This window comes from Brugia malayi (assembly GCF_000002995.4).
Source record: "Brugia malayi strain FR3 genome assembly, contig: Bm_v4_Chr4_scaffold_001, whole genome shotgun sequence".
Taxonomy (NCBI): Eukaryota; Metazoa; Nematoda; class Chromadorea; order Rhabditida; family Onchocercidae; genus Brugia; species Brugia malayi.
The window spans coordinates 5,399,350-5,507,698 of NW_025062478.1; the positions used below are offsets into that span (position 1 = coordinate 5,399,350).

General features: G+C 31.9%; 17 protein-coding genes and 1 pseudogene across 30 annotated transcripts; 7 read left to right on the forward strand and 11 right to left on the reverse strand.

Annotated features, from left to right (window-relative positions):
* Window positions 1-3,508: 3,508 nt before the first annotated feature.
* Window positions 3,509-22,775, reverse strand: Bma-sos-1 (Uncharacterized protein; the record flags this gene model as incomplete). The annotated part of the gene is made up of 33 exons (XM_043081725.1): window positions 3,509-3,638; window positions 3,747-3,896; window positions 4,003-4,180; window positions 4,437-4,751; window positions 4,919-4,989; window positions 5,818-5,993; window positions 6,842-6,961; window positions 15,266-15,418; window positions 15,919-15,998; window positions 16,255-16,372; window positions 16,506-16,688; window positions 16,867-17,076; window positions 17,300-17,395; window positions 17,612-17,765; window positions 17,955-18,089; window positions 18,216-18,374; window positions 18,527-18,646; window positions 18,756-18,839; window positions 18,920-19,058; window positions 19,192-19,362; window positions 19,545-19,589; window positions 19,802-19,932; window positions 20,018-20,145; window positions 20,358-20,483; window positions 20,633-20,707; window positions 20,814-20,981; window positions 21,131-21,235; window positions 21,406-21,513; window positions 21,695-21,781; window positions 21,875-21,958; window positions 22,037-22,153; window positions 22,247-22,423; window positions 22,674-22,775. The coding sequence occupies 33 exons, from the start codon at window positions 22,773-22,775 to the stop codon at window positions 3,509-3,511; spliced, it is 4,395 nt and encodes a 1,464-aa protein (XP_042937659.1).
* Window positions 22,776-24,579: 1,804 nt separating this feature from the next.
* Bm2867 (Uncharacterized protein) lies at window positions 24,580-32,532 on the reverse strand (the record flags this gene model as incomplete). The annotated part of the gene is made up of 8 exons (XM_043081726.1): window positions 24,580-24,784; window positions 25,001-25,176; window positions 25,367-25,562; window positions 26,180-26,363; window positions 27,277-27,472; window positions 31,231-31,403; window positions 31,787-32,018; window positions 32,380-32,532. The coding sequence occupies 8 exons, from the start codon at window positions 32,530-32,532 to the stop codon at window positions 24,580-24,582; spliced, it is 1,515 nt and encodes a 504-aa protein (XP_042937660.1).
* A 2,008-nt stretch (window positions 32,533-34,540) lies between these two features.
* Bma-grl-4 (Uncharacterized protein) lies at window positions 34,541-36,187 on the forward strand (the record flags this gene model as incomplete). Its single annotated transcript, XM_001901952.2, has 3 exons — window positions 34,541-34,984; window positions 35,123-35,308; window positions 35,999-36,187. 3 exons carry the CDS (start codon window positions 34,541-34,543, stop codon window positions 36,185-36,187), a joined length of 819 nt encoding a protein of 272 aa, XP_001901987.2.
* A 1,213-nt stretch (window positions 36,188-37,400) lies between these two features.
* Bm10000 (Uncharacterized protein) lies at window positions 37,401-38,162 on the reverse strand (the record flags this gene model as incomplete). The annotated part of the gene is made up of 2 exons (XM_043081727.1): window positions 37,401-37,486; window positions 37,934-38,162. Coding segments are annotated over 2 exons (315 nt in total), but the record flags the coding sequence as incomplete, so codon positions are not given.
* A 1,602-nt stretch (window positions 38,163-39,764) lies between these two features.
* Window positions 39,765-43,609, forward strand: Bm3822 (Uncharacterized protein; the record flags this gene model as incomplete). The annotated part of the gene is made up of 5 exons (XM_001901951.2): window positions 39,765-39,943; window positions 42,488-42,660; window positions 42,780-42,928; window positions 43,162-43,296; window positions 43,487-43,609. 5 exons carry the CDS (start codon window positions 39,765-39,767, stop codon window positions 43,607-43,609), a joined length of 759 nt encoding a protein of 252 aa, XP_001901986.2.
* A 3,663-nt stretch (window positions 43,610-47,272) lies between these two features.
* Bm6573 (Uncharacterized protein) lies at window positions 47,273-51,266 on the reverse strand (the record flags this gene model as incomplete). 2 transcript variants are annotated; one of them, XM_001901950.2, is made up of 11 exons in its annotated part: window positions 47,273-47,429; window positions 47,693-47,772; window positions 48,061-48,173; window positions 48,468-48,583; window positions 48,947-48,997; window positions 49,093-49,214; window positions 49,407-49,530; window positions 49,782-49,936; window positions 50,301-50,429; window positions 50,539-50,748; window positions 50,832-51,266. In XM_001901950.2, the coding sequence occupies 11 exons, from the start codon at window positions 51,264-51,266 to the stop codon at window positions 47,273-47,275; spliced, it is 1,692 nt and encodes a 563-aa protein (XP_001901985.1). The 2 variants fall into 2 exon arrangements, with proteins under 2 accessions (XP_001901985.1, XP_042937662.1); XM_043081728.1 differs by having other exon boundaries at window positions 48,468-48,610.
* A 2,128-nt stretch (window positions 51,267-53,394) lies between these two features.
* Window positions 53,395-55,955, forward strand: Bm4558 (Uncharacterized protein; the record flags this gene model as incomplete). Of its 3 annotated transcripts, none has more annotated exons than XM_001901949.2 (9): window positions 53,395-53,466; window positions 53,737-53,880; window positions 54,122-54,345; window positions 54,440-54,593; window positions 54,679-54,837; window positions 54,916-55,038; window positions 55,248-55,373; window positions 55,433-55,618; window positions 55,950-55,955. In XM_001901949.2, 9 exons carry the CDS (start codon window positions 53,395-53,397, stop codon window positions 55,953-55,955), a joined length of 1,194 nt encoding a protein of 397 aa, XP_001901984.1. The 3 variants fall into 3 exon arrangements, with proteins under 3 accessions (XP_001901984.1, XP_042937663.1, XP_042937664.1); XM_043081729.1 differs by having other exon boundaries at window positions 55,248-55,355; XM_043081730.1 differs by lacking the exon at window positions 55,248-55,373.
* A 777-nt stretch (window positions 55,956-56,732) lies between these two features.
* Bm17069 (Uncharacterized protein) lies at window positions 56,733-59,494 on the forward strand (the record flags this gene model as incomplete). 2 transcript variants are annotated; one of them, XM_043081731.1, is made up of 11 exons in its annotated part: window positions 56,733-56,789; window positions 56,917-57,046; window positions 57,371-57,480; window positions 57,605-57,739; window positions 57,814-57,906; window positions 57,992-58,091; window positions 58,309-58,394; window positions 58,457-58,552; window positions 58,864-58,899; window positions 59,013-59,183; window positions 59,423-59,494. In XM_043081731.1, 11 exons carry the CDS (start codon window positions 56,733-56,735, stop codon window positions 59,492-59,494), a joined length of 1,086 nt encoding a protein of 361 aa, XP_042937665.1. The 2 variants fall into 2 exon arrangements, with proteins under 2 accessions (XP_042937665.1, XP_042937666.1); XM_043081732.1 differs by lacking the exon at window positions 58,864-58,899.
* On the reverse strand, window positions 59,127-59,513 carry Bm13110 (Uncharacterized protein; the record flags this gene model as incomplete). Its single annotated transcript, XM_043081733.1, has 2 exons — window positions 59,127-59,175; window positions 59,410-59,513. 2 exons carry the CDS (start codon window positions 59,511-59,513, stop codon window positions 59,127-59,129), a joined length of 153 nt encoding a protein of 50 aa, XP_042937667.1.
* Window positions 59,514-60,271: 758 nt separating this feature from the next.
* On the reverse strand, window positions 60,272-61,355 carry Bm17758 (Uncharacterized protein; the record flags this gene model as incomplete). The annotated part of the gene is made up of 3 exons (XM_043081734.1): window positions 60,272-60,485; window positions 60,706-60,883; window positions 61,154-61,355. The coding sequence occupies 3 exons, from the start codon at window positions 61,353-61,355 to the stop codon at window positions 60,272-60,274; spliced, it is 594 nt and encodes a 197-aa protein (XP_042937668.1).
* Window positions 61,356-61,837: 482 nt separating this feature from the next.
* On the reverse strand, window positions 61,838-62,829 carry Bm9999 (Uncharacterized protein; the record flags this gene model as incomplete). Its single annotated transcript, XM_043081735.1, has 3 exons — window positions 61,838-62,021; window positions 62,270-62,444; window positions 62,742-62,829. 3 exons carry the CDS (start codon window positions 62,827-62,829, stop codon window positions 61,838-61,840), a joined length of 447 nt encoding a protein of 148 aa, XP_042937669.1.
* A 3,501-nt stretch (window positions 62,830-66,330) lies between these two features.
* On the forward strand, window positions 66,331-68,613 carry Bm5717 (Uncharacterized protein; the record flags this gene model as incomplete). Its single annotated transcript, XM_001901945.2, has 4 exons — window positions 66,331-66,490; window positions 66,793-67,151; window positions 67,884-68,068; window positions 68,448-68,613. The coding sequence occupies 4 exons, from the start codon at window positions 66,331-66,333 to the stop codon at window positions 68,611-68,613; spliced, it is 870 nt and encodes a 289-aa protein (XP_001901980.2).
* A 2,700-nt stretch (window positions 68,614-71,313) lies between these two features.
* Bma-nid-1 (Uncharacterized protein) lies at window positions 71,314-86,134 on the reverse strand (the record flags this gene model as incomplete). 6 transcript variants are annotated; one of them, XM_043081739.1, is made up of 36 exons in its annotated part: window positions 71,314-71,417; window positions 71,607-71,722; window positions 71,876-72,050; window positions 72,181-72,290; window positions 72,368-72,599; window positions 72,824-72,905; window positions 72,985-73,076; window positions 73,314-73,433; window positions 73,883-74,008; window positions 74,456-74,629; window positions 74,723-74,818; window positions 75,205-75,348; window positions 75,743-75,910; window positions 76,259-76,441; window positions 76,719-76,859; window positions 77,075-77,192; window positions 78,424-78,536; window positions 78,651-78,830; window positions 79,421-79,543; window positions 79,707-79,848; window positions 79,934-80,209; window positions 80,648-80,763; window positions 80,867-80,957; window positions 81,069-81,175; window positions 81,339-81,378; window positions 81,788-81,984; window positions 82,188-82,293; window positions 82,539-82,633; window positions 82,759-82,827; window positions 82,963-83,067; window positions 83,870-83,974; window positions 84,299-84,450; window positions 84,724-84,890; window positions 85,129-85,291; window positions 85,492-85,706; window positions 86,039-86,134. In XM_043081739.1, 36 exons carry the CDS (start codon window positions 86,132-86,134, stop codon window positions 71,314-71,316), a joined length of 4,839 nt encoding a protein of 1,612 aa, XP_042937673.1. The 6 variants fall into 6 exon arrangements, with proteins under 6 accessions (XP_042937673.1, XP_042937674.1, XP_042937670.1 ...); XM_043081740.1 differs by lacking the exon at window positions 83,870-83,974; XM_043081736.1 differs by lacking the exon at window positions 73,883-74,008.
* On the forward strand, window positions 76,610-77,532 carry Bm491 (annotated as a pseudogene). The gene is made up of 2 exons: window positions 76,610-76,647; window positions 77,343-77,532. Coding segments are annotated over exons 1-2 (228 nt in total).
* A 5,343-nt stretch (window positions 86,135-91,477) lies between the features above and the next one.
* Bm6670 (Uncharacterized protein) lies at window positions 91,478-93,262 on the reverse strand (the record flags this gene model as incomplete). The annotated part of the gene is made up of 5 exons (XM_001901943.2): window positions 91,478-91,616; window positions 92,061-92,161; window positions 92,307-92,388; window positions 92,764-92,929; window positions 93,109-93,262. The coding sequence occupies 5 exons, from the start codon at window positions 93,260-93,262 to the stop codon at window positions 91,478-91,480; spliced, it is 642 nt and encodes a 213-aa protein (XP_001901978.1).
* A 639-nt stretch (window positions 93,263-93,901) lies between these two features.
* Bm9998 (Uncharacterized protein) lies at window positions 93,902-96,165 on the reverse strand (the record flags this gene model as incomplete). Of its 2 annotated transcripts, XM_043081742.1 has the most annotated exons (8): window positions 93,902-93,928; window positions 94,160-94,354; window positions 94,512-94,582; window positions 94,919-95,030; window positions 95,166-95,255; window positions 95,405-95,499; window positions 95,600-95,659; window positions 96,129-96,165. In XM_043081742.1, 8 exons carry the CDS (start codon window positions 96,163-96,165, stop codon window positions 93,902-93,904), a joined length of 687 nt encoding a protein of 228 aa, XP_042937676.1. The 2 variants fall into 2 exon arrangements, with proteins under 2 accessions (XP_042937676.1, XP_042937677.1); XM_043081743.1 differs by lacking the exon at window positions 96,129-96,165 and having other exon boundaries at window positions 95,600-95,648.
* Window positions 96,166-97,113: 948 nt separating this feature from the next.
* Window positions 97,114-101,789, reverse strand: Bm9997 (Uncharacterized protein; the record flags this gene model as incomplete). Of its 3 annotated transcripts, XM_043081744.1 has the most annotated exons (11): window positions 97,114-97,295; window positions 97,457-97,526; window positions 97,626-97,796; window positions 98,040-98,245; window positions 98,312-98,466; window positions 98,587-98,744; window positions 98,900-99,061; window positions 99,177-99,280; window positions 99,512-99,757; window positions 100,006-100,120; window positions 101,730-101,789. In XM_043081744.1, 11 exons carry the CDS (start codon window positions 101,787-101,789, stop codon window positions 97,114-97,116), a joined length of 1,629 nt encoding a protein of 542 aa, XP_042937678.1. The 3 variants fall into 3 exon arrangements, with proteins under 3 accessions (XP_042937678.1, XP_001901976.2, XP_042937679.1); XM_001901941.2 differs by lacking the exon at window positions 101,730-101,789; XM_043081745.1 differs by lacking the exons at window positions 100,006-100,120; window positions 101,730-101,789 and having other exon boundaries at window positions 99,512-99,707.
* Window positions 101,790-102,232: 443 nt separating this feature from the next.
* On the forward strand, window positions 102,233-102,963 carry Bm9996 (Uncharacterized protein; the record flags this gene model as incomplete). The annotated part of the gene is made up of 2 exons (XM_001901940.2): window positions 102,233-102,306; window positions 102,732-102,963. The coding sequence occupies 2 exons, from the start codon at window positions 102,233-102,235 to the stop codon at window positions 102,961-102,963; spliced, it is 306 nt and encodes a 101-aa protein (XP_001901975.1).
* Between the last annotated feature and the right edge of the window lie 5,386 nt (window positions 102,964-108,349).

Here is a 108,349-nt window from a genome sequence, read left to right on the forward strand (position 1 = left end):
GATATTATATATAAGTCAGTTTTTTTTAACCAAATCTTCTTTATATGTACAGAGGGATACGATATTATAGCAGTAAAATCAGCTCTGTTATCTTAAAACTTCACTGTTTTACACAGAAATTCATTTTGAACTCAGAATTGATAATCGAATATGAATTAAAGCTATGAATCAAATCAGATATACTTCAGTGTTCCAATTAATTATCTTTTTTTTTTAAATTTATAATTCTTGTAATCTCATTGGAAATCTTGCCATCTCTAGTTAATTAGGCCTAATTTTGTTTACAGTTTGACGCCATTTGCAAATGCGCACTCTCCTGTTATTATTATTAATATTATGAATATAATCATCAGCACAGTTACCGCACACGTGAATACGGCGTGCGATACACAGAACGTTGGTGCACTGGTTTAAGACACAAAATCTCCGTCCATTACTGTTCTCTCTTACTTTCCCACATCTTCTGTTTTTCTTTCAGGAAAATGACTCAACAAACTTTTAAAAAAACTTTTGATTTATTCTTCTGCTTGACGACATGAAAATTTGATAAAGGAATTTGAACTGCTTTTATCCATATCCAAATTATACGACACATTAAATGCACAAACAGATTGCGCAAGTTATAAGTGTGACAGCGTAGCCTTTGACGGTATTCTGTTATTGTTGAGGAATACATGGAGCTACAAAGTATATGGGACCTTCTCTTACATTACAAGTAATAACAATATACTTCGAACATTGCTTCCTTATAAATGCTGTCATTTCAATTTATTATTTACTATCTTTCCCATTTTCATTCTTTCAAAGCTAATTATTCCTAAAAAAAATATGAGAGTAATGTGAGTTCATTCTCTTTTCAGTTAACGATGTTTGAGATTCCATATCTGAAATGCTTATCACAATGGTTGATATATCACAATAAAAAGATTAACCTTATAAAGCTTAGTGAACTTGAATTGCTGGAAAAAGTTTAAAGCAATTTGTTGACAGAGTTAAAGATTAAATAATACATACTACTACACTCTCTTTTCCTCTCTCTCTCTCTCCCTTTTTAAGAAAAGAAAAGAAACGACAACATCGCAGGTTGATTGTACAACAACAGATAAATGGTGGCACTTTTCTTCACGACGGAGGAACTATGCATTGATCATCGACCCGAGCAATATAATGCAATACCCGTACAGTTCATACGTATATCAATGTTGTCGATGAGAAGTTAACTCTAGTAAAATGATAATAATTTCACTTTAAGTTAACACTTTAACTTTAAGTTAGAATGCATACTAATTTGATGAATTCGAATTCATAGCAAATCTTGCTGAATAATTTATTGAAATTCAAGAAAATAGCATAAAAAAAACTTCATTGAAATTGTTATTCCACACCTGCATCAGTTGAACATGTGTAATAAAATGAGGTTAAGAAAAGAAAAACGAAATTAGTTAAATTTGTCTCGTAAAGAAATGAGCCAATAAAATTGTTCATTAAAAACAGTGATCCATGAATCATTCCCAATTTTCCTTCCATTAGCAATTTATATCATTCTTCTATCCAAGATAAAAGACATCTAAAACATTTGTAATCATCATCTGCCTCATTTCTAATCCAGTTAGCTTAAATTCTACATGGATTTGTTTCCATTTAGAAAATTTTTGATAAATTTCGAAACAAATAGTGACTTCCGCGCTGTATCATTACAGGGAAGATTAATAGTCAAAATCTGGTTTGTTAGGTTTCCTCAAATTCAAGGAGTTATTGATGATGCAGTGAATGTCATGCAATTTTCACGTGAAAGACGTACAATTAACCAATCATTACCTTACTGACAATTTGGTTTTTCATTCTTCACTAAAACACAACTGGTCTGTCCTTATGCTTAACAAAAACAGTATTACCATGATGACGACATCCACAACATTTGCTTGAAATAGACAGTGACTTCCACGTTCATATGAATCAGTGATGAGAGCAGAAAACAGATCTTAATACCGACACCAGTAATTCAATAACCATCACAATCCAATCCAAGCAACAAAGTATTTTGAAAACATAGCAGTCTGTTTGATTGTCAACTCGAAATCGGCGACCAAAACTTCATGCTTTATCAACGAAATTTTATAAACAGCCCTTACCTTATCACTTGATCTTTATAGAGCTATCCATGAGGCAAAACTTGCAGCAAATCAGCAAAACCCACAAGCAGTACCTTTCACTGTTTGCTACAAAAGTGATTATTTCAAAAAAAAAAAAAAAAAAAAAATGAATACTCTTCAAAAAATGTAAACTCTTAAAAAGTTTCCACAAGTCTTAATTGTAAAATACAAATCTGATTAAACTGGATTTGAGATTCATATTTATTTGCTAATTCTGTAGACAATGAACTTTACAGACAGTGAACTTTACAACATCAAATCAAATGATTTTAAAAAAGTAGAGAAACACATGAAAAAGTATGAGTGAGGACGAATCGTCATTTTCTGGACAATAACGAACTGAGCGAAATTTTGAAAAAATTTAAACATAGGCAAACAGTGCTATGAGATTCGGCATAACACATGTACAAAACAAAGTGGAGAATTTCAGAAAGTATCACAGTTTCAATTTAAGACGCAAAAAACAACAACCACTATAGTAATATGGCACAATCGGCTGAAATTCGAAGTAAATTAAACACTATATTTAAAACAATTTCAGAATCTTAGTTTTAGGAAAAATTTTGACCTTGAACTTTCACTTCTTAAAAGTTGAAAAAAACTTCCAATAATCGAAAAATAATCACTAATAGTTACCAGATAATTTCATGGAACCATATTAATAAAATATAAATAAATTAAGTTTAACAACAGAAATAAAGGAAAAGTATGGCAAAGCGAAGTGGATGCTCAGATTATATTCTGAGTACACAAGGCTGTAGAAGTTTAGGCACTTGATTAATCGAATTATTGATTAACAAAAAGGACCCGTTATGAACTAAAGAAATAACAGCAGTGAAGGTACTACTTTGCACAGCTGAATAGTACAGCTAGCAGAACAGTAAGAACAGTACAATTTCTGCAACAAAAGTCCAGAATAAGACGAAAATCAGTTTTGAAATAAATTCCATTCAAAGCAGTTAAATTTTTTTGTGTGTTAATGCAAACCAATCTCAGAACAAATGTTCCGCTTTCTTTTTAACTGGAAAAAAAATAAAGACGTTCTTTAAAATGTCATTACTAAATCATTATTTTAACCATTACTGAACACATTATTGCCATGGGATTATCTTAGGAAAAGGCAAAGATACCGCAGGCTAATTATGTAAATAAAAGAAAGTCAGTACAATTATTTATAAATGGTGTAAAATATTGTCGTCAGTAAGCAACAAACACATAAATTTGCTGTATAGATTCGGATCAGAACGGCGACAATATTATTCAAAACTACTTCAAAACTAACTGCTTTAGAATGGGATCTTTAAACGCAATAATTCAATAAATATTCTACACGAAAATTCTAAGCCTGCCTTAAACTACTGTAAGCGATTATGTTGTTGCCTTCGTTTGTAAGTTTTTGGTGGTAATGGAGGAGGTGAATCGAAATCATTTGTTTCTTTAAGCACTTTTTCACCACACAATTCTTGCGGCTTCTTGTTGTAAAATCTGAAATACACTAGTTATATGTTACTGGTCTCAAACATGCAAATACCTACATTTAAAGAATGATCATTATAGTACTATCATTTATTAAGATACGTAAAAACAATTCACAATTTTGGTGGCCTTGGAGGCGGTTCTGCTGGACAAGCTCCTCGTGGATACAGCTTCGGTGCTGTAGCAGCACTATTTTGAATTGAATTTTGCGATGATGAAGGTGGTGATATGGTATCATCTGCATCGCACACTGCTGATTTCGCTTCCCTAAAAACCGTCAATCAGTTAATATGATCACAGCAGCAGAGATATACACTTTCATTTTCACAAATTTGTGATCTGATTTACAAAGATTTGAGAAATTAACTCTAACTTGTTCCAGACGACGTGCACAGCATCACCAAACAATGGGGATGGCAGCTGTTCAACTTTTTTCCTCGGTGGTACTGTTGGAATTATGCCTGTTGTTTGTGCTACAGGAGAGATGCTTTCCAAAGGTGCTATTGTTCGGGATACTGCATTCCCTCCATACGGAGGAAAAACGAATGAATCTGAAAGTTCCTGAATATCACAACTAACTACAGTAAGTGAATATGAGGAAATTTTTAAGCAATGCAAAGGGTGCGATATCAATTTATTATATCATAAATTCCGATATATTATCCTTCAAGTCATTCATGTCCAGGTATCAAAATATGTTTGAAGCTTTCTGAAATCAAGACAGCTCTGTTTCATAATATACTGTGGTATTTGATAAAGTGTTCAAAAGTAAAGGATAATTAAATACATTCATTGAAATGATCGAACCTGGAGTAGCGCAAAAAGGAGCAGAATGAGGAGGAACAGGACCATTCAAATCTGGAACTCCATGAGTCAAAACTTTTAGAGGTGGTGGTGGGGCCAGCTGTTCCTGGGTTGACAACTTTCGTGGATAGAGAGGAGGTGGTGACGGAGTAGTAAAATGTCCATTCTGTGATGAACGAGGACTTGGTGGTGTCGACGATGCTTTATCGTTTCGTTGTTTAGCCCTTGGCATTATTGGCGGAATCCGCGGTTCAGTTGGTGAAGCAACTGTTGATTGTGTACCACGTTTTGCGTCACCAAGATATCGCGGTTGCTGGCCTAGAGATACAAATATTTCAATATATGAAGCTGGAAATTTCAGCTTCAGTATCAGCAATTTTAGAAATTCATTCAAAAAGCAGTGACCACTTCATTTTTAGGAGAGAGCAAAGTCATTTTATTCTGTTACATAGTGAGCAGACAGTAAACATAAGAATCAGATTAACCTGGAGTGATTTCAACCATTCCAAGGTAAGAATTTCGGTCCTCGAAATTTGATAACAAATTGGGACGTGACCTGAAGAAGCATATACGTAAAAAGACTGATCTGCAACAATTTCAAAAAGATGTAGTTCAAATGATATGAGTTCAGTTTCCGCAGATCAATACCAAAACAGCACGAGGAAAAATTCCAATCCAAATAATTGCTTTTCTTCAGCACTGCAGCAACAATTTCATTTTTAAAATAAGTAATTGAAGGCATTCATTTTGAAGAAAAATAGGAAGCATATAATGTTAAACCAGTATCTGATCAGAAAGAATCTAAAGTGCTAGCTAGCATCAAATGTCCAAAAAAATTACAACAATCTAATATTCCTATTTGAAAAGTTACTGTCACAATTTTTGAAATAAATACAGAAACCAATTTACAAATTTTCCTCAGATAACGTGGATGACATGACCCTAGTGGTTTCAAATACAACTTCATCTTTATTGTAGTTTCTAGCTAAGCAGTGAAGCGGAACACTTCTATTTTTTTTTTTTGCTCTCTTCAAAAAAGACATCAAAATAATCCAATTTTAAGATCGCGTTTGCAAATACAAGGTAGTATATTGTACGTTCGTACAGAACAGAGCACCTAAAGTCTCAATTAGTAACGACCACTAACTAGAACCTAATCTAAAACAAGACGAGGTAAAAATTAAGCAGTGAAACCAGATTGTGATCAATCTTTTCAACAAAACCAATCAATGTTATTTCCAAACAACTAATGAATTCTATATGATACTTTACGAACACATGTTCATCAGACGATTTATATTTGATCAGTTGATACTGTACGACTTATTATCGAAGTCATTCTAATAAAATGATGTATCAAAAAGCTGCGATATTAAAAACTCACACATCCGATGAGTGAGATATGTTCGGACTGTAATTGTTAAGTGCCGAGAAACCTCGTCCACTAGCACGATGTCCTGAGTAATGGTTCGACGGACCACTAGTTGATGGTGCTAATGAGATTGATTTGGGTGGCTTGATGCCTGGTGATTTCAGCACATAAGCTGGTCTGGATGGTTTCTGTAAACGATAGCTGTTACAATAAACAATAACGAAAAATGTTTAAGATGGAACTGAAGATAACCAACGAAATGTACAATAGTTGGCAGAAGAATTAAATTATGCCAACTAATCAGAAGAATAACATTCACTACAACTACCTGAACATTGCTACATGTAATCCTCCTTTCTATAGATCCATTTTAGATCCTTTCAACATGTGTTCACTTCAGAAGAGAATAACTGCTTCAGATTTATCAAAAATAACTCTCAAAAAGTTAATAGTCAACATTACAAGGGTGAATTCGACAATTTTTGTAGAAGAAACCAGCTTTACAAGTTGTTCACAACTTGTCAAACAGCATAAATGAGATTTGCTCAATTTAATTCCACTAGTTTCCGGAGAAGTTTAACAAATAAAACGTTTTTCTAAGCCTTTATATGAATCCTTAATTTCTCTTTTCAATTGGCAACTGCTTACTAACATTTTTAGGGTCTAAATAAGATATGCAAAAAGATAAACAACTAGAATAGAATGCAAATTTTTCGAAATTAACAAACTTTCTGTTGAAATGGTTTTGAAAACACATTCGTGGGAAGGAATGAAGAGGGAATGGTTAAAAACTGGAGAATATTTAGGTTTGGCTTTGTACCTTTTCTGCATTTGATCACCTTTCATCAACTGACACAAATACATATTACACATAAATAAAGCGAAAGGAATACAAAAGGAAAGCATAATAGAAATGATTCCCCAAAACCCAAAAAGTTATTTCTGTACACAATATGTATCTTCAACATTACGTTCTAAATTTAAAAACACAAAATTACGCTTTAGAAGCCACATTAAATAACAAAAGGAAACGTACGACAAATTCCATTTTATCGGGGTCCTTTGGTTCCACTTTCAGTGACTGTTCCCACATATATGTCTCCAAGGATTCCTTCCCATCAAAACCGTTCAGCGGATTGATGGTCTCAAAAAAATGCTGAAATTTCAAAATAAACAACTGTAACTGAAAATGTAGAAAAACCCTATCTTACAGGACATAATAGTATATAAGATAAACAGTACATAGTTAAATCAAACTTACCACTTCAAAGGATAGAAATAATTCTAGCTACTTCAAAATCACATCCAAAAAACAAGTGTTAAATCCAGTCAGTATTTTCTAGATATTTTTCTGGACTTCCAAGTGAAATAAGACGTACAATCATCACATATAGTCTGAGATCATACGAAAACAATAAGAAGGATGATGGGAAAAGAAGTATTTTTACTGATGTAACGCATACAGATAAAAAGAGGTAGAGTAATCAAATTGCTGAAGACAACATGCGGAAAAGTTGCATATAAAATATAGTAACAAATTTCTTCTGGAAGTAAGGTGCATTAAAGAATTAAAATAATTAGATAAAGAGCAAGAAACAAATTAGTTAAATGAAAATGACTGCGGATAAGACATTTACCAGATCATAAGACGGAGAAACAGATGATGTTGCAGAAAATGATCTAGAGCAGCAGGAGCATAAAGTATATGAAAGCATGCTGCAAACAATGCTGTTTGTCAGTCAGTATATCAGAAATATGATAATGTGGTATGCACTAAATACTAGTAATTAAAGAATTACTTATGGGTAAATACGTTCGCGAATATGTGACGGATGGATGACGCCACTTATGAATCAACTAAGAATTTATTAAGTGGTTTTTAATTAAAGGACTCCAAACTACTAACTAAGTGTAACTCGTGTATCCTTAAACAATAACAAGGGCTAGGATGCAAATTTAATTTTTAATTCAGGCCAAATCGCAAGAGAGGTTAAACATTTCATCATAATAGGTAATTCCAAAATTTCATATTCATAGAAATCTAGATAAGTCTTCAAATTCTGAATTAATGAAATTCTTGGCAACTGTTTTAAATTCATTATCTACTGATCAAAATTATCTTTTCAAAAATGGTAGAATAAACTTCAGAAGAATCCAAAACTATAACAAATGTTCACGAATCAGATAGGTTAATAACAGAAAAATCGGGTAAAAAAATATAAGTGCTACCTACTACTACATCATACACATAGCTACAGAGGGTTATGTGGAAATGAAACAAAAGATTAGGTATCGTTGTGAAAGAAGGGAATAGTTTAGAAAATGCATTAGAGACTTGTAAAAGTCTGCATAAGAGTAAGAGCAGGAGCAGGACTATAATCATTGATATCTGTTTGTTTAACCGGAAGTCGTTCATTGAAATCAACACCAATGGAGGCATATCACTGTAAAATGGATGAAAACTTTAAGGTCGAGTGAGCAAGGAGAGAAAAGGGAGAAGTGAATCGCCGCTCTGATAATGTGAATCTGCAGATAAGAGAGTAACAGCTAGGTAGCGATTCTAGAAGATTTTCAAAAGTGAGACAACACAACAAAAATCGTTGGCTGGCATTTTTACGAAGGAAACTGAGCTAATGAAACGGAAGGGAAATAATGCGGTTCCGCTCCAGATGCTGCTACGGTAATGATGTTCGATTTCGGCCGCAGATCACTTCAAGCGATGACTTCCGCAATTAACTACTTATCATCCAACTAATTGTGTGAATATAGACAAAACATCACCATATTGCACAACAATATTAATGTTACAGGACTGGAGATAAGTGTGCGATATATATTACAGGAAAGCAGGAAATAATCTTTCAAAAAGGACAAAAAAAGTACTCACAATTCAAAAAGGACAAAAAAAAAAAAGTAAAGTGATGCAACACGAAGTGGTTAGAGGGGATAATATATGTATATATATATATTTTATGGTGAGAGTGCTACTCATATATCCCGAACTGGAATTTTAGCATGGGAAAATGAGCACATACTATCTTCAAAAATTAAAAAACCTCTGGAATTTTAAAACGCTTGGGTAGTAAAGAGCATGAGGGAATAGAACTAGAAGTGGAATGAAGTCCAAAAGGCAACTGTTTTTGTATATAAATAAAATCAGCTAATGATTCAAGCAATCAAAAATTACTAAGCTAGCGCATAATAATGAGTATTTCTGACAAAGTGAAGCAACACGAAATGATTATATATCCCAAGTTAGAGGTATTCTTTGACTGCTTGAATCATTGGTTGTTATAATAACGATTAAATGAAACAACAGAAAAAAAAAAGCACTAGAAATGATTTACGAGGCAAAAGAAAGAATATAATTTCTGTACTTGCAATTTTCCTACCGGGAATATGGAATGTACAGTGTCCTTTTAACCGCTTAATGTTCTCATAAATCGTTAGTATCAATTTATTCTTCACTAATAATTCAGTTCCAGATTAGCATATTCCATAGGCAAAAACAAAACGAAACTCGAAAAAGATTGGAAAAGGAAATTCCGGTATCGAATGACTCAGAATGAATTTTTTGAAATCGACAAAGAGAAATGAATGATCGAAAGCTCAATCAATAAAATCATTGATTCCTTGATTGCTAACTTTGAAAATGCTTTCAAGATATCTTTTCTGCACCATCAAACCATCTCATCATTATCTTATTTTTCTCTATATAAATATAAATTTTTGATGCTTAGTCCTAATATTTTTATGCAATATATTGTTGACAAGTATATTCTTTGCAGATTTTTATATTTTCTATAATATCTTCACAACTGCAATATGTACTAGCATCGAAGAACAATAGAGTGAAAATAAAAAACAGCTTTTCATTATTTCATCTACTTATTATAGTATGCCAGTCAAGACTATGTTAGCTCTTATTGTTTCTATCATATAACCATTTAAATCTGATTCATAGTTGCAGCATCAATATTTCTCTTATTCAAAATAAGAGATTTGTTCATAACACAACCAGGCAGTCTTGGAACGGATTGTAAAAATAAAAAAAAAATGTGCTTATCACTAATTGAACTCAAATTTAGGTAAAGATTCATAGAGGGTAAACATTAAATACGATTCATAGAATTCATAGAACTCTTTTACTTCATATTTGCTCGACTAATTAAAGCACCCATATTATGAAAGAAATTTTATTAAGAAATATTCTCCCGTTATTATACATTGTATATCACAAGTCTCTTCTCTTCATTCTATCTCATCCACCGATGATGACTTTAACTTCCAGCTCTAGTGAAGCAAACTGACAGCTCTACGAAGCAATCAGCAATAGGATGCAGTGAGAAGATTCATACTGAATATCTAAATCTCTCTTTCTGCTCCTTCTCAATAGAAATAGGATCCATCAAAACAAGACTTAAGAGATGCTTAAAACAATTAAAATCACATAAACGTATCATAAATATGAAACAGTCGGTTGTTACTCCACAGATGAAAGTAACTTTCCGTAGGAATTATTTTAAGGAAAGAAGAAAATATGTTGAAAGCATTACTTTCTCCTCACGCAACGAAAACAATTTAACTATAAACTTTCCCAGATCCTACCAAAACGATAATGTAACTACACTTTGGGAACGACCTTCAGAAGGATGATAAGGTCATCCGTTGAAGCAAGCATTCAGGTTCATCTACTTACTCCTTCAATTGTCATCAACAGTTGAGAGGAAAATAGTATGATTTAGAATAGTGCTCATCACTGTTTAGTTACAATGTTCCATTACACTCAAAAATTTTCTTATTTACAAGAATGGAGAGACCACAGACCGACCAATATTTCTTGCCGGAAATCATAGACGTACAAATTAATTAAGGTAATTAATCTATCAATGGAACATCATAAACTGTTTCGAAAATTAAAAACTTTCAAGATCTACAAAAGGAAATCACCATATCATTTTCTTCTCAATCAGAATAAAACGATTCGCGTCAGAATGGATAACTTATTCTCAATCTATTTACAACTATTCAAGGGAACTTACGTGGTGATGTTAATGTGTTAATATTAAATAGAAAACAGCATTGGAAAATTGTGAACAAAAAATTTAGTGATATTTCAGGATTATACATATGAAGTTCAAGTAATTCAGTCATCAGACCAGATAAACATTCAATAGAACTAAACGACCTAAATATCATAGACAAGACAACAACACAGAGGGAATGGAAAACATATATAGACTAAACCGTAATTATTGCTGTCAGAACCTCTTGTTACTATTTTTTTCTGACAACATGAAAATTAAGACTCAACAGTCCTTCTTTATAATGATAAAAAAAAAAAAAACTGAGTGCTAAGGTCTATTTAGAAAAAACAGAAAAGAAAAAAATTGTTTTCAAGCAGGTGCAGTTCTTTATGAAGTAAGAAAAAGGATTCAATATTCAGACAAACCAATTAGATCAAAAATTTCAGAAATTTAGTAATGTTATTTGTGTCACTGCTTACTAGACCCAACTCAAAAAATGACTGTCAATCGTTTAATTTTATAGACATATAAGCACTACATAACTGAACAAAGACATTAGGATGAACCATGTCAAGGAAAGCTGAATTATCGTGTCATAAAAATAATTTAAAGAAACAGAAAAAACTTCCGATGTGAATAAGAAGTGATAAATTAACATGTCTTGTTTCAACAGCAATAACAAACCAAATAGCAATATCTCCCTTTTCCTTTGCTATTTTTTTTTTTTTTTTTTCAAAAAAATCACTTTTATCCTTGATTTTAATAAATCACAACAGGACAACAATTTGAACTGTTATATTTAGCCTCAAAAAGGAGAAAACAGTGAAGTCATATGAGAACGCAAAAAGTCCTTTCTATTTGAAGCTTACTAAAAACCAAGAACTTTGGTAAATCAACAAGTTATTTTTATGCTCACCCTACCACTCATCACCAGAAAAAAAGTTGAATACTGCTCACCTTAGTTTGACAAAACCATCGCTTGCGTCTGCTCATCAAACATTTATCAGCAATAAGCGGTGTTGTTTCGCAATAATCAGTTAGTACCATCTCTTCACAATACAATAACATTAACATTCTGTTATTTCATTCATAACAATGAAAAAAAAAAAAAAAAAAACGCTAGAACGCGAATGAACATGAATAAACACTTCACATCAAAATCCTATATCCAAAAACTTTGAGGCGGAGATATACCGAATCTTTTCAGTGGGAAACACTGGAACAGAAGTTTTCAAGGGAGAATGAATGCAGCAGTCTGTTAAAAGTTTTTTGGAAAATTGTAATACAGGCTGGTCGACCATAAATACAAAACATTAAAAGGAAAGAAAGAAGTCAAAATGAGAAATTATCGTTATTCAACTTGAATTGTCATCAGCACAAGAATAGAAACTGGATTATATAGAAATTGAGAAATTTGCTTATCGCTAAAATCAAAACTATCCATCATTTTTCTAGCTGAAGGCAGTGACGTGAAAGAATAGAGCTATCGTTCAGTACAAACCCTTCAAATTAGTTCCAAAAATTCTGATATAAGAAACTTCTGAACAAAAAGGCAAAACGCACATGAAGTTTATATTATTAAATGGGAAAACAGATGGAAAGAGCACAATACTGAAATTCCTAGGTTCCGGTCGAAACATTAAAAGAAAAACTCGAACGGGGAAAAAAGAGTTCTGGTCCTTTTATAGCATTCAAAAGAATGAGGGATGAGGATGGTGAAAGTAGAAAATAATGGGAGGATCAGAGGAATGGACAACAGTGGGTCGTCATATAAACGGAGTGTCCAAATCAATCACAACCATGCATAACTGACACTAATACAAATACATACATATACTAACGCTAACACACATACACATTTTGTGATAAGAGTTGAAAGGTGACAGGACCCTTCGACACTGAAAACAATACCATCATTACGTCTCACAACAGGATATCTACGTCATGCCACGAAACCACCAGATCCCATAGATAAGAACAGTCTAAATCTGATTGACTTCGACATCATAGTAAAAGATCTAACAAATTCCTCACAATAAAACGATTTGTTTACTGGTGGCACGTTTTACAAAATAATTCGTAAGATTGTTTATCTAAAATGCTACATCTAAAATGAAAAGGGAAAACCAAAAAATACAAAATAAGTTAAATCTCAGGTAGCTGAGATTAAATAAAAATTAATATTTAAATGAACAGAAACAAAGAACTTCCAGTTCATTTTAAAATGATTTGTTATATACATAATATTTATCAATCTGTTATGAAATAAGAATATATGGAGGAGAATTTTGGGTACAACCTTTCTTTTCAATGGCTGAATTCTTGAACCAATTCAAAGCCTACTTATGTTTCTAAATTCAATAACGCGAGGAAAAATCTGAAACAAGAATGATGCAACCTTTGTAACTAGTTCAGATATTGAAATAGAGATTAAAATAAGGACAAATGAGTCACTCAATTATTTCAACTAAATAGCAACAAATCATTTTTTCAAAAAAAAAAAAAAAACATTTCCTAGGCATTTTAAAAGAGAAACAATTCAAAAAGAAGTTTCACTAAGCGTTGCATTAATACACAACTTGCTACTACAAACAGATTAATCAAATACAGAATGTTTCATTAGAATGTTAAATGATGGATCGATATTGGAGTCTCCAAAGTAACATATGAATTTTGGATGGGCAAATTATTTTAAAGTTAAAGTAAAGTACTCAATCTTATGAGTTTGTATCTAGCAATGATAGATAAGAAAATGTAAACTGCTAAGAGAAACTACTATCCAGATATTCTTAAAACTTTTTTACTTTTGAAAGCAAAGATTTTATCAGTAGTTTTTAACTGGGAGAAATTTTTAGTATCCCTAAATGTTAACGGTGATCTCCTCAGAGCTCCACTTCAGCACAATGAGGCTTTTCCATTTTTCAACCAAAAAAAAAGTTCTAAATAGGTAAAATTCACATCAAAAAGAACATGTCCCATTTATCACTATTTTGATGGGGAATGAATGATGAAGACAACAACGCGAAAACTTTGCGAACAAGAAGTTATTTCGACTGTTTGTTAAAAAACTTTGAAAAGAGGAAAATCTTGTTCAACCTGTCTCTGATTGCAGGGCAGATACAAAACGAAGACAGGCCATCAATAGAAACTATCAAATCCGAAATTAATCACAATCATCTGTCTCTCTTCAGCACAAGCCCTCTAACCATTGATTACACAAATATACATCGCCTCTCTGCATCTCTCTATCTTCTACATATCGTAGCCAATCTTTCCCCATGCCGTCTACAGATCGCTGCCAAATGATGAAATGAAAGAAAGAATTAAGCCAGCAAACAGCTAAATGTTTCTCCGGATACACAAAGAGACACTAATCATTTTTTACTGTTTGCAATTGCCGGCCTCAGAGGCGCTTCTTACCACAACTGCTACTGGTTCAATTGATTCGTTTAAATCCGCGTTGGCAGTAACTGATACCTTCAGCAGACACTATGTCTATCACAATTATCTCAGAACAAACGATCCGAGAGGTCAAAGCGCTGAAGTCAGGAAAACTCGATCTCATCTTTGAAAACGAGAGAAAGTAAACCAAAGAGGACAAAATGCAAAAAGACCACGATAATCTGGGAAAACTTCAGGATTTCCGCACATTAAGCAACAACAGTCCAAATGAACATGTTCAGTAACACCACTGAATAGCGAAAATGAATAGATGTTTTTGGAGAGAACAAATAAGATAAACACATTTTGTTCCCTTCCCACCTTGTCCTCTTATTCTCCAAAAAATGAACTTCCGGCTATCTGTTACAAACAAAAACTCCTTACTCCGCCTCTTCCTGTTATTAATGTAGCTAGTTGTTTTTTCCTTTAACTTCCGTTGCAATTCTCTTGCAGAAATCGTAAAATCGTTGATTTACTTTTATATTCTCAAATAAAATGCAGAAAGTATTTTAGCGAAAGCAAACTCACATATTAGCAGCCTCAATAATAATAAACAATTTTCCCAGATAACTTCGTCAAGTCGATCAAACAACTAGACATGTTTTTTAAAAGTTTTTCGAATAAAGAATATGAAATAAGATTTTCCGACAGAAAAAAATCACTGGAATAATAAAAGAATCATTGCATATAAAAAGATATTCGAAAAGAAAAAAGAAAGGCGCGAGGAAGCCGAACATACCAATTTCCAGAATTTCTATATAATTTTTAACTATCGTATTTATGCAGCTTTTAACATATAACAGAACATAACAATCAATAAAACAGAAATTAGTAGAATTCACAAAAAGAAACAAATATAAAAGAGATATGAATAATATTTTAGATGGATGACAAAAAAGCGAAAAAGTGAACATATGTATTTGACGTCAGAAGAATTTAATCCAACTTATAAAATTCATTATCAGATTTATAAATTCTCTTAAGTCACTTACCCTTATACTTGGCTCCACTTCCAATGCATACGATTCATTTTGATACATTTGGATATCACTGATAATTGATGCTATCCGACGGCATTTCACAAAAGACACCATCACTTTACGACCTGTTGCACCCACGACTGATGTGTTACCATCAGCACTAATCTTAAATATAATGTATAGATTTATCACCAGTAAACTGTCACATAACTTTAAACATAATAAGATCGAACTTTAAATTTAAAGAAATCACTTCAGAAAGCACAAGGTAGGATAAGACTGCTATTGAGTAAAAGTCAAACAAAAGTGAATACTAATCTATGGAACTGCTTAAATGGAATGAATAAACTGTGAAACATGTTAAAAGTTAAGCATATAATAGCCGTTTACATAACAAAAGTGTACAAAAGTGTACATATTAAGTCCTCATTTTCAAAGCCAAAGGCTATTAAAAATGTGTCAAATTTATTACCAATCTAAATGCCTCTGCCTGAAACAGAAATCAATATCTAAATTGGTGTATGTTTTGATCGTTTAAAAGCACTTCCGGCATTTCAGTCCTTGTGAGTACCGAGAGCTTAATATGAATTTAGTTTGTAACACAATAACACAGATGGATAATTATAAAAACACCATTCAAGTTTTTTAAAAAAAAAAAAAAAAACCTGCTCATGAGTGAGATCTTCGCTCTGTACAAATGTACTGTTCCCTTCTTCGTAAAAAAAGATTTTGGAAAGATAATGACCTTAAAGATTTCGCATAAACATAATGATACAATCCAATATAATTTCCAGATTCGTTTTAAGATATCGTAATTATACTGGTGCAGCCAATTAAGGTCTGCCTAAACTGCGAAGAAAATCGATCGTGCTAATGAAAACAAAACAAATTCTTGAATATTATAAAACATATCCCAATGAAATTCAGTTTTTTTCTAAATAGATATCATTGGAATTAAATGTTATTCATGCTCTATTTGTATAGTACTTATCAAAACTAACCAAAAAATGGGACACAAGGCGGATTTATACTTTTCAATCGTTCAATCATTTCTTTCCAGTGCGGATTGCACAGTTTCTTGAATTTTTCATACCATACTTGCTTTTCCCGATCAATTCTCTTCAAGCTCATCATTATGAACCAAATACAAAATGATTATGAACTCAGTGCAAAAGTTTTAAATTTAATAAAATGACATAAATAAACGGCACAAACAACAAAAAATAGAAAAGCAAATATGAGCAAAAAATACCTCCCAACATGCCTTAAGCCGATATACAGAGCTACTATTCAGAGCAGAATATAAAGCAACGAGTCCAGTGAAATTGTTGAGTTCTTCGAAAACAGACATTATTTCTAGCACACGTGAGAACATATATACTCGCTCGTCCAATGAACAAGTTTCCACAATAGAGCGAGCAACCCAATAAGTTAACTTGAAAAAGTTAAATTAACCGAACATACAACAAAGGTTTATAATACTTATCAAGATATCATTTAATGCGTGTTAGAAATACTAATAAGAAAAGTTTGCTAGCAAAAAGAAGCACTTCCCCCTTGAATGATTTATACTAAAGCAGGAATATAAATATTTAAGCGAAATATTAACAAACCATAGTACTATGATCGATGAGCTTAAGCAATTGTGGACTTCTAAGATCTTTATCCCTTTTCGTCCATGCTGAACCAACCAATTCGATGGGTTTAATAGCTTTATAAAGGTCAAATTGTAACAGGGTTATCTGTCGACCAATTTCAATTGGATGTAATGACAAGAGATCGTACGTTTCGATGGCTCCTTTCTCGGCAATATGCCACAAAATCTAAAAATACCTATTCAAATTAAATGCTATAACAAAGAAACGAAGATAGAATTTTTAACTGAATTTTTTGATTGGTTTTACATGCTGTATCCATATATAGGAAACGAAAATCAAACTTCTAATCATTTTATCACGAAGTACGTAGCAAGCTCCCTGTGTTTAACAAGATTCGAAAGTTTTGGAAATTTTTAATCCATATAACAACTAACGTATATTACCTTACCTTCGGTTTCTGTGGACCATACGAAGTGGTTGCCACTGGGGAAGGTTCACTTTCTAAACCACTATGTGTCGCCGACGGTATTATATCAACTCGTTTCTTCCTTTCGATACAAGTATGAAAAAAAACGATGATGAAAGAATTTTTTGAAAAAAGGACAAAAGTGGTAAGGAGTAGCCGTGATAAAGTGTATAAATATGACAAAGTTCAATTGTCCACTTATATTTTTGATAATGAAACTATAAAAATAATAACGTTGTGCAAAATTAAATTATAAATAAAAAGGATATGAATTATAAACAAGAAATTTGTTACCTTAATGCTCTTACACCATTTCTTGTACTGATTGATAACTTTTCCATGAGAATCAGTTTCTTCCAAAAACGAACATAAGTTTTCCAACAAAACGGGATTATGCTCGAAATCATACCAGTGGTTATTGACCCACTGTCGAATCACACTTAGTACTCTGTGTAAAAAATTGTTATGAGAGAAACTTTTCCAGATGACTAAAAAGTTTTTATTCATCTGGAAAAGTTTATAAGGTTCCAATACTTATTATTCACTCTTCTGCTGAATCTATCATCGTTAAAAATCGTTAAAAAGAAACTCCAGAGCAAAAATAATTAATGATATAAGGAAAATACTGGAAAAGTACCTGCACTGTATTGGTTGCTGATATTCTTTGCGAAATCGCTGATAACTTCGCTCAATTCTATTTAGCACTGTCGGAGAAACTTGGATCCTCAGACCTTGAGAATGTGCTGCGGCACAAGGACCATTTAAAAGCTCACTAAAACAATGCAACGAACTCTCCTTTTTGTACATTTTATTTTAGAAAAAAACGCATCTATTCCAATCCTAAATTGCATTTCCATAGATTTCGAAGTGTAAATTAACAAAATTTCGCTGATTTTACCGTGACTCCAAACTAGATATACTATTCGCTTCAGCTATTTGGAGTTGTGGCGGAATAGGTACTTGAAAACGTTCGATGAGCAACTGCAACAATTCTGAGGATGTGCAAAATGAGTGATAAGTGGTCAGGAAAGTACGCACATAATTATAATCCGTGTATCTAAAAAATGGGCGATGAAAAGTGGATGATTAATACAGGACAACTTTATTCTTGGCTGTAAACACTGTAGAAAAGACTAAAAAGTTATCAAAAGTATCCGTACAATTCACAAATTTGTCATCAACTGTCAGTAAAAACGATTTAGAACTTGCAAGTGATAAGTTAAGCGTTCAACAAGTTTTAGAACAGTTCCATGCTTAACGACTGGTATCCCACTACTTGATGTATAATCTTCAAACACAATATTTTCATCGCAGTCTTGATCAGCGAACCTGGAATTTTAATTGAAAGAATTCAAAAAGAGTCTAAATGCATTATTATAGCAATAAATGTCACAGAGTATTTGTAAGTAAGAACATCAATGGAAATGTAAAATTATACCTATACTGGTCAGATGTCGGCAAAATTAGTGGAACTCGTTTTTCTTCTTCTTTCAACGATGCATCCAACATTCGATCTAATGAACTAAAAGGCACGGAAAAGAAGAAATCGAAAATTTTAAATTTTATTGTAAGTGAATGTAGACAAATCGAAGAGTTCTATACCTTTTCGCCTGAATTTTGACTAAATCGCACATCCAACTAGTTTTCTCTTCCGGCGTTCGACAAAGCAAAGTCCAGGAAGTGTTGTCTCCTCGTTCATGAGTTATCGATCGCGATACAATTTTAAAGGCATTTTGAAATTCTACAATAGATGACTAGAACAGGCAAAAATGAAATCAGTTACAATACAGATATTATTCAGCTAATAACATTTAGGCTAATACTAGTGATACCTTACTTAAAGTAGAAAAGAAATAAAAGTACCAATCACCAACCTTCAGTATCTTTTAGATCGAATATATCAGTTTTACGTATAAGCACTTTATCCTTAAATTTATAAAGTGGTTTCTCTGGCCTTGAAGAGCGTAATGTTTTACAAAGCACCAAAAGATGATCGAAGAGAAATGTATGACGCATAGTTATTCCCCTGTTCTTTTTCAGCGTATCTGTAGGGGATTTTTGAAATTCGGAAATAATAAACCTAACACAAAACATTATCAGATTGCTAAATTTCATAGAAAAACGTTTAATTATAATAGCATAACTAATTATTTCTTAGGAATTTAAACCGTTGGTTATAAAGTAGTTTATGGTTTAATAAGTCTAGCTGTAAAAATAAAAATCTTACCAACAGAAGATGGTGGTCCAGATCGCAACAGTAACAAATCACCTTCTGTAAGATAAGTTAATGAGTAATATTGTAGTTTCAAAAAATAATATTGTAGATATAAAATGCATAAAGAACAAAAACTAGTTCATCCAGTACTTACTGAGAACTTATTTTCCTCCACTTTATTCGGATGGACTTTAATAAACTTTGTCATGTGAGCTCTTTATGACATTAAATAATCCTTTTATTTATAAAAAAATCCAGAGAGATGAAACCTCTAATAACTTCTGCACATTTGTAACCAATTTCCTTCCCTTCCCATAATTCAATGCTTCGCTGAATTTCTTGGATCCTTCGTCTCTGACGTGAGCAATTTGATTCTGGCAAAGCACGAACGCTTTGTTCCCTATAAAGTGGTAATGAATGGGATATAAAAGGAAAGCAGCAATCATGGAATTTTCAATTGTGTTAAAATAAAAATTAGAACTAACGTTTTCAGATGATTAATCAGAAATAAAGGACATAGCGACTCCATTTTTACAGCAAGACCGCTAAAATAACTTTTCGTGCTTTTTAAATCTTCGATTTCATCAGGCGGTCGTGCCAGGTGACATAAAATCTAGGATGAACCACGAATTAAAAAAAATCTGTAAAAATGATGACTTAGCAATTAAAAATATGTACATTTTATTACGATTTTATAATACAACAAATTTACTATACTGCAGTTGCTTATTAAATGTAGCAGTGTTAGGATAACAGAAAAATTCAGATTAAAATTTGGATGAATTCAGACTGAATCTAAATTTTTAGAATTAGGAAAAAACTAACATTTGTAAACTCAACATAACGAAAGAAATGAATAACAGGAATTTCGAGAAGAGAAGGAAGCACGTATTTAACAGCAAGTCGAAACGCTTCACCCCCAGGAGTTATACTGTGTGTCCGATCTTCCAGCTTAAAAAAAAAAAACGACTGTCTCAAAAAATTTCCTTCCCAAAATATACTCATTTATTCACAATCTTTCTTATTTGCGTTAAAATTGTGATTATGTGCGAAATATTAGAAATAATTCCAAACAATAACAAAAAAGCATCATATTTTACCAAGAAAAAATGTTCATATTTAGCATCGTTCAACACTTTTTCTATTACAGTTGTCAGCGACTGTTTGAATAAATCCTTAAAATATATCATAAAGAATAAATTCCTAACATCTCATATTCAAAAATGAGGAAGAGATTTCAAACCATATTTTGGCTGAATTTATTTATCTTATAGAAAATACCATATAAGCAATGTAAACATCAAATTCATGAGCTTCCGCAAGTTCCCATAAACCAGCTCCTACACATGGAGTATCAGACATTTCAATTGCATCTTCTAACATTCGCTGAACCTTCACTGTTAATTCATGCAATTCCAAAATGTTGCCAAACATTTCATCAAGACAGTGCTGGAAATATATTTCATATTAATGACTTGCTAAAAAAACACAAAAAAAAAAAAAAAAAAAAAAAAAAAAAAAAAAAAAAAAAAACAAAAACTTAGTCATAAACAGACAGAAATGTAATACAAGAAAATATTAAGCTTATTAGAAATTACTGCATCATGCTCGAAAGCAGTCTCAAAACGACGCCGAAAGACATGAATGATGAGATTAAGATCACGAAGATATTGAGCTTCCTCACGATTGAAATCGCGTGATGCCTAAATTTACATCTCTTTTGATGCATGCAAGACAATACATAATAAGTGTATGTATAACAAATGAACGCGCAAAAAAAGTCAGAGAAATGCAATTTGCTGATGACGGCAGCGCCATATGCTACAATATAAATAAAAGATACGTGATAATTTTAAAATCACCTAAAAAGCACCTCATCATATGACATTTCTTGCACAATATCTTCGACATTATCATTTAATATTCCGGCTGTGGATGTCTCCTCTTCATTGTACAACATTTCTGTAAGCTCCATCAAGCTCTACAAAGTTAGAATTATGAAGGCCATGAATCGAAAAGTTATCCAAATAATAAAGCACAAACATAAATTTTGGAAAAGGCAGGAGAATTACCTTCTTGTCTGGTAGAAAGATTTACCATTAATCTACTTAAAACTCCAATGTTTGTCAATAATAAAAATGAATCATAATAAAATGACTCACTGTATCAGCACTAAGCGCAATTTTCAAATTCTGCAAACCAATAGTGGGATCACATTTCCTTATATTTTTCACATAGTTTCCAGTCCACTGAAATAAATGACAATTACATCTAAGAAATAACTGAACATTTCATTACGATATGTTACTTCAAAAAAAGAGACAAAGATGCTTCCAATATACCTTTAGTATATCTGCAGCAATGTATTCGATAACGGAAAGCAAGTATAGCATTACCTCCTCATCTAATTTGTAACCCAGCAATTCCTGCAACACTCAACAGTTATTATTTGTATAACATAGTAATAAATTATTGATTTCAAAATAAAAGATACGAAATGATACCTTCAGTTTTGGTTGCAACATGTGCAAAAGTGACATCAGGCTTTTTGAGTTTGCATTTCGTTTATCATGAAGTTTTTTCCGTGGAATTCTGTGTAATGCTTCAGGAGTATTTTGAAACTGAAATAGAACATCTGCACAATCACTTGCAGCGCAAAAAACATTGATAACAGCAGCGCGAACGAATAATGAAGTTTCTAACGAAGGGAGTACCTGCATAACCCAATGGAACATGCTTGCCGGCAAAGTGGTACGCATATTTCGTTCCATGTCCTCGATTGTCTGTGGATGATATTCCAGTAATTCAAAAAATAAACATATCAAGATTTCTTGGATATGTTCAGCAGCTGCTTGGTCCAGTCCGATGCCAGGATGACAATTGTTGGATATCTGAAGATGTAGATACCAACAATGATAACGCCACATTGAAACAGTCAAAAGCATTTAAAAAATACTTGAATTTGGTGATATAATAATGAATATTAACGGTAAGAGGTAATAAGAATTCCAAAGACTAAAAACTGTCAAAAGATGTAATTTACTGGAAAGTAACGAAACAAGAAAAGAACATAGTGATAATTTACACTAGTAAGTGGTAAAGCATAGCGCGGTATGCAACAAGTGATAATTAGTTATTTACCTGATATATCCGATCGATGAATACCTTCTGACTCTTCCACTGCGATTGACGGTTAGCTACTAATGAGCGATTAAAGGTAGCATCACCCACGCTGATGCTCATGGAATGACGTGTGGCTCCACCTGAAGTATGAAGTATTAGACAGCATCTTCCCCTTCCATATAATAATTAGCAGTAAAGAAAATTGAAAGTAAATAGTAAGACTAACTAGAGAAGCAGAATAAAGGACAAATACAACCAAGTATTTTTAATGCATCAAAATAGAAGTACCATACTTTCCTAGCTCAAACATCATTTATTCATCAGTGCTTGCTTATTACCACTGCAATTACAGAAAAAAAATTACAGTTCCATTTCACGTGTTATCATCTCGTTCCAAATTATTTAAAAAAAAGCTGTTAAAACAAATATTGAATTATTTGGAAAAGAGGATCAACAAGTCATTTCAAAAAGAAAAGAAAAAAAAAAAAAAAAACGGACGGCTTAAAAGAACGAAGCTAAATTTAACAATCAATGGGACAAAATGGATGAGACGAAGCCAGCATTCTCCCACTCGTCCACTTCTTCTCTCTCTCTCCCTCTCTCTCTTTCCCGATCACTTTTTCTGTTTCTCTCTCTTCCATTCTACATGAACGGATGACAGTTCACGACAGTTACTAAATTGCTCGCGTAAAATATTAATTTCAAAACAGATTGGCTCTGCTTAACTTCGACACAAACGACAAACATAAAATACTGGAATGATCAATAGATATAGTGCCGGTTCGAGGGGGGGAGGGGGGGTGGTGGTGGGATCGTTGAGAATTAAATTAAACCTACCGTCAAGCTTCCTTTACCTGTCCGAATCATTCAACGCTATGAACAGACCTATCGAATGTTTGACTTCGACACAAAACTACCATTCCCTTCTGCAGCTTCTCAATTATTATTCTCTTAGCTTCACCGTACCACACTTCCTAAGGAGCAGACTAATTCAGAGACCTAGATTGATCAATATATATATACTAAAATAAAACACTGGAATGATTCACAGTAAAGTTCCTATAGAAAGGCACCACAACTCATATGTCTCAAATGCATTTGAAGTTAGACAGTTGATATATTAAGCTTCCAAACAGACTCGGAACCAAAGCTATCCGATGCCAGAGACCGAAATGTCGGAATAACTTCAACCTGACCATGTAAGAAATGCATCTCATTTTAACAAATAAGTAACAATAAATTTAATTCCAAACAAATAACACCGAAAACAACCTAATAGAATAGTTCAAATGACAGGCACACAAAATATTGCACATCTGATTTTAAAAAAATACCAGATTTATAAATAGTGATCAGGTCCTCTTCATAAACTCATAAACGACACGTTACATACGCACATACAGTGGAATAGTGGAAACTGAAATTTTTTTTGTTACTGAATTTAATCAACGTGAATTTATGTCTTCCTGCATTGTCAAACTCTATTCGAACTGGAATTGAATTGAATTAAGGAAAATTCAGTAACAGAGGAAAATGAACTGTGCAAGTGATATACTTTTCGACAATAACATGAATAACATGAAGTGTAATACCGAACAAGATCTGGAATGCAAATCACTGAGATCCTCAAAAAACACAGTTATAAATACTAAAAATGTACACATAGAAACAAATAATAGAGTATAACCATCAACTGGAAGGCCGATTATTCTATGAAACTTGCTCTATTTCAATTCTTAAATCTAACTCTATAAACTAACGACAACCATTACTGTTGGTTGTTTTAGCAACCAACAGTAATGTTTTATCTATCTAGTTAATGTTTGATTTCTGTTAACCTTTCTGTATATATTTATCAAATCTTAATCAGTTATAGCATTGTTTATTTCATCTGTCACTTTGTGCAATATAAACAACAGCTTTATTAATCGGCAAATTTAGCATTTTCAATTGCAGGCCTGAAGTGAGCGTAAAAATTCCTTAGCTCACCAATATGCGCAAAATCATCGTTCAACTCTATATGCAACAAAGAAAATATTTTATCGAAATCTTCCAGTTTCAAATCAGCAACTTTAGCATCGGATTCAACCAGAGAGCTTAGATCTATGTTTGCTTTTGGAAGCCATTCCCTGGAAGGTCCTACGTGTTATGATATTTAAACACGGAGCTTAAAAAATGAAACTCAACTGAATAGTTTCTAACTGCTGAGGTCTGCAGAATTACTGAACCAATAGTGGGAAAATCTGACAATCGATAAAGAGAAAATCGAGTTCATATCTCATACAGTTCCAGAAAAAAATTTATGACCCAAATGATGTCAATCGGCAGTAAATATTGTATCATACCTGAGTTTTTGGGCGACTTTTGTTTTAGCAGTCATCTTGCCTGTAAAAGTAATCCAAAATGCGTACTTCATTAGAATTTCCTCATTCGAACTGACCAATAAATTCAGATTACCAATATCAATTTCGTTTTTCGGTTCTATTGTCACACCATATAGATTTTCGTTCCTAATACCAATCTGAAACATTACATAACAAATAAAGACCATTTAATAGGAACTAACAAACATTAAAACATGTTAAATTTAACAGATTGTCAAAACTAAAATCAATGAAATGTGACTTTTTATTGATAATTTTATTATCCCAAACACTACATTATCGGTATGAATATGGAAATGATAGCAAAAAATGAAAAGAAGAAATTACCGAATTAAATTTTTTCTCATAAGAGAAAGAACTAGATAGCGGAAATGGGGGGCTAAAAGTGTTATATGGAAATCCTGAGTAACCAGATAATGGTTTAACAGCAAATAATTTGTTGAGTAGCCAGGATTTGTGTTTGATTCCATTCGATACGAACTGCATATTGGGATCCACAGCACACGTTGCCAGCACAAAATTGCTCAAAAAAAAGCTCCTATTTGTTTGCAAAATAGAAGCAAAATTTATTATTTTTTTTTAATGACAAAAATGTGAAATTACTGAGCACGAGAAATACTGTCACTATTCTCTTCGACTAGAGAAAGCAAGTTTTAAAAAAAAACAACTGTAAATTTTCCTTTGCAAGAAAAAATTAATTGAAGGAGAATCCACAAAGGTAGGGAAGTTTGACAACAATTTTATGAGTGCCTTTATATTTAAAATATGGGACAATAGATGTTTCTTCGCCAACCACAACACTGATAATCAACCATTAGCATGCACAGAACAATGCTAGTCATAAACTACTCAGTAAGCGCAGCGAATAATTACTGACTGTTGTTATGCCAAAAAAAAAAAAAAAAAAAAAGAGGTACAGCGAAATAAAGAAAAACATTACACGTAAAACTGACAGTTAAGAAATGTGATAAGCTGTACAGAAAGTTTTTCGTGTAGAAACTAAATCGTATTTCAAAAAAGAGTTCTAATAATTTGGGACTCATTTTTTACTATTATCTGATCATTATCCATCACATTTACACACTTTGTCAAAATTTTCTGATATTTCAAAAAATAACTACTTCAATGCTAATAACTTACCTAGCTGAAAGAAATGTGATAAGCTGTATAGCACCATACTGAAACATTGTATCCTTCTTCACAGCGCATAAATGCATGATTAAATTAAATATCATTGAAGTAAGCATATTAGACTGCTGACTAACTGTTGGTAAACAACCGATTATTATCGGTGCAAATCTTTGTTTATTACCGGATTCGTCATCTGAAATGGTAGCAAAAATAAGCAGATTAATACAGTTTTATTGCTTATTCGTTTATGCAAAAAAGAAATATAAACGAAACTTTTTTTCTTTGAACTCTTCAATATCAGTGAAATAAAATTCTCAAGTCCTCTCTATACCAATTTCTAACAGATATGTTTAAAAAAAGAGTGAGAGTTACAAAAAAAGGCCAATTTACCTAAAAAAAAAACCATTTTTAAAAAACATGACACCAATATTTCATCAGATTTTTAAATTTAGATTTTCGAGAATAATTAAGATATGAGGAAATATTAGCTACCAACAATTATCTCTTATGATTCTATGAATAAATGCGTACAATAATTTTAATATGACAGCTTTTCACGCATTAACAGTCTGATCAAGGTGAATAATTCCATAAGACTGATAAATAACTCCATCTCACAGCACCATCCATGAAAAGACGTCCTGTGCGAAAGTGAGAAAAAAAATTGGTCTCACACAAGCTGCCATCAACTTATTTAGACAAATTCAAGGAGTACCACAATTTTATTACTGTTTCTATCATTTATTATGAAATGAAACAGAAAACCAATCAACTATGTTACTGCTTTACATTCGCTTCAGAAATTCTTAAAATTTTTAGAAAATGAACAAACTAATTTCTACATGTTTCCCTAAAACCAGCAGTGCATATATATTTCTCTTTTTTGGCCCCTACTACTGCTCATTACAATATTCCACCAATTAACTAATATTTTAATGAAAAAAAAAAGTTGTCTGGTGTTTCAACTTACCACTTTTTCAGTTTTCATGAAATTTCCAAATAAATGCCTGTTAATCATTTTGTCACATCCTTTTTTTTTCGGTATGAAATGCTCTTAAGCTGAAATCGCAATAGAACCCACTAAAAATTCAAGAAATGAGGCATACCAATTTGTGCGGCACTTTCTTTTAGTAACTTAAACGGATTAATAGCACTCTTCATGAGCTGTTGGTTGGCGAAGAGTAGTTTAGCTGGGAATATTATCTGTTTCTTCCGTGTACAAAGTGGAAATAATGATTCCATGTTAGCTCTATATGCTCCAACTATCAATCCTTTCTTTTTTCGAATCTTCTCTGTATATTCCTTAAAAAAGTCTCTTTTCATCTCTTTTCAATAAAAAATCGCACAAATGTTCTTTAAATTTATGAAGTTAAGCAATTCAAGCAATACATAGAACTATTTAGCTTCAAAAAAAAAGACTATTTCAACTATAAGTATTTTTACATCCAAAACTAATATTCAATAATTTATGCCCATTATTTAAAAGTGAAAAATCTTTGACCCACTTTCTCTTCCTTAACATCACTGTTAACAGTTTATAAATGACTTAAATGCAAAATGCACAGATCATCGCATTTAATTGTCGCTTTATCCCTATCTATATTCGTTTATTCAGAATATTAAACCTAATTGTAAAGCGTTGATTTATGAGTTTTCCTCCACCACAGAAATTAAAAGCCTTATGTTCAAATTAATAATATTTTCTAGCAAAACGAGTACAAGGAACCTATGAAAAAACAGAAATAATGTAAAAAATTTTAGCCAGTGCAAATCTGCACCAATGCTAAGGATATCTAGCTGCTTAATTAATTGCGAAAATAGCTACAGCTCTTGATAATGACGAAAGTAAAAACTGATTCCTTTAATCGTTCCCAGGAAAAGCTCCAAGTTATCAAAGATGCTAACAAAAAAAAAAAAGAAAAACATCAAGACAGTGTTTTAACGTTTCGAAGTAATTATCAGAAAAAGTCGTTTATTTATTTTATTTTAAACTTATTTTGATGTTCATAGTTTAACTTAATTTTGTGACTTCAAGACCAAGAAAAAATATCACAGAACAAAATTTGAAGGAAAGCAAATTCTTTAAGTAGAATTCAAGATCTAGTGATGCCTGAAAACTGAGTATGATTCAATTGAGCTTAACAGTGCACTTTTTGTAATCAGCCAAAGAAAGCCGAGATAAAAAGAGAAATCTTTGATAAACATGTTTAATCATTTCCATAAACTAATCTATCATTTTATATTCAGCTTGTTAGAAAAATTTTTTTCCCTTTCCCTCACATATTATTCATTAATTTCTCACTTGTAAACAAGTATTTTGAAGAATTCCCTTCCAAACAATTAAACTTCACCTAACTACGAGCGCTAACTGCCACTGTCGACTAATTTTATACATTCAATTCATTATATTTGTTTAGTTCGCCAAATTGCTACACATTTACCTAATATAATTTCATTAATCCATTATGGTTCAGCACATTCAATCAGATCTGCTTTCAGAACTTTATAGATTAAAAAGAGATATTAAGGACTTGTCGTTATAATCACTATTAATATTACTGCTGCTCATAAAGCTCGACATGCCAGTTTATGCAAAATACAACCAAACCCTCTTTTCACGAGCATACACATGTACATTTTATAAACTATATTGTAATATAAATGAAGGTTTAATGCAAAAAGGTTTTAACCTTAGATTATCCGGAAAAATAAGGACACTATGAGGGATTACTTTGATTGCTAACTATATGTGTTTAAAATTCAAAAAAGTGAATTTAAATTCACTTCCAATTTCAATCACTAGCGACTTTAGAAAACAAAGAACTCATCGCATATTTGGTAATGACAATAATGAAGCTCAATCCAAATACCTGCGCAATTATTTAGAATAGGTAGCTCCCAATACCTTGAATTCTAACAAAACGTGCAATAATTACGCACATGTATATCAGTTTGCGAAAACATCCTTTAATATTCTTTTATCATTAATAATTAAGTCTTTTTTGCAAAGAAAATCAAACACTAAAATATGTCTATACACTTATCATATGTTTATACTATTATTGCCGTTAATTGACATTTTAAAGGGAAACTGGATTATATATTAATTCTCCATACAAAACTACATAGAAAGTTAACTTTTTGTTTGGGTGAAAAATCAAGTTATCTGGTTCGAAGATGAAACTGCTCGTTGAGGATGAAAAGTGATGGATAACTGATACCTAACATACTTACCGCATTTCATCGAAAAAATGTAGCAGAAAATCAATCACACTTTTGTGCTCATTCTATCTCATCTCAATTCAGTAATCACAACAGTAATGATTGATTTAAATTTATGTAAAGGAAGCACATTTCCAGAACTCTGTTTCAATCCTTTTTTCGGGACAACGTAATGCCCTCTCGACCAACTAAATAAACTGCTCATAAATCTCATTACTAGAAGATTACAATTACCAGTATGTCTTCAACCAGCCGTAAATAGAACACATCATTCACGATTCCTGACAAAATTTTTTTTATATCCAGAGTGGAAACATTCATCATTAAAAAATATCCTTCATTTTACTGCCTATATAGCTCTTCAATGTAAGTTCACTATCTTGAAAAAACCTCCATTAATATTAAAACAAAAAAATTGTTTCCACTCTTGAATATAAAAAATTTATGAGTATTAAGAAAATCTACATTTTTTATAACTTAAAAATCAAGTTCTCAGAGGTAAAAAACGTCCCTTATTAAACGTTACAATTACAACACTTAGCTTAATCATTTTTGGCAATAAATTTCATGCTGCATCCATATCATAGACAAGGGACACAGAAATCAAACCATTTACGTAGGATATAGTTCAATAAATAAATTGGGAATAAAGAATCATTCAAGATTCTAGAAGAAATGTAGAAATGAAACATTAGTGTTAATTCCTTACAGTAAACTCAGAATTATCACCTAAAATTTTCAGTGCTTCTTATTTCTATGCTGATACCAAGATCTTTTGCATCACTCTTCATGCTAGTAATTTTGGTAACATGCGTTTTATTCTTGTCTAAGTATCGCACGAAATTTGCTGTGCCAAATTTGGCGTATATTCATGAGTTTTTAAAAAAATCAACAAAAGAAGAGCTTTCTTCATCACTTTCTTCTATTGCAAAGAATATGTTATTTGCAAGAAAATCACGAGGTCAGGAAAACTATTACTGCTGAATATCGGAGCGAAACTGACAGCATCTATTTTAAGAAACAACAGATGAAAAAACTTCGAAATAGCAACATAAAATGTCATCTTATCTTGCTGTAAAATGTAAGTGTAAATTCGGCACAGTAAACTTACTAAATCAAAAGTATCATCTAGAAAATATTTAAATGTTAAATATTTAAATTAATATAATTAAAACATAGCTTTTTGTAGTAACACTTTTTTCTAGACTTACAGTTAGTAGGCGCCAAATGATGCGATAATTGGAAATCAATTTAAAGATGAATGTCAAATATAAAAACCGTTAAATTCAAGAAAACAAGGATGAAATAATAAGTAGAAGCGTTGTAACTTGTATTTTAAGTTGTAGGAAATTATTCCCTTTCTGATAATAATGAACAAGACAGTGAGTATTGGCCACCAATAAAACTGCATAACATACTATATATGAATCCTTGTTAGCAATCAAATAAGTGGTAATAAGTACGGATGTGAATGTTAAGTGTAAGTAGTAAATAATTACCAAACAGAATTTCAGGAATCAAATCCAGGAAAATTAAATCTCAGTAAAAAAGAAATAAAAAGCTGCTACAGTGAATAGTTCAGTTTATCCCTCACTCATCACCAATATATATAATGTTACAATCCGTTCAAACCAAAAAAATAAACTGCCAACTCTAAAATTAACTCAAAAAATAAGTTGAAAAGTATTTTTATTCATTATCATGATCGAAAGAAGTCCCTCTCAAAACAGTTTTATCTTTAATGAAATTAAACACAAAATAGGGAAAACACGTGTGAAATGAATCAGCATTATTTCATTAGAACTTAATAGTTTTCAAAACCAAAAAAGAAAACGAACCTTCGCTTTTTGAGCTTCATATTGAGATGTCTCAATAATGGAAAGACTAGAAACACCGGCATTTAGCAATCGTTCAGCAAAACGTCTTGAATGCAAATCAAACACAGCAATATTCATACCACTGAGCGTACTTCCATCCGGAGATTTCGAAAGTAGAGCATTCATCAGATATGCTAACAAAATAAATTTGATGAAAAAAATGACAAAGCATGCGTACAGAAGCTCTTTTCTTAAAATCTTCAGCATATTGAAACATAAGTTTATTTGTTCACAAAATTTACTGATCGCACAAATTCTTAATTAATTAGTACTAGAATTAGAACTCACTAACAGTTTATATTTTGGTATGTACTTCTTGCTATATATATATATATATATATTTTTTCTTTTTTTTTTGGAAATAACTCTTTATCAATTCGATAATTATCTTTTTTGTTTTTGTTTCTGCGACTTTGAAGTTATAGAATCCTTTCAGTTCCTGATGTGACAAAATAAGACTAGAAATTTTTGCTTATTTGTATTTCTACATTTGTCATGTAAAACTCCATAAGCCTACTTTCCATTTTTTCGTCACCGATGCCAATGCCTGTATTTCTCGCCATTTTAACTTCGTTTTCCCGTAGATAGAATTCTTTTCGTGAAACGAGTTGTGCCAAATTCCGCTTTTCAGAATGTTCCGGATTTTCCTTCAGAATCCGAAGTTTATCATCTTCAGGATATTCCGGAAAACTTTTCATAACCAGTGATTTTCCATTTTGCAGATCATGAGAATTTCTTTTGAACGAAGGCTGGAAATACTAAAAAAAATAATTTGCATTCAGAAACAACTATTAAGAATCGCTAAATTAATGTAACAATGTGAATTAAAAAAGAAATTCCTAAACTTGGAGATCATAATGCGTTTTAACTTTGATAATTTCGTAAAATTTCGTAAAATTACGTAAAATTTGATAATTATGAGATGAAACGTATGTAAATACCGCAGTAAACAAAGGAGATTAGTACAACTGGATGAATCCGAATAACTATGTTATCACATCAAGCCTATAGGGAACTCCAAAAATTGTGTTATTGCACCAAAGGAGAAATTCGAGTAGTGACATTACTCAATCATTATTTGAAACATGATAACGAGATGAATAGCCAAACCTTTGTTTTTAGACAAGCATCAATCGAATGACACTGATCAGATGGTACTGAATTCGACTGCAAGTGCAGACCTGAATGTGATGCAACTCCTGGAACGAGTGTAGAAGTGCATGCGAATGCACTGCAACATTTCTGAATTGCACTTGAAAACATCTTTAAGCTATCCTTCCAGATAATTTTTGTCTGCAAAACTCTGAAATTATATTAAGTAAATGTTTAAATACGCTACACATGTAATACCCCACATATTTACACGTGTCTAAAAGCAAGTATTCCCATTCCAGAAATATACCGTAATCCAATTATAGCGTTGGGACGCGGTTAGTCGCAGTATCCGCGGCGGTATGTTTTTGCTGAATTTTTGATCTCAAAGATTTGATCCACCCATTTGTCACATCAAATCTGCTTCAGAGATATCTCAATTTTCCCACAAAAGAATGTAATTGTATCAACGATTTCAGTTAGTTTAAGTGCGAAACAAGTAATTCCGATGTAGTAAAGAGTTTTTGTCAGTAAAATTGAAATATTGCATTGAGTAGCTGAAAAATGTCACATAAAAATTGCAATGAGATTGGAAAACTCGCTGACAACGTAAAATATGGGCGTATTATTTAGAAAGTTTGTAGCCACTTGCGAATTACCGTTTAAATAGTATTCCATTGCTGCTTTTTACCAACAATTGAAAAAAAAAAAATGACTCGAAATTTTGAAGTGATTACATTAAATTGCCTTCGGGTGATATTTTAAAATAGCATTGAGAATGGCATTGAGTATTACTCATCTCATATTTACTTTTATTTAAATTCTAATTTCATTCGCTTTGTTATTCATGCAAGATTTGTCTCCAAATAATGTGTGAAGAAAGACTGCAAAATTGTCGTCATTAAATATATCTGAAAGTCTTATAATTTAGTTCTATTTGCTTTCCACTTTTTTCTCAAATAAAACGAAAAACGAAATCCGGTTTTTATTCCAAACATGTGGTAAACTAACGATGATTAGGATGATTCGAATACAGAAAAAAAATTAACTTATTCATTGAATGTTTTTGTGATCTATCATTGTCATCCTCATCTTTTTAGTATTATTACCATTATCGTAGTACAACTATTATCATTGACGTCATCAAAAAGTACTGATATTATCACTGAAAGAATTTTTGAATTTAGAATTGCCGTAGGCGTATTTCTTTACTGATTCAACAATTGAAAGCATTAAAAGAAGCAAAAGAAAAGGGAAAGGAAGAAGTTATGAGACGATCAGTAGTACTTCTTAAAGACCTTCTGCGCCATTCTACTCATATTCGTAACTTGCAATTCTTGCAGTCAACTCCACTCTCTAGCTGAGCACTAGAAATGGCTCCAACATCATAATTACTTGTTGTGCTCATAATCGTTGCAATTCTTTTTTTTACATCTATCAATTATAATGCTTCAAATATATTTAACAGTGAAGTACATCTGTATCTCAAATTCGTTTGCTAATGCTTTATTATTATTATTATTATTATTGTTATTAATAATAATTGTTATTATTATTATTACCATCATTATCGTTATTATTGTTATCAATTATTACTATTATTATTAATTATTATTATTGTTATTAATATTATTGCTGTCATTATTTATTACTCTTACTATTTTATTTAGAAACAATGATCACGGTATGACAAAAAATTATTTGTCATACCTTACATTTTTACTGAATTTTCCTTTACACCACAAAAGACAACCCGTGACCTAACTAAGGTCTCGATCTACTTTAGATCAGAAATCTATTTTGTTAAAAAATTTCCATTTTCTAAAATATTTTCTCTTTAAACCAGGAAAACATTAAACCTGCTTAAGTTAGAAATCCAAATGGGAATTTCTTAAATCGTCAGAAGCTTAACCTACGTTATTTCAAATAGCTTTCAAAATAGTACAATCATTTATTGCTACATCAAATAAAACCATTGTAACCGACACTGACATCAGAGATGATCATATGCAATAAATTGTAATGTCTTTATTAATCTTTAAGAGACCAAAAAAGAGAGCACTGAATTGATAAGGTTAAGATGAAAATTTTCTTGAAACAAGCAGCCTTCTCATAAGCTTCACTAGTTAACCTAATTTTAATTTCAATTTCAATTCGGTTTTAGATCATGGAACTACTGATGCTCACAATCGTATTTATGCAAATTTGGGATGTTTGTAATACATTCGGTTGTTGTCCCGTTGCAGTACCTTGCATGCCATACAGATGCAAGCCATGCATACCAGTTCCATGTCCACCACCTCTTCCTCCTCCAACTTGCCCCCCTCCACTTCCTCCTTGTCCTCCACCGCCAGTATGTCCACTACCCCCACCTCCGGTAATTTGTCCCACTTTACCTCCTCCCTGTCCCCCACCACCAATATGTCCACCACCTCCTCCTCCAGTGATCTGCCCACCTTTACCTCCTCCCTGCCCTCCACCACCGATATGTCCACCACCTGTTGTATGTCCACGACCAATAATTTGCCCACCACCACCACCGCCACCTCCACCACCTCCACCGTGTCCACCGTCACCACCACCATGTCCACCATCACCTCCAATGCCTATCTGTCCTATTCTGGTAAGTGCACCCTAACGAAACTATATATAAATAACCAATATGCTAGAACACGCTCAAAATATGCTCAATTTTGGATTTATATTTTTTAACGATTATCAAAATCAAAAGAAGACACTATTTCTCATCTTTGTATTGAAGGCCCCGAAACTGACACCGACATATACGATACCAGTGATTAACGACTGTTGTTGCACATGTGTTGCGCCTTGCATGTACTCTCAAATGAGGATACACGGTGCCAAGATATTTTCAGCTTCACTTGTTGCTGATTTGGAAGACCACTCCAAATGCAATGATCCAGTTTTGAAATCAATTATGGAAGAGGTACACAAACACTCGCACTTCAACTTTTATGAAATTATTAAAATATCATCGTAAAAATAATCGAAATGATCTTGAAGCAGTAACTGAAGCAATCAATATTTGCCCCTGGTTCAACAACAGTTTGTTGAAGTTTATTGGTTCAGGTTCACTTGTTCATTTTTCAAGATTTCACTCCATAGAATTTTGTTTTGAAGTTTGAAGCTACAAAAAGATCAGAAAACTGAAGCTAATTAAAATTTTGGAGTATGCTATAATTTAATTATTATTTTAGTAGTATGTAAGAAATTGAATATTTCGGTTGAATTCCTGTCCTAAAATAGTTTATAAAAAATTCTGAATTAGGAATTCTTGCTACAAAATATACTTTTTCTGCTTTATTTATGGAGAATTGTGCCGAATAACCTTCTACTTCTTAGCTAGAAGTTACTTTACTAGTTTAATTTTTTTTTTTTTTTTTTTGATTAATTTATTTGTATCATCAATTTCAAGGATTCTGCTCTTATAATTTGTTTAAAAAAATTAAAAATCAAACTCTTCTGTATACATATATTTTCCATTTTACCAAACTACTGTGATAAAATTTGACATATCAGAACAATTGGATAGAAGTTTGAAGGTGTTCTCACATTTAACAATCAATCTCTTATTCATCTTCATTCATTAACTAGTACTAATTCTCAAAGATTTTAGAATATGACTGAAGATGCAACTACTAGTAAACGTTCTATCCAACGGGCAGCTGAGGAGAAATTATTCAAGAAATTCAATGTAATCTGTTCGGAAAGCGATTTTTCTTATATTGCGTACACTGATACTTTTTGTCAACACTCGAACGATGACATAACCTGTTATGCCTTTAGCCCATATTCGGGAATCTAACTTCTAGTTATAATTACTGATAAGCGAATTGCTTTTTGATTTCATTTAGCTCCTATCTCTATTCAGCTAGATTTAGGTTGAAATCTAGACAGAAATGCTAATCCTTTTTTAAATAATGTATGAAACAATTTTGGAGAAATTTAACTCATCAGCAGAATTGGAAATGAATGCTATTATTACTATTAAGCATAAGAAATGGTAGACCAACTAAGCCTACTTTGACTGTCAAACTCGACGGCTAGTGCTGAATATTCGAAATCATCGAGCACAATTACTTTTCAAAAAGTTATAATATGTAAATCCCAAACTTACCCAGTTAGCATAATATATCGTAATTGTATATTACACGGAAGAATGCAGAATTACGCATTATAATTACGATTCAACACAATATAAGTCAATTTGATTTGAAATATGCAAAAAAAATTTCGACGTAAAAGAATGTCTTGTAAGGTTATGTGTATTAATTTTACTAAAGAATTGTTTTATGCTTTTTCCTGAATTTAATTACAGTAAACAAAAAAGGCTTTTAACCCTTCATTTTTTGTCGTTGACCTCTGTGGAATAAAATCTTTAATTTGTTCATTTCAATTAACATATTAATACTTCTTAAAACTCATTCATAATTCAAGCTTATCTATAAAAATCGATTTATTATTTTCCTTTTCCCTTAGATGATAATTTCTAGTCTTCAGTTTATTACTAAAGACAAAAATTTGAAAATGGTAATGCAGATAAATTTGAAGCAAAGAAGTGACTTGACCCTACCAAGCATTTTTAAAGTACTTGTAATTATGCTAAAAATATTGAGTGGGATGGGAAGAGGAGTTTTCTTACATAATCCTTCTGACCTGTGATAACTCTCTCGGGAATACCTGAAGACAAATATATTTTGCAATAATTGACAACTGCTTAAATCGTGATAAATTTTTCACATTGAAATGCTTAAAATTGGAACTAAGGGAAAGTTAAAATTAAGATGAAAATATTTTAAATTTTATTTCATTTATCTTTATACTACGTTAGAATTAATCAGTCGATCAGAAATTCATCTTTCTATTGCAATAAACTTTTCAGAGATCGAAGCAAACAATTCGAATAGCAATAAGAAATTAGTTTGAAATGATTGAAACCTGAATTTAATAACCGATGATTTTCGAAACTTCGAAGTAAATCCTTTTTCTTTTCTTAAGAATGCAGAAAAAGGAATTCTTTAAAAACAATTTGGAGCCAATGGAGCTCGTGTAAGGTGTCTGCGAAATGAGGCGTCTGTCTGGTATTGCCCATTGTATGCTTTATCTTAGATTATCTTAATTCATCAAATTATCGGTGACAATAAATCGCAATTCGATAGTCTAATTATAACTGATTGGTTTAATCTCTATGTCAAAAGTAACAGAGATGATTCCTTTGTCATGGATTTGTCATGGATGAAGACAGTTCGTCGCCGAAGTAATTAATTAAAGGTGAAAAGGAACTGATTGAAATTAATTCAAAATATTTTGCGAACTGCTTCAGTACAACAATAAAAAAAACCCACTTAACATATTATTTGCAATAAATTGCGGCAATAATTGAGATGCGAAAGAGTTTAATTAGAATTTACATTTACATTGGAGAACTTTAATGAAGCAGTAGAAATATATATTTGAACATATATTCTTCATATTTCTTCGACTTCCAGTTAAGTTAAAAAATGCACTTCAGATATATAGATAAGTAATAAGTGACATATAGTCTTCTTACTTGTCATCCTTTTCTCAACTCTCGATGGTATTTTCAAAATGGGACTCCGTTGTTCTACCGAAATGCCCTCACGGTGACAAGAGCACAACCGGATTAGCAGCTTCGGCGACATGCCGTGACTTGGTACTCTGCCAAAAGCCATGCACAGAAAGCGTGGTTCAGCCGCGATGATATCATGTCGTCGAGCTGGTCCGGTACCATCGAGCACCTTCTGTGCTGAGTTGACAGCCTACCTTTTAAGCTCTCATCACCATGAAAACAAGTCGAGAGTGGCGCCGTCCTAGACACTGATATGTCCTGTATCTCTACCTACCCTACACACACATATATATATGTACACATTGGACAGGAATTACTATTTTAAGCAATGATCACTATCATTATCATCATCATCACTATTATTCTTACTATCATTATCACCATTAAAATCGTCATCATCATCAAAATCATTATTATCATTATTATTAGGAATGAAGACGTCTATCTTTCTTGCTTTATAAAACTAATATGGTAAGTAACACGTGTTTAATGATCAGCTAGCAGCCGATCGGTTCCCAAACTCGCAGCTCCCCTTCTCGTTACCCTGTTATCGACCGGCCTAAACTTTATTATCTCTTTCTCCTTTCCATTTTTTATCTTAATATTACTCCTCCCACTTCTCCTGCTTCACCCCTCCCCATGTACCTCTACTGACCGCATTCCCACTTCGGTAAGTTCTCATTTACTGCAGCTTTTCTACGAGTGTTTCATATCAATCGCAAAATGCTTTTATCAGTATCCTTTATAGGCCTGTTTTTATGTTTATCACAAAACATGCATGCCACTACTTTGAGAGTGGTATCTTTTGATTTAATTCAACTTCTGTGGTTAAAACTTACTACTGATGCATTTCTACGTGGACTGCATAAAATCAAATAATCTGAACCCGAATGAGATCGCTTTATATATACTAAATTAAGTTTCATCGATGTAGAGATACGTCCATCGACGAAAAGGACTATGAATTTCCAGAGATTTTGTTTGATCTTTTAAATATAAATGAAATAAGTGAGAAAAACATTTCAAGTTCTATACTGTTTTTTCGAAACAGCAGGTGATCAATCCATTTGGATGACTAAGAAGATGAAGAAGTGATTAGTGTTGTAACCACGCCCGATCCTCATCATCGGCTCCTTTCTTACTTTTGGTGGATCATCGGTATTGGATCATTCTAATTTCTGAACTACTCACGAGTATAAGGAAATATTTAAATGTCTTTTAAGCTTTTTAAATATATCGAAATGCTCTCTTGACTGGTTTTTCTTCATCACAGTCAATAAATGCATAGAAAAGTTATGATAGCATACATAATGCTACCGAAATTAACTGTTGCTTTATTTGTTGAAAGTTCTCATAAATTTTCCAATTTTCGACCTTAATTTCAAAAATTTTGAGCAGTTCTACGTATATGAGGCACTTTAGAAAAAATAGAACATAGAAGAAAAAGCAGTATTGCTAAATGTTCCTCTAATTAACTTTCTGTTAGCAATTTTAGTACCATTTTTGATCGCGCACTTATTTTCACCGTTTTAAATGAACTGAACAATGTATCATTATATTAGGTACTCAAAAGAAACCGCAACTATTGAACTATTAAATTTAGGATGAATTTTTTTGCAGCTCCCCAATCTGACGTCCTACACGGAAAGAAACGGCAACTTTGTTGCTCAAATATTTTCCATTTTACTTATTTTAACGCACATCAATTTGTCGCCATTCAAAATCAATTCCGGTGCTGTCAACAACACACATAGTGGTAACAGGAGAAAAAAGTGTGGGTTGCTGAATTGATATGCGAATTGGTATAACCGGTAGGGCCTTTACAGATAGGCCCAGCCTTACTATTATTGCATTCCTACTGAAATTTATGATGATACTAATACCTTGTAACTATTCACTGCTGCATGCTAACGGTACGCCGATCGTCAACATTGATGTCGTTGGACAGTCACCGGCCACCTCTTCTGCCCGGTTAGCAATATTCTCAGTAGTAGGAAAATCTCTAAATATGTTCTCCTCTAAAGCTAATTATGAGCAAGCTAATACTATCTCTTAACGGGAAATAATTATATTAAAACTGAAATTTTCTTTCATTGGGAATGTGCAAAATGTAAAAACCTATTTAAGAAATATCTTAAGGTATATTATAACAATTTAAAGCCTAACTACAAGTGAGCATTTCACCAATATGCAAATTAATTGAAATGAAGTAGAGAAAGTTGGCCGAAGAGATTAAATGAACTAAAAAGGAAAAAAACAAAATTGGTTTTTCTTTTAGTGTTTATTTTTATTGTTCTCTCAAAAACTTTTCAGATTGAACTGGCTTGCTAATTTAATTAAGTCTTTCACATCAAACTACATTCCTCAATTTTACATGCATGAGATATGCGCGCCTCTTTATACTAGCATTTCAAATGCAGCGCATGTCATTTGCATGCATTATCAAAGTTTGAATTTGTGATGGACCATTAAGTTATCAGTTTTTTTGACATGCAAGTAATAATTCTTTCGACAATTGATAAGAAGCGAACTCTAAAAGAAGTTTGAAGTTTGGACTTTGCTTACAAATTGTTGAATTTACGCTACACATGTAAAAAAGTGTACTCAGACGATTTATAATAGCTCTCAGTAACGAGCATTACTTTTTTTTGAACAATTTTTTCTAATCTTCAGGTGATACACATACATTTTAAAGATCAGAAAATCAGTCTACAATCTTCTTTTTGAATATTATTTCCTATTCGAAATCTAGAGAAGATTTGAACTTTTTCCAGATGAATGTATCGTTTTTTGCAGAGATTTACAGAGATTATTGCAAAATGTTAATTAAAACTAACTAAAATTGATGGTTTTTTTAAAGGATAATATTTTTACTTAAAAGAGAAATGAAATTTAGTAGAGAAATGAGTGATATCGTCTTTCGAAAGGTATATTTCAGTTGAAATTATTAGTGAGAAATAACATTAGCTGAATTAGTTGTATATTGTTGGATCCCATCAAGAACGACTAAATCTACTACTCATTATCAGTACATCACTGCTTTGTCACTTATTTTCAGTGAGAATTGAGTGATGCAAAAATCGTTATTATAACGACGATGTCCTCTGGGCTCATTTTATATTTTACACAAAAGATTTATCACTTACAACATAAAACGTTTAGTTCATTTGTAATTAAGACCTCACAAGTCAAAGTTATTTGAATGTTTGATTTCAATTTTTTGCTTTTTCGCATTTCTAACCATTCATTTTCCAGCTAAACCTATAGACTGATAAAATCCCCACGTTCTTCCCAACTTTATATCTATCTGAATAATTTTCTCCACCCTTTAAATTATCTCTCTGAAATTTAGCATCACTTAAGTGAAGACCTGCAATCTTTTCTTGCTCTAAAATATTAATGTACACACAGCCCATTCCTTTCCTCGGATTAAAAATGATTTCTGCTAGAATAGTTTGCCCCTTCGATTTGTCAGTCCAATTTATTCTTATTCAGAGTATTCAAAAAATTTTGTATTAATAAACAATAGTAATCGATCACAATTTGATAAGTTAGAAGCGGAGGAAAAAATAATCAAATAATTTTTTGCAATCATTGCTTATTTATGAATGTAATAATGATATATCCACTTTAACTGGTGATTAGACGCTACTATCAATTTATGCATATGATTTAAGGGCAACACTTTTTGTTTACAGATTACACAAAGCAAAACAACAAAAAAAAGTGGTAACTGTAAGTACGAAATGTTTAAGAATTCTCTTTGATCCATTTTAATTTTGTTAATAGTTATGAGCTCTAAACTTTAAATAAAGAAATAGAATGGAATAGAAACTTATATGTACTTCAAAACTTAGATTCTCTTGGAAATTTCAACATTAATATTTATTAATAAAAGTATGCCAACTTTTCGATTTCGTTAGATCGACCTTTATCTCCAAAATTAAAAAAAATCTAAATCTAAATTGAAATGGATAACTTTCGATTGGTTTTTTTTTTTTCAAATTTAACATAATTTTATAACAAAAAAGTATCTTTCGAAATGTTTTTCTTGTCCATCGCTGGGAGTTTGCTCTGTTCCTTTCCCATCCAGATATTCTTTTCCTATTATATTTGAGAAAGTTCCAGTGAAATTGAAAGCACTGATCTTTATAGTCATTAAAATAAATTTAATCCTTGTTTGTTACTGTTAAATTTCACTATTTATGACCTGTCTTTTCAGTATGATAGACTTCTTTTAAGCATTTACTGGGAATAAAGTTGACTGACTTCCCGACAACTTATATACTAAGCAGTTATAAATTTAAATAATATTTTTGCAATAAACCTTCTTATGTATTTCATTATCATTATACAGCGGCACATTTGAAGTGTAAAAGAAAGCGCTTCTTGCGCCTACAATATAACAGCATATTACTAAGGAAGAGCCATGAACTGAAATGAAGAACTCCTAGAAATTAATCCGTGCTGTTATTAAATTTATTTTCCAATTAGATAACAAAAACTAATTTATAGGTATATTCAATACAAAGAGGAAAATGGATCTGTCTTCGATGAAATAGCAAAGAAAGCATTCATTTCATTGCATTCAGAACCTTACATTGAACCGCCATTGTTAACTTTTGATCAGAAGCGGTTAAAATGGCTCCAACGATACATGCGAAAGCAATTAAAATCCGAGAAAAAGGGTAGAAATTAGCTAACATTTGTAGGAATGAAATTTCAACGCAGCGAGAGAACTTTTTGAAATTTATTTTAATTTGAAATTGAACTTTTCATATTATTTCATTATGTATTATTGTTGTAGGAAAGAAAATGATTTCTTCACCAAAAGAAGCATTGCATCAAGTGAATCAAGAAGTGAGCTTAGGAAGATTAGATGATTCAAGACCTACAGCACATTGTGATGGTCAAATTTTCAAGCAACGTATCCGTATGGACGGCTGTTTATCAAAGGTAGGTATTATTTATTCCAGTCAGTACTCTCTCATTCTTTCCGAATGTCGAAATATTATCAAACTGCTTTTTAAGCTTATAACTGAGGCCAATAATGGCGAATAAATCGTATTTAGATAAATTTACTGTGAAAAGTTAGCATCAAAGATTGAATTAAACTTCTTCACATGGACCAAATAGTTTAATTGTGTAGAATCAAGGAAGAAAATGATGTGGTTAATAAGAAATTGCAGGTAGTACACAATAGATTTTGCCACGGGACTTGTTCTTCTTATTTCATACCACGTTTGAGGCCACGAAAATTAAAACTAGATGCTATGTTCCAAAGCTGTTCAGTGTGTAGGCCAGCTGAGTGGGATACTATCGAGGTACATTTTCATTTTTGTGTCGTTTCATGAAGGCAACACTAAATTTTTCTCAATATTCTGCCAATAATTTATTTAATCAAATTCAAAAACTCAGTGCTGGAAAGCAATCGAAGAAGGAAAAGTAGTTTCTTCTTCAAAAAATCTAACCATAAATGAATAAAGACATTTTAATGATTCTGCTTTTGATTAGGTGAAACTGGACTGTCCAAGGAAGAATCCAAAGGAACTGAAGCGAAAAGTAATCAAAGTGAAAAAATGTAAATGTATCGCATTAGGCGGCAATAATCTAGAAAGTGAAGAAGATGGTCGGTAATTAACCAGGTTGTACTTCTCCTAATCATCCATTTGATTTATTTTTTATGCCTTCTTTTTTAAAGCAAATTTGAGGTTTCATGTTCAGTAATAACATCCAAATTATGGACTTTCGGAAAATTATTAAAGGAAAAATTTGATTACAATAAAACATAGTAATTCTAATAATAAACTTTAATAATAATAATGAAAGTAGGTAACAAATTAGAAATGATATTGAACTGAAGAAATTCTTGTGCTAAGGATTCTTGCTAAATAGAGTTTTTTGTAGTTATTCATTCAGTCATGACCAGTTGAAAAAAAAAATCTCGTATTATTTTGCAAAATAATAGAAGAACATAAATTGTTAGAACAGATTCCCAAAATTGGGATCAAGTAATCTCGAACTGTTAGATTCAGACAAAGATTTGAAAACTTAAAAATCAATTTCATCGACTCTAAAGTTATAATTTTTACCATTAAAATGACATTTTGTAATTTTAGCATGGGTCTCAAAATATAAGGACTTCATAGCTTCTCGTTTCTAGTAAGCTTACTTCTTCCTCATCCTACTGTAATGTTCAGCTAGTTTATCTTATCAAAATTAAAAAAAAAAAAGAAGCATACGTTCTTTGAAGTTGTTTATTTTGAAATTGTTTGCTTATATCTATCAAAAACAAATTTGGCTTTCTCATGAAATACAGATGATCTCACGTTTTTTTATTATTATGTATGTTATGTTTGCATTAACATGTATTTATACTGTTTTGTTTATCGAAAAAAAATGTTTTCTATATTCGTCATATTGGGCATTTCTACACTTAGCTCCAAAATTTATCTTATAACTCCTTTCTCATTCATTATTCCTTCACAGATTTCATTTATTTCGAAAAAGTTGCCTCCTGTTTCAGTTTTTTAAATATTCATTTGTAATTTCACTCAGTTAACTGCTATATTCACAGTTATATTTACACAAATGCTTCATAGTTCTGTCCCAAAATTCTCGATAACAAAGTAAAAACTTTCCAAAATTTAAGGTTTTTCTCTTATTTCAGAATTTTAGTATATCAAATTTTTATACATTAAAACTATTACGAATGATGTATTGATTCGTTGGATAAATGAAGTTGTGTTCGTATAAAATTGATAGTAGACATTTGTTCTATTAGATATTACTGTTTTTTGATGCTGGCTATTCTGTTCTTTGGATAGAAATTGTTTTAATTATATTGGTTTATATTCAAGATAATAATGAAGTGTATTGGTACTTCAAATGACATCTTTTTCATCAAATAATTAATCTGCATAAGGAGCTTGATAAAAAGAATAATGAAGGAAATAAACAATTCCATTGTTCATATTTTCAAATTTGTAATGTTGTTGGAAAACAAACTTCAACACGTTTGAAAATTTGATAAACCGCTATGAATAGTTACTCACTTAATAACAAATCTGCTACAAATTTTTGGAGTGAAAAAAAAGTTATTTGAAATTGCTGAAATGAGGGCGAATATACAGAAAACAGCTGATATCTTTTTAGAAGTGGCTCCTGAGAGGCGCCAATGAGAATGCTCGAAGTGATCGGTTTAAGGCGCCGACAATCAGTCAACGTTGCGTTGTCCATTCTTTTCCTCCAATACTAGGTGAGTCGCCATTCAGTCGATCAACTGTTGATTATTGTATTAAGGCCCGAACAACTGAACGATAGATCAAGGCGATCAGATCAGATCAAATCAGATCATGCCAACCTTTACACCATTATTGCTCACTTTGAAGATCACTTCCTACCTTCATTTTATATCTTTATCATATCAAACGTGATATGATTGCTAGAATAATTGAGGTGTAAGCTATTTAACCCTCCATTTCATTGGATTTTGTAAGAGCCACTATTTCTAAAACTTCATTACAAGTAGTTGGTATGAAATAAAATGGAATCGAAACATTCTGATTTAACCACTAATATTCAATAAGGAGAAATATTCGGACAAAAATAACTAATAATCGCAAATTTTATAAATCCTGTCAAGCCAACATAAGTAATAATTCATTCTTGGATTATATAAACTATCTTAAACAATTAATAAAACAAATCCGGAACTTAAGTTGAATTAAACAATTGATGTAAATCAATTCACAATAACTTCCTGCTTGCATAAAACAAATATGCCGTTGAAATTTCAACTATGAGTATAGATCATAAATGACAATTCAAATTTTGGAACACTTAATAGCCTTATTTTAAATTTAAAAATTTGCTAGAATAGATTTTTAAAGCTGAACACATTTACACGCTATAAATCATTGCTCTAATCTAAGGATGAGATTCGTATGATGCCGGAAAGTTAAAAAACTGAAAAAAGGATGACAAAACTCATCTCATCAGTTCAGAATCATAAATCCCGATTTTTTCTGGAATTAATGTGCATATTTGTCATTAGTTCGGTATCAAATTGAAGTATGAATCAGTCTAGTTAGATTTCGTTTTTTTTCCTCAAAAAATTCTTCCAAGGAATAAACAAAGTTCAATAAGTTAACGGAAGTAGTGTGAAGTGAACCAATGTTCATTTAGTTATAAAAATAACAGACATTGAGAATTGGAAATATTGGCGCCAGCAAAGTTCAAAGAGATCCTTCTCTTCTATTTCTGCCATATCTCACTCACTAGTACTACTACTGCACATTGATCATTCACTGTTCATGGACTGATAGTTGAAGTGCTGCTTTGTAGTGAATATGATCATGAAGTAAGTAGTGCTGGCATGCGAGTAGAACTTCAAACAAACTTGTAGAAGACTTCATCTACCTGCATATCAAGTTATACGGTTCAATTTCAACCTTCATCAAGTTAAATCTAATTGTCAGAGTTTTCGAAAAAAACTCCCCTATGTCTGTACTGAGTACTGGACATAACACCCAAATACATATCATTTCTGTTGAATCGTCTATCAAAGAATGATTCCAATACAAAATCTGAAGTAATCAATTTTGATCTAAATGTAACTCACACATTCTAACCGCTCAAAATTCATCATATACCGATAAGCATGATAAAGTTTGACACTTAATTGATTAAATGAAAATTGATGAGAAATAACTTTAAATGGGATTTATTGTTGAACAGTTCAATACTCATCGCAATTAATATTGCAAACAAAAAGGTGGCAGATAAATCAATCCCTAAAATTATATAATCATAAAACAAAATGCACTAGCTCCATAAAAAGGCCACAATCATGTCAGCATTTCTCGGGAAATCCGAGATTTTTTAATTTTACTTTCCAGCAAATTACACATGTTTGTTGTACAAGCTCTTATATTTCATTACAAATAATCATAATCGAGCAAAAAAAATAAAAATAGAATACACAAGATTGATGAATTACAAAACAACAAACATCGATGTTCAAAGTCTTGAAAATTTGAGCTGAAAAAAATCCATTCCACGCAGTTTATTCAATAAAGAAGTTTTAAAAAATCACAACAAAGCACAAATTACCCGTATCAAAAGATATGTCTATAAAAATTCAATGACAAGAAAGCCCATATCAAATAACAAAACAGTTGTTGTAAGAAAAATATAAAAAGGAAATGTGAGTGCTTTAGAATTCTAAAATTCACCGAGAAAAACATCCATATGACAGTTATCAGATGAATCTAGTTAACCACACGTAAAATCCATCAGCTAGCGATCAACGATAGGGAAAAGTAAAACATTGGATAGCATATAATCGAGGTCCGGTAACTGGTCATGAAGAGCCCGAGCATCAAGTGAAAGTTCGCTCACTGGCTTATATTTTCGTTTATCACCATTTTTGTTTAGTACGTAATCCAGTACAATTCTGGAATAAATAAACATTGATAGTTCGTAACAAACAGCATAAAATATCTGACAACCATTTTCTGCAAACAACACTGAAAAATTCAACAATTCATGGCATACATAGCTTATCTTCAGTAGAAGCAGCAGTTTTTTAACATTTGAAAATTATGACAAGAAGATGCGTTTTGCATTATAAAATACAATGCATTCTCCAACGGTTAGAAAAAGATCAATTAATTAGATTAACTGATTTCCGCCGCATAATGCAAATAAATCACTTACTGTGTATTGCTTGGAATATCTTTTTCACTTTTGCTGTTTCCAGCATCATCCGGGAAATTTAGACCAAACGCAGTAAGATCCTGTAAGACACCAGTAAATTTATTTAATACCAAATCATGATTTTAAGGATGTAGAAATTCCTCCAATGCATAAATTGGCATGTGGCTATCAGTTTTGATTTCGATGCTTCTCATGCCTGCACTTGTTGCCATTTTTTACCAAAAACAATGATAACACTGTCATAAGCAATATGTTGTACAATGGTAAATACGAAACACAAGCTGCATCATCTCTATTTCAAATATCAAAAAAATTTTCAGCAAGGTTTATTATCTAATTACTACAATTTAGAAAATAATAAATAGAACCTTCTGCAATGTTGAGAACATTTGTACGGTTGGCGAACCATTAGCAGGTAAGCCTTTACTACTCGTGGATACCAAAAAATCCAAGTCTAGTGATGCAGACGATACATTTAATGCTGCAAAAAAAAAAAAAAATTTCTCCTGGAGGAATGCCTGTTCATTGGATATAAATCAGTTCTAAAAGAAGTAGAGAACATCTTTAACTTTCAGTTACGAAAGCTGTCTTGCTAAAGTTATTATACTACAACTAAATTCCGACATGAAGGTTGAATAAATAGTGTCTACTCACTCTCGAGATTTGCATCTCTTTGTGAAATCAATAAAAACTATAAAAATCACTTGAAACACCAAAGATCATCAAATGCAGAAGACGAACAATATTCTATTAATAAATGAAAAAAAGAACATACATCCTGCTTTAAGAGGATTTGTTAGACCGGAATTATTCCAGTCAAAGTGCACTGGTGGGACGGCCAACGAATCAACAGTAATGGATCTTGAAGGTGCCTGCTGACCGATTGAAGACCTGTAAGCAGTACAATCTGACCTCTTCCTGTAACTTATAAATGTAAAGTGCAATCAGTGATGCTGGTAAACTTCTCCAAGTCTATACTTCTATTTACATCAACAAACATTGTTTCCGTCTCCTATAAATACTGTCAATAAAAAGCACATTAGAAATAACTAATAAAGCATTTATATCATATGGTAGACGAGGTAAACGAAAAATTAATGAACATTGTGAAAACAGACGCAAAAAAGGAATTCGAGCAAATTAACTCATTCAAATATTTGACATAACCTATGTTCAGGCTAATCCAAAATTTCGAAGGAGGCTCTTAGAAAGACAAACAAAGCAGATATAAAAGCAAGAAAAGCTCTAACTTACCTTTTGATATCTGCATGAGGTAAGAACTCAGCCGAATTTGATTGAGGAAGCCTAAAAATGATAATTAACTTATAAAAATGACAACTAAAGTATTGTTAGATATGGATAAGGACTGAAACATTACGGACTGAGTTTGCAAAACTTACGAATTTTTTTCATCTGCTAATGTAACCCTAGTGCAACTTTCGACCACAGACACTGGTGCAAGAACTGAACTTTCTTCAAGCTGTTGTGCAAATACTGGAAGATCTGAGTTTCGAATAACAGTCTGAAAGAAGGAAAGGATACTGCCTAAATTGTGGTAAATTATTTGAAATTCATTCGTAAGAATGATGTAATTATAATATTTTACAGTCTTTGTGTCTTTAAATTGCAATCTTACAATTTATTAAGAAAAAAATGATATTCGAGTAATACTCGAATATAAAGACTTTTTTGTATTAAAAAATAACAAACGGACTTGATTCACATCAATATCCAGTGAATATAAAAAGCAACTGCGGATCAGTGAATTGTGCCACTGCAATTTCAGCGCTAGCGCCTCCTCAATAATGCTTACTGCTATCCATAGCATTTCATCAGGCCTAAACATGCATTAAAGCGGGACTGGAACATTACTGGGTATACATCACAAATATTGTTTTGAATTTCATTCATTAGCGAAATGATTATTTCACAAAACAGAAATTTTTGATGAAGTGAAAAAATCATAAAACTATATATAATTTTCTACTAAAAGCATATGCTAAGCCTGAAGAACATAAATAAGTATTGCTACTGATTTCTAGACTTTCTAAATTTTATCATGAATCATGTAAGAAAAGAAAATTTTCACCTGTTTTTGTCTTTTGTATTTATTGCATCATTTAATGTTTCGTATATGCCGCTGTCATGAGTATCATGCAGCTCGTCGTTGCTTTCTTCATCCACAGCAATTACTGTCCACAGTTGATCATTGCATAAATTTTCCAGAAGAGACGGCAATAATGGCTAAAAAATAATCCAGAATTATAGTTTTCAAAATGTAAATTCTTTGAATCATTAGTTCAATCCGTAATAATCAACAAACCACTTTTTTTAAGACATCATTGCTTCATGGCAATATAATGCAAAAGAGATCAACTGCATAAAGAGGAGACATGTAATAAAACGATGTGTTACTGGAAAGTATTGAATAATTGTAGAAGATGCTAAATAACGGATGATGACTTATATTCCATCAGTCCTATCAGTTCTTATCAAACAGAGTTCAATCTAAAGTCTCCGTAAGATCACTCTAATAAACAATGAATAGGTGTAAGAAAATGATTTCAACTTATCTATTTTTTTTTTTTTTTTTAATTTATAAACTTACATTTTCAGTGGTTAACTGCAATTCCGGTTCTAAAAACGAAAAATCTGCAGTCGACTTATTTTTCATATCAGGCAATGAAGAAAATTCGAAATTTGCCCAATTATCATTTTCATTTTCCTCAGTTTTCTCCTGAAACATGGGAAGATATAAAAAGATTGCTTATGATACATTGTCAAATTTGAGAAACATTGGTACCTTTCCTTTAATTAGAATTTAATGAGCAAAAATGAATATGCACCGTTTTAGCGAATTTTTCGAAATCACCAAACTCATCATCATCTTTATCGCTTTCCAAAGTACTTTGCGTAACTTTAACTTTTTCATTTCCACCATTCAAATCGTTATTCTCCAACTTAGAACTGTCTTTTGTCTCGTTTTCCATATTTTCTGCTGGGATTAATTCCTCTCTCCCTTTTTCGAAGGCTTGAATATCGTGTGCTCCATCCACCTGAATCGACTAACTAAACATTGAGGGGAAGTTTATGAGAAATACATATGCAATAATCAACCTATTGACAATTGAATACTGACCTTAACAAAATCAGCCGTAACGAAGCTCTTTACCAAATCCGACTCTTCAGGGCAGCCTAAAATATCAGGCGATAAATGCTGAGGTTTAGAACATCGTGCAAACTGAGGAGATCGAAATCGCAAAGACGGAGACAAAGGGTTCTGCTTTCCATCATAATTGCTATGCAGTATAGTTTCTGTAACAAGATTATGAGCGCGATCTGCAGTTTCGCCTGTTTCTATAAACTCAGTATGAGGCAATGCCATCTCGCAATTTACAAATTCCGAATCTGTTTCAGTCTGAAGTACGGCTGACATATGTGCATCATTCCCATTGTAATCATCATCCGCAACAGCAGTAAACCGATTACGATCGCTTAAATCAGCAAAGGTAGCATCGCATGAGGTTTCGATACATGCAGCTGGAGGCAGTGGTGGCGGATCATCTTCAAACATTCTCTTTAATTAATAAACTAATCTGAAAAGCAAACAACAATGGCATTCTCATAACTTCTTCAAGAAAATAAATGTGTCGTCCTGCGTATTGGAAAAAATGAATTATATCTGCTTGATGTGAATTTTGTTCGAAACAGTCTGTGATATTAAAAGAAATTTGGCATATAAAATATCAAAAAAAAAAAAAAAACGAAGGGAAAATTTACGAATGAAACACAGGAATTTCTTTTTTTCACAATTACGACTACTACCACAACTTTGACCTTCGTTCACAATGCATATTGCTCAGTGAACAGTGGGCATTTTACTTATCCCTACCGTAAGGAGATAGATAACGAATATTTTTTTGATAAATTTTAATTAAGTTTAAATATCGTTGACAAGTGGTATATATAGATAAGTTATGCTATATCCTTGGTAGATTTTTAAACAAAAATACTATTCAACATTAATATGACTCAGATAGTGAACAAACCTTCCTTTTGATATTTAGAAGTATTCTAAAAGAAACCTATCCAAACAACGCATCTTTTGGATCATCAAGTACACAGTAAATTACATTCTAAAAATAATATTTTCGCAATCCACAGCATGCAACTAGTATGCAACACAGTAAATAAATCAAACAAGTTGGTTGTAAAGCTGCCCAAAGGGTAAGGTAGTATGGGTAAGGTTGGCGCTTCCTGAACGACAGGTGGGGAGGAGTGACTGCCAGTAACAAAGCATGGATAGATTTTTATAAAATTTATGATAAAAAATCTAGCTTAGAATAAAATTTTAATGAACAAATCTACTGGAATAATGCTAATGTCAACATTAGTTTAGGAAAGTTTTTTCCCCTGAATTTTCGGTAGATCATTTCAAATTGAAACGATCTGGAAACAGCATTACTTCATCTTCGAGTCACTTTATCCTTTTCATTGTTTCCATTTTCCTTTTACTGTACACAAATATACTATCATTTTTAAAGTCTTTTATCTACGTGTGAGGGGTAATGGAGAATGTGTAATAAGAGGGATTTTCTGAATTTCTCATACGAAATGTTTTACAGCCGCTGAAGTTCTATCATTTACCAGCACAACTATTGGATGTTTTCCTGTTAGGTTTTTCGATATTTTTCACTTCACTACTTCCGCTGAAATAATTTCGGTGATAGTAGTAAGCCAGAATTCACAAGGCATTATGAGCTTGGAAAATTGAATTAATCTTAACTTTAAAGTTAAATAACTGCTTGACAAATAAAAGCAAAGAGAAGGGTAATGATTGAGAAAGCAGGAGAAATGGCATAGGCGTGCGACACAACGACAAATACCACCTGCAGGAAACCCGTTACTGCTATCTTCATGCATTGCTGAGTGCGTATTGATTGTTATCGCATTAGTTCCTTTGGTTCCTTTGTTTCGTTCAATAAAAATTTTTGAACTAAGCAAAAAAAGCAAGAATGGAGGTAGACAGAGATTTTCCTGTGTCTCTGATTCCCTGTGTGACAAGTTTGCATTCGATTTATTTTATGAATATTTTAGCAGAAAGATTGTAGGTGATAATTTAATACCTGTAGTAGAACATGAGGACTAATCAAACCAGTTCTAACAAACAAACTAACTTAGCTTGACTAGGCGTGACGTACAACAGCACTTTGAGAGCACAGCATCGAGAAGTCTGTTATTCATGAACATTTTTGTCATGCAACTTCTAAACTGTCATGTCTACACAGGAAACATTTCATGCCAATTTACAGAATTAATGACGATATTTTCCAAAAATTTTATTTCCAAAAATATTAATGAAATTCGTTGTCAAATGAAACGTTAGTTGCAGAACATATATCACTTAACTTTCTTCCTCCTCAGATTTTCACCAACACTGCCTTAAATGTCGTATTAAATTTTCATGGATTATTTAAATTAAACCTAGAAACTTGCGAAATTCTGAAAGAATAAAATAATACGGTTCCAACTTTACTAGTTTATTTTATCATCTGATACTGGCATCTGGCGGCATCTCTATTTTACTCTCTCTATCCTGTAATTTCGAAAAAGATCATAGTCAATTAAAGTAAACACTTATTTGTGCAGTACAATTTTCGGATATTGGTTGAAATCATTGCAAAAAGAGCAAAAGCGAAGCGATGGCAGCAAGTGTTACAGCAGAAACATTGGATAAAATGATAGCTGTACTAGAAGAAATGGGTACCAAAAAAGTAAATCAGTTTACCCTGACCAAATTGATATTCCATTCTTACCCAAAAGTTTACAATTAATGTCTTAAAGCATGATAATAATATGCATCCCACATAGAATGTATACCCACACGCACACCCTTCTTAATTTGTTCTGAAACAGATGTTCTGCTCATTATTCGTAGTGACTAGCATGTTCAAAATTAAGACAATTTATTTCCGCAGGTTAATTAATGCACAGACAAATGACTATTGAGGAGTTGTGATGGGTGAGAAACTAAAAATCTTCAGGAGATTCAAATGAATCAAAAAATAACATTAGAAGAAATACTGGCGTTAATGTCCACTGCTGGGCTAATTATGATGGAAGAAGGTTCGTTGGTTGAAGTTGAAGTGCCGATCAAAGTGGTTGGCGATATTCATGGCCAGTACGAAGTGAGCAAACTAATCACCTTTCGCACTTCTTTATTTCTCTCAATAGTTGCTTAGATATATACCTTGTGTTTTCAAAACTTTAGAGAATTTGAATTGGAAAAAAGAAGAACTAAGAAGACAAATTGCTTCCCTACTGACCGCTCATCCGCTGAACTTTCACATTTTAAATTGTTTAAATCGTGTTCCATCTGAATTGCAAGTACTAAACTTTATTTTTATTAAATTGGAAATATAAAACCAGGATATGCATAAACTATTTGGAATAATCGGCAAAGTACCAGAAGTGAAAATGATTTTCTTGGGAGATTATATTGATCGTGGACCGCAGTCCATTGAAACAATAATTTATTTGTTATGTTTGAAAGTGAAATATCGAGATCGCATTTTTTTGCTTCGAGGGAATCACGAGACGCCAGCAGTAAATCGTATATATGGCTTCTATAATGAATGTGCTCTTAAATATGGGTTAGCTATTTAATGGCTTAAATTGGAAATATTCTGAGACATTTTCATCGTTTCCGTAAAATCTTTCGAAATAATATCTAAAAAAGTGCTTCAGCGTTGGCTTGTGGTGGGATTTCCAATCATTCTTCAATCGTATGCCCATGGCTGGACTTATCTCTAAACGTGTCCTTTGCATGCATGGTGGATTATCACCGCATCTTACCAGTCTTGAACAAATCCGTCAAATTAAACGTCCTTGCGAACCATTGGTAAGTGTCAACAGCAGTTACAATCTTCTTAGTATATCTCGTCTATTATTTGTTAACTTAATAAAATCTGTAAATGAAACTTCAGGATCGTGGATTGTTAATCGATTTGGTTTGGTCAGATCCGACAAATAAAGGAGATGGATGGTTCTACTCCCCACGTGGCCTCAGTTATTCATTCGGCAAAGGTGCTTTGCTTGCAGCTTGCAAACTGCTAAAAATTGATCTTGTCATCCGGGCTCATCAGGTAACATTTTTCTTTGAACATGAAAGATATGAGAATAAATATGCTGGTCGAATCTTCTCGGACCAAAAAAGTTTTGAGGTTGTACAAGACGGATACGAATTGATGGTTGGTGAGAAACTGATAACTATATTTTCTGCCCCAAATTATGCCGGACTGTTTAATAACGCAGGTGCCGTTGTTTGTATCGACGACGACTTACAGGTTTACTGAAAGTCTGAAATAAATTTACGAAATAAGTCAATAAATTATCGCAGAAAATAGGTATGTTAAACAAATTAGTGATGTCAAACTGTCTTGTTACACTCGCTACAGTTTCATGTGCAATCGAATAAATGTCATTCCATAATAACTTTTTTAAAGAATTTCAGGCATTCCTGTCATATTAAGCATTAAAATATTGAAAATTCCAGGTTACTTTTCAACAACTTCGCGTTCCTCCAGGTCCAACTTGCGTGCGGTCTTGTCCAGAAGTAGCCTGTGCTCCTGGTCAAGCTCTCACCTTACCACAGATAAAGCAGGTAGCAAGCATATCTCAGGTATGCTATACATTAATATTCATCTGACATACAAAGAATAGGGTTTAAAATATTTTCAGGCAAAAACCATTGTACCGAGTGCAGGAGAAATGAAAGAAGGAGAAAAAGATCAAAAAGACAATAAGAAGGGAGATGAGAGAGAAGGAAAGAAGGAAAATGGCAGTAAGGATATCGAAAAGAAAGAGGAAGAGAAGAAAAAGGAAGACGAGAAGGAGAAGAGGGATGAAGGAAAGAGTACAGAGAAGGTAAGTAACACAGTAGGAAAGTTTAAGTTAGCCTGGTAATGAAATGTGCGCAATAAGGCCTTTTCCAACTTCCGCATTGTCCCTGTATACCTTTAGAAATGTACGATATCTTATTATGAATGAAATTTATTTAAGAATGAGCATATCATATTGCCGTATTTCATCACATTCCTGCGCTTTTGACTTTTTTCTTACAATCTGCGCCTCAGTGGCTGGAAACGAAGCACAAAAAATCATCGCTAGGTTTAGGGTCAAACTGAAGGATTGTCAAATTGGTAAATCCCATAAGTTATGTAATGTTATAATTGAAATGAAAATAAAAATGTTTCAGAAATAAATGGTATCACGTGAATCTTGAAATATCAAGCTACACGCTAAAAATTCATCGCTATCATTTGGATCTCTTTATTTTCACTTTTTCCGTCTTGTCTTTCGGAATACGTAAAGTGATTATATACTACGAAATATTGTCGAAACACCGATTGCTATTAGTTTCATCATTGACCCTTAAGAATTGCATACAATACTAATGAACAGTGAATTCAAAATAAAAACTGTATTATAAATGATAAAAGAAAGGAAATTTATTCGATGACTTACACGGAAGGCCTTCGTTTAATTCAATTAACTTACTTCATTTTGATTCTTATATGATTCTTATTCATTTTGATTCTCATTTTGATTTCTTTTTCATTTTGATTCTTAAATTGAATTAAACAAAAAACGATAGTCCTCCATTCAGTGATGCTATATATCATTGTCATTTTGGTGTTTTCTACGCCTAAACAGACAATCAAATTGCTGGTATGCCTAAATAACCTACTGCATTTCATCTCCCTACATTATACCAATTAGTATTCAAAGAATAAAATCTCATGAATAGTTTGAACATCATTTAGCATCTATTCTAACTGTTTTGAAATTTTAGTCTTAATCTCAGAACTTAGAAAATTATTACTGCAAAAAATAAACCTGAGAAATTTACATATTGAATTGCTGTGTATTGTTAAATTCTAATAATTAATACATATGCAAAATAAATGAGTAACACTTAAATAATAATTGCGGGTCGAATTGTATTTTGTTCATTTTTTTTATCAATAAGAAGCAGCCAATGTCAACAGTTCATGTAGTCAGACAGATTGCTGAAGAATTTGGAAATCGCGAAACGGTTTTCCATTAGAGTTGTTTCAGAGTAAAATCTGATGTGATTAGTAAGAATCAGTTTTAATTTGTTGTCAGACTAAAAGTGACAATAATTTTTATTGATGAGAAACTTAATCCGACGCGTATTTTAGAATCAGGTGGAACTAATAATGGAGGATCTTCATCTCTTTTCCAATGGAATTTTTTCAAATGTTTACAAGGGACTGCTCAAACAACCACAGCATCGATTGATTGCTGTCAAAAAATCGTGGTCAAATCAGTGTGAGATAATTTTAAAAGTAGTAGGATGAGTTTTAAAACCATGCTAGATTAAAATGGAAGTGAGAATTGTTGTATCCAAAGAATATAACAGGGTTATTGCTATCCGAAGTAGAACCTTAATCTTTCATTAATTTAGCTAACATTGCAGGATAAGTTGATGAATGAAATAAAAAAGAGCAAATTACTTTTTAAAGATATCAAATTTTTGCAAAATTCGGCTCTAAAATCATAAAGTTTCAAATAATATAAGGAAGCAATAGTAGACGGAAAGTCAATTTAAACGAAGTTTTCGTTTAAACAAAACTTTAAAACGAAAACTTCTAGCAAATCACAGATCAACGGAAGTGCAAATTTTAATGATGTTGAACCGTATGCATCACAAAAATATTATTCAGCTGTTATATAGATTCAGCCAATCATATCCTGATCAGAAGGTTTGTTACATTTCTTGATTTAAATTGCTGATCTTCTCTTTCTGTCATGAAGTACCTAGCAATTTGAACTTGATATAGTCAATTTTTTATATATTGATTCTGCCGGAGTGATTGAATTTTACAGATATGCACGGCATTGGTTTTTGAATTTTTTCCAATGAATTTATATGAGGTTCGAGAACGGTATGGTCCCCTAAGCATTTTGGATGTCAAATTGTATATTTGGCAACTATTCCGTGGGCAAGCACATTTGGAAAAAGTTTGTTTTCTAATAGTTTAAGAAAGAAAATTTTGAGAAATCTCAACATATTTTTTGATTACTTCTTATTGCAGAATAATGTCTGTCACAGAGATATAAAGCCACAAAATTTACTGGTAGATCATAAGAGTGGAATGCTTAAAATTTCCGATTTTGGATCTTCAAAAGTTAGTTATCATGCGATCTCGAATAAGAATAATTTTTCTACCAATGTTCTGAAAGTATTGTCTGAATAGTATGATCACTTTACAGATAATAGATAACAAAACGACATCATATCACTACCACGTGACCAGATATTATCGTGCCCCAGAACTCATTCTAGGCTCTATTCGATACCGATGCGAAATTGGTTACGCTTTCACCGGTTTTCTCCGTCTACCACTGTTTAGTCTGTTAGATGCTTGTATCTCAGCAATTTTTACGTACAAAAGAGGCTCCATCTTGAACTCAGTCAGCAGTATTTTTTATGAAATGCAAACTGTCTAGTCTGAGTATGGTAATTTTTCAGCTCCATAGTTTGTTCATATCAACAAGATCTCTTCTCAATATAATAGAATTTGTTCCAGATCGATGGTCATGCGGTTGTGTATTTGGAGAACTTTTGAAAAACCACGTCTTATTTCCAGGTCAAACTACTAATCAACAGCTTCAGGTTATTTTTCATAACAAATTAATATACTGAATAAAATAATCTTGCAATCGTGTCATTTCTAGCTTGTCATCAACATATTAGGATATCCAAGTCCACGTGATATCGCAGCGATGCGAGTGACCACTGAAGTTCTTCAAAGCAATGACTTTCGTGATGATGTTCGTTTCGAATTTTTTGCAACATCTTTCAAACTGATATGACATATATACTCTTCTTGAGGAGGTTTACAAAGAGAATTTAGCAAAATTTGATGTGCTTCTACACTTCCCTCAACTCTATTAAACTTCGAACTTCTAGTATAAGTTGTCTGTAAGGAGTTGAGCATTTTATTCATTGTATTTATGTTCTCAGATTTCTCAATTTGTCATTTATTTATTATCCATTCGGTTTGACCTTTACAAATTTGTTAAGTTAGATTTATTTTAGTAACATTGTTTATTAAGAACTTATTAACCAGTTAACTTTTTAGATAATGAAGAAACCAAATCCTAGCGGTTTCAAAATGGTAAACTTTTCACAAAGTTCAGATTCGTTCTTAAAAACTCTACAGTTAATGCAATAAAGAATTTCAGAAAATGATCACTTTCTGAGACAAATTAATTAACATTTATTTTATAGCTGGTAAAACGCGCTGATCATAATGCATTAAATTTATTGGCAAAAGTATTGGTATATGACCCAATTAACCGCTTGTCTGGTCCACGTTTTCTTGAAAACAGTTACTTCAGTGAATTATTCGATCCACGCACCAGACGCAACGGACAGCGCATTAAAATCCTTTCTAAAAAAGTATCTTTATTTCTAATTTCACGATTCTTCTATTGCTTTTTCTTAAGAATTAATTTTGCTTCCAATAAGTGACAAGCATTTGATATTTAACCAATTCAGATTTGTTATGCTTAAGAGCTTTACGGAAAGTCGAAAGATTTAAAGTATTTGTTAAAAGCTAACTATTTACTAATTAATAGGATATCATTTCGATTATCCATCATTAATTTCTTCTATTCAAACCTACTTTATCCTTAAAGGATTTTGAATGTGCGATTGCTGGTGACGAAATACTGACAGGATCCACCACGGCAGACACCAGTGAAATGTGAATTCTTCATATAATTCCATAATTTCATCCCATAGTCTCTACATCATATAGCCGCCACCTGTTAGCTACACGTCGAATTTGATGGATAGCTGAAATACATTTGCATTAAAATTGTTTGCATTACTACATCACGATATAACAACACATACCCATAAACATTTTAAAACATGCTACTGCTTTCATTTAGTTTAATATGCTTAAATTTATTTAACCTTTAATGAACTAAAACTTGCTCACTTATTTAAGCAAAACATTACGTTTCATTTTATTCAGTTATCAGTAACTTTGATAGCTTGGCTGACGAGACTTTTTTTTTTCTCTCTCTCTCTTTTTCTTAATTTGCAATAATTTTCCAAATGAAATGAAAAATTAACTTTTATTATTATTACAGATCCGATATTACCAAGTAGAAAAACAATTCATTATTTGCTTAAAAAGCATAATTTTGCTGAAAATAACTTACGAACTTTGTCAGTTCCATAAAATTATGAAAAATAAATAATTTAAACTTAAAAAAAAAAACAAGTGTATCAGTCAATAACCAGAATTGAAAATTCCATTAACCGAGACAACATCTTATTATTCTTCCAGTAGACTTTAAATAGCTTTTAGATTGGTCAATTAAATATTCATTGCCAATTGTTCATTTAGCACTTTGGTTTTCAAATAAGCTTTCTGCTATTGAGATGCATACAATTACTCAGTCTCAATTTATTTAATTTCAAACGAGAAATACAGTTTAATTTTAGTTCAAGTACAATATAATCTTCAAATCCATCTACAAGCAAAAAATCTGATCAGTTCGAATGATAATAGGTGAGTGATTGGATCTGTAGTACCATCGTTTATCAGTCATGCAATATAGACTTTCACGTGGAAGACGCTTAAATCCTCTTATAGGAAAACGCTGAATTCTTTCATCTAATCTGTGTAATTGATGCACACCGTACGTCTCGTGTTTTGTATCATCTTCGCTTGAGTCCGCGTAATCACTAAAAGTAAAATAATTTTATAATAACAATAGCATTCCTACTTTTTGAAAGAGATTTTATGAAATTCCCAAAGGAATCTCAAATTACCAAATCCGAAGTTTTCTCCCACTCTCACTCTTGTTCAAATGATGTTTCCGTCTCTTTACAAATTATCTCAGTCGTTCATACTAATATCACTGATAAAAAATGATTGCTAAATGATTGAAATAGTGCAACTTACTCTAATTGCATTATATCGATTATTCGACCTTGCAACGCATGAAAACTGCGATTACAAGCAAATTCAGCATGCAAACAATAGCTGTCGTGATGGTACCATATTTTAGGTTTCACACACTTCAAACCTTTTTTGAGAATGGTGCAATTAGGTGATTTAAATTCCGGGCATGCATGACATGCTATAATTATCATTGCGTTATCATTAGCATTAACATCAGCGCTACAGCAGCGACATTATCAACGTATCACTTCTATCATTTTGTTCATTACATCTTCCTCTGAGTGACATGGGTGACAAATCCTCAAAGGTTAATAGGATCAAACTATCTATAATAGTCTGAGTGATACTAGAAAGACGGTTTGGATGTACTATCATCCTTATCATCTACCACTGCTTTCTTTTTAGAACTTCACCATATATGAAATTTCGATAACAAAAGAAATTTAACCTTCATTTTTAAGTCTTTTTTGCACATAGTACTGATAGAGATAATTGGTGACATTTAGTTCAGTAACAATATCCTCTAGATCGTTAATTGAGAGTACTGGTTTGACGTCAAATTCTTGATCATAAAGACGTTTGGTGTTTGGAAGACACGTTTGTGAAATTCGTATAATGTCGAAAATGAATAGAAGCCGAAAAGTCAACATGCTGGGATGGTTGTGAACAAAATGCTAGGTGTTGAAGTGGGAGAAGAAGAACAATCAAGGAAGGTGATTACAATTGATCGGAGGGAAGAGGTCACATTATAAGAGAGTTATTAGTGGATCAATGTTGTTTAAAAATGAGGTCGAGTGAATGGTGATTGCTTTTGGGATAATTTTAACAGCAAATTTAGTAAATTTTGTTTTTAAAATAATAAGAATATTGAGAATAAACATCTATCATAGTAGATAATGTATTAAAAGTTAGATATAGAGATAACTGAAAGAATTTGAAGAGACTTATGATCTGTTAATCTAGTTGGTACAATTTTATTTAACATCACATACTTATGGTAATTGATAATATTTTCTGTTTCAAGTTTTGGCATTATTGATTTTTTTAATTAAGTCGATTTTAAACACGAATTTTATAAATAAAAAGTTGATTTTTTTCGATTAAGAATAACAATTAGCAAGAAGTGCAATCTCTATTGAAAACAAAATAATCTATCTACAGTAACATTCTGAGATTTATAAGTCTGTAGTTCAGCAACTGTAAGCCAATCTTCCTGTTCCGTACAATTTGCATAGATGACCATTCGTAGACCTTCTGCTTCTGACAATGACCACCAATCCTGATGTAATCTATCCAAAAAATACAAATCGTACTCACTGCAATTATCCTTGTGAAACTGTTACACGGAGAAATGCAATCATTTGCAAACTCATGTTAAAGATTTAAAAAATCATAGGAATATCAAAAAAGAAAATCCTAATAATAGCAGCAGTCTAGGCTTGTGTCCTAAAGTTCAATGTGACGTAACTTCTTGGCTAATCGTGTAAATAGCAGCAGATCTCGAAAGCTAATCAGTTATTTTTGAAGAAATATCAGCGAAATATAACGATGTTATCGAACTTACTCGATGATAGTCCCAAGTACTGCCATTTGTTTAGTTCCACACCATGCTTTTGCTCTTAAGCATTCCCCGCGATCGTCATAGATGATTGTAGGTTCCGAGCAGCCAAAACCGATGAATATCGAACAGTTTGGTGGTTCAATTTTTCGGCATCGTTGACATGCTGGTATTGTTTTTCCTATTATTAGTGCACAATGGCTATAAAACTAAGTAATAAAATGTCTTTAAAAATTTTTAGTTTAACTTTAGTAAAGATCTATAATTCAAAAGAGGCCGAAAAGAGTTTCTGATAAAAAACACAATGGTAGTGCTTGCTAATTTCACATGATCAATGATTAAATCAGTAATAATCGTTCCTCATGTTCCTTCGAAAATTGTAATATTTTAAATATTAAAAAAAAGAAAATGTCACTGTTTTTGTGTCAAAGAGGAAGATACTTGTAAACGGCTCTTATTACTTCCCAAAAAACATTACCTTTCATGATCAACTGCCCCAGATCTCCCAAAATAGGATTGTAGATTAATAAATGGAACAGTGCTACAAAGTGATGAATATTTGACATTACACGTCGAAAAGTCCTGCAAGCATGAACTCTTACTTTGTTGAACCTTAAGGCGATACAATGATATAAGTATACTTTCAACCTAATCATCTACGTATGGAATAAGGATCGTTTTCAGTGCAATTCATTTGTTTTGATCAAGGAAAGTGAGATCTGGAAATTTTCAAAAGTAAGATGCATATAAATTGAAAAAAGATACAAGTTTTATTTGAAGAAAGAAAAGAAACAGATTGTGCAAAAAAGACATTTCGCCATGATCGACGGATAGTAGGTGACATCTGTCGATGGCTACTTTTACAACGATTATATAAAGATCAATAGTAAGTGACCTAAGTTGCGAAAATTTTCATCTCAACGCATAATGAAAGTAATTTTTTTCCTATACTTAATGGAATTTTCATTTTTCTGAAAATGTCCTAATGCTTAATCGTTGGTTCTTTTTTTTTTTCGATTATCAGTTCAGTAGCAATGTTCAGTGATAATTCTGTCCTTTTCCAGCATCATTTATAGCTTTTGATCATTTTTCAATTTTCTTAAACTGTTTCATTATTTTTCAATTTTGTTACTGTTAGAATACTTAACATTTTGAAAAGTCCATTAATCTTTCATTTTTGACTATTTTTTGAAGTTAAATGAGAGGCTTGATAAGAAAGGAATTGTAATAGATAAGACTGATTCAGAAAATCGATTCCGAAGGAAAAGTAAAAGCACCTTAGATTGGCCGTGTAATTCGATTAGTTACCTTTTTGCATCACATTCTTCCAGCAGCATCTTATATCCAATCTGGTAATACCGGAGAGTCGTAAATACTTACTGATTTCCCAACTGCTCATCAAATTTAACTTTGCTAATCTCATCAATCTTTGTTACCATCAAAGATACCGTCCTTATTTCCCTCAGCTAATGATGATCTATTGCTAATTTTCTTTATTCCCTAATGAATCTGAGAAATTCTTCACTCTTTTGTTATCTACAACTTCTAATCGAATACTTCTTCAGTCTTATCAATTCCCACTAATTTTATTTGCCGCTATTTCTATAATGATAATGAAGATTTAATAGATTTTTTAATATTTTCACGTCCTTCTTATCTATACCTCTAGTATATCGGGGATGTAGGTCAATTTACTTAACATTTCTGTTTTGGAAGTTAGAAAACAGAAGTGAAAAATCAGCAGAATTTATTATGTTTTATTATTAGTTATCAAACAAAAAGAACTGCAGGTGATGAATTCTAATAGAGGTGAAGGTAGGTGAGATCAATGAAATTCTATAAAATTCTGATGGAGACAAATTACAGTATTAAACTTCCAATTCACTGATAATTTTTGCCAATTTTTCTTATTTCTTTTCAGAAACCAAATATATTAGTAACTAATAGAGAAGAAATCTTTCCTTTATTCAGTGAATTTCAAGTGCGGCACCTTTTTTTATTTTCTTTGAAATGTTATAATTCAATAGGCTATTGATTCTCAAAAATATCTGTGACACCACTAATAGTGCAATGAATTAATTTGTTCTTTAACGGTCGCTTATTTCTTGCAACATCTTTCCTTCTCCTTGTCTTCCCTAAACAATGCTTTTATTTCAAATTTTTCTAAATTAGGAAGTAAGCTTGATTATCATCTACTAATTTATTTGTTCTACTACGACCGCTTGAAGGAAAAAACAAAAACAGAAGATGCTTGACAATGTCTGATTCTTTTAAACATTATAAGATATATTTCTATGATCTAAGTAAATATATTTGTTTGGCGTTTTCGAATCCAATTTTAGGAGCAAAAACTGAAATCATAAAAGAAAAGCAATTACCTAAAACTTTCGTATATGAGACTGAAATTATCTGTAGAAATGATCTATAATCTGCATCTAATTATTCAAAACTCGACCGTAAAAGTACCAAGATGTAACTTCTAGGCAATATAAGTTCAATGGACTAAGTCAAATTCAGATAATGGACTCAAGTTTGCACATTCTGAATTTCCACAAGCACATTTCAAAGATTTTCCAGATGAGGTAACAACATCAAGCTATTCTTAATGCAAAGCTCAGCAATAGAAGTCTGAAACAATTTTTAAAATGTAACAACTGTTCCACAAAGGTAAATCTATCCTTCACAGGGAGAAGGAAGGAAGATTACTTGCCAATCACTTCTCGATCCCTGTGCCTAACTTCCCTCGTCTCTTTCACTCAAGCTACTATTGACAATATTATCAGCAACCCCAACCAAGAAAAAATTTTAAAAAAGCTGGATTTTCAGTGCCGTAGTTACCGCATCTTTTAATTCTTCCTCTCTTCTATCACCGCTCTCATCTTTCACACTCTTTTCGGTAGTATCGAGAATTCCTGAATCTAAGAATTCAGAACTTTGCTTAACCTTTTCACTCTCTCACATTCATCACAAAAAATTCTCGGCCTGCTGCTAGTTCCACTAAGCATGATGCCTCCTTCTCGACAATATCCCTTGATGATATTTAACTTTAGATTCTCTCCAGCCTGCTTTCTTATCTAAAAAAAAAAAAACGCACTATTTTTTTCCATTGAACATTTGAATATGAATTGAACTTTACTACTTTTTAAAATTTTCTTGTTATTATTTATTAAACTGTTATTACCAGTATATTTCTCTTTTAATGATCATGCTACTGCTATTCCTGATATTTGTACATTTCTTAGAGATATTTACTTCATTTCACTCTGTAAATTGCGCTCTTTGAATAAATTCCAGAAAGCTTATAACTTGATGATTGACTGGAGCTTTTAACATAAATGAAAAATTTTGAGGGTGGCTATAGAACTGAAAGTGAAAAATAAATTTATTGTAAATTAAGTCGAAATAAGTTAGATTTCTATAACAAGAGTTGAAGGAAATAACTTTCTCCAAAAGCAAACTTTCCATTCAAATCATATAAATGTAAATTAAAGTAAATAGTAAAAAACTTGGAGTTATGGAAAATACTCGGCAGGAAAATAAGGTGAAGAGAAATAGTATCATGAAGTTATTCTTTCTGTTTCGATCATTGCTCGGCCTAACGTGATAATCCGATAAGTCATTCAGGTGTTGTTTTAATTGTTTACTTTTTTTTTTTGTTTACCTTCCACCACCAGGACTAGATAACTCCAAGCGGATAATTAATCATAGATAAAACAGAACCATTTCAAGAATTCCATAAAATAAAAGGATTTGAGTCGGTCACTTCTATCACATCTTTCTCTCTATCCTTTTCAGTTATGAGAAAGATCATCTAATGAATTTATGGTTGTCACAATTTGCTACATTTTCTGCTTTGCACTTTTTCTCTCCAACTCATTAAAATTACAAGAACCAACAATGGCTCATTCAGCTAACATTTGCTGTAATTATTGAGTTACTTTAATTTATTCCACACCATTTGTCTTAAATAATCTGACAGACGAATCTTAGGTCTAAAGTAAGATATCGAGGTTGAAATCATTTCAGTACGTCCTAATATGCTTTTTAACCTCATTACATTACAGATAATGTTCCACAGTTACATATGGAAGTTAAATCTACTACTGTTTAAAGTTAATTTGGTATTAGGTGGGCCGATGCGACTTGGTGCAAACAATAATGTTGATTCAGTGGTTTTGGCTGACAGCGAAAAGGCTGTTATCATCGATACTTCCACCTCATTTAGGGGTATTTATTTAACAATTTGCTAAACTATGGTTGTGATATAGCTTGGGAAGTAGGTGAAAAAGTAGGAAAAATATGATTTTATATATGATAAGATGAATCTGACACATGTTTTAACACAAATTTTATACAAATATTGTTGAAATTATTGAAGCATTCAAAATTTTCAATCTGATATGATTCAATTACAGAAAAAATAAGGCAATTGAATTTAATATCAGCTACATCAGATATGTGCAAAATTTCATAAAAAGCCAGTTTTCGGAATGACTAATAAAACAATGGACAATGTGGGTGAATTACAGTAGAGCGATTAGATACACCAATTGAGCGGATCGAGATACGGCTTATGGACGAGAACGCCACACAACCGGTTGTTATTGATATTCAGAAGTCAGTACAAAGTACTCCAACATCAAATGACGAAGAAATTGACAATTCAGTGATTGAATCAGGCAGCTTGAAGGAGAATAATGGAAACAAAAAGCGAAAAACAGAAGAGCAAAAGTTAGCGTCACTAGGAGGATTTGAACTTAAAGTGGAACGAAAAGTGGAACAGCATATCGTCCCGCGATCCGATCGTCGTTGGGACAATCATGAGCGAATTACTATTTCGCAGCCTGAATATGTTGATGATTTGCCACCGATTGATATTGATGATGAGGTGAACTTTCTTTTTTTTTTTTTTGAAATGCCATTTATCATTAGCATTTTAAACAAAAAAATAACAAAATGTTTTATTTAAAATGCGTTTGATCACAACATTTATGTTTCAAAAAGTTAACAAAGTATAAAGATAAGGAAGGAAAGAGTTGTTGATAACAAATACAACAAATTATGCAATGAAAAAAATATTTGAAAATTTTTTCTCATAGTTACACAGTTTCATAAATACAAGATACAATATTGTGTCAATCGTTCAATCTGAAAGTTCTCTTCACATGGTTACTCATTATTTTTGCAACATACATGTTTAGTTTTATCGAAACTAAGTTGATTTCATCGTATGATTCTTTTTGCTGACTTGTTTCTAGAAGTAGTTAATATCATACTATCTCACTTTCTTATTCTACTGATTAGATTCGCTTATTTTATTCGTTATGATGAAGTTAAGAACATTCTATAATTTACCTGTTATATTCCTTGCAAAAGATAGCTTTAGAGCAATTTTCCAAAGACTTTTAAATGAACCAAATTAGCTTAAATGGGAATCAAATTTACGTGATGTTTACTGGTAAGTACAATTTGCTGTATCATTTGCCATACATTAAAAATTTTTAAAAATGGCTGTTCCAATGGAAACGCTGCGGATAGAATAAATATTTGTGCATTTCTTGGAGATATTTATTTTATTTCACTCTATAAATCACGTTCTTTGAATAAATTGAAATTGCAGGATGAAGCACCGTTTGAAGTGTTGCCAGTTGAAAAGTGTTATTTGAATCGTGAAAAGTTAACACCAGATATTCTGAACGACATGGATAGGGATAAACGGAATTTGTCCCGAATTCTCAGACAATACAATACACAGCTCCGAGCATACTGTAGCCCCGAGCATGAAGCACGGGATGAAGCTTTTAGGTTAGTATTTCAAAATCACAAAATATTCGTTTATGTCTTTAAATTTGTTCGTAAAATTTGAAGTAAATCTTTTACTTGTAGATCATAAATAGTTTAAATAGTACAGATATACAGATAGGTACGCAATCCAAAGCAATTGCATATTAGATGCATGCGGAAATGAATCAGATAAGTTGTTATTATTATTTCTTAAACTTCTAGTTTATCGCTAAGAAAATGTTTAAGTGAAGACTGTAATGTTTTGTGTATTACTTTCGGTGAATCTTCTTTTCTTTAAAACATTTTTGTTTAATTACTGTTATTGAATTTAAGTATATTTTTTTTTTTAATAGTATTAATTTAGTCTGAATTTTAATTTAATAATATGAATTTTGTTTAGAAACTGTCCGTTGTGGCGAGAAGAAAAAATGATACATTACTACAAATGGATGCGACTATTATATTGTTCGGATTATAACCTCTGGCCAAATGCACCTAAAATTAAGCGTTCATTTGGTGCTAATTTGCCACTTTTCGAAAAGCTTTATGCATTTATGCCAAAATGATATCACAGGTACAAAATGTTTGTTCCAAAAGAAAACACTGCGTTTCACTTTTAAAACCTCAGTTTTTATTTTCTTATTTTTTGTTTTCAAAAAGCTTAATGCATTTTAACTCTGTATGGTATCATTTTACATAAGATAGAAAGTATTTCATAGGTAGGATACAAAATATTTCTCCATCAATCGAAAAAGCCACTGTTTTGATGATCACTTTATTAATAGGAAAGTGTTAACGTACATATTGATTACTGATAAGTGATAACAGATAGTTGGAATATTTCTTCAAATTTTGTTTTGCTTAACAGACAACGCTAAGTAATAACGCCACTTATTTTTCATTCTTCGGATAGTGCACACTAGGAACAGCTTGTGTGTTCTCCAACGATAGCAGACATATTTTTAACTTCTATTTAATTTATGTTTGTTTTATTCCACAAGTTTAAATTTATCGATCTTTTTCTTTTTTTGTTAAAAATTATTTGAAAGTTAAACAGATGACATTTCTCTAATCTTTTTTGATGATAGAATTGAATTAGAAAATTTACAGCGTGATCGATTGCAGAAAGATTCAGTGAAATGTCATTTTAAATCATTCAGTGTCAAATATTTTAAATTACCGTTTAAAATGCCTTATCTGTAAAATTTTGTAATAATAGGTTTTCTTTTTCTTTTTTTTTTTCCGGACTTTCTCTCAGCACTGAAACATTCGGCTATTTATGCGATAAATGCTGAGAGAAATTTATAACGAATGGAGGGATAATTTCATATTTGTTAATAAGAGCGTTATAATTGAATGATTTTGAAAAGGTTTTGGAAAAAATTAGCATATGAACTTGTTTTTGTTCTGTTTTTATCCGATGAATTACAATTTCTTGTCGTTTCCGTATAATATCGACGGAAAATGAAAGAAATGGGAAGAAGAATTGAAACAATTGTTCAAGGAACACGTTCTAATATCTGCTTCCACTCTCTTTTCACGTGTTTCTCATTCATTGTAGAATTCTGATCTTCTTTTGAAATTACTGATTACTTCAATTGTTAAGAGCTGTTCCAAAGCTGAAACTTTCTTATCTAAACGAAACAATTATAATTGATCTATACCGGATGTAAAATAACGAATTGAAGAGCACAATGATAGGAAAAGGCAGCTTTGTGCTTTAAAAACAAAAAGTAAAAAGATAGTTACTGCAATTTACAAATTTTAACTTTATTTATCTCTTCATTGAGAAAAAAATCATGAAGTATGCTTTATTTGCTTCTTTATTTAATTTAAGTTCAGTTGATTTAGCTCATTTCTTTTCCTAACTCTTCCTTTGATCATTAATATAAAAGCTTTAAAGAACGCATAAATTACAAAATGAATGCTTTTTTGAAATATTTCTCAAATAGTTTAAACCTCAATATGCTCCCTTGACCAAGAATTTTTTATAATCATTATTTCTACGAATTACGAATCTTTTTATTATAAATTAAATTCTGCCTTTTTGAGATGCGTAATTGAAACCAACTTGTGCTAGCGAAGAATTAATCGAATAACTGACTGTTGCGATTAGCTCATTTTTTAATCCTTTATCCGCTATTCAGATTTCTCTCCGAATAAATAAGCGGAATTTTGTTTCATAAAGTAACAATTACGCCTTTCAGTTTTTTTCGAAATTCAATTTGATTTTTTTGGAAAAAGTCATATTGAACATTTTAATGGTCTCTTCTTCGTTCTGTCATAGCTGTTTTGTAACAAATGCGTAAGAGCCATTACGCTGATTTTCGGTACGCAACGAATTTCACTACTTTAAGTAAGCATATTGTTATACTCAGTATTGACCGATTTGTTTAAAGAATCGGTCTGTGCGTTAAAACTGAAGTTTCATTTTGTAAAGACTGTACATAATTTTAATAATACATTACGACCTTCTTTTGAGACTCACACTTTTCTTCATGTTAGATTGTTTAGATTAGTTCACATTCTGCGGCATTATTATGATTTATTATCATTATTATTGCTATTATTATTATTACTACTACTACTGCTACTTCTACTACTACTATTACTACTACTTACTATTTCTATACTGTTACTACTACTGTTTTCGATGAATCCATCCTTGTTTCACTCATGTTTTAGTTATTTCAGAACTGTGGAAGCCAGATAATTTGCACACTTCATCAGTGTCAAGTAATAGAGATATACTTTTTCATAAGTTATCATTGCACGAATATTTAGGCATTGAAAATCATGAAAATGAATAAAACCAAAAAAAAAAAAAAATGTTCGAAAAGATACCTCAACCTTTTCTGTTAATATTTTGTAAATCAACAGAAGTATTGAGCATCTAGTAGATAATACAGAAATATTAAATAATTTAAAAATTATGATGGGAAAATGGTTCTTGAACTCATCAGTACGTAGCCAATACCGCATTAAGCAATAATTAGTTGTAAGAAGTATTTAGACAAATAAAAATATAACATTGTTGAGAAACATTTTTGAAAATTATTTGTTACTATTCATTGTAATTACTAAGCTCATTCGGATTATGACTTAATGCTGAGTTTTATTTTTATCACCACCAAATGGAAAGTGATATTTTTTGTGGGAAAACTTTAAAATTCCTATAGAAACCATCTAGATTTTGTTGAAACACCATAAAAAATAATTCTTGAGGAAGCAAAAATTTCCTAGCTGTTTATTAACATAAATCTCGATCAGCACCTATCGATATTATCCGGACAAGCACAAGTTACATCTATCTTCCCTGGAAGACACAAATGTTCGCATCCACCATTATTCACTGCACAAGCTGTGGCAACTGCAAAGGAGATTCTAGATGAAAAATTAGATCTAAACAGAGAAATTCTCACAAAAAAAATATTGAGGAAGAGCGCATGGTACCATTCTTCACTGTATATTTTCAGCGACATAAATCATTCGTTAACTTATTCAATTAACTTTGAGACTTTGAAAATTTAGCTTTCAAAAAAACAAAAATAAAAAAAACCTCCTTTGCATCGCAACGGCACAGAAACAAGACCATACAGTCGTCCAGAACCACCGGTTGTTGCGGGAAACGATATATATCCATCGCCATTTACCGATACCGAATGAATTTTGTTGCTATAACGAAGTACGCCTAGTTAAACATGAAAAATTAGATTGGTTTTTTTTTTTTTTAATTTGAAGAGCAATTGTCTCAAAATATACTTTCTGATTGTTCAACAAAACAAAACAAAAGAAAAATGAGTGAAAATGAGGAGAACTAAGACTCACTCGCTCCAATCGGTCCAGTAGAAACGCTGTTCGTTATGGACAGTTAATCCGAATGGATACTGGAGTGGCGCATAAACGACCCGACGATTTTGTCCATTTAAGCCAATACAAGATAAATGTTGTAAGCCAGCATCTACCCAGCACAGTTCACGTCGTTCCAGAAGTACGGTAAGACCTAAATTACTTTTCTTTATAGGCCACTAATGCAATACCAATAACTTCCAGTCCTTTGTGTAGTAACTCCGGAAGTTCGATAAGAACTAATTGCTTAATTTGCATATCAAGGAGTGGAACAAATTAAATACCGTTAGGTAGATTCACTTCTGTAGATATGAAAGCAGAATTCTCGGTACCATCCAGACGTACGCGTCCAATCACTGGGTTTTCACGATGCCAATCAGAATAGTACAAATACCTAGGGATGTGTAATTTGATTTCTTTAGATGGTAAAGTATTAACTCTGGAAAATCAAACGTTAGGCAACACTATCACCTGTCAGTGAGGTCGATGGCTAACGCACGTGGATTCACTAATCCTTCATTGATAAGCGTTTTGTAGTATTTCCCATCAAGACTGGCCACGCCAATTTCATCTTTAACCGAATCTGCGTAATAAACATTACGTGAAGACCAATCAATAGCGATACCTTCCGGACTTTTCAACACTGTGTCCATAAATTTCTGTTCATTCGTTCCATTTATCGATGCCGATAAGATAGAATGACCTTTAAAAAAAATGAGAAAGAAGGAAATACTGGGATCAGCTTCTTACGTCCTTCATATAGAAACAATAACAAACTGTTATGGTATAGCAAACTGATTTTCACGTTAACAAAACACTCCCAACCTGCGCTATGTCAATTAAATGCCATAAATAATATATTTTAATATATTTATATAAAAAATAAAAATAAAAATAACAACAGAACAATTCAAATTCCATTCTTACCAGCAATGTCGCTCCAGACGATCCGTTCTTCCTGACAATCAAAATCAATACCAACTGCTATCTGATGTGGTACTACTATAAGCTAAAAGAATAAAACAGTGAATACAATTAATTAGGCTGCATGATTGCTAACATGGGTATCTCTTTTTCGAGAAAAATACCTGTTTCCCCGGTAAATCAGGGTTGACACTTCTCTCGATTATTGTCATGCCGCGACAAATAAATATGGCTTCTTCGCGACTTTCACTGTCTGCTATAATGGTAGTTTTAACAGATCATATTTGTTCAAAATACTGTTCAGCAAATCAGATCACATCAAAACAAAACAATGAAAGATACAAAATATTGATTTGTTGTTTTAATGAGGGGTACAAAAAGTGATTTTTACTGCGCAATGTGTCATCATCCCGTTGTATTTCGAAGGATCATCAATATTTCACATCTTTCACTCTGAATAAAAGCCAGACTCCTATCACTGGACATTACATACGTGTGCAAGTTCGGCCATTCCCATGATATCCGTAGTGACAGTTGCAGATGTAATGACCATATTCGTTTGGTACGCATTCTGCATGCTCGTCACATAATGACCGATCGTCCAAGCAATTAGCTGTAATGATGTGCCAGCATTAGAGACTTGTCCATATTACCTGAATTATATGCGTCATTCTATCACAAGTAACTATCCATCAATATTGGTTTTAAACTATTTAAGTTTTAATGCTTATTGATAAAATAAGCATTAAAAGAGCATCTTCACATAATTACCACACATAACATCACTATAAATGACGCGTAATGCAATATTCGTAATAAGTATATAATTCGCGACATTCACGCAATGTCGCAATTGTTTTAATGTCGACCTTCTCTTGTGCTTGAAGACAACCACGTTTTATCTTCATTCTAATAATTCTGTTAGTAGTAATCAATCAAACAATTAGAACAAGGAATACTTGTTATCTCATTTACAACTTACCACTTCCATTTGTCTACTTCTGCTAATAAATGCAACATCATAGTGCAAAGTTAATGAAAGTACAAGGATTAATGACAAACTGTATAATGTGCACAAATGTCCATTGCCTATATATCCTTGCATGCAACGACATCTCCATGAATCATCTGCTTCATCGTGCATACATCGTGCATGTGATGAGCATTCACCACAACGGTGCATTTTGACTAAAACAACAACGACCACGTGCAGGACAGACTAATTTCAAAGATTAAATCTTTCCCAAATCACTGAACGCTCTTGATGAAACATCCAGTAGACTGTAAATATCGTTATGACCTAGAGTTAAGATTTCAGTTATCTCATAAATGGTGTGAATAATATAATGGAGATGAGAAATTAGAGAAAGATTAAGGAAATATAGTCAAACTAAGATTAGGATTTTAAGGTCGAGCTATTGGCTTTCAAAAGTTAAGCAAAACGTTAACTGATCCTCAATATTAATCAAAATGTTCACTAATCTTCAATAAATCTGAAAGCAAAGATAGGTAATTACTTTCTATTTACATGGTACTTGAGATTAAAGTTGAACACTTTCGACTTCATTTCTGATATTGAACTCTAGTCCTATGTTATGTACCCCTTGCACTTCATTCTTCACATCAAAACGCAACCTTCTTCACGGCAATTTTCATATCCGTCGCCAGTGGTGCCATCTTTGCAAATACACTTGTGTCGTCCTTCATCTCTGCTATATACACATTGCGCATTTTTATGGCAAATTCCCGGTTGTTCATTGCATTCTGTTAAATGTCGTGCTACACACTGTCGTCCATCATCAACAAAACCTTCAAAATTTAATGATAGTTCTGGCCATTTAATGATAGTTCTAAAACTAAAAGTGCAATTCGCATAAATTTAAAAGAAGAGGAGAAACTAACCTTGCGCACATTTGCAAGTGTACGTTCTCTCAACTTCTCCAAACACACAAACAGCATTCTTGTGACATGCATGTTCATCACCAGGTGTGCAATCATCTATAATTAATTGGAATTCCGCTGAAGGAAAGCCATAATTTAGCTTAAGCAGCTTAGAAGAAAAATGCCGAAGTCAAAGAATTAGTCCATAAATTAATCTTAATAATTTAAAATATTTTTTATTTAATAATAATTTGCTATTTATAAGAATAAAAGATGGAATAATTGGTAATTAAGGAATCCTCGTCAATACGCAATTTTCGATAAATGCGAACTTACCAAATCCCTTGATAGCTGTAAGTCTTAATGGACTCTTTTTGAAGATCAACATATGTACCCAAGGAAACTGCACATGGGAAATGAATTAAGGATTATCAAATCCCTTGATAGATAAACAGTCGCAAAAAAAAATCCAGCATTGTCCCTCATTTTTAAATCAATCAAACCTGCAGCAGTACATCGAGTGACACCATCACCTCGATAGCCAGGTAAACATTCGCAAAAATAATCCAATGAGTTTTCACGAACCACACAGTGCGCATTTTGATGACAATCACTTGCTTCGCGGCAAGTTTTAGCATCTGCTGGTTCTATAAGAAAGTTCATTTTGCAGAAAAATTGGCTTTTTGAGGATTGGCTTTCCTGATATTTAATATAAGAATGACAATTGATGGTTCAAATCAAGCAACACTAATTAACTGCTTATTATTATTATTAATTATACTTTTATCTTGCTCTCTGGGAAATACACCAAGCAAACCATGAATAGAAGTAATCTGCAAAAAGGAAAGTACGAGATACTGACAGAGAAAGAAAGAAGACGTTTGCTTATCTGTATCAGAAACTGTTCATTAAGGGATGACTTTCTGGATTCAGTTAGATGAAAATGTGGCATAATTAGAGGAGGAACAGAATGCCATATTCATTAAAACAGCGTAGTTTGTACGACAGCAAAAAAGTGAGGGAAAGAGTAGAAGAAGCTACCAGGAAGCAAAGATGGCAAAAGGGTATTTTGTCGCACAGTCTCACACATGTATCCGTCACCATCAAAACCATCCAAGCACCGACAATAATGACGACCGGTATATGCATCCAGTACACACACCGCATTCAGGTCACAATTACCCAACTGATCACATCCTAACACAGCATCTGCAAAATCCGCTAATGTCGCACAACCAGCTTTTTAAGAAATGTCAGTTGAAGCAATTTAGCTCAAATTGACTCATCTGTTGACAAATAACAGATAGGTCCTTTTCCACAAACATTTTTGAAACTTCTTTGAAATGACAATAGAACTTTTGGTATATGAACTTAGCTTGGATAAACAATTTAACTTTATGTATTATACGGATACCACATTTCTTCGAAACATATATGTATTGTTGAAAGTTCAAAAGATTTTGAACTTTCCTTATATCCAATTAACATTTTACTCCTCTCTTAAGGATCAATTTTGCATGAAGCGTTGGGAGAAGCATAGGAATTTAAGCAGCGTACATGCAGGAAGATTATCCAGTGAGGTCATAGTGCATCGATGACCATCTCCCGAGAATCCTGGACGACAGCGACAACGATATACACTTTCGTCACGATCATTCTTTTCAAAAATGCAATCAGCATTAGTATTACAATTATTAATCACATTGCAAGATACTCCTTCTAGAAATTCATTGCTAGAATCTGCAAAAATGAAGGAGAAGCAGATGGGTAGAAAAGTTTAAAAAGCTAAATTGTTAGTATCTTTTGAATGATACCAACAATTTTGCATTAAAAAAATGGAAAAGTATTTCAGAAAAATATGGTTGAAACAATAGATTTTTTTTCTGTGAAAGTCTTTAACTGATCCATATGCTACTGAAGACGAAGGGTCACGGACGAAGTTTAGGGTAGATCTTCAGTCTAACTAAACTTCTATTTATAAAAGAACTGTGAAGTTTTTCTGCAAAATATTTCATACTGTTTCCTCCTTTTGATTCTACACAATTCACTCCATCACTAAAATACGGTGGTACGCAAATACAACGGTAGACGGCAAGTTCATTGTTGTACACGCAGTTACCGTGTTTCCCGCATTCGTCATGTGAACGGCAAATCTTGCCTGTAATTAATTTCAAATTTAATTAAAATTTGCTACACTTCTGAATCCACATGCTGTCAGATTCTTTTCACAGCCCTACGCAAAAGATTTCCTTTTGCACGAGTCAACTCAAACAGATCAAAGTCACTATAAATTGTTTCCTTAAACTGAAATGATGTATAAAATTTAGTTTTTTGTCAAATGATATATGTAAATATCAAGAAAAAAGTGCAAACCGATTCCAACACTAATATCGCCAGAATCTCCTGTAGCGTTCGGTTTTTTCTGGTCACTAAAATGAGGGACACAACTAATTCCATTACCGTGATAGCCTTTCTGACACTCACATTGCTCCTAGAAGAATGAAGATGAAATTTAAATTAGACGATGAAAAAGAAATATATTTTGGTCGCTCAGGATCACTGAACGTTGATAAGAAATGAATCAGTCAATGTCGTGCGCTTTGATGAGAATACTTCTGTAGAATGCATGATACGTTTTCAGAGAAACCCATGTAGTTCCTGAACGATATTTTTTATTTGCTTTTACTATTTTGCGTTCTGTACCTAATAAATTGTTTGGTGTTGTTTTAATATTTGGGTCTATTTTTGTTTTGTTGGTTTTTATTTGGTTTAATAATTATCAGGCTATGATGGATAATATTTTATATTTTTTATCTATATGTTTTGTTTGAGTTTTTTTTTGGTTGACTTGGGCCGGTCATTATCCCACTGATTATCCATTTAGTTATTTTAATTTGATTTGTACTATTTTTTATTTTATTTTTATTTTTTTTATATGTTTTGTTAATTTTTTAAGTTTTAAATTATTTAGTTATATTTTTAGTATAATAAGTATTGTAAATTTAGAATTTATAGGTAAAAAATATAATTTTTTTAAAATTTCGCAAGTATCATAAAATGGAGTTTAGTTATTACCCTATTATATTTGGGCTAGGTGTGTTAGGTATTGATTTTGGATTAGTTTTGTTTATGAGTATAGGTATTTTTTGTTCTTTTTTTATTTGTCTTTTATATCTTTTATATGTTTCCTTTTTATGGATAAAGGATGTCTTTTTGGAGGATGTCAGTGGTCAGTACTCTTTTTATGATTATCGGATATTTAGTCAAGGGTTTCGTTTATTTTTATTTAGTGAATTGACTTTATTTTTTTCTATTTTTTGAACTTTTTTGGATTCTTCTCTGTGTCCTTTATCTTTATATTTGTTTAAATTCTGATGTTTTAACTTTTGTTTTTTATGTGGGATTTTTACTATAGTTTTTTCTGGATTTTGTGCTTTAATTGAATAGGATGCTAAGAAAGTTGTTGCTTTGAGTACTATGTCTCAAATTGGTTTTTGTTTTTTGGCCATTGGTAGGGGGTTGCACTATATTTCTTTTATCCATATAATTAGTCATTCTTTTTTTTGTTTTCAGAGAAACATTCTCACAAATTACTCTTATAAAAACGCAACATTTTTCAATTTTAAACAAGTTGGTAATATGTAAATATTTTGCTTTCGCCCTCTGTTTGAATTCTTGGTTATTTTCGGAATTGGTGAAGATAAACAGTTATTTGAACTTACGCTTCCTGATGATGAGTCACAGTATGCATTTACGTCACACATATATTCTCCGCATGTTTGTCCCGCTTGTTCTCGATTAGAATCTTCAATCACTACCTGCTTGACTTCTGTCTCTAAAATGTATCTTTCTTACAGTATCTTCTTAAACCAATATGGCCATAATTATAGAGCATAAATGACATTATGAATAATTGTTCCAATAAAACACATAAACACATAAAACAAACCTGTCGGTGGTCCACAATGATGCACACCATCACCTGTATACCAGCCACGACATTTACAGTAGCCTAGTTCCCCATTCCGCCCGAAAATGCATTCGCCCCACTGATGACAATCGCGATGATCGAGACAACCGCTTCCAGTCAATGGTCTTTTATTTTCAAGTTCACCATCAACTCTGACTTCTAAAAATTTCTTGGATCATTAGGAGCTAGGAAATAAATTTCAGTAAGCTGCTGAAGTGAACTAACAAAATTGCAAAGTAAGAGATCAAACATTCGATGAATTTTAATTTGTTAAAAAATAATCGTTAAAAAATAATCAAACATACATAAGAAAACATTTTATGCGGCAAAAGAATCGTATATGTAAGACAAACCTTCATTTATTAGATTTAACCAAACAAAAACGAACTTAAAATGTTTGTGCTATATCTTCCGACTGGTCAAGAAATTAAATTTTAGGTACCGAAAAAATTTTTAATAGGACATTAATAAAGAAATTTATTTTTACTTGTTTTCAGTGAATGGAATCTTGAGCTGAAAGGTGTTGATACACGTGATAATATCATATTATGCTGTGTTATAAAAAACGAAAGAAACAATTATAGTCTTCTCGTAAAAGCAGATTAAAGAGTATATGAATAGAAAGTTTACCTGTGTATAAATTCTTGTATCGGAAAAGCTACTGGTATAATTGAACCGGGATCATATATTTTCTGATACAATAGCAATTATTTAATTATATGTAAAAGAGAAAGAAGCCAAATTATTACTTCGGCAATGATATCCATCTCCTTCGTATCCATCAGCACAGCGACACTCAAATGTACCTTCCAAATTGATACAGATGGCATTACGATTACATTTATGCTCTCCTCGTTCACATTCGTTCATATCTACAGTAGAATACAGATTACCACTGAACTATTCCAGCACATCTATTCTATTTGTTTATAGCATAGATTATTTCAAATTGAAAATAACTGAAAGTCAAAAGTGTCAGCAGTTCTGTTTGCAATCTCAAGAAATTAAATAACTTCATTTCAGATTGAAACTGACCAATACATTTCCAGCCAAGCTCTGTGTCGTTGTCGTACTCAGCTTGATATCCTTTTACACATTCACAACGGTACGAACGTTCCACCGGGGCACAAATCATATTTGGCGATTTACATAAGTGTCGACCACTTTCACACGCATTCTTAAATTATATTCAATATTTAATTATTAAAGTCGTCACGTGAGAGCTAGAAACAATGAAAATTCAAAATATAAGTTATGGTTACTTGTAGACAATTAGTGCATGGTGGTCTCTGATTCTCTACATTTTCCTTCTGCAGATGATATTCTTGATTACGGTACTGTTGTTGTTGCTGCTGTTGTAATGATTGTTGATTAGTATGAAGTAATTGGTGATGATCTGTACCGGATGGAGCTATCATGATATTAGAGTCTCGTTTTGTTGCCATATTTGCTGATGCATAACGTACGATGTGCTCTTCAACATCGTAAACAACATGAATCCGACTAACGTGAATTACGACCACTGGATCTTTCGTAAACTGCAAATGAAAGGAAACGGTCCGAATTACATAAACAGAATCTGATAGATCACGTTGATATTGTGAAATGAAATGCTACTAAAATTTGCAAAATACGGTAAATATGTGAATAATAATAATGAGCTTTCGTTATAATCAGATTAGAAAAATTAATATTACCGTAAGCAATCAGATTAGTTTTATTGTAAACAAAAAATAAATAAACGTTCTAAAAAAATAATAAACTAATTTCTTCTTATCACTTCTCTTGAATGGTTGAATCATTATGAATAAAATATCCAAAAGCAACTTGAAAACATAAACAATAGATGCATCACGATGATGATGATCACAGCTATAGACAAAGGTATGCTAAGGACCGATCGTAGCTTCACATTTACAGTTTGTTTACTTCTCTATGCTTAGCTTTAGTCTACATAAAGCCACTTGAGCAATTACCTCTCTAAATGGACATTCTTTATAGTGTATTTGTTGGTCAGTCGATAGCTTCATTTGTGTTTCCACACCATTTTCTTTGATCGTTACCATCTGGGATGAGTATGATCGCAAAAATCCTGCAAATTTATTTAACGGTTTTTTAAAATTTCAGAATTTATCAGTTTTTTTTTCAGTAAGAAATTATGTTTAATAAGTTAATTGTAAAAATAATTTCATTACCAGGTCCTTCACGCCTGTATTCTTCGTCATGATCTGAATAAATTACCTCTGCACCTTCCATCAAAATAGGCAACGTCCCTGATATAAACATCTAAATTTCCAATAATACATGTTTTATCGATAAATATAACTGTAAATAATATTGCATATTAGGGTAAGATTCCTTCAAAACACTACTAACTTTAGTATCAATGACACTTACATGTGCTTTGAAGTAATGATAAATGTCACGGCCAGAAAACTGTTGCTTGATTGTTACCATGTATCGATCTCCAATATGAACGTTTACAGTACGATTAAAAAGTCCACCTGTAAAAATGTAACAGTGATGAAAAAGTGTTTTTTAAATGCTAAGGAAATTCCTCTTTTTTTTGAAATTCAATCACTTTATTGAAATTTAATTACAAAATTTAGTGGATTTTGAAGACTGAAATAAAAGAAAAGGATGAAATGTTTATAAAAGAAAATGAACCTGTAAGCATAAATCCGTTATAAGACGTCGATGACACCACCTTAAATTTTATGGGATATATTTTATACTTTTATTATTACTTTACATAGCTATGCCATAAAAATTGGTCAAGTCGATTGCATATTAGACGGATTAAATTAGCTAAATATTTGCGTTCCATTCAATATTTACCACTTGCGCTATGTATTTATCTTTGTTGCATTTATAAATTCTCTATTAAGTGATGGCATTATTAATAGACCCTATTATCAAGTTACTGGGAAGTTAACTTTTGCTGGAAACTTTGATTCTAGTAGCCTTAAAGTATACGGTTATCTTGTAAAGCACTCTGCAAAATGTTGAAGTTCTGCTACACTTCTTTCAGTTTTGCATTTTACTTCACCTTCTTTTAATTTCTTATTTCTTTTAAATCTTAAAAGATTTTGTATTTTCAACTTTGATAAAAAAACCTTAGCAAACAACCATCCCATAGCACTACCAATCGCATTCAATAATAGTAATGATCTTCCAATCTCTGGCGGTATTTGTGAAAGTGCTGTATAACTTCGACCTTCTTCCACCATCACATAGGTGTGTAACTCAGTTCGATCCATTTCTTTACCATTTATCACACCCTCAAAGCCACCATTGATTCTTTGTGGTTCCCCTAAAAAGACTAGTTCATTGTTGAGCCTCATTAATAAGCAACCCTTAAGATAAACTGTTGATGATCCTTAAAAAGTTCTTTTAACCGATCTGTTCAGATAATTTAAATTAACTCAAACTCATCCAGATTTGTTTAGAATTGGCTTCACTTTATTCTTGAAAATGATTCATAGATTGCAGACAGAAAATATGATAAAAGTTTACCGTCTTTCAAACATTCTTCGCCATTACCGTAATAGCCCGGTAGACATTCACAACAGTAACCTGGATTATAGTCATTGCATTTGGCGTGCAAACTACACGGTTGCACCTAAATTCTTTCTTATTGTTTATTATTTTAGCTATTGCTAGAATTAATCGATAAGATATGCAATAAGATGTAATTGCCTCTCTTTATCATTTCATTATCCTATTCGGTCACCGACCATATTATCACTGATATAGTCAGCAACGATATCTTTAACAATACCTTACTACCAATCAGACTCAAATTTTATCGAACTATGTTTGAAAAATTTTAAAACATTTTAAACAAAATAATATCATAAGACAAACTTTTTTACTGGCAATAGCACAGCTTAATGCAGTGCCTTCAATATCGTCAATTGATTCCGAATTTTTCGATTCTGTTGGAATAATTAATTTTGATTCTGAAAATGACTCTATGCAAAAATTTTGCCACAACAAGTCTTATAAATATGCTTGACATCGGATCTTATATATTTTGTCACACAAATTGAACACAGAAGTCCTAAAATTTGCTAATTGAGATTACCTCCTTCGCCTTCGTCATCTGGCTTTGGCTCTTTGTCTCTGATATCTTGTTCTTGTAATGCCTCTCTTGCTAAATAAATAACTTTTTTGAATTCAATTTCAAACTTGAATCTTGATTTCGAATAAAAATCGGCGATTTTAATCAATTACCACCTACGCTTTACTTTGATGACCAGAATGTTGAATTTGAAAATTAACAACTTACTTGTAGATTCACCTGGTCCTACATTAATTTCTTCACGTTGGCTCGGTACTACCACTTTGCCCATTTCATCGTCTTTCTTCTCTATTTTATTAAGGTCCGGTGGTTCTGAAACCTAACTCTTATTCTTTGGTTGACGGAATACAATCACTTCTTGGCTTATCAATAGCTTACAAAAATTTGAAAAGTGAATTGCACTGGATTTATTTTATAATATTTTATAATAATTGGTTCTTAGTTTTATAAACATATATTTAGAAAAAATATACAATGTATATAATATACATTTGTCTTCTTAACAAGTATTTTTTAATACTGAATTCTTCTATTGAATCCTAAATTTAATAAAGAACATCACTAAATCTTGGCGATATTTCGACTTCCAACTGCTAACTCTCAAACTTTGTTTCATAAACTTTAAAATCCTTACAGATTGCAGAAAGCTTGTAGGAGTTGTAGAAAAGTAGAGAAGGATAAGTTGAAAGGTCAAGAAATGATGCGATGAAAAGATAATGCTAGATTGCTAAAGAGTTAAACATTAACGAAAGGAGATTAAAAAGGAATTTCTGAAATTATCCAAAGATGGGATTTACGATTAAGCTTATGACAAAGGAAAGAAAGCACGGAGGATATGTATAGAATATACTCTTCCAGAAACTGCATTGCCATTAATGGCGTTGATGACGCGGTTCTCCGGCATATATTGGAATCAACGAGGGCATAAAAAATGTTTCTTCATTTCCGTCTTTTTTTCTCATCTCACAACTCAATAAAATTAGATGTAATGGTATCAAGAAATTATTCATCCTATAATATCCCTTTATCTTCCAACTTATCGTGTAATCCCTCTGATCACTAAACCCCCTTTTTTTGGGTACTGTCCTGAGATAAAAACGAGGAAAAAACAGACGTGCACAAACACAAAGCGAACATCCACGATCATCGGTCAGTACGTGACATTCCACTGGACATTGGTCACGATACGGATCTGTTGGACAGTGTTCTGATAATAGCTCTAGAAATTAAATTTAAAAAAAAATACACTAAAAATGAGCTCCATTCATTAATAATCATGAATTTTAGATATTAAATCCTGCATTACTCATTATTTAATGTTTATGTTTAACAGCGCCTCTCATAATACTTCACAATCAATATCAAAATATTATCATCGTTTTTTTTTTTTTTTTTTGTAATTTTCAGCTTAATAAAAAGACTGGATGCAACTTGCTTATTTCCTCTCTTCAAGTATAACATATGTTCGACATATATATTCAAGTATAACAACTTATGTTGCTATAAATCGGTAGAGTGTCGACAAAAATTGAATTCTACTAACTGTGTTGTCGTTTATGTTCATTATCAGAGTCATAGTCTTGCTCATAATCGTTATAATTGTAATCATCCTCAACTAGTGTTCCTCGTGGATCTTCAGGTGTAGCACCTGATATTCGGAAAATGTAAGTGCCTTCCTTTTGGTTATTTGATAGGCTGAAATTATTAGTTAAAATCAGAATTTTCTGTTTATTACAACTTGAAAAACAAACAAAAAGTTAAGGACGTTAAAAGTATTTGTGATTATAATTTATCATTTATTATATTAATTTAGGGATTAAATTAATGATTTCAGAAGTTCAAGTAAATTCATTGAGTTAAAAAGATTGATAAAAAAATTTTATGTCAAATACAACATAGATAGTTTGGAAGCAATTTCAATTACCTCTGTTTCAATAGTTTGAAGATGTAAAATAAATCAAAGCATACTTTACAAGTTCCCTAATATTAGGCGTCCCACTGTTAACCATCGTTTCACGTCGACCATCGGAGCAGTACAGACCAGCTTGCGCATAATGGCCATTCTTCCCAGTCCAAGTTATTTGATCGTAAATGAGAAATACGTATGAACTCATCCCATCTGTTACTAAAACCATCTGAAATACATGAAAAACAGATTTGATAATGGGATTACATTGCTGAGCGATTATCATTATTATCACAAATGCTATCAGTTCAGTTGGTTAAATATCGTTTTTCATTTACTTAAATGCTTAGTGCTTCAATTTATTCATATCAATTTCAAAAGAATGACAGCATTGCTTTGTCTCGCAAACTTCCAATTTCGAAACTAGGAAGAATTTTTTTTTTAAGTATTTATAATGAAGTAATTACCTGAAATTCATTTAAGCCTTGTTCAGCATCTTCACCTTCTATATTACTCCATGTTATTACAACAGCATGCAAAGCTGTGAAATCGGATAATTCCCGATTGGGAAAATTTTTTCGAATTTTATCCGTTAAATCATTCAGCAAATTTGTATCACTTGAAGTTGCTCTAACATGAAAGAAAGTTGCTCAGATAAATAAAAGTTAAAAAAAGTCATTTCTTAAACATTTTAAATATTTCTTTGCTTCGGGAGAAGAAAAGAAATCGAACGATTTGATTTTTCCAACCCAGTTAATAATACAAATTTTCAAATTCTAAATCAGCGAATCATTTCTTTCATAAATTTTGATGTTACTAAAAATGTTTACCGATAAAAAATTTTTCCCGCACTGTTTTGTGCAAAAAATATTGCAATTGCATTGATTCTTTCTTGATCCAAATCAGTCATTTCCGTGACATCGGCAGCTTTACCAAATGTTACAATACCTTTCGAAGAGATAAATAATTCATTCTGACTCTCTTCAAAATATATTATTGGTACGTCCAATGTTACAGCATATGAGTCATTTGAAAATGATAGCACCTAAAATGTTAACAAGTACAAAGGTCAGAGATAGTAAAAGATAGTAACATCACTAAGATATCACAGAAGTAAATATAAGGACGGTGACACATTCATTGACAATTTTTATTGCCGACGCAAATAATCAGCTAATTAACGTGACAGCAAATTATCTTTTTAAGAAGAACAGAGAAGACTGTCAGCAATGATCGCCTGAGAATACAGTAATCAATACGAATTCGTTGGATATTTTCGGCGCAGTTATTTGTAGTATTGTGCACTATCTTGATGGTACTAATACTTATTGTATCACAGACTCATTACAACATTTGACAATATTAAATCTTCCTTACCTGATCGCCCTGTTCGACACCGAATTCAAAGAGCTCTGCTCCGTGAGAACGTGTCGTTAATAAGATAGTACAGTATAGAAAGAGTAAAAACAGCATCGCTTTTCGAAATGATCACAAGAATTTCATTTAACACATAGTATAAATTAAAATTCCTGCAAAATGCAATTCATTTTTAAAATTTCATCCATTTCGAAATAGTTTCCGAATCGCTCTTTTCTAAATTTTTCAGCGTTATTTCTCTCAATGTTGAAAAATCTTTTTATCACATCCTAGACTGATTAAGCGTAATGATTTAAAATAGGATTGTTACGCAAAATATCAAAATTGTCAAAAAAGTTGGAAAGGAAAAGAATAGATCAGAATTGTTAATAAGAAAATGCAAAAATGTGGATGACATGAAATTATTGAAATTGAATTTGCCAAGAACTTCTAAAGTTGATGAAAGAAGGATGGAAAGAAAATTTTTGGAATGATGTGGTCAAGCGTAAACGAACTAGGCAAGTAAACAGAGAAAGAAGGATTGGGCACAGATATGCTCTTATAATAAGAGCATATCTGTGCCCAATAATGGAACTATTTTTGTTAAATCCATTTTACTACACATTTGACCAAAGGTGATAGAATAAATTATGCATTAGCATATGTAATTGAATTTCTTTCCAGTTTATTTTCTTTTTTTACTTTTCACTTACTCGGCTTTATTCTTCTTTTTACTTTTTGCTTATTTGGCTTACATTTATTCTTTTCCACTTAATAATTAAATGTTAAATAAAGAAGGTTACCTTTTAACACGAATGAGAAAGCATTTGAGGATATCAAAATGATAAAGTTTTGTGGAAGGTTATGGAAAGATAATATGGAATTCGAGTCGGGACTTTATTGCTAATTAGTTTACAGAAAAATAAAATAACTAAAAATTTAAAAAATGGGAAGTGACCGCATGCTATCCGAGATATCATGAATTTCTTCCTACTGTTTGCAAAAGAGAAATGCTTTTTATGATTATCTAATGCTAATTCTGTTACTCTTGCCTAAATTAAAATATTTTTGTAAACTTATAGAGCTCTTCTGTTAAGAAGAGGTGAGTAGGAATATATTTCAATAATTTCATTAAATTAAGTACATATTCAATAACTTTCACTTTTCAGTTAAGCAGTCCCATCATCGTTAAATGTGAATACATCTTTTTTTTAACACCATTTTTGCAACATTAGAGAAGGAACAGTAGTGAAAAAGAGATATAAATTTTAAACAGTTTAAGTAGGAATTCCATTAATTAGATTAATTAGGATAGACAGCACTCTAAGGTAGAGAACTTTTTTTGTGAATTTAAATGAATCAGAACGGTTTAAAACCTAAAAAAGATTACTGTCATGAAATTACTTTACCTATTTCTTGTATAGCTCTTTTAAAATTTTAAAATTCATCAGTTTTTTTAAAAATGGTAAGTGATATTTGGAAGACCATATGGTTATTCAATAATTTAATGCTCAAACACAGTATACCTACGAGGATTGCAGAGAAAACTAGTGAGCAAACAGTTGTTGGAGTTGCTTACTGCTGCCTTTTAACAATTAAAGAGTAAACAAAAAAGTCGCCCACGAAATATGAAGTTTCAAAAGGGTTGCAAAAAGTCAACATGGGAATGTTCAAAGGTCATACTGCTCAATTTAATATAATTTTTTCGATTTTATCGACCGTAAACTGGTGAGATTTTTTTCAGAAAATTGTAAGCAATCATAAAATTTCTCCCCGCCCAACTAAAATTTTCAGAATGCAATTTGAAATTTAAATACATATAATACATTGATAAAATGCCAACGAATGATGGTTCAACAATTCTACTTCAATCAATGAGTCAAGGTCAACTGGTCAGATATGAAGTGTCCCCCAATCAGATTAACAATTATTTCAAAATGCTAAACTAAGTGTGCGAAGAATGAAATAATTCAATAAGGAGAGGAATGTGAATGATTTTTGATCATTAAACAAATATGATTGATAAACTGGAATTGTTATAAAGAAAAGGAAGATAAAAGATGAAATAAAAATGGACAAATGCTGGTTAAGAACATTATTTGTTTTCTTAAGATATAATCTGAAAAATTCGTAAATCTAAACATTTTTTGTTCAGAGGCGTAAATTTTAATTCTAATATTTTGCTAATTTGTATTACCACAACAATAAATTAATTTAATTTTAACTCACAACTAATAAAACACTGAAGGAATGATAATAAGGAACGCAACGATATGTTCATATCAAAGTGCTTTGTACAGTTCAGCTGATAAATATATCAAAAAAATCAATGTTTGCTGATAATAACGGCACGACACAATATTATTTTCAAAATAGCTTATACATTTGATGTCTTTCTTTGATGAAAATTTTTTTTTCAGCATTTTCTTGATGCGTTTGAAAGCAAAAAAAAAAAAAAAAATTCTTAAAAAATAGAACAAACAAAACAAAAGAATTGAATGAACAGCTAGTGAATAATGGATAGAATTCTTTATTAAAAAGTGAAATTATAAATAGGGTTAATGCGGTGATAGTTTGCGAAATGAAGTTCAAAATATAATTTGAAGCTTGCAAAGAAAGTATATTGCGACTGCAGAAATGAAGGGACGGATAACTAAACAAACAAGCGGAGACTTTCGGATATCAGCTTGAGTTGCAGTTGAACTGCACAAGCTCAAAATCAGTTTCCGAAATGAATTTAACTGCAGAGCAAAAGAAAGTTATAATAGGGTTGTTTCAAAAAATTACAAACACCAAAGGCCTTATCCTAACAGACAAATGACAAGCAAGTCGTTTGCAGGATTCTTGGTATTGTCGAATTTAGCCGAAGGACGAACATTCAGTAATATTTGTTCGTACATTAGTATCCAATTTATCGGCACAACTTTTGTCTTCCAATTATTATTTATCTAATAAATATTTATTTATCCAGCTTATTATGAAAAAAAAAAAAAAAATGGAGTTAGGAAGATGGCCAATGATTTATCTTCACTTATTTATCGACACTCAAAGATTCAATTCATAATTAACTGAAATCTGAGCTTCTTTAACTTTTTTATGCATTCATCCAAAATAAGTTTTTTTGATGGACGAAAAAAAAAGAAAGGGCGGAAATATCACTTTTGCGCAGATACACATATATTCTCCTAGTGGTCATTCTCCTCTTGCGCTTATCTTAATATTCTTTCGCGTCATTTGGACAATCTCATCACTATTAGAACATCACTGTTAAAAAAATGTCGTTGACAGGAAGAAGGAGTATTGCACTTCTTCTTGTCATCACTATTATACATGGGAGCAGCTTAGAATCCATCATGTATAATACATAACTGATATGTTGTGCACAGTGACCTTCGGCTTGTCGTAATGAATCATCTTTTTCCGCATCTCATATAATCGGTACTTCGTAGATAGAAGGATTGACGACAACTTATCAATCCAAAAGAAATGAAGAAATTAATCGACTTATACAATTTGCATATTTCAAATTTAGTTCTCAATAATTACTGATCATAAAATTACAATTGAAGATATTTACAATCGCAACAATAAAAGAAAATTTTTATTTCTTTTTAAAATCAAAATTTTCCGTATTCCATAGCTATAAAATTATTGTTAGCTTAATGAATGAAGCCATTACATAGATAAAAATTGTGAGTGCAATGATCAGCAATACTAAAGCATCGATGTTACCGTTTGCGCCATTCCATCACATCGCTTTCTCTTTTTCCATGCTACTCTATTCATTTATCGAAGTTACGATCTTTCTAACCAACGTCAACGTTACTACAAATCTGAATATATCTAGAGATGACCTTAAGATATATGTATCGGACGAATAACTGGCTTATAGTTCTTTAATGAATAATTCGCTATAACTATTTCTAAAGAATCAAATTTGTCTTTGGACGAGCTTTCGTGTCGCAATTCCTTGATGTCTTATTTTGCACTGATATGAAGGGAAAAATGTTGTGCAAACAAATATCGTTGGCGCCTGAGTAAAAGAAATATGAGTGAAAGAGAAAAAGGCGATTAAATTTATGAAAAGAGTAGAGGAGTCTATCTGGACAGAAGTAGTTGTACCTTTGGATTGTAAAAAGAATTTAAAAAAGTAAAGCTATCAGTAGTCTTTTAAATTTCACACTGTGGTTGTCTAGAAAATAATTCGAGAAATAGGAAAATACAGAAAGTAGTAGATAATTTAAAAATAGAATCTGTGGACAAATGGAACGTAGCTGCTTAGAAGTGATGGTGAGATTCTGTGAAAGGGATCTAGCATTTGTTACTATCAATAATGATAACACTTATAGTGAGCGATAATAAGTGATTATAATAAGGGTGATGAGTCATCTTGACAACGGAACTCATTATAGGCTTTAAGTTACAATTACAACAGTAAATTTCGGGATTTCCTGCGATCCAATTTCATTTCGTACCAGCGCAGTTGACGAGTTGAGTAAAGTGAAAGAGGTATGATGTATATGTCTGAAACTGTTGTTGTCCACTGGACTTTACACTACTGCCACAATGTCTGCTATTTGGCCACGGTTCAGAGGTCAACTGCCTCTTTGTATTGATGAATAACTCCTTCATGCATTCACTCTTACCCTTCCTCAATTGTTTCATATACATTGTCTGTGGTTCTATTACTACTACTGCTACTGTTATAACTCCTATTACTAGCGGAAAACATCAGAACACTGATAGGAAATTATAATCCTCTAGGTGACAACAAATTTCTCCCATGCCATTCTCTTCCATCGAGCTGTCATGCTGAACGAAAACTTAATATCGGTAATATTCTTGTCTATACCTATCCATTTACTGATAACGTGTACAATTACATGTGGCGAGATGTGAAAATATACTGATCAATTTCCAATTTTTTATTGAAGACTTTAGTTTAGATAGTACATCGACCGGATCAACCCTAGAATGACTGAATAATGTCAAGCTTCGATGCAACTGGAAGCTTTTGTAGTACCTCTTACGAGAGTAATATGACCTTAATTAACAATCTTAATAATTCCATCAAAAATACTGTAAAATGAAAATAAAATGAGTAGTTCATAGACACAAAATGTGGAATTTGATAAAACTAGTTTCTTCAAAAATAGTATATCCAATAGCAGTTCAAGCAACATAGAAATTTCCATTGCCATCATTTGAAAGAAGTTTAAAAATTTTTTCTTTAAGTTTAAAGTATTGAAACTTAGAATTTTATATCAAGATAAAATTTTTTAAAACCGATTCGAGCATGTAGTATGTAATATTTAGAACACAGTTCTCGACACTATTTCTTGGTATTATTTAATTCCAGTAATATGAAAAAATGTGCATATAAACTATTTCAAGTAAATTGTTACATTTGTGCTATACAATAAAAACAATGAGAACATCTGATTTTTGAAAATTACTCAATTAACGGATATTAGCAAACTGAGCGATTGTCTGAGAAGTAAACTTTAGTGGGACATTGCTTATATTTGTTCCAGCATTAATCATTGTCTTTATACCAGTGTCCAATCGTGCTCGAGTTGGTCCAATTATTCGCATTTGCCTATAAACACAAATAATTCAATTACATTATTTCATCATTTCCGATTTGTCAATTAAATTTTTCGAAAATTTAATTAGCAATATATGAAAACAAGAAACTGCAATCTGTCTTAAAACAGATTATTACATCAATAAAATATTCTAATAGAATTCTACAATCAATACGCGAAAAAATGTTAAATTTCAAAAAATTTAACTACATTTACTGGTCTTCTTTTCCTCTCAACTTTACAAATTTTAAGAACGATGAAAGGAATAATAAATGGCAGAGAAGAATTTGTATATTTGAGGGAAACAATGCTGACTTCATAGTGTAAAAAAAACTTAAGGACATTAGATAAATTATGCATCAAAAAAAAAAAAACGCCGTACTTCATCCACTTATTTTCATTAAAAAAAACTCTGGCAATTAATTTAAACAGCAATTTTAAAAATGATATCATACCTTATATGAGTATCACGGCCATTCTGATGGTTTTGTACAACTTGCAACTGTAAGACAAAAGCACGAGATGGGCCCCCATCAGCATCGCGTAAATCGATAACCTTAAAAAAATGATTTTCGACCGAGTTATCTTGCTTATTTTTTCAAACAAAACGAACCTTAGGCTTGCATGATCCTAAAGTTTTTGAAAAGATTATTCTTCAAATCTCAAAACTGAGTTATGAAAAAAAAAAAAAAAAAAATAACCTGCCAACCCACTGGTTCGGAAAACACAACTGTTAAACCTTCATCTACATCCAGAACTGATGAACCAAGACGTACAACTACTCTGAAAAAAAAAACAAATATATATATATATATATATATATTATAATAATAATAAATACTTAAACCTAAAATCATCATAATTGTCAACAATATTCACAATGAGTTGAACAATACTTTTAACACTCATGTAGACCAAAACAAACTTCGAGAAATCAAATACTCACAGTCCAATCAAGTTATTAATCTTTATAATCACTACAATTAAATATTGGGTGAGACCAGAGAATAAAAGGCTTAAAAATATAGTGTAACACCGAAGCATTAACTTTTAATCTATCAAACATTCATTTATTTTTCTCCTTTCAAAAAACATTCAAAAAAATATATTTCTGATAATTTCAACAAGGACAGATATTTCAGGAATCAAGAAATTTACTTGCTAGGTGTATACGATTCATCGGTTTTGTAATCCAAATATAATAACAAATACGAAATATTTGTTTTTCTGCTAAACTCAATTGTCACCGTATGCGGCTGTGGTCCATCCGACTGCCAGTACTGTTCCAAATCTTCATCTAATAGCTGCTGGATACCAAAACCATCTGAAAAACGATAAAAGAATTAAACAAGAAAATAATTACCTCGGTCCATGTTGTCTGTTCAAAATAATTATTTTCTCTTCCCTAGTTTCCTGGAAACCAGGAAAAAGGTCAGCATCTTTTCCAGTTAGTAGCTGAATTCCTAAATCTAATTACTGTTCAGAAAAAAGTTTAAAAAAGACCCGTTTTACAACTGGATAACGTCCAGAACGCCTGATTAGATATGTCGCGCACATCTCCCACATTATTCTTTGGTAACGATGCTATCCACGGAGCAGTCCCATCATCTTTTTTCGGTGTTTGATTCTCTAATGTATCATTTTCATCCACTTCCATTTTCGTATCAGTTTAAATGATAAAAATCATTTGTGAACGCTGAAAAACTACCAGTAAATTCGAGACTTTCAGAATACTTCTTGTACTTCATCTCATCATTTATCAAATTCATGGAGAAAACCTGCAATTCATATATTCCTTATGCAATAGTGATTTAGGAAACTGAAAGTAATGACTAAATCATTATAGAGTAAAAACAATTTATCTTACAAGAAGTGAGAATACATCTTATAGCACACTGAAACTTATTCACCTTAAAGATGTCATTTAAACTGCGAAACTTAATGATTCTTAAAAACTCGTCCTGAAAATACAGGCAAAATATCGAAACTTCAAAACGAAAATTGCAAAAATTAGCGTTCATTTTAAAACAGCAAAAGTACAGCGCGGAAAAACCGGAACTGACATATTCTTTAACAATCCAAAGAAATGTTTTACCACATGTTCTGCACGGATCAACTGTGATGTCATTTAAGAAAACAGAGCGATCAAAATAACATTTAAATCCATAATAATATGCACAGGACTAAAACACAGTGGAGAATAATGATTTATTCATCGATTGAGAAATAATGGGATTTGACAGCTTAAAAAGCAAGAGAGTCAATCTTTCATTTCTGAAGTAATTGGAGCAGGAAGTCAGTCAAGTTCAAAGCCAATATCTTCCTGAAAAATCCATGATGAAAATTATCCTTAATTCCTTGTTGTATATCGTGAGTATTTCTTCATCTAATGCCAAATACAGAATTCAGACAAGACAGTTCAGCAAGCTTAATTCATTACTTCCATAGGTGGACCTGTCTCGTGATATAGTGTCAGTGTGACAAGAATGAATAAATATGACCATTAAACCCCTTTTTGCTAATAGCTAAGCTCCCAAATTAATAACTGTCTTACCATTAATTTTTTTTTTGAAATGTTGACATTTTCACATATTACATCAACAATTCGATCTGCAATTCGCTTTCGCTCCTTGTACTGCCCCGTATAATATTCTTGCTTTGCGACAAGCTCCGATTTTCTTTTTTCATTTACAACTTCGTCCTTCGCATGAGTTACCATTCCACTGATACGTTTCTCCATTTCCTTTATCTTTAAAATACAAATATAGAATCTAGTAGATTTGGATTATTTTTCTAAATAAGTAAGAATGTAGCCACTCTCATCATGCCGATCATAAGCAGTCAAAACTATCACTCTAGTTTTAAATTACATATACTTTCAGATTATGTCACCAGATGAATGATACCTGTGTTTTCAGAGTCGTTTGTAAAGCAATCATCTCTTCTATTCTCATTACGTTTCCATACTCTTTCAACTCTAAAAAAATAGAATTCGCGGAAAAGCAAAGTTCGGATTGTAATGAAATGACTTATATTTCATCTAAAACAAAAAATCAAAAATCTTCATATCATCATTTATAATTTCTGGTTCTTACAAACAAGTTAACTTTTGTCAACAAATAAAAAAAATAAAGATAAAAAGTTATCCTGAGATGAAGAAAAAAAACTTTCTGCAATATTACCTATCTGAAATACTGCAATATTACCTATCTGAAATACACATGATAGGTCATATATTTCACTCCTAGACAGCTCAGTGATACGAGAACACAGCTATCAAACACGACTTCTGATGTCGAAATTTTCCAAATACCATTTTTTATGACTTTTATTTCGTTGCTAAGTTCATTTAAGCGATTTTTCTTTTCGACGATAGATTCGTTCATAGCTTGGAGCTCTTCTTCATTGCATTTTTCAGTTTTGCTCTGGAAATAATTTCCAGTCAGATTAAAATTTTGGGCTTCCTTCCCATAAGGATTTCTGGATTTCCAGCAATTTCTATTGAAAATTGAAATAAATTTTGAATTACATTGTTATTTTCAGGGTGAATGTTAGCATACTTGATCAGCGAAGTAGATCTTTTGTTTCGAAATAAGTTTCTCGCATAGGAATCCCCGTTCCACCCCAACATCCAAACATTTGATTACCTGCTGAAATTCTCTTTTTATTTGCATCATATAGCAGTTAAATAAATACGATCGAACATTTGAAAAACTGCAGCCTTCAAAATTAACTTTTAGTTAATTAACAAACCTCCCAACTTTCAAGAACAAAAATTCAGGAAGCGAGAAAAACTCACAGCTTTGGGATATTCTTGTCGGAGATTATTCCACACATCAATAGCACTATACGGTCGATTTTGTTGCAGCATATAACTACATACCATCTCGATCACTGCAAAAGTTGAATTTAATGGAAGCTAATTTTTTAGGAATTCAAAAGAAAGTTACTGCAAGAAGCAAAATATAAAATAAAGAAGATTCAAATTTTTTACCAACTTCATCCAGTTCACATTTGGTCAAGGTGCTGACGTTGGATGGCATTCGATTCAATCCTACAAGAAGCAATATATAATAATAATGCTATTAAAGTCAACCCTATACCAGAAGCCAATTTCTACATTCCTTCTAACACATACTTGCGAAAAGTATAGTTACCTTCAGAACTTTGAACCTTGATCCCCATGAATAAGTACTACTTATGGGGAAGGATGTACATACTTCATTTCCCACTGAGTCCCTTATTCTGTGAATGAAAAACTCGCATTAAAATGCAAAAAGAAAGAAAACAATGATATTTTCCAAAGTCTGCAGTTAACTACTGATATAATTTATTTCAGATTTTGAATATTGAGTTGGAGGTTGTTCCATACCAAATTTTCAACTCACGAGAGTGGGAGGGTACAGAGTTCAATTTCTTCCATAAACCGTCTTCGCTCTAACAATCTAATTATTTATTACTATTGGTATTATTATTATTATATTATATTATTATTTACTTATTATTTTATTTATTACAACTACCAGTATTTATAGAATAAAATCCCTCAGTGATGCGCATAACACCGTATACAATAACTTGAATGCTTCAACCTATCCAAAGAATTCCGCTTCAATCCTCTCCTCTTTGGTTGGTTAATCTTCAAGTTTAACGACATCTTATCCTACCGGGTTGACCAACATGCTGTCTTTCACACACACACACATGTGGCTTATCTCTGCTAAAATTCCTTCAATTAATATTGCTCTCTTTACCTTAAATATGTAATTAATAAATCAATGACAAACATTTTCCAAAATATATGGTCCATGTGTTGAAACCTGATCTATTTATAAAGGCTCAAATATATTAATAAAAATGACGGCCACATGAAATGACAAGTTTACAGGAGTGATTGGAACATCAATAACTAGTTTGAAAAAATCTTTCAGCTATTTCTAGGCAAAGAATGGGAAGGCAGTTCTCTTACGAAACCCTTTAACAGAACTGAGTAGCATTATAAAATCGTTAGAGATATAAAGAATAGAAAATTTGTACAGTAACACCAATTTGCACTAATAATAATCATTCTAAATAAACATTTAAAAAATTCCTCAATGAAGCAACAGAACCGCTTTGATATGTGTCTAAGAACAGTCAATTAAATTATAATTTCTCATTAATAACAGCATCATTTAATATTCAAATCGTTCCGTCTTTACTCGCAGTCGAGTAAAGACAGAACAGAAAGTCACTAGAAACTAAACTTAATTGAGAAAGTTTAAAAAAAAGTGAACCCCATTACCATTAATTTGAAAATGAATATTAATCCCTGTATAGTTCGACACCTCACACTATGTAGACTATAAATCTCGTGTATTTATATGTATTAAAAATGCAGTCATATCTCGTTCGCCTCACTTCATTCAGTGTATCTTATTTAAATATAGTTAACAAATATTACGCTTAGTTTAAATTCTTAACACAGAGCTAAAATATACAGGAAAATAGGCAATAATTTATTCATATTCAAGTGAATTTGCTCATCACTAGATCTTTTCTCGTAGTTGTTGGATCTCGTCGTTGCATAAGATCACGAAGTTTTCGTGCTGAAGTTCGCGGTGTAGAATTCCGTAAATCTTCAGCCACTTTCATTAAATCACTGTCATCCTGCGGTAAAACTGACTCATCCATACATTTACGAACTTTTCCTTAAATAATCAGTATTAAAATAATTCTCTTGGAATTATTTTCTAGGGCACCTTTTGTAATGGATAGGTCAAAATCATTTCATGCTTTGTTCGACCTCTACAAAAGAAAACAAGAATTGGAAGTTATAATTCCATAAAGATCGATTAAATAAGAAACTTACTCGTCAAATATGGATGTTTCTGTAATTCCTCAACGCTAGACCGCTGGTCGGGATCTCTTGTTAAGCATCTCTAGAAAAAGGCACTTCATAATAGTAAAACTGAAAGCATGCTGAACAATAAGATGAATAAAAATATGAGCTCCTGCACAATAATTATAAAAATATTTACTTTTAAAACATCCATTAAATCAGCATCTTCGATTTTCTCAAAAACTATTGGTTTATTCAAAATAGCATGCATCTTTTGGATTGGGTTTGTCCACATTTGATATGGCGTATGTCCATAAACCATGTTATACAATATGCAACCCAAAGCCCATACATCACATTTTTTACGAACCTAAAAGATTTCCATAAGAATTTGAAATAAGTTTCTAAATCTCGTAATGTCACTGTAAACAAAGAATGTTTCTAATTCATTTCTAAAGAGCATTCTAGCAATTTGTTTTCCATTTTACAACTATCGTCCCTATCTTTACGAATTTATAATACTAAATATCGAGTTCCTTAATGAGAGGAGTAGAAATTTTCATTTTTCTCTAACCACCAAACCGATAAAAACAAAAATGTTCCTAAAATTTACCTTGTAAATCTCTTTTCCGTCATGCACTGAAGCATTTGAACCTGCAATAGCTTCTGGCGGCATATAAGATAGTGTTCCCATCTGTGTGTCTTTCATTACTGACGTCTTATTTGTTGGAATAGCAGACGAAATTCCAAAATCGATTAATTTTAGATTTCCGCCGACAAGAAGAAAATTTGCCGGTTTCAAATCAGAATGGACAATACCTGGAAATTATAAAAAAAGTCATCTAGCTTTGACAATAAAAAAGAAAAAACAGGATTCTTGCTCACCTTTTTCATGAATAGTACGCACACATTTTAACATTTCACTCCAATAAAATCGGATAAATATATCATCAATTTGATTCCTCCGAGTCTTCAGGAAAGTTGCCAAATCGGTATCACCTTTTTCCATCACTACATACAAGAAATCACCATGAAGTTCACTAAAAAAAATAACTTCATTGACGTCTACCAAAAGTTTCATAGCTATGCTTGAGATTTGTTTTAACTTATTAGTTGACACTTTCTAGCTGATTTTTACTAGTACTATTAAAATCACATACTAATCAAACATCTCCACAACACATCCTGTATCCTTCAAACTAAGCAGCAGTTTGATTTCGTTTAAGTAGGCACTGCGGCAGCAATAATCAGCTTCCGATAAATCAACACACTTCACTGCACGTAATTTCTTCTGTCTTTCGTCTAATACTTGATAAACCTTGAATAAATGAAAAAATCTATCTCTTTTCAAACAAATGAATCGAGCGCAATCGTAATTATTGAGAAAGCAAATATAACTCTTTTGAATAAGTTCAGATCAAATGTACGTATGAAAAATTGAAGCAATTGAAAATACTACAAATAAAGTCTAACTTTACTGGAGCCTCCTTTACCCAATAAGTCGATCACAACATACGGATGACTGTTTACGTAAACATAATGGTTAGGACGAGAAGTGGAAGCAGATTCTGAACGACGTAATGCGTGGACTGCTGATGTTGCCACACCATCACCATTCGGACCTGTTGATTGCTCCTTGAATAAGACTTCTGTTAACTGTTCCAGAGTTTTTTTGTGAAGCATTTGAATTTTTTGGCACCATCTAGTCAAAAATATTTAGAAGCTCTTAGTTAAGAGATATATTCCTTACAACATGGGCACTAGCAGTTCGTTTTTTCCTGTCTTCAGCTGATCTGCTGGCTGATTTGCTACACCGCGCAACAGAATCATTAACTTTCTCGATTTGATCAGGGGCTACAAATATTTTTTGCTCAAAAAGCTAATCCAATCAAATTCAAAGACATCACATTCTTTTTATAAAAAGTAGTTTCTGGTTTTTGGTTTTGATCCCTAACATAACTTAAATCAACCTTACTTTGAATTCGCCATGAAAACTTCAATATGTACTGCAGAGATGTTTAATTTTACATAAAAACTAAAAAGACTTAAATAGATGAAGAAAAAAAGCAAAAAAATTAAACAAACATTTTGATGTTGCAATAATGGGTTCTATAGGAATGCCAACAGAAGTTCCAGTTTTCGAATTATTAACGGTAAATGTACAAGGTACTGCACTACTACTCGGTTTCAATGATGAATCTTGTATTGCAGGTTCTGGAATAGATGGCGTCTTGACCATGTTAATATTTTTTAAAAGCTTGGTCGGAGCTGTACAAGTCATGCGTGTATTTGTCGGAGCTGTAAGTACACTGTTTTCTTTATCGCCATCACCTATAAATACATCGCTTCTTTCTTATAAACACATTATATACCTTAATGGAGAATAAACTTAGGTTACTCTTAAAAAAAAAAAAAAAAAGTCCTGGTAATATTATATCGACCTTTTCTTGTCAGCAATATAAAGAAATAATTTTCACAATAGCCATCTTCAATCTTCATAGCAATTTCCTCATTACGATATATGCTTCGAAACCCTGACTGATCTGTTACAAATTTAAATAAAATGAGCAAAGACGTACTTTGTGCGCTTTGATTCTGATCTCCCTGTTCTTTCTTGTTTTGAGAGACTTGTAGTTCTCTAGCAGTACGCTCCGCTAATTTACGAAGACGTTCTCGCAAGTCTGAAGTTGACATCTGAAAAAGAGAACAAGTTACGGTTAACGTAACAAGTCGGGTTAAAACGAGCAGAGGTATACGAAATTTATTTTTTATGAAATGATACACATCATAATTCAGATTTTCTTCTTTCCTTATTTCACGATGGTCAAGTGGTTAAACCACAAAGATAAATTTTGCCCTGTTAAGCAAGCTAAAATGGGTTTATTCACTTTAAAACGAAATTAGAAATGTTGCTATCACATTTCTATCTTTTCTGGCGATTTGGCCACGATCCTTAATTAAATTTAAGTGACACCACGGAGTGCTAATCCTAAACAGTAATGTGTTATCGATAATACAAATCTCATTATATTCTTGTCTTGTATTAATCTACTAGCATTTTATTTCAAACACAAATAATGAAACTGTTATCAAGCCCATATAGCAATGATAACAGTGATAACGCACTAAAATCATGATAACAACATATCACCACATAAGTTAAGCAACTGACTCAAACTGAAATGAAATGCGGAAAAATGAATCTCATCAGCCCCGTCGATTTGGAAATATGCGCGCGCCTGGTTTAAGCTTGAGTAGCGAAAAAAAAACCGGAATGGGAGAGCGACTTTTAAGCGCAAGGGGGAGGGTGAGAAGTTGCTGCAAAAGTTCCGCGGAAGTGAAATCCTCGGGACTGACTCTCGGAAACCTCCCTTGAAAATTTCAAGTTCGTCTGTGAAGCAAAATAATTTGCAAATCTCTCGAAGCATGAAAATATAAATTAGAAGATATATTACATCAAATCAGTAATAATTTCGGCGAAATCGAATATCAGTGAATTTCTTAAAAGTGTTAACAAGACTGTCTGTGTTTTTTTTTTAAACTACATGAATTGAAGATATGTTTTGTATGGGTGAACTTCCATAGATGGAATAAGTATTTCTGGATATGGTCTTTCTGCTTTATGTCTAAAATTAAAGTAAAAGTAACTGTACCATTTAATGTTAAAGTAACTATGAGATTAAGGAACTCTTCCTCAGTTACAGTATATAGATAATAAAAGTTAAATCATCTCTTGATTTACATAAGTTGAAGTAAGTGAATCAAAACAAACTTTTTTACATAGATTACAAAAAATTTTATGTAGTTTAAGCGTACGTCACAATATGAACCACGTAATCTAAGCGTTTTGGAGCAACGTTCATTCATTAACAATAGTGTCAGGCTGATATGATAACTTTTGCCATAAATAATATCATATACCACATTGATCCACACAAAATTGGTCTTTTAAATTTATTTTCAATACATTTATGCAAATTGTTAAGTTATGTGATATGCTTGTATGGAGTAAGGATAAAGACGGTTAGGCCAAAGAAATGAAAAAAAAAAAAAAAAAAAAAAAAACAAATCAATAGATGGAAAAGTGGAGTGGGAAAAGCCGATAAAAGCACTTAAGATATAAAAGTTAGTGTTAGATATATGTTCATATAACTTATTGTTTCTTATAGACACTTCTTAGATTAAAAATAATTTGTGTGTGTCAATGACCTTTTTATTATCATGAATTCCAGGTAATTTTTAAAGCAGCAAACTTAGTTTATTCAAAATGAACTGCAATTATAGCTGAAATAAAAGAGGTAACCTTGAAAATTTTAGATTCATCGTTTTTCAATAGTACATTCTTCAACCTTGATAACTTCATTTTTTCGTGATATTAGGAATTGATCGACTCGTACCGAGGATTTGCCGGAAGGTGCAGACTCCACGTTTCAATGTACTTTACCCATACATGAAAAGAACTTTATAGTAGAAATCAATAAATTCTGTTTTTTTTTTTCTTGCGTAAATGCGTCTTTCACGTAAATGCAAATAAGAGAAAATGTAATGTAATTTGTAGAGAAAATCGTTGAAAAAACAAAAATGGTGATTTTTTTTGTCGTCATTGATGACAAATGTCTGACTGATCTGCTCATTTACTTTTAATTCTGCAATTACCTTCGTTTTTTTTTTTCTTTTTTTGTAACTTCACTGGCCTGCTATAAAAGTGTTCCATCTGTAGAATTTAATTTTTATATTCTCTCTACATATCGAATTGCCGTATTAAAATTGGTGGAAGTTACGGGAACGCCGTCGAATTTCAAAGTGATGCGTTTGACATATTTCTGCTTGGCTTTGTTTTCATTTGTGATACTACCAACCGATAGTTACTTCTGCTGCGTGTAAGTGTATTCCTCCAGAATTTTTAGAAAATAGCCCTGATTCCACCTTTTCCGGATTGTATAAAACCTTTAACCTCAAGAAGTCATTTTTGGATCATATTATACAATGACTTGATGATATTCTTAGCTGAGAGATGGAAGAAAAATTTTTGAATTATTATTGAAAAATCTATTTTCTTACAATGACATTTCGGCTAATTTAGTTTAAAGCCTATGTGCATTTTATTTGTCCCTCACAGAAATGTATTTACGAAATTTTAGCATCATTATTTCTTTCCTAGTTTATTTTGTTAACTAAAAGAAAAGCCTGAATAGATAATGGATCTCAGTTTTCCTCCTTCGTTTTAACAATTAGCAGCTCTTTTAGAACCTTATAAAATTTTCAACTCTTAATGCTATTACATTCAGAATTAAGTTATTTTTAGGCCTTTTTTGCCGTTCGTGTGTCAGTGTTTATGCTGTCCACCACCACCGCCACCACCACCACCACCACCGCCACCACCGCCACCGCCACCGCCACCGCCACCACCGCCACCACCACCACCACCCGCACCTTACGTCTATCCACGAAGGCCTATAGGAGTCGGCTATGGTTTTGGCCTGCTTCGAAGGCATCGCAGTGCAAGATCGATAGTCTTTAAGAGACGACAGTTGTGATAATAGTAATCTTAATATTTTCCACAACCGGTCAGTATTGGAGCCTAGGAAAATGTCTGAGTGATATTTTCTTCTTATATTCTCTATCTGAATTAGAGTGAAATTCTTAAAACATGATGTTATCCTATACATGGAATCTTGTACTCATATTTATCAAAAGAGTTAACACTACTATATCAGAAAAATATTTTGATTCATTGTAATATTGTAGAATAAAATAACATATCATTACTCTTGGCAGTTGCTACTATTAATGATTAGAATTAATCATAAGAGATTTATGGCATTATTTTAGCAGATATTATTGACGATAATGAATAAAAGTTGTTACTAGTTTAGTCCTCAATCAGAGAATTTTTCAAAAAAAAAAAAAAAATCTGAGGAAAAATATGTTGATATTTCTATTCATGCATTATATGCACCTTAAAATAAAATTATTGTGCGCATGCGCTGCATAATATGTTGCATCGAAGGACTGATGCAAAAACATAGAAAGTAATAAGATCGAAAGAAGAAAGTATGATTTAAGGAAAACACATCGAATAGTGTTTCTACGTTTAGCTAAAAATCTATCAAATCTTTCTCAACTGATATTCAAACTATTTTTGGATGGAATAATGTATATACACGGTATGGTGGCGAAAAAATGAAAATCTGATTAAATTTAAATTAGATTAGAAATTAGATTAATTAGAAATTAGAAAGAGCTTAAATTAGAAAGCAAGTGATAAGAGTGCCCTTTAAATTCTATCTTGACACATACATTTACTTCTTGTTTATCAATAAAGTAAGGGAAACTTTCGATTGTCACCTTCATTAATGAAATGATAAATATATTGGTTTTGTGTGTGAAGAAATGTGACATATCACATGAAAACATTATTCATCCGTTACACTTAAGCGTAATCTTTAATATAACTGTCAGTTCACTAATAAAGATGACAGTATTGAAAGTCATTCTTAAACTTAAATTATACGGAATGAAGAGCACATGTGGAAGCGACATGTGAAGAATGTTGCCACACTATTTAGAATCAAACGAAAATGAATTTCTATTTGGCATTATGAAAGAGAGTAATTGTGCAGAAAATATAAATATTTTTTAACTAGAGTGGAGATAGGGAGAATTTAGAATCAGCAATATGACGAAAGCTTTTTTTTAGTACGAAACACTGAAATAAATGGATAATTTATTTACTTATTTACTCTCCTACTTGCAACGAGTTAATAGTTGCTGTTATTTATTAAGAATAGTAACTATTAACACTTACTGTAATTCGTAAAATTTGATTGATATAAATTTACATGTGAGTTCACGGCAAAAATGAATGTTCAAACTTTGTAAATATCTTTAAGTCAAGAAACAAAAATATTTTAATAACATATGTAACACGGCTAATGTGGATGCAATAAATATAAAGATTGCTTCAAATCTAGAAGCTCATTCTAACCTATTTTAGTCCTAGAAATGTCTTTACGATGTCAAGACGAAATGATGCATGCTGTAGTAGGTTTGCTTCTTAATCTGGCTTGCATGCAGCAGATCTGCCTCAGACCGATCATTGAAGATTTGCTTCAGGTCTCCATATTACAGCTTTGTCTCAAACCTGCTATTCCTTCTCTTTATTCATTTTAATCCATTTTCGTTGAAAACTGAGCTACTTCTTTCGTTATGATCTTTTGCTGTTTCTATCAACTAATGTGCCAATAATTCGAAACCAAAGGATAATCAAAGTGGGTACAGTAATGGAGATACGAATCAATGATGAAAGGAACATCTTCTTAAAATCAATAATTTATTTAAAAAAAAATTACTAATTTTTTAAAGAACTAAATCTTCAAGTAAGTTTTCTCAGTTTTCCAACATTTCAAGCATCGGCTAGCCAGTTAATCTGCATATAAATATTTGTCAGATTAAGTGTTAAAAAGCAGAACCCTACTGTGACAATAGCAGCTGCGTTGAAGATGTCTTTTTCTCCAATTATATTGTACTATTTTTTGCATGAATAGCTCCGAATCATTTCATATAGTTATTATAGCTTAGCTAAACTGTGCATATTTACATAGTAATTAATTTCTCAATGATAAAGTTGGTTGTGATGGTAAAATGAAGTATCGGAAGTGAGAGACGAAAGTGATAATTAATTTTACTGTCATTTGCTTTTTTTTTGTGTAAAGCACAATTCCTTCCCAATATGAGTAATTCATTGCTCTCATACTGATGAAATAACGAATTACACTTGCACGACTTCATAGAAGTGATGGGAATCAGAGAGAGACCTCAAATTAAACAGGTTTGTTTACTCACCAAACTATAAACAGTCATCGAAATAGTTGAAAGTTTCGGGAAACATATCAATGAATTAGAGATTTTAAGAAAACAAAGGAATGGTTCCTTTTCAGTTTCATGTTTGCAAGGGTTGAAGGACATTTTCGCACATCACTCTTTTTCTTCTTCCATTTCTCTCGCACATCACTGCTTTGATCACCGGTTGAAACAACGGTTACTACGAGCATGTGAGAAAAAGCCCTTACTGACGTATCAAATGACACAGAAGGTTACACGTATCGAGAGCACTTCAACAATTTCACTTTCCACATTTGGCATCGAAATTTCATGCCTTCCTCAACTGCAATCACAAAATTTCAGAAGTAATATGTGCACGAAATAGCTTCTAAATACTAATGGAACATAATCAAGTGCAATTGTCCAAAAGTGTTCGCATACTAAAAACTGGCGTTAATCACATTTCATTGGATGAAGCATCAAGAACTTCCTGCATCAGAATAATTTCAATTAATATCATTAATTGAAATCAAAATAATTTCTATTCGAAACGACCGTTTTATTTCTTTATAGATTTTGTAAAGTACTCTTCTTTCCTCAGAGATCATTTCCCATAAGAAGGTGCAAAAACTGCAAGTTATCCTCGAAGTCAGAAAAACACACTTCAACAATGATATTGATGAAATGAAATGTTTTCTCAGAAACTTTTTTTCGGTTTTATTTTGATACGTAAAAGGTGAAAATGGAAGCACTAATTGATGCATTAATCAGAAAAAAAGGATGAAGATTTATGAGCATTTGGGGGTGAGAATATTAGCACCAATATTTTCTTGGGAGTTGTTTTGAGGCTATTGGATCTGTCTAATTTAGTGCTAAGCTATATAAAAGTATATCAATGATTGACAGCCCATGACACTCTGGTGAAATTCCATTTTTTGTTGTTGATGTTGAATGAACTAAATAATTTCATTGGAGTGTCTTTTCCTCCCTTTTAATTTCCCTCTCAAGTTGTCATCATTCCCAACTTTTTCATCTTTAAATCTGTTTACTTTAATAAGATTGAATATTAAAATATGAGGACAAAAAGTGAAAAGGTACAAACAAAATATTTCTGTTGTCCAAAAACTTCTTCACATGCTGGATGTCAACCTAAAGCGACGACTGCTTAACATTTCACAATAGATAAAGCATATAACGAAGGCAAAGAAATTGACTGCACTGCGATATCAAAAAGGAACAAAAAGCGCTCATCAATAGTAATCAGTTAAGCGCCTTCTGTTCAATCGGTAAGATAGTTAGCAGAGAAGATTACATTATGTAGCATAAGATACAAAAGAATTTCATGCGAGGCGATGAAATGAGACATACACGTCTAATTTTCAACAATAAAACTGATTTCATTTTAGCGTTTGGAAGTAAAAGATTTTGTTTTTGATAAATTTTACTACTCTCAATATCCATCAAACTTATGTGAGTTATTTTATCAGAACAGTATGAATAGTACGAGTGTTCTTTAGATTCTGGTACATATCACTTAGTAGAGACATCAAAAGTTTTTGGAAATGTTTCAGCATATTTTCGTAGTAACTTAAATGAATATCGGTTGAAATGATTTGAACTTGCATTATTAGCAATCAGTTCCTTTCCACCGTTTATTTTCTCTGCAGTTTTTAATAAGACAACAATCTGAATTCATTTAAAAGAACAGAAATATGAGGATAATAGCAACTGGATCGGATTCCATTCAGCTCATACTAAATTCGAAATTTTCGATACATCGATCATCGATCCTCTTTATTTTTAAAGTTTGAACTAATTTTTAAAAGTTTGACTTTCTGATTCTCACACACAAACACTGTGGATGCTTTTATTACCCTTTTTATTTTTTTTAATAACTTTAGTCTTAGGTAGAAAGCTACTCTTAACACTCTGATAAGAAATCGAAGCGGTAGAGTTGCATTTATGGAAAATGCATAAATTAGACAAAATCACTTTAACTAACTAATTAAATTAAATAAATTATTAACTGAACTAATCTAAGATATAATCACTCAAAAAAATTCCTTTTGATAATGTTTCCAATGAAATTTTAGTTAAAAAGTTTAGAAGTTCAAAAATATTTCTATTTATACTTATAATTTTTTAATTTAACAAATAACAAATAATTTGTTTTTGTTTTTTCGATCAACAAGTGTTTTTCCTTCAATTACTTAATACTCACATTTTTCATTGCTATCTTTTGCAATCAGTTTTTGAATCCAAGGATGCTTCAAGATGTCCGTTAGCAGTAAACGTTTCACGAGATTCTTTTGAAGAAGGCGTGATATAAGATCTTTTGCACCATTTGGTACACTACCCAGTATTGTAAAATATCTACAATTGCTTGGAACTCTTTCCTTCCAGCACTGAAAACTTATAATGATTTAACTTACAATATTATTTGAGTAAAATATTACTATCCAGCACCTATTCCACATGCTGATGAGCCTCACTATATTTGAAGAATGTATAAATTAGCATGTTAATAGATAAATCGATCAGCTGATTAATTCCATGAAACTTGTATATGCAACTTTGCCGAGCTTATCAATCATATGACACGTGTTGAGACTAATTTAAGGCCAGATATGTTAATAAATAAGCATTTCTTGCATAAAAGTTAAAGAATTAAGTGGATTTCGATAATTTATTTGTATTCCACTTTGTTTTCTTTCTAAGCTATACGGATAAACTACACTGTTATGGTACCAAAATATCAGGTTGCTTGGAAGGTAGCTTTCATCCCCAACACGCAAAAACTAATTGGAAGAAGTCAGTAGATTTTTCTCTTGTTGAATATTTTCACAGGGTTTAGCTTGATTATTCTGTCATTCAATTACTTGCTAAATTTTGGTGCTATCGCAGAAGGTTTGCTTAGTATGATTCATTTCATTATTTGCTATCTAACACTCTCTTAATTTATTTTCATAAAATCAAACAAAAATAATGGAACTGATAATGGCATTGAAAAACTCAACTGATAAAAAGATTTTATTTGAGATGAGTTCAATAACCAGACAATGACTGAGCATGTATCATAGGTTTTTTTCGATGATAACT